This window comes from Sesamum indicum, linkage group LG3 (assembly GCF_026168435.1).
Source record: "Sesamum indicum cultivar Baizhima isolate 11 linkage group LG3, ASM2616843v1, whole genome shotgun sequence".
In the NCBI taxonomy this organism is placed as follows: Eukaryota; Viridiplantae; Streptophyta; class Magnoliopsida; order Lamiales; family Pedaliaceae; genus Sesamum; species Sesamum indicum.
In genome coordinates, this window is record NC_142659.1 from 27,289,893 (window position 1) to 27,415,792 (window position 125,900).

The 125,900-nt window shown below is 31.7% G+C and overlaps 11 protein-coding genes across 23 annotated transcripts; 5 read left to right on the forward strand and 6 right to left on the reverse strand.

Annotated features, from left to right (window-relative positions):
- Positions 1 to 24,776: 24,776 nt before the first annotated feature.
- LOC105158943 (putative trehalose-phosphate phosphatase H) lies at positions 24,777 to 27,380 on the forward strand. 2 transcript variants are annotated; one of them, XM_011075860.3, is made up of 11 exons: positions 24,777 to 24,931; positions 25,068 to 25,347; positions 25,445 to 25,585; positions 25,694 to 25,765; positions 25,882 to 25,968; positions 26,051 to 26,107; positions 26,221 to 26,322; positions 26,418 to 26,565; positions 26,666 to 26,736; positions 26,859 to 26,951; positions 27,111 to 27,380. In XM_011075860.3, exons 1-11 carry the CDS (start codon positions 24,789 to 24,791, stop codon positions 27,189 to 27,191), a joined length of 1,275 nt encoding a protein of 424 aa, XP_011074162.2. In that variant the 5' UTR covers positions 24,777 to 24,788; the 3' UTR covers positions 27,192 to 27,380. The 2 variants fall into 2 exon arrangements, with proteins under 2 accessions (XP_011074162.2, XP_020548039.1); XM_020692380.2 differs by having other exon boundaries at positions 26,675 to 26,736.
- A 10,428-nt stretch (positions 27,381 to 37,808) lies between these two features.
- On the reverse strand, positions 37,809 to 43,131 carry LOC105158945 (uncharacterized). Of its 9 annotated transcripts, XM_088879250.1 has the most exons (4): positions 41,635 to 43,118; positions 41,365 to 41,541; positions 40,990 to 41,078; positions 37,809 to 38,222 (listed from the first exon to the last, which is right to left on the reverse strand). In XM_088879250.1, the coding sequence occupies exons 1-2, from the start codon at positions 42,590 to 42,592 to the stop codon at positions 41,483 to 41,485; spliced, it is 1,017 nt and encodes a 338-aa protein (XP_088735376.1). In that variant the 5' UTR covers positions 42,593 to 43,118; the 3' UTR covers positions 37,809 to 38,222; positions 40,990 to 41,078; positions 41,365 to 41,482. The 9 variants fall into 9 exon arrangements, with proteins under 9 accessions (XP_088735376.1, XP_088735378.1, XP_088735377.1 ...); XM_088879252.1 differs by lacking the exon at positions 41,365 to 41,541 and having other exon boundaries at positions 37,809 to 38,209; positions 41,673 to 43,131; XM_088879251.1 differs by lacking the exon at positions 41,365 to 41,541 and having other exon boundaries at positions 41,673 to 43,126.
- An 887-nt stretch (positions 43,132 to 44,018) lies between these two features.
- LOC105158946 (Pseudouridine synthase family protein) lies at positions 44,019 to 47,911 on the forward strand. Of its 2 annotated transcripts, none has more exons than XM_011075869.3 (9): positions 44,019 to 44,511; positions 45,037 to 45,108; positions 45,264 to 45,422; positions 45,797 to 45,844; positions 45,943 to 46,023; positions 46,128 to 46,244; positions 46,389 to 46,490; positions 46,569 to 46,727; positions 47,191 to 47,911. In XM_011075869.3, the coding sequence occupies exons 1-9, from the start codon at positions 44,203 to 44,205 to the stop codon at positions 47,569 to 47,571; spliced, it is 1,428 nt and encodes a 475-aa protein (XP_011074171.2). In that variant the 5' UTR covers positions 44,019 to 44,202; the 3' UTR covers positions 47,572 to 47,911. The 2 variants fall into 2 exon arrangements, with proteins under 2 accessions (XP_011074171.2, XP_020547844.2); XM_020692185.2 differs by having other exon boundaries at positions 44,372 to 44,511; positions 45,244 to 45,422.
- Positions 47,912 to 50,202: 2,291 nt separating this feature from the next.
- LOC105158947 (uncharacterized) lies at positions 50,203 to 51,908 on the reverse strand. Its single transcript, XM_011075870.3, has one exon. It carries the CDS (start codon positions 51,671 to 51,673, stop codon positions 50,450 to 50,452), a length of 1,224 nt encoding a protein of 407 aa, XP_011074172.2. The 5' UTR covers positions 51,674 to 51,908; the 3' UTR covers positions 50,203 to 50,449.
- A 4,829-nt stretch (positions 51,909 to 56,737) lies between these two features.
- On the forward strand, positions 56,738 to 58,215 carry LOC105158948 (nucleolar GTP-binding protein). The gene has a single exon (XM_011075871.3). The coding sequence runs from the start codon at positions 56,939 to 56,941 to the stop codon at positions 57,938 to 57,940; it is 1,002 nt and encodes a 333-aa protein (XP_011074173.2). The 5' UTR covers positions 56,738 to 56,938; the 3' UTR covers positions 57,941 to 58,215.
- A 2,426-nt stretch (positions 58,216 to 60,641) lies between these two features.
- LOC105158949 (TPR repeat-containing thioredoxin TTL4) lies at positions 60,642 to 63,821 on the reverse strand. Of its 2 annotated transcripts, none has more exons than XM_020692245.2 (6): positions 62,791 to 63,821; positions 62,510 to 62,705; positions 62,176 to 62,348; positions 61,712 to 62,042; positions 61,488 to 61,632; positions 60,642 to 61,375 (listed from the first exon to the last, which is right to left on the reverse strand). In XM_020692245.2, exons 1-5 carry the CDS (start codon positions 63,615 to 63,617, stop codon positions 61,504 to 61,506), a joined length of 1,656 nt encoding a protein of 551 aa, XP_020547904.2. In that variant the 5' UTR covers positions 63,618 to 63,821; the 3' UTR covers positions 60,642 to 61,375; positions 61,488 to 61,503. The 2 variants fall into 2 exon arrangements, with proteins under 2 accessions (XP_020547904.2, XP_011074174.2); XM_011075872.3 differs by having other exon boundaries at positions 61,488 to 61,613; positions 62,791 to 63,820.
- Positions 63,822 to 79,402: 15,581 nt separating this feature from the next.
- Positions 79,403 to 81,191, forward strand: LOC148788839 (uncharacterized). The gene has a single exon (XM_088878380.1). The coding sequence runs from the start codon at positions 79,645 to 79,647 to the stop codon at positions 80,554 to 80,556; it is 912 nt and encodes a 303-aa protein (XP_088734506.1). The 5' UTR covers positions 79,403 to 79,644; the 3' UTR covers positions 80,557 to 81,191.
- A 3,371-nt stretch (positions 81,192 to 84,562) lies between these two features.
- On the reverse strand, positions 84,563 to 89,507 carry LOC105158950 (S-adenosyl-L-methionine-dependent methyltransferases superfamily protein). The gene is made up of 8 exons (XM_088878219.1): positions 89,107 to 89,507; positions 88,153 to 88,256; positions 87,862 to 88,002; positions 87,027 to 87,111; positions 86,296 to 86,489; positions 86,090 to 86,201; positions 85,674 to 85,781; positions 84,563 to 84,963 (listed from the first exon to the last, which is right to left on the reverse strand). The coding sequence occupies exons 1-8, from the start codon at positions 89,302 to 89,304 to the stop codon at positions 84,823 to 84,825; spliced, it is 1,083 nt and encodes a 360-aa protein (XP_088734345.1). The 5' UTR covers positions 89,305 to 89,507; the 3' UTR covers positions 84,563 to 84,822.
- A 13,795-nt stretch (positions 89,508 to 103,302) lies between these two features.
- On the forward strand, positions 103,303 to 106,581 carry LOC105158952 (N-lysine methyltransferase). The gene is made up of 6 exons (XM_020692881.2): positions 103,303 to 103,657; positions 103,743 to 103,816; positions 105,339 to 105,474; positions 105,558 to 105,842; positions 106,085 to 106,365; positions 106,477 to 106,581. Exons 1-5 carry the CDS (start codon positions 103,541 to 103,543, stop codon positions 106,355 to 106,357), a joined length of 885 nt encoding a protein of 294 aa, XP_020548540.1. The 5' UTR covers positions 103,303 to 103,540; the 3' UTR covers positions 106,358 to 106,365; positions 106,477 to 106,581.
- A 727-nt stretch (positions 106,582 to 107,308) lies between these two features.
- Positions 107,309 to 109,765, reverse strand: LOC105158953 (annexin Gh1). The gene is made up of 5 exons (XM_011075875.3): positions 109,606 to 109,765; positions 108,862 to 109,007; positions 108,496 to 108,714; positions 108,136 to 108,348; positions 107,309 to 107,844 (listed from the first exon to the last, which is right to left on the reverse strand). The coding sequence occupies exons 1-5, from the start codon at positions 109,679 to 109,681 to the stop codon at positions 107,548 to 107,550; spliced, it is 951 nt and encodes a 316-aa protein (XP_011074177.1). The 5' UTR covers positions 109,682 to 109,765; the 3' UTR covers positions 107,309 to 107,547.
- A 4,710-nt stretch (positions 109,766 to 114,475) lies between these two features.
- Positions 114,476 to 118,031, reverse strand: SC35 (serine/arginine-rich splicing factor-like protein, putative). 2 transcript variants are annotated; one of them, XR_002286780.2, is made up of 10 exons: positions 117,874 to 118,031; positions 117,689 to 117,767; positions 117,289 to 117,368; positions 117,127 to 117,193; positions 116,832 to 116,903; positions 116,162 to 116,368; positions 115,893 to 116,073; positions 115,729 to 115,799; positions 115,013 to 115,432; positions 114,476 to 114,884 (listed from the first exon to the last, which is right to left on the reverse strand). XR_002286780.2 is itself a non-coding variant. In XM_011075876.3 (8 exons), the coding sequence occupies exons 1-8, from the start codon at positions 117,947 to 117,949 to the stop codon at positions 115,794 to 115,796; spliced, it is 768 nt and encodes a 255-aa protein (XP_011074178.1). In that variant the 5' UTR covers positions 117,950 to 118,031; the 3' UTR covers positions 115,592 to 115,793. The 2 variants fall into 2 exon arrangements, 1 of the variants encoding a protein (XP_011074178.1); XM_011075876.3 differs by lacking the exons at positions 114,476 to 114,884; positions 115,013 to 115,432 and having other exon boundaries at positions 115,592 to 115,799.
- Positions 118,032 to 125,900: the final 7,869 nt, after the last annotated feature.

Sequence of the window (125,900 nt, forward strand, 5' to 3'; positions counted from 1 at the left end):
TTCATTTCCCCATCCAACTTTTCCTAACTTTAATTTCAATTTTTAGTCCCTCTAACAATTTTTGGCATTAATTTCCGTTCCAAATATATAATTTTCTAAAATATATTTATGAAATACGCATGTTGTGAAGATAAATATATTAATGATTTTCTCTGAACTATAAACCAATTACACTGTATGTGTATTTTACTTATCATATAATTGATTTAAGTCCGATCAAATCTGATTTGAGTTAAAATTTTCATGTAAGTTCGAAAATCTTACTCCAATCAGATTTATTCGTACCAAATTGATCATTATGACACTTAAAATTATATATATGGCAATTATTTTGTATTGAATAATGAGAAATTTGGGCGTTATTGGGATGAAGAAGAAAGGAGAGATGAGGAGAGGGGTGGAATGATGGTGGATGCCGCAACCTGCTACTATGTTTTCCCGAGTCCGACATGCAAAACTCAAGGAATCGATGTTTGCACACTTGGATGCATAAGAAAATCTCGTGATATCGCAGAAATCTACTGCGAAGGAAATAACTGTGTCTGCGGCTATACATGTTAAAATTAACATATCTTTCCTATTTATTGAACAATATTAGAATTGACATGCTCCATCAATGTGTAAAATTTCGAAACGAATTCTACTGTTTTACACATTTGATTAATGTTGTAATGTGTTCAAAATATTAGTCCGAATATATTTATTACTTGTAATGGTGGCACACGATTCTCGAACGTATTATCAATTTTATTAGATGCAATGTGGAGAGTATTCATATTTCTCAAATTGATTGGTGATGGAGGAAATAAATTATATCAAATAAGGTATGCAGAATATTCTTAGAAAGGAAGGTCTAAAGTCAAATCACTAAAAGAATTATACTATTTAATTATGGTTATTTGTCATGATTAATAACAAATAATTATTGACTACGGCCACACAACGTTTGTTAGTCGCGGTTTTTACGAGGGTGGCTAAAACATTTGTCCTGATATTTTTTTTTACCATGACTCTTAGCCATGGCAAATAATTTTTTCAAAGTTGAAAAGTTTGTTTTTTGTATCGATTTTATTTAATCGTAGTTAATAATAGCCATTTATCATGATTTTTAGTCAAAGTCACTAATATTGTAGTCAATAATAATTTATAGTGAATTTACTAAATTGACGTGATACTAATGAAATAATTCAAATCAATTAACTAAAGTGAATAATGTGTTGAATTGTAGTAACTAATACAAATTTAGTGGATTTCGCTTTCAAACGAAATCAATTGAAAAATAACACATTGGTGCTAACTTGGGGTTGGGGTGTGAAACAATTTAAAAGTATTTTGTACAGGAAAGCAAGAAACAAGTGAATTCTGTTTTTCACTTGTGCTGAAATATATATATATATATATTGTAATATATATAATATGCTGAGGAATAAATAACCAAATGAAGAAACCAAATTTAAATAATTGCAGTTTTAAGATAAAAGAAGAAAAAAAATCCTCACATCATAAAAAAAATTATTTGTTTTATTATACTATAAATAAGTACGATTTAAAAGTTGTGATAAATTAATATTAGGGATGATTACATTTTCCTTTTTTAAGATTTTGTGTAATAATATGTAAACCTTCTGCATTTAAAAATTACAAATAGTATCCTTGAGGTTTGCTTCTGTTTAATAAATAAGTCACTCTGTTAGCCAAGATTCATCGAATTTGCTGATATTAACAAAAAGCTTGATAAAATTCATATTTAACCCTAATTAGCTTATTGTTGATTTATTGTAGGTCAAATAAATTCATATTTAACCCCAATTCATATTGTAGGAAAAAAGTGTATTGTTTCTACTGAATAGTGCACAGATGCTATTGATTATAGTATGACTGTTGTAATAGTTTGTGAGATAATATATGTGATAGGAATGATTGTAATCCATTTATTTCAAATAATAATTTATCACTCTTACTTCAAAAAATCTCACCAATTTCAATAATTCAAATTCTTCTATAAAAACACTTTTTTTTTTTCTTTTCTTGAAGAAAATATACTTTTGCTTGATTAAAGTACTAATAATCACTGAAGAAAAAATTATTATTGATTATAATACTAATGGCTATGACTAAAAATTATGATAAATAATTATTATTTAACTACGGTTAAATAAAATCAATACACAAAACTAATTTTTCCATCATAAAAAAATTATTTGCCGCAACTGAAAACCATGGTAAAAGCATTTGGCATGACTTTTAGTCATGTCATATATTTTAGCCACTCTTGCAGAAACTTGTATGACCATAGTTAATGACTATTTGTTACGATTATTTATTATCAACCATAACAATTAGTCACGATTAAATAATTATATTTCTTCCGGCGAGTGAAGAGGAAATCGATTCTTAATGATTAGGAAATGATCAAATGAAATTATATCCGACCTTGTTATTCAGTAATCAGACTATTTAAGATAAAAATATAGAGAATCACGTAAATGTCCAAATGAATGAATATAGTAAAAATATATTAAATCTCATAATATTTAGGAATCAAACATTCGTTGCATTCTTGATTGCGAGAAAGAAATTTAATATTGCATATTCATAAAAGATTAAAAGAAAATAAAATGAGAATTTTTACTGCAGAGAATTTATAACACATATATATTACTTAATGTAGCTAGAACCTTTTTTTCCTTTAGAAGAAAATGGAGATTCCAAATCTCCAACAACCAGAAAAAGATAATTTCCAAATGCACCTATAAACTTCATTTCAGCTTTCATATCCTCCATTTATATCTTCAAAAAAAAAAAAAAAAATCAATACAAATTCATTAATTAGGACTTAGGACAATTTATATAAAAAAAACATGGGATTAATTTCATTATAAAAAATGTCTATTTAAAGATTGGTAAAAAGATTAATAAAATAATAATGGGTCCTATTATTATCATTTTTTTTAAATAAAAGTGATGAATTATTATCACAATCATCTAATAAATACAAACAACAATAATAATTATATATTATTAATCAATATCAGATAATTATACACACATACCAGTAAATTAAGAGGGTGTCACATTGCTCCAATTTCCTCCCTTTATCATAATTTAATTCCAAATCCACCTTAAGTTACATTTTTCAGATCCTCAAATAAAACAAATCAACACAAATTCATTGAATCGGGAGTAATTTATATCAAAATTGGGGTTAATTTCATAATGAAAATATGCCTATTTAGAGCTCAGTCATCATCTATTTAAACGAAAACAACTGGTCTTGTTCCATCACAAGAAAAGTAAAAAAAATAGAACTAAATTGCGAGATTTGCACATAACAATTTTGCAACACGTTTTTGCAAAATGATGAAGCTCCTAGCAAAATTTTTGTTTGTGCTTGTTCTGGGATTTCTCATTCCATCAGGTTATATATATATATATATATATGTGTGTGTATGCAAGTGGTCTAAAATCCATTTTCGTCCTTAACTTTTTAATCCAAATTCAAATTAGTTCATATCTTTCCACTTATCTTTAACTTAGTCCCTTTTAACGATATTTTGGCACTAATTTCGGTTCAAAATATATAAAATAAATCATTCTAATTCCTCACTTATTTCGTATTCAATAATGTACCATGTCTCGCAACGGCATTTCAGTCAAATTTCATTTCTAGTTAGAATTTGATTCAAAAAAAATTGTCGGAGGGATCAAATTTAAGATAATTAGAAAAAAAAACAAGATAGTAATTATTTTAGAATTGAATTAAAACTAATGATAAAAATTAATTGATTATAAGGAGTGTTGGTTTGTGATATGATGGTTGTTGATCTGTGCAGATGAGGAGAGAGGAGGAACAGTGGCGGCTGCTGGAATTTGCTACTACGAGTACACCAACTTTAAATGCGCCACACAAGGGATCAAAGCATGCACGGAATGCGTAAAAAGGTTCCCTAATGTCTCCCAAATCACCTGCAACAATCAGAAACACGAATGTGTTTGTGGGTTTCCATGTAAAACTTCATCAACCCCTTGATTCGTTTTTACCAAATATAATAATAATAATAATAATATTTGTTCGGACGAGCTGGACATTACCACACTTGTGATTTGAGTTTGAATTCTTGTCCAAACGTTTGATGATGGACAATATACATTCCAACTTGTATTTTATTCCTAATTAGTTAGGGTTTTGGTTCTTGGTAGATTCATAGAGCAGTGCATCTGTGAGTCTGTTATAGGATATAAAGCCGTCATACAAGTTTAAATGAAATCCTCCATAATGGGATTGTGAGTGCTATTGTTCTCTCCTGTTTTTCTAAATGAAGAAAATAAAATAGAAAACAAAATAAAACAAAACAAAAGTGCTGGTAGTACAAAGGGAATCGTATCACATGTTCTGTAATCAAACTATTTATAATAAAATACAGAAAGTCATATCCAAGGAAATTAACTTGATAAAATAATTTAGATCTCACAATACGTAAAAATTAAGCATTCGTCATATCCTTAAATGAAAATAAGAACATTCGAATTTCATATTCATGAAAGGAACAGATAAGTGTTGAGAAAATATTGGCCCAGGACTTTTTTTTTTAGGCCCAACCCACGGCACCCAAACCCATACACTTTGGATGGCTTGCCTACTCCATCTCTTTTTTCCATTTATTGGCTCAACCAACTCTCCCCACCTGGCTCACTTGACTCGAGCCATCTCTCTCTTTCCCTTTCCTTTTTTTGTTTTTGCAGAAAACTTAAATCTAATTCTCTCACTCTCTCTCTCGTCTCCTCGATTCCATCTCCTTTTCTCTAGATTTTCCACCAGCGTCATCTCTATCTCTGAAATTAAATGTTCCTCTTCCTATATATCTTTTGTGTTTTCCTGATGAGAATAATAGAATATGAATTCCTAAGTGAAATTCTTTTGTGTGGTTTTGAGTAAAAAATTTGAGTGTTTTGGCGTGTTTGTGTCTCTGAGCCTTTGTGCGAGTTTAGTCCTTTGTGAACAGGCCTTGGTGGCGTGTTTGGGTTAGCAACTGGTGTGTAGTTGCCGGCCTTGGTGGCTGTGGACTATTTCCACCGAATCTGGCTCCCTGAGCCATTATCTGATATGTTTGTTCTTGTTCTTTCATTTACTATATTATTAAATTTGAATTATCTAGTTTGTATATTTTGTCTTATGTATTCTTTTTAATAGTTGATTTAGGTGTTTGTTTATTTGGAGTCATCACTTGAGCGTTTTACACCCAACAATAAGGTTAAAAAAAGATAAAAAGAGAATTTTAATCATGGTATCCAAAGTCGGAGATTAGAGTATTTATAACATTTTATTTCCTTATATAACAAGATTTTATTTCCAAGTAGAGGGAGATTGTTAATTTAGAACTCTATACCACTAAAACGGAAAAAAAAAAAGAAAAAATAGGATTTTTAAGATATGATAATAATTCTAATAAAAGATAACACCTTCCTCTTAAAATGCACAATAGGCTGGGTTGGTGTAGAATTAGATTGATCCAATAAAAAAATGGGTTGGTTCAGTGCAAGCCTGCTTAAAATCAGGCCGGTCCCAAGAATCAATACCTAGAACCAACCTAGTCCAAAGGCCCTAGACTTGGAGTTCATTTTATTATAGTTTTACTTTCTTGTAAAATCAAATTAAAAATAAATTTATGCATGCATATATATATATATATATATTTAAACAAATATACAATTAATAAAATTAAAAGGGCTGATGAACTAATAAAAAAATATAGAATTAATATATACTTATATATATATATGATAAGTATATAAATTTAGTAATTTTATGCATGTATACATTTATTTTTAACTTGGTTTGATAAATAAGTAAAACTAAAATAAAATGAGCCACAAGTACTTTAAGATACAAAATAAAAAGAGCTCGATAAGCAAGTGATACTAGAATTAGACAAATGAAGATTTTGACATTTTAAAAATCTCTTTATTTTTTTCACAAAGCAAGTTTTGTAAGGATAAAATAGACTTTTTTAATTTAAAAAATAAAAATCAAGGAAATTTTAAAAAATTTAATACTTTAAGGGAATAATTGATACAGGGTGAATACTTTAGAGGTGATAATTATATTTAACCCTATAATTATAAAGATTCACACACATACCAAGTATGTAACATTGCTCCAATTTCCTTCATTCCTCATAATTTAATTCCAAATCCACCTTTAAATTACATTTTAGATTCCAAATCCTCCATTTAGATCCTCAAACACAAAAATCAACACAAATGCATTAAATCAGGATAGTTTATATCCAAATTGGGGTTAATTCCCTTAGGAAAATATATCTATCTAGAGTTCTGTCATCTATATAAACAAAAATTACTTGTTGGATTGTTCCATCACAAGAAAAGAAAATAAGAAAAATCTAATTGTGAGTTTTGCACCTAACAAGCTCGCGACACGTCATGTTCAGAATGATAAAACTTTTAACAAAATTTTTGTTTGTCGTTGTTGTGGACTTCCTCATTGCATCAGGTTACGAGACATATAAATATAGATATATGTGTAGCGTAAAATTCATTTTCATCCTCTATGTTTTAATCTAATTTTAAATTAGTTGGACCATCTTTTCATATCTTAATTCAATTTAGGCCTCTATCGACTTTTTGACATTAATCTGCACTCAAAATATATGGTATTTATTTCAATATTCTCATAAGACTTATATCCCTATTAGTATAAATATTTGATTCCTTACTTTTTCATCCGAATTTCAATTTAATCCCTTATAAATTAATGTTTTCTTTTTCAAAATTTGTTCTCGTAGTTTGCTTGATAGCTCTACACAAACATCTTCGAGTTTGTATTTAGATTGATAGATTTCAAATTAATAATTTTAACTCTCTAAAAGCAACTTCTTTAGGGATAATTACACTGATTTTTTCTTAAGCTTGGTGTAATTACATGTAAATTTTCTGTGGTTTAAAACTTACATTTAGTCCCCCTATCTTTTGCATCTGTCTAATAATAGATTCCTAAGTTAGGCAGAATTCACTACATTTATTGATATTAACAAAAATATTGAATGAAAAACTATTTACCTCTAACTAGCTTATTACTCACTTATTACAAGTCAAATAATTTTTTTTTAAAATATAATTTTTCAAACCGTAGAAGGTCTATTACATTAAATTTCAGTAGAGGGCAATGTAATTATCCCAAGTCTTTAAACTTGTTTGGCAAAATTTTAAATTTAAAGTATTTTAAAATCTTCAATTCTAATTTTAAACTATATATTTTTATCGAATATTGATAAATTTCAAGTACGTTTTATACTAATACGAGGAGAGAGGAGGAAAGACTTTGGCAGCAAACACTTGATACTACGGTTACCCGAGTGCAACATGCCGCACATTAGGAATCAAAGTGTGCACAGAATGCATAAAAAAGTTCCCTAAACTCACCGAAGTCATCTGCAACAAAGCTGTGAATGAGTGTGTGGGGGGGTATCCATGTTAAACTTATTCAGTACCACACCTCTTTGTTTCGTTAATTTGTCCCAAATGGTAATGGAAATAATAACAAATATGTTATTTTGATGTATTTAGTTTGGGTTTAAATTCTTGTCAAGATATTTATCTTTGGATGAGTTATGATTTTGGTTTTTGATAGATTCATATTGTAGTTTATTGTATAGTTAAATAAAATTTCACGTGTAAATGATTTGTGATGAGTGTAAGATATTATAGTGAATAGTTGATTTTTCTACATAATTTATAATCAAATTAAGTGAAATTGAGATGTCTCGTTCAATTAAATTATGTCTTAAAATCATTGATAGGAATAATTTGCTTTATTTTTTTAGATATAGAAAAAAGATAATTTGTTAATTTTTTTTATAAAAATTTATTTACTTATTTCAAATATGAAGTGAGGGTAAATTATATTTAACCTCAAATTTAAATGAAATCCTCCTTGACAGAATTATGGGTCTCACTAAGCTTTCCCGTTTTCTTAAGTAGAAGGGGAAAAGGAAAAAGACGGACACAGTGAGGAGGTTGTCGTCTCAGATTTGTGAAAATTTCAATTCTTATAATGTAAACGATTGGCCCAAAATGTATACTTCACCCACTCCAACAAGAAGATGGGCTTCCTACAGTTTTCTAATTAGGTCCAACTCCCAAATGGGTCCAAGGCTCGAATGCACATTAGGTTTCGACAGCTTGTAATTTCATGTAATTTGTTTTTCTGCAATTCGTGGAATGATATTGACGTTTTCCAAATATATATGTATAAATTTTTAAAAAGTATGAATAATTTATATAAATGTGTTGAGGCTTACATGTAATTATCTCAAAAGCAGAGGTGTTTGTGCAAATAAATCATAAGCCAGAAGATGTAAATGTATTATTCATATAACTAATTCAATTCGATCAAATTTGAATTAGATTAAAAACTTATACTAATTCTAGAATCTTGACTCGAGAGTCTCAACCTTAACATCGCCTTTAAGACTACATAAGACTTGAATTATCTAATATAGATGTTGAAATTTTCGGATATATATTTTTGTTGGAAATAATTTTTTGTTAATTTTTGCATATACTTTGAACATTAGATTTGCATATGAAAAAGCAATTGAAAGTATAGTATTATATTTGAGTATTATGTAGTCTTTGAGAAGTATGGATGTAGCATAGGACTTGAAACATTATAAAGGATAAGATGAAAAATGGATAAATTAAAGAAACATTGTCATCCACGAAAAAGTATGAATTGCAGAAAAGTTAGAACAGATACATTGATATCAAATCCAGATAAGATAAGGAATGTGCTTTTAATCTTAAAATCCAAATTTGTGCACTCTGCATGCTGTATATAATAGGATCCTCCACAAGCACCATGATGATATATACGAAATAACGAAATTAAATATCTTTCTTTTATATATATATATATATATAATTTTGATATAAAGTTGAAATTCAATATAATAAACAATTTACCTATTAAGATAATATTTTAATTTGTAATAGTATGAACCAACCACATCATAAATGTAACTTTACTTATTCTGTTTGACACGAGTAAAAGATGATGCTTGGGTCTAGATGAAACATAAAGTAATGCAATAAAAAGGCTACAACATAAATGAGAAAATTGAGAGCGGAACTACTCATTTATCGTATGGAAGTAAGAAATGGAATTGAAGAAAAAATCTAAATAAGAAAATACAGTTATATTTGAAGCTAAAGTTGCAGTATGAAGGTGAAACTTGACTTCTCTCGCTACGAAACTCTCAATTTATATGAAGGTGAATCGATTGTTCAGTGGAGGATTGCCACGAATTTGATTGAGCATTATTTGAATATGGTTGGATAAGGTTGAATCTCAAAAGAATTTGGTGGAGGCTTATCTCATGGCGGTTGGAAATCAGCTATCATTCGAAGCGGTTAGAGTTCGTTGCGGATAAGGGTATTTTTTGAGGATAAGGATAACTTCACGAATTTTTACGAGGTGGTTGAGGAGATACTTTCCTCCAGTCGGAGTCCAAACATTTAGGGTTTAGGGTTATTTTTAGCTGGAGGCGCCACTTGCCCCCGCAGATGCGGCAAGTTCTTATCTAATTCTGTAGGGTGTGTCTCAAAGATCCTACGCGAACACCAATCTAGACAACCTGTGAACGTCGCGCGATGTAGACTTCGATTTTGGATGGGACTTTCCAAACCCCTAAGCTTCTTTGTGGGTTTGCAAGACACTCTTAGATTTGGGCTTTTTTGAATATGGGTTGCTTGGGTCGATTTACTTCCTAAGTGCATCTCCTGCCTAAGGGGGTTTTATCCCGACTTGGCTTTTAGGACACGTGGGGGACACCTTGGCCCCTTACCCGCTTTAGGCCTCCTGATGGACACATTGAACCTTACATTCCTTTAGACTTTTATGATTTTTTTCTTCTTTATGGACCACTTAAATATTTTACAACCAGCCTGTTTTTATCAACATCATTGTTATTGAATAAGTTGGATCGATTTGTGTCGTGAACAAAATTTCCTCCGCAAACCATCATACTTTTGTAAAAAATCAAAACTTGAGTGTATTTTATGAAAACTTTCACAAGGTGGGAATGTAACCTATATTTCTGATCTAAGCTATTGAATTAATATTAGGGATAATTATATTTATACCCCTTGATCTATGGTCTATTGACACAAAATCATCTGTATCTTATATATAATTATACATACACTCATCAAAATATCAATATCATTACACAAATCACCCTTTACTGTTTTGACAAATTACACACACACCCCTAAAATCTTTAGCATCATTACACAAACTACCCATATTTTTTGCCATAAGAGGTAGTTCTATAATTATATAAAAAAAATAGAGACAATTTATATAAACAGACCATAGGGTTTAATTCTACTATCGAAATAGATATACATTTATATATATATATATATATATATGGATTCAAACTCACAAATTTTATTTAAGAACCAAATTTGCATCTTTTATCATGCGCTAACTGTATTTAGTGACCTTGACCAATTCTATGGAAAAATCTGCATACATTCGATTTCCTAAAATTCTCCCAAAAGGGTCAAAGGACATTATATATATATATATATATAAATAAAACGTGATTATTTAATTTTTCACGTTTTCAATATTCCTTGGCGTGCAATGGAATATCTAATCCTACAAATACTTTAATTATTGACACTTAAATTAAGATCCAAGAGAATAAAATCTTTTAATGTTTTGCAAAATTATTCTAAAATGAGCTTTCGACTTGATGCGTCATTTCATAGAGAATGACGCTTGATCCATTTATATATCTATATATATCTATCTATCTATATATAAATAAAAATTAATTTGTAGTTGTCGATCAGATCAATTGGCGAAGTTGAAGCACCATAGCTTTAAGATATGGGTTCGAAACCATCATATGGGGTGTTATTTTACTTTAATAGTAGGTTGTGATTCGATAAATGAATAGAATATGATTGTTATTTATAATTGTTAGATATTGATATTTGATATTAATTATTGTAATAGACTTATTTCAACAAAAATAAAAATAATAATTCATCGTTTTCACTTTAAGAAAAAATTATTTGTAGTTAGAATTTGTCGATTACTAAATTAAAATTTTTGTATGAATTTTATACGATTATTCAATAATTCAAGTTTGAACGAATTTTAATTAGGTTGAAAATAAATTAGGGATACAAACTTAAACGACTCATACCATATCTAAATTTGCGAAAATCAATAACTTAACTGTAAATATATTTAATTTAATCCAAAACATATAATATAAGCTCATTTTAATTTTGAGTAAATTACAACCACTTTTAAAATTTACATGATTACAAATAGCTTCTTATTATTTGAGAAGTTTCAAATACCTCTCCCGATTTTAGCATTCTTTTATAACAATGAGTCCATTCTGTTAGCGTTTATTATGTTTTCATCAATTTTTTACGATAAATGAACAGAAAAGCCCGTTTGAGTTATGAATTATAATTTTATATATTTTTTAAAATATTTTTTATGGACTAATAATATGCCTTATGGGTCTTTTGTTTTACTCAATTATAGATTCTTTTATATTTTTTTTAAATATTTTCTAAAAAAATCAATAAAAATAAAATAGTAATTTTGAGCCCAACGTGTAAGGGCTGGTTAAAGGATTGAGGTAGAAATAAGATGTGAATATTTGAATGGCAACAGCATTGTAGAAAGAATGAGGAGATGTCTTATCAAGTTGTAGTGAAGAAGATGGTATCAAATCAAGATTTGGATGTTTTTGCTTTATTATTATGTGGGCTAAGGCTAATGATTGTTGAAATATTGAGGTTATTCACTCATAATTTTGATTGCCGACGTACTTGCCTTTGACTAATCACACTATGCAACTCTCACTCACCCCCACAAAATCATCCCATTTTTCTATCTTAATTCCTACTCTTTTTTCCTTTTTTTTTCTTTATGATACCAATTATTTTCGTGTAATGTAATTTGCATTATATAATTATACAAATTAATTGTATTTACTACCTTTTAAAATATTAATAGCCACTAAATCTTCCTAAATAACCAAAAAAAGAAAAAAAAATGGGAATGTAACCCCTGTATTTTAATTACAAAAAAATAGCTCGATAGCTATGAAAGCTTAGCATCAAATTAATTAACAAGTAAAATTTTTATTGTTAATCTAAATTATTCAATACTTAATGAATTTAGCAATAAAATTTACTGCTAACAAATTTAGCAGCAAATTGTTTCAAATATATATATTAAATAACATAGATTAGCAATGAAAATTTTACTTATTAATTATATAACTCAACGTTGATATTAGCATCAATTTTTTCCGTAGCTATTGAGTCAATTTCTTGTAATATTTGATAAAATAGGGTACATTACATTGGCATCCCCTGGATTAGTTCCAAATAAAAAAGGGTAAATTACATTGTCATCCCCTGATTTAGATCCAAATATACATATACCCCCTGCCATTCGTAAAATTATAAGTACACACTTATTGATATTATAGTCGTAATAATATGTACACCCCTTATTTAGTGGCAAAAGATTATGCAACCCCCCTTTTCATTTGCAAAACTATATGTATACCTATTGATATTATAGTCGTAATTATATGTATGTCCCTTATTTAGTGAGAAAAAATTACGTAAACCCTTGTCATTTGCAAAATTACAAGTATATCAATTGAAATTGTAGTTGTAATTATATATATGTACACCCCCTGTTCATAGATAAAAGACTATGCAAAGACCCTATGCAAATAGCAGATAGTGTTGTGTATTTAAATCTAATCTCAAGAGCATCTATGTGATTTACCCTAAAAGAAACTACACTCCTCGTCAGGAAATTGCATTGCCCTTTTTCTAAAAATTCGAGAGTAGTATTGTTATTTCTTTTCTTTAGAACTATTTTTATCTAATATTATTTTCACCCCGAATCATAATGCATTTAACCTTAATATTATACAACACAAGATAGTTTTTCCCATTAGTTTACTTCATTTAAATTATTTTTTTATATACTTGGTTGTGCCCATAATTCTATAATATAATTGTCAATATATTTGTCTCTACCGTGGATGAGATTTTAGCCTAACAATTAAGAGGGATGTCGTAAATTGAGTAGTACGATGATTTGAGATGTAGGAAGAGTTTTTGTTATTTGAGAAGGGTTGAAAGGCACTCAAGAATTGTGGTATTTCGTTGCCACAAAAGGCTAATTAGCTACCATGACCATATTTATATATTATTATTATGTGAAAGATTAAAGTAATTATAAAGAAATCAGCTGCAAAGTTATAGCTCAATGCCATGTCAATATGTTCATAGGGAACTAAGTAAAAAATATTATCTTTGCATCTACGAAGTGGATCAATTGAATACATATACAGAGAGGGAAAAGGTGTTGGAAGATTGATACCATAAGATATGATTCTATTCTATTTTATTTTAATTTAAAAAATTACAATGCAAGAATTTGTTTTGAGATATTCTCATATCAGAAGACACAAAATCTTGATTTATGTGGTCGAATTACTTAAATAATTTTGATTTAGGGACATATGCTCAAGTATATTGGATATTTTTAGGTCAATTTAAAAAATTGACCATAAAAAAAGTCTTTTATGTCGTAAGAATCCTTAGAATATTAGAGCCAAAAAATGACAAGACATAATCTATCAATATTAATATATATACACAAACACACATATATACAGCTTTTATCACTCCTAAACGATAATTTATAACACAACTATATTAATTTTTTTGTTATGCCAATAATACTTTTTAGTTGTTTTTTTTCTTTCTTTTACTCATTCTTTTTTATTTTTTGAAAATTTGATGTGTTGGTTTATATACTTTTTCTTATTTATAATGTATTTTAAAGAGTAAAATGTTATTTATTGTATACATGCAAGGACGACATGTTATAATAGCTAGTACTATGATAAAGCACAATGGTCCTATAAACACAAATCTATGGTTTTGACATTGTTGCACCAATCTTTTGTAATTTTAAAAATGCCCTTCAACTGATATGATAACTAACTTATTTAGCTTTTGAAGTTTTAAGTTATTCTTTTTTTATTCTTCTTTTTTTTCTTAATGTGATGTTTTAGTTTATATATTTTACTCTTATTTATAATATATTTTAAAATTTAAAAATTATTTATTATATGAACGCAAAAATATCTAGTATAAAAGTAGAAGTACACATAAATAGGCTAAAAATAGAAAGACCGCAAGGAAAAAATGGAATTCCGAGATGGTTGCTATTTTTTTTTTTCCCAGCTCATTTTAATAAATAGTTACAATAATTTTGAATTTGGAAACAAATCAGACATAATTTTAAATGGGATATAAATATAAATTTGAAATTTTAAAATATTTTTAAAAAAATATAATTTTATAACTTTTAAGGAGAAATTTAAGTATAATTAACTCAAAGATTTGAAATATTTTATGACAGTTGAAGTTTGTGAAAAAGACCCACAAGCATAATAATAGTTATATCTTGATGATTTCTTAATATAATGTTGCAAAGGCACAGATTATGATATGAATTATGGTGTTCCTTGACATTAACCTAGTACACCAACCACTTTGTTATTTCTTGCTACTTTAATATTTCAACCAATTATGACTTTACACCATTGGCATTTGAAATTGTGGGCGCATAACTTGTGGTCTTGTACCATCAAAAGCACCCCCAACCCAATACATGTTGGCTATGTTAGAAAATTGTTTCCAATAATTATATTTATACTCTTTTATCTATTATTTGATTATGTACTCTTTTTTATTTTTTATAATTATATAAATTACTTTGATAGTAAAAAAATAAAAATAATTTGTGTAATGATGTTGACGTTTGTAGGAGGTGAATGTGTAATTTATAAAAAAACAAGGGTGCCTGATCTATTGACTATTTACATAAATTATTTCTATATTTTGCATTATTTTAGAAATCATCCTCGACAGCCAAATAGCTACGATAGTTTGTGTGATGAGATTAATGTTTTCGAGGGGTGTATGTATAATTTTTCTTTAAAGCATAGATAGTTTATGTAAATAATGTTGACATTTTTAGTGGGTATATGTGTAATTATCCAAAAGACGGGAGTAGTTTGTATAGAGAAACCATAGATCAGGAAGTGTAAATATAATTATTCTGAATTGTTTTAACACATTAAGTATAAAAAATGTAATAGGAAAGTAAACGTAAGACATAGAGATGTACTTGATTTTGACAACCTTTTGTACGTTTACAATTGTTCAAAATCAATTTCTACTAAAGGAATGCTAACAGAGTGGCACACTTGTTGGCTAGGAATGTCATATATATAGGCTTTCGCTCGTATTAATGGAATTCTTAATTTTATTAAGAAAAAGAAAATAATTTCTATCAAAATAGTTTTGCGTATATTATAATAAAAGAAAAAAAGAACTACATCAACTATTTGCACTGTGACCATCCGTAAAATATGTAGCATATTAAATTTATTATTGGTTATAATGTAATGTTAAGTCAGACTCTACATCTCAATATGCTTAACTGGTAAAAATCAAGCTATTTTTTGTCAAAAATTTATATATTTGGTTCTTTTTGCTTGATCTAAAAATTGTATTGTTAGATAATTTACAAATATCGTCATATATGATTTATAATACTGAAGACATATCTTAACTCGGGATGATAATTAAAATCGAAACCATTCAAAATTCTTTATACTGAAAACACAAACAAAGCATGTCAATAATTTAAGTTGAAATGATTGTAAAATTGAAAAAATTGGTCCCAAACAAATAGTGTTTTGTCCCTTTCCCGAAAATAGAAAAGACATTAAAATCATTAAAACAACAAATGCATGGGGCCTACCTAACCTAAACTCTTGTGTACATACATTAATGCCAAGATGCCTTAAGATGTTGTACATTTATAAAAAAAAATCATTAATTTCCATCACTATAATTTTCCTTTTAATAAACCCACAAAGTGGGATTATATATATATATATATTTTGATGGGAAAGGTGGAGGGTTTTTGGTGGCATAAGTGGGTAGAGCATTTGGGCCTGAAGCATGATTAGTGGGCCCAGATGAATCATATCTATGTCAAATCCTAAGCAAGGTTGGGCCCACCACACGTCTGCGTTTCTCTTCTTCGTTGTGGGTCCACTCTTTTATAATTTCTTTAGTAGTTTTTACAGTTATGTGATTTAAAAATATATAATTCCCAACTTTCTTTTAAAAATTAGTAATTTGTTGGACGTCCTATTTGTGTGCACTTTTTATAATTTGTGATATATTAAAAAGGTGCTCTCCCTTTATATATAATATAGATTAAATAACTCGATTCGTCCCCATTTTACAATTTACATTTTTAGTTGATTTCATTAGGGGTTAGAAAGTAAATATTTAAATATATTTCTAGTTTTGTAAAGCTAATTATATCTTATTATTAACTTAAGTGAGAATTTATTTATTAAAGTATTTGGTGCGAAAATTAAATTTATTACTCCAAAAAAAATAAAAAATTATAAATTTAGGAAAAATAAGCAATATATGTGAGCAATAAATTACTTGAAATAAGAAATATTTGTAATAAAAAAACAAGGAATAATGCTTGGTAGTTGGAGAGAACAAAAATAGAGGCAATTTAAAGACAAAAATAATTAATTAATAAAGCATTCATTAACAAATCAAATATATGGGCAATGGAGTTTTGGTAGAATATTAGTAAAATTGAGACTTCATATTCAAAAAGATTGTGATCGAATTCCACAAATGTGTATATTTTGCTAGTGGCTTATTATTTCGTTTAACATATTCGCTGTAAATTATTGATGTTTTAAAGTAATTTTTAAAAATAGATATACTGAATGATGTAATGAATTGTACACCTATAAATAAAAAGATATTTACATATATTGACAACAAAGGTTACTCCTTACCTACATATATAAACATATATGTGGGTAAATTACACCTACATCTTCTAAGGTTTGACATAATTAAAAATATTTCTTTATTGTTTGAAAAATTATGAATACCCTTTGCTTGTAACGTCAGCCTAATAGCCAGTCCATTCTGTTAACTCAGGTTAAGTTCTTATCCAATTTTTGAGTTGAACTGACCAAAATACCCTTTTATATTATAAATTAAAATTTTATATATTCTTTAGAATTTCAAAAAAATAGTTTTATGAACTAATATTCCCATAGAATATTTATTTTACCCACCCTTAATTTTTTTCATATTTCTTTAAATTTTTCTAAAAAAATAGTAATATTTTTTCACCATTTAGGTGGTACATAATTATTTTTAATTCCAGGGGGCTATTTGTAAGTTTTTAAGTAACAAATGGATATTAATAATTATATCAAACTTTATAGAAGGTAGCTGTAATTAATTTATCCATATATATACATATAATTCTATAAAATTTGATTTGACTATTTTCTAGAAGTCTAGCTATAATAGAAGCAATAGCCAAAACAATTTAATTCGAAGGTCCAAAGTGCAAAGTTAATTCCAAAGGGCTGATATTAATCTAATTAAATCTAGGTGCAAAGTACCAATACATTTAATTTATTCTTAAAAAAATATATCGATACTTCTAAAATAATTAATATATTATTATTACAATATTCAATACATAATATATTAATTTTTGAATCAAACATGAAATTCAAAATAATACTACTATTAAAGTAGATTAAACACCTACATCAATAAATTCAAAAGTTATGAAACTTCAATCTTACCATTTGGAAAGGAATCATTGATTGTCTATTTAATTTTAAAGAATGTGAATTGCTAAAATAGTATAATTAAAAAATGTAAAATGCCAATTACCTGTAAATTAATCTTAAATATTTTAAGTTTGTGTTTAATTAAAATTTCTATAATTTTATTTATCCAATATTTGAGTTCACCAGCACGAAAAATGAGGCTGGTTTTAGTAATATTTGAACATTGCAATCTAACTTAGAAAAAAATATAATTATTATTTATATTTTGTTATAGTATTTTTGGATCATAAAAAACCAATAATAAATTAATTATTGAACTAATTTTCACTAAAATATTCAATTTGGTAAAAGTAACGGAAAAAAGAAAAGGAAAGTTCAGAAGCTGCGAATGATAGTATAAGTCTTTGAACTTGACTTTTGACCATTGGATTCCACGAACGGCGTTGGACCTGATATCACGTTATAAGTATTCTACATCCCGCTTTTTGACTATGTTCTGCAAAAATTAATATTACTAGAGTAATACACTCATTTTTAATTTTCGGAAAACATTAAAATCATGATCAAATCGAAACCTCTAATTCTGGTCAAAACTTAAATTTCTACAGTGACTTTGCCTGACCTCAATAGATACAATAATCTTTCTATGAAAATAAGTGGACCAGTAAAAAAGGACGTAAACAATTAATAATTAAGGTAAGTTATAAGAAATTTTTTGAGATTTTCTATAATTACAGATATCATTTCATGACAATGCATTGTAAGGAAGTATTTGTTAGACGAACAATAATTTAAAAGAGGGGGTTGTAATAATAAGGAAGTTAGGTTTTGAGAGGGTGGAATTAATGAAGGAGAAGCTGGAAGGTGGTTGCTTAATGAGAAAGTTATTCCCACCTTTGTGTCCCAAGTCTAAAATCAAAGATTCATGCCTTGATTAATTAAACTAGCATCTTATAGTTTTTGCCTAACTTACTTTTTTGACAATACAACCTTTTCAAGGGTACCCCCACCCCCACCGCTTGGTAATCAGCGAGGAGCATCTTCGTCGCCTCCGGTATTGACTGTACAAAGACATTATTAGATGTAAGAATTTTGAACTCAAAAGGTACCATTTACGACACAAGTGAGAAATGTTGAAAAATGGTTTTGGTCTTTTCAAGAATGTCCATTTTGTGTGCGTTTTACAATTTATGTAGTTAAAAATTCGAGTCAATTTATATGGTAAGTAATATTATATGGATTTTTCTCATTTTTCTTTATCTTGGTTAGATTAAAATGATTTTATGACAGAGATAAAATTGATTATGTATAATTTAAACCGATAATATATAAAATCTGTATTTCTTTATGTCGTATTAATGGGGAAAAATAGTGAGCTGATGATCCGAACTTGCTTTATACTTTACTAGTTAGAAATTGTTTACTCTTTAATTCAATCTTGTCTGTCAATTGTGTTCTAAAAATATCTTTTTACAATGATACAAAAGAGGTATTTATACTACTCTAAGTAAGTAATGTGGTCGGGAGGAGGGTGTAAATTTTTATTTTACCCCCAATCAATAGTCACTACTACTCGAAGTAATTAATGTGCCCTAACTATGGGTAATTAGTACGTACAAATTAATTACAAGACGTGCGAGCTTGATCTTTTTCGTTGCTTTTTATGAAAATGATTTGATTTGTCCTTTGTCTCCATCATGTACATAGTTGATGCTGATTAATATCTACATTATTTAATAGAAAATAAACTACATAGATGTATATATATAGACATACAAAAAAAATATAATTTTTGTTCATGACTTATTATCAATGATAAAAAGTATATAAAAAAAGAAAAGAAACCACAACGAGTAATAATTAATTACAGCTTCGCAACTTATCATCCATTGTTTCAGAAAGACGGCTAACAACATATGTTATGGTTAAAAACTATAACATCATATCCAGAAAGATTATAATAAATTAATACTTTGGTCATAATTAAAACAATGTCACACATTGATTACTCCTATCAAAACTCAAATTTTCGAGTCACTAAAATTTGAAAATCGAAAATAAAGAATAATTATCTTTTTACAGTAAATTTAAACTACTAAAACCTGAATTATATTTCTCGAATCACTATAAATTAACCTATCTGATTACTTTTTTATGAAAACCCAATTAATAACAATTAAAATCAAACTTAAATAAAGTTTTAACCGCAACAAAAACATTCACACCTTAACTTGGATTTGTTTACACTAAACTCTCTATAATGAGCCTGAATTTGAATATTATTTATCGATGCATAGAGTGTAGGTGTAGTCAGACACGAAATGAAATTCAAGTTCAAACATGTGTTCATAAATTTCAACATGATTCCCACCGACGAATCTCTTTTGCTTTCCCAAATTCCCATGCTGTAATATATATATATGTATGGACATGGAGATGGACATGGACATCATTAAAAAGGTCGAAAGACTTTTCAAATATATGTATATGAGGTTAGGTTAGTTATTCCCCCCAAGTTACCTAAACCTTTCTCACTCTCACACATGGAACCCCCCAAAGCTCTTTACCTTTATCTTAATTCTTTACATCATTATTATTCCAACTAATCAAAAATAAACCTACAAAAGTTGTTCTAATATATTCCCTGTTATTATATATTTTTCTTGCTTCCTACGACAATCTGATTGACTCATTTTAAATATAATTTTTTATTCTGATTCTGCTAAAAAATCCCGTAGAGAAAAAAGGCGGCCGTCATAATCCTTAATGTCTAAGTTAGACAGATTGTAATGAAAAAACGCTTAACGTTGTAAGAAGTATTAGAGTAGTAAAATTTGTATATGAGGTATAGAGGACGAACGTTTATTGATTTTCTAGGTATTATGATCTCACATAAACAATAGATTTCTAGATAATCGATTGGTTACTTACGTGGAGTTCTTATATATATAATTGGGTTAATATCATACCAGTGTTGAGTAGGACGGACTCGAATCAAAAGTTGACAATCTTAGTATGTCTATAATTTGAAATAAAATTGGGGTTATGTATTTACTAGAAGAATTATAATATTTTATTATCATGGTTAATAATAAATAGTCAAAACAAATAATTATTGACCACGGTCAAGCAACAATTGTTGGTCGTTGTTTTTGCGAGGATGGCTAAAACATTTGCCATGTCTCTTAGTCATGATAAATAATTTTTTCATAGTGAAAAAACTAGTCTTTTGCATCGATTTTATTTAATCGTAGTTAATATTAGTCATTTATTATGATTTTTAATCATAACTACTAATATTATAGGCAATAATAGTTTTTATATTTGGAGATTATCCCCACATTACGATAACCATTTCAGATATATTTCAACTACATTGCCAAAAATATTATTTAGAAATTTCAACTAATCCACATTGAATAACAGCTAATTGTTCAATAAAATGTAACGTCTTAATTATTTAAGTTATAAATGTTTATATATAATAATTTCTATTTTTTTTTTCTCATTTTCATTTTTAAGTCACCTGAATTTTCACAATAAAATGTAAGCTCAATTTTTGTCGATGATCGGTACTAAAGATCGAGAAGGAAGGAACAATTTTCTTTTTGTCTTGTCTGACTCAGTATATATAATTTAATGGTGAATTAATCGGATTAGGTTTTTCAATTCATGTGCAGAAAAATCTGTGCTGCTGGTTTTCGGGCAAACAGGTTAGGTCGTGTGTTGTTAGTTTTAATTAAGATTTCAATGGGCAGGGGTTTTTCATAACATAAAAACGATAATTATATTATTACATTAATATTTAAATAAATTGAGCAATTAAATAATATATTAATTTAATTAATATATAAATATTATTAAAAATTATAAAATAATAAATTATACACATAAAAAGATGAGATAAATATCCACACATTTAATGAGACTTAAACCCATAATCTCGAACTAAGTCAGGAACATCAACTTTAACCATTAAGGTAAGAAATTGTTTTTGCAGGTCAATCAGTAGGGTTTCTTACCCTTTAGATGCTGTGATTTTGCATCCACTCTCTGCAAAATTTGTACTTCTTTCCGAGTTTAAGTCAGTATAATCAAGGTTAGTCCCTTTTATTTATTTTTTCAATAATATACAGTAATTGACTTATTAGTGAACATTGACAAACTGATTTATTTGAATTTTATAAGTAATTGTTAAGAATTTTTAATGTTATGATATTAATTAAAAAACATATTCAAAGAATGTGATTTTTGCGCTGAAATTTATCACCTAAGAATTTAAAATTTGGAAAATTATGTAATTACGAAGAAAAAATTACGCGAATTTGAGAACCCATAATTATAAATGCTGTGAGTTTGATCCTTTTGTTAGTTATAGATACTTGATGTTGGTTGTCGAGTGTCAATACGTTAACTGTTATAGTTGTCTATAAACAAGTTCAAGATCATGGGTTCAAGTTCTACAGGACATGTGAATATTTGTCTCACTTTATATGAGTGTTTGTGTCGGTTTATGTGTGTTATTATAATTTATTTATCATTATGAGTCATATTGATTTATTAGTTGAATTGAAATTTTGCTTAGCATATCAAAATGAGTTGCTGAACTTTATTTCCGGTTATTAGTAAAAAAAAGTTGATAATTGAATTTATCATGTAATGTAATTAAAAAAGAAAAAGAAAAGGAAAAAATTGTAGTTTAAGGAGTTATACAAATTCATGGCCATCTAAGTATTAATGATCAACGATTTATGCATGAGCAATTATTGCAGCAATTAAAATCGCTACTTTGAATCATTCTAATGTGGAATTTTGTAATCTTCACGACTTTATCTCGATGCATTTATGAACTTTTAAAATACATTGAAATTTCATTGAAGGCTGAAAATTGAAAATTAAAAAGTTATTGTTGCAATGAATTCATTTTCATAGAAGTATTAATTCGACAATTAATTAAGCTACATATTGAATAATGGACTCAAGAAAAGCACAAAAAGATTATTTGATTTTAATCAAAATAAATATCCGAAGAATCATTTTTATTTATTATTTATGTATTATATCTACACTGCTGATTCAGAGTCTATTTACAACAAAGCATCCTATCTTTTGAAAAATTACACATATACAAGACAAGCGTATACATCATATATATAAAAACTACTTTTATTTTTTAAAAAAATTACAAATACACCCCTAAAAATATCAACATTGTTACACAAATTACCCATTTTTAACTATTTGGGGTGGTTTCTGTAATTATTGTTATAAATGTTAAATATTATTTAAACAATAGAGAAATTGAACTATTATAGGTTTTAATATATAAACCTTGCCATTTTTTTTTAATTTTTATAAAAAAACTACTTCTATTAAATCTTAAAGGTGAAAGAAATTATATGTATTTAATCAATGCAACAGTCGAGCCAAACAAAAGGTTTTGTCTTTAGATTTTATCAACACTCGTTTATAAAAGAAAGGCAAACTCACCCCTTTGGGACAGACAATGTTTGCTTTTAAAATAATAATAATAATAATAAGGAAAAAATATAAGCAACCTCCTTGTGATATTGTAAATGAATAAATTACTCCCTTATAAAAAAAATAAATAGCGATTTATCTCCCTGTATTTTTTAAAATATAGCAATTTACCCATGTGATTTTAAAATGAAGCAATTTACCTCCTCATAAAGGGAGGTAAATTGCTTCATTTTAAAAAATACAGGGGGGTAAATTGCTATATTTTTTTTCATAGGGGGTAATGTGCTCATTTTCAATATTACAGGGAAAAAATTGTTATTCACCCATAATAATAATAATAATAATAATAACCAATGTAGCAAATTTAATAAAATAATTCATTACCCTCTTCAAATATTATCATGCTAATTATGTAAATATTTTTTACCATTTTAATTGATTTATCATTTTCTTGCTCCCAATATCCCATGCAATATTATGCGTAATTATTCTTCTCTCCGTAAGACATAAAGTATACGATATATGAATTTTGTGTGTTTCTGTGCGTTAAAGTATAAAAATAAAATTATGATTTAAATATTTTGTACAATACATCTACTCATTTCTACATTTATTTTTAATACGTATATACGAGTATATTAAATTTCACCCTATAGTATATAAAAGCTTATACGATCTCATATATTCTCATAAGCCTATCTCGCGATGGCAATGATTTATATGCGTCATTTTCCTTGAACATGAGGGGCAAATTTGTAATTTGTTAGAACAAATAGTGAAAATGAAAAAAAAAAAAAAAAAAAAAAGAAGAAGGCATAAGAATCCAAAAGAAAGTTCTTGGAAAAATGATGTGTATAGAGTGATTTTAGGAGATCGTCTTACTGCAAGTCATGTAATAAATTAATAATTGCAACTGTTGTCTTAACACGTCAATGACAATTTTAATTGACTCAAAACTCAGGACTCAAAGGGTGTTTTGGAAAAATTTATTTTATATTAATATTATGTATCGTGTATCAAGAAAACATAAATTTTAACAACATTTAATCAATATTCGTATCAGAAAAATATTTGCTATAGTTTTTTACTATAACTAATATTTTGATTTTACTTGCAGAAACAATGGTCGATAATTATTACAAAATCGTGATTAACTAGTATTCACCTCATTTTTTTTTATTTTTAACCATAATAATTGATTTGAAAATATTTTATCAAATTTACAAACTTATAAAATATTTTAAATAAATTCATACAAACCACATATAAAAAAGAACAAATTGTGAAATCTTGGAAACTAAATTTTTTCTATTTTGTAAAAAAAAAGAAACCCAAAAATCTTTTCAATAATTGAAATAAACAATAAAAAAAAAAAGAGGTCGGAAAGAATCCAAAAAAGTACTTGAAAAAAATATGCATCTACCTCAATACCATTCCGCACAAAATGGTTAAAAAGTAGGAAAAAAGTGGGGATACTTCTTCCCCTCTCTGCTCTCAACTTACTTATAAATGGACAGCAACCCACATTCTCCTTGTCACTTGCGACTTCTGTCTCCTCCCTCCTTTGTTTTCTTCCTCTCTGCAACATCAACACCCTCTTCTTCTTCTCCTTCTCCTCTGTTTTTTACATCAATTTTCCATCCCTTTTCCGGGTAATTTTCCTCTCATTATTCTATCATTGATTTCTTGACAGGTTTTTGTAAGTCTAATGTTTTTGGTTTTTGATGAAATTAATGTTGTTTCTTGTCTTGACTATATATACAATATATATATATGTCATCAATGCAGGTCTCCAGGTCTCTTTGCATTGGGAAGTAGAGTGGTTATGACAAACCAAGCAAACATGGTGATTTCCGATGCAAAATCAGGCCTGACGAGGGCTATAGCAGTTGCCCTCTCCGAGTCCTTCTCGCCGCAACTGGTCTCGCAGTACTTCACCAGGAAGAAGTTGCTCAAGAAGCTCGAGAGCTACGGCAATGATGCCGGGATCAACGCTTTCCTCGACTCAATGCGGGCTTCTTCCCCCACCCGCCGGTCCTCAGACGCTGAACATCAAGATTCTTGGACTGTAAGTGAACGGAAAACCATACTTCTGACGTTTGTCTTTGGTATTATTGATTATGCGCGTAGCTGACAGAGTGCGTGCCTGTGTATTATTCTAACAGCTCCGCCATCCCTCGGCTCTGAGCATGTTTGAGGAAATAATGGATGCATCAAAAGGGAAGCAGATAGTTGTTTTTCTTGATTATGATGGAACTTTATCGCCCATTGTCGACGATCCAGACCGTGCTTTCATGACTAGTGAGGTTCGTCGTCTTGTTCAAGTTGATCACTGTAGCCCAAAAACTCTCGTAAAAAGCACAAAATATTTATTCATTCATACTTAAATTCTCTCTCTTCTCTCCTATGATCAGATGAGAGAAGCCGTAAGGGACGTCGCCAAGCTTTTCCCAACGGCCATTGTGAGCGGGAGGTGCCGAGCTAAGGTACATTCCATTTCACACATAAACGCATTTATAAATACCATAATCCAACAACAATAATTTCCGATGTCGGGGTTTATTACAATCTGACCGGAACTTTTCATGCTAAAAATTCGCAGGTCTATAATTTTGTAAAACTGTCCGAGCTTTATTACGCGGGTAGTCATGGAATGGACATCAAGGGACCAGCCAAAGGACATCGAAAAGTGAGTGATGGCCACTCATCACTTATGTTTTGTTCAAGTTTTCTTGCTCAATTTTCATGAAATTTGGTGTTTATCTACACAGGGAAATCAAACTGTCCTCTGCCAACCTGCCAGAAAATTCCTGCCGATGATAGATGAGGTCTGCGTGTCTCTCTTTACTCTGAATTTTACTCTCCCTAGGGAAATTTTACCGCTGTAAAAATTATAGTTCGTTCCTTTTAGTTCGTAACGTTTTACTTTATGTTATTTCAGGTCTACAAATGTTTGATAGAGAAAATTGAGCACATCCCGGGAGCAAAAGTCGAGAACAACAAGTTCTGTCTGTCTGTGCACTACCGTTGCGTCGAGGAAAAGGTACGTACAGAGTTCTACGGTCTTCCGGTGTACAGGAAACTACCGTTTCGTGTCGAAAAAGGAAATGACTTATGTGAAAATTTGCATTATTGCAGAGGTGGGGTGAATTAGCTGATCAAGTTAAATCAGTGATCAAGGACTATCAACAGCTGAGATTGAGTCAAGGGAGGAAAGTGTTGGAGATTCGTCCCACTATAAAATGGGACAAAGGAAATGCACTTGAGTTCTTGTTGGAATCATTAGGTAATTAAGTGCCTGATGAAATTTATCTTTCCCTGCTGCCTCTCGTTTTTAATCGTAAATCGAATCTCACGTGTCAATCCCTTTTTCTTTTTATTGTTAGGATATGCAGAAACAAACGATGTTTTTCCAGTCTACATAGGGGATGATCGTACGGATGAGGATGCATTTAAGGTAAATTATCGTACTTTAGTTATCTTTTCAATATTACTTATGTTAGATGAGAAGTTATAGCAAAGATTGACATAAGTTAAGATAACACGGTTATAATTATCGTGTTTTGGTCTATTGATCAGGTTTTGAGGAACAGAGGACAAGGCATAGGGATTCTAGTGTCGAAAAGTCCTAAAGAAACGAATGCTCCGTACACGTTGAAAGAACCGTCCGAGGCAAGTACAATGGAAAAATAATTGGAGATTTTGTCGTAATGTTGTTTGTAATATAATTAATTGTGAAGAAGGAAGGAGAAGGATGATGGAAATCTGCAATCTGCATATATATGAAGATGATAATGTTAACAAGTAATTGATTTCATTTCATTTTGACAGGTTATGCAGTTTCTAAAAGGGTTGGTGGAGTGGAAGAAAAGAGGTTGTCCCTGTCCCTGTCCCTGTCCTTGTCCCTACTAAGGCAATACTAGAGCTGAGTGCTTCCCTTTAACGTAGATGATGACACAAATCAACTGCCCTGTCCTGCTGGTTTTATGAGGGGTGGGGTAATTCAACTTATGTACTTTTCTTTAGTTTGTAGTTGTAATTTAATCCCAAAGGGGAATTTTTGTATTTAATACAAAATGCTACTAGAATCATTTCATCAAACCCTCCTCTCTCTCTCTCTCTCTCTCTCTCTCTTTTTAATTTTTTTTACTCAAATTAGATTTGACTAAACTAATCAATCATAGAGCAAGTTTGATATACTTGTCATGTAATTTTTTATTTTTATTTAACTATACATCAATCACAACCCAAGTGTATTGCACATGCCATGTAATTAGTTTAGGTCCGGCCAAACTCCATCTAGAATAGAATTTCCCCTCTCTCTCTCTCTATATATATATATATATGTGTGTGTAGTCAAAGTATTTATCATGATTTTTAGCTATAATCAGAGCAATAGTCATGAATGAATGATATAATTTTCGTATGTGGCTTCTATATGTTAATTGCAATAGAAATGCAACAAAATTAATTTCGTCTGAAATTCAATACGAGGAAAAGACCTTATTTCTTGTAGTGAACGTGCTAAAGTACTCTACTAGACCTTTTTATGAATGCAACATATATCAAATTTAAGTGAAATATAAAATGACTGGCAAGAAGGGTGAACTTCGAAAAAAAATGGGTTGAAATTACAAAACTTAAAATCATGCAGGACAAAAAATGCTACTGTAGAAAATTAAAGAACAAAAATACTGACAGAAATGAACCAATAAGGATAATAGTCCTAATTTTTAAAAGGCCACATGAGATGCAAACTCATTTTTCTAGTTAGAAGGGTAAACTTCGACAGAAAAAAAAAAAGGACTGAAATCACAAAATTCATAAGATTCAAGACCAAAATGTTACCTTTCAAAGTTAGAGGAGGAAAACATTTTATAACCTAAGTTATGGGAAAACAAATATATTTAAGCCAATTATGCATGTATTATGCTTTTATTCCCTCTCTATATAGCTTAAAACTTTTGGGACCTTATAAGAATATAGAGGATTTTGAGGGGAAAAAGAGAAAATAATAATAATAATAATAATAATGATAAGAAAAAGCAATAGAGGAGTATAATGAAAGAGTATCTATTGGCAAGGGAACATTCACTATACTGATCCTGCAAATGTTTGGGTTGGCAATGGGCAAAGTAGGAATGATTATATTCCCTGTCTTTTGCAGTTCTCCAACCATCCACATTTTTTCAGCATATCATAAATGTGATAATATTAATTTGGTATCAGAATAATTACTAAAGTCCAACAAAGATTTGTTTGTGCAAATTGCCAAAAATCAGTGGAAATCCTTCCAAATTGCAACTTGCCCCACAAAGTTGCAGGATATACCTGCCACATACGTATTTTTATGCACGTATATGTTCATAGATGTACATGTGTCCATATGTATAAGTATGTATTTGTTGTTATATATAGTTTTTAAGGATAATTACACTCGTCTTTCCTGATGTTTGGTATAATTATACGTATACCTCCTGTGGTTTGAAAAATTTCTAGCACCCCTAAAGTTTGCTCCCGTCTAATAAATAAGTCTCTCTTTTAGTCAAAATTCATCGAATTTGCTGATATTAACAAAAAAAATCTATATTTACCCAAAATGGACTTATTGGTGATTTATTCCAGGTCAGATAAATCTTTTGACCAAATTACCCTTGTACATCTTCACGCATTAATTCATGTGAGGAGGTATATCTTCACTGTTATAAGAGTAGTTTAATAGTAAAAAAGAATTATTTGACCTGCAATAAGTCAGTAATATAGTCAATCAAGGGTAGACATCAATTTTTATTCAGTTTTTTTATTAATATCAACAAACTCAGTTAATTTTGACCAACAGATGGACTTATTTGTTAGACAGAACAAACTTTAGGGATGTTATATATATGTAATTTTTCAAACAATAGGGAGTTTAGATGTAATTACACTTGGAGCATGCAGGGTTGCTATCTATAGGTTTTTTCCAACTATACAATTCCACGTGAACCATTTATGTGAAAAATAACCAAACGATCAAAATGCATCCATGTATATTAGGGTTTCGGAAGTATTGGAGGTAATTAGGTCGCGCGTAAAGATCCTAAATACACATAGCATCAAGCCTTACAACACAAGTTTAAAATGTCATTACATGGGAAATTCTTACCCAAATTCAGATTTTGGTCGAACCAAATCAATCACATAGTAATTATACTACACTTGCTATGTAATTAGTCACTCTCCTTAAACTGTACACCGTTCACACAACAAATATATTATACTAACCATATGATTTGTTACACCTCAGCCAAACTCAATTAATATATATGAAAATTTTCCGTCGCCATACAAACTACCAACAAATCTTCCGATTAAAAAAACCCTACAACCATCGACTTCTGCGCACTCTAAACGGTTTCACCCCAGGTAAAAACCCTCGTACGCCGGAAATTAATAATTTTAATGAATTGTTTGAAAACACAGAAGTACTCCCAAGAATTATTACCCGAATCATCTCTGTTTTTCACTTATTCCTTGGTGTGTGGTTTTTTTTTTCCGTTGAAGGTTGTACGAACCTATGATGGCGTCACACGTGGGATAGTTCCTGAGATGAGGGATGGCATGCACATGCATTTTGATTTAAAGGTGTGTAACTTTAGGCGCCGGTCAAGACAGTGTTCTTTTTCCTGAATCTTGATCGATCCTCTTTTTTCCATTTATTGTTTTTTTGTTTGTTTATTACACTTATTTAAGATTCCTATAATTTACGAGGCATCTTAACAGTTGTAAAGACACTTGGGAGTCAGAAAACATTCTACCAAACAACAATAACAATTATGTATGTACTTGGCAGGGAATGTTTATTGTTGATCAGCCCTTTGTGTTTATCCGTAATCTATTTATAATTTAATGCAAAAACCCCTTAGTTACTCACAATGTTTTCTATTAATTAATGTGGTCTGCATGTATATTGATCAAATATTTCTCGATAACTCCCATGAATTTGTTAGTTGCATTGTACCCTTTGGAAAAAAAAAAAAAAAAACACTGATAACAAAAAACTTCTATTGATTATAAAAAGAGAAGGAAAAGAAAATACAACCTCCAAAAAATTTTTTAAAAAAAGAGCTTATTGTAGGGGAAAAATGCATTTTTCGTTTCGTAATTATGGTGGAATGACACTTTTGGTTCTCTTTGATATCAAATTTTGCAATTAAGGACAACAATTTTAAAGAGTAGCATATATATTTGGCCAAATTTCTACCGAAATATGTCAATTTTTTCAGAAAAACAATCCCCATTCTCTAACGGAAATAGCATTTTTCTGCATAACTATGTGCTACTAATTTTTTAAAATTATTGTCACCATTAATTGCAAAATTGAAATAAAAAATGGATTGAAAATGCCCCTTAAAGTTATAGGATAAAAAATGTATTTTCTCTCTTATTTACATCTAAATTAAAAGGTTACCTTACCGTTCTTTTATTCTTCTATGTTTTGAAAAATAAAATAAATTTACTATTTTTTTAATAAAGAATTTTTTGCTAATTTCTCGTATCATGATAAATTGTATTTTTCTCCTATCTCTCTCTATATATATGAAGTGATTTGTGAATGATTCATCAAGAGGAAAAAAGAATAGAAAAGAAAAGAAAGAAGTGATCTGACAATGATTGTAGTAGCAAGAATAAATGTAGTACAATGGTAGTGGCATCAGATGCATCGACATGATTTAATTATAAAGAGTAATATATATATATACATATATATATTTGGATAACTTGTAAGGTTTCTGCATGTTTCTTGTTATCGATTGGGTACTCTACAATTAATATTAATATCAACCAAATTCCTTTTCATTTTTCCCTCTTAATTTGGCTTTTAGTGCTTCAGCCAACTCAACTATATTTCGTGAGCAAATTTCGACTCGTCTACCTTGTTAGGAATCATTTTCTGTCAAATTCTGACCAAAAAGGATAATGGTAAGATATAAGATTTACATGATTTAGAGAATTTTCCTGTAAATTCACTTGCTCAAGATTGACTTTTTATTAACATGCATATAGAGTTTAGTATGAATTCAATTAAAGATATTTGTATTAAGTTATTTGTAAAATATTATAAAATTATAATTTTACCTTTGCGCTAGGTTTGCAATGCATCTTGTATAAATTAGGCAAGATTACAGTTTTGGTCTTGTAACTGTAGGTCATTAGCACTTTTGATCCTGTTACTTACTTCATTTACACAAGTCTGACCCTCTTAATAAAATTGTCAAAAAAAAAAAGACCAAATGTGAAATGTTCAGGACTAAATTCGTCAAAAAAAAAGAGTTAATGTGTAAATAGAGTAAGTTACAAGACAAAAAATGCTAATTAACGACCTATACTTACAAAACTGAAAAGATAATTTTGCATATTATGAACAGTGATCTAATATTATATTTTGTTATAATATATAATTATTTTTTGTATAGTTCTATTAGCATGTGATTTTATGACATTCCCATAATAATATTCTCAGACAATAATACAAAATTGAATTGAATTAGTTCCTATATATGTAAGTAAATGATCTCAATGGTTTCTTGAAATGTGGGGAAAAAGGAAAAAGGTGGAAGAGTACCTAATTTTGATGGGAATCAAAGAAAATAATAAATTGGGGAAACTGGAGTTGATCATAAGGTACTGCCACATTCTTGGTAAGTGCAGTCAGAGCTCTCATTATTGCTCTCATCAGTGCTTTCCAACTAATTGAACTTAGATATTCTACCATGTCTTAGGCCTATAATACAACAATTATTGGCTACAATTACACTACTATTTTCTTACATGATTCTTACCTAAGACCTTAACCAGTAATAGTAAGGACACTAGCTAACTCTTATTACGGTTTTTCTTCTTTTTAGAAGTGAACTCTTGTTAGGGTTAGTTACAATTATCCCTCTTAAAGTATATATTCAGTGTCGTGAGTATTCTTTTTAATGTTTAAAATGTATCGAAAATGCCCAACTGATTTAATACCATCAGTAAAATTATTACGGTGATGTTGATGTGGTCTTTATGGCTGTTGAAAATATTTGTTGGAATTTTTTGGAAAATTTGTCTCTATAAAAGATATTAGAAATAAAAAATTTAAGTGTTGGTATTAAAATTATTGTTATTTATATATATGTGACAAAAATTTATGTTTTGTTGATTATTTTCATAATTTTAATGGAGATGTTACTTAAGAAAGTGTTGTTGTTACTTAGGAATAATTTAGTGGAAAAAATTATGTACGAAGTTGTTATTATAAATAATTAGTAGCACGTGTATAGTGATAATGTAGTGATAAAATATATATATAATTGTCTCCATATTTGTGTTGCTACTAATTGTCTATAGTGACAACATAATGTATGATTATTGCTACTAATAATTATATAAAGATAAGATTAAAATTAATGTCTCTTAATATATATTTTTAGCAACTTTAAAATTATCACTTAATCTTTTATCAGAAACATAATTTTTTATTGCAGTGAAGATATACAATATACATATAAATAAGACCCATAATTGAACTTAAATCAAAGTATAAGTTATATTGACATCTATTGAGATTATGTCAAAATATATAAACATCTCCTGTCGTTTGCAATACATACGCCTTCAGAGGGGTGTTTATATAATATTTTTTAGGGTATGTTTGTATAAACTTTTACCTATAAATAGATGTAGTTGCAGTTTTATAATTTTATAAAAAATATAAAGAATGTCAATATAACTGAGCACTTTGGTGGAGATTTCGTGAGAGCCCACCTCAACAAAAGATGAAAGGAATCTCAAAGTTGTTTTTGTTAATCAACCCCCTCCTCCCCCCCCCCCCCCCCTCCCAAAAAAAAAAAGAAAATTAAACCCACTTTTAAATTTTTATTATTTTTTGGCAGAGGAGGGAGGTTAGGTGGTGAAAGCGAAAACCCACTTCGGTGAATCGCAACAAGAATTAACCCAAAAAAAAAAAAAAAAAAAAAGGAGCATTGTTGAAGGAGGAGTTGGATTCCACTTTAATTGCTTGGTTTATATGAACAAGACATGGGTTTTCGGGCACCAACATGCTTCCATTTCATGGAAATCTCTCTCTCTCTCTCTCTCTATATATATATATATATATTAATTAAAATATAAAAGAATAAAAAGAAAAGCTACTTCTCTTTTATAAAGACTGGCTTCCACTAAACCTTAAGTAGAAATAAAATAAAATAAATCCATATAAACACCAATTATTGGTGGGAACAAGTCACTACAACTCCCACCTTAAACTCATTTTCAAATACATTAATTTGCATTTATTTTCAACATCATAATTTAATTAATTCAATATTTAGATGGTTCCGAGAAATCTCTCATCTTGTTGAAGATCAATTTTCTACTGTGATTGTTTCGAGTGAATTACAATAAAAAAATTATGAAATTATAATTTTATTTGTAATGTAATGTTGGATCAGACTCCACACTCCAACATTTACGTGGTGACAGTTATAATTTTAGCCTGTTAATCAGCATTTGATCAATCTCCACACTCCATCATTTACGTGCCGACAATTATAACTTTAACTCATTAATCATTATCTAATCAGACTCCACACTCTAGCATTTTACGTGCAGACGATTATAACTTTAACCCATTAATCAACATCTAATCATTCTCCATACTCCAGCATTTTACGCGTTGATAGTTATAATTGTAACTCATTAATAAGCATTCAATCAAGCTTCACACTCCAATATTTACGCGCTGACAATTATATTTTTATCATATTAACCTACAGCTGTTCGCAATAAAATATGCGTTATTTTACTAACTCCCCCCAACAAAAAATTATTTTTACGCAAGAATCTCATTTAGATCTTCTAAAAATCTAAAATAAAGAAGGGGTACTTCTCATTAGCAATATTAAAATAAAATGTGCTTCAATCTTTCTGCTGGTTGCAGGCAAGCCAAAAAAAAAAAAGAAGAAAAAGATCTAATTAAAGAATATACACTAAGGAACTTAAATTAGCCTGTGCATTATAAAGTCTAAACATGCAACAATGATGTGAAACACCTGGATTCAAGATCCATTTCAACAATATCTAATTATATAATATGCTTTTACCCAAAGTTATTTATTTATGTTTTTGCAGCTAGATCTGCTTATTATAACCTAGGGCCGGCTATGTCCGTCATTTTTGTACTAGATTTTGAGAAATTTTAATTCAAATCGAGTTTATCGAATTTGAATTAATTATATGAAAAGTGTAATATATTTATTGTGTGATGAATAAACAGTTTAAGGAGTCTGACCCATCACATGACAAATGTATCATGCTTGCTATATGATTAGTTTAATTTGATTAAATCTAATTTATAAAAAAAAAATTATAAATTTTATGTAAACGTGTCGGGAAAGGAAATCTGTGGGCCCCCACATTGATGCTTGACCCTTGCTAGGCTGTATTTTTTTTAAAATTAATAAATAATAATTAAAAAAAAAAAAAGACAATAGGAGATTCGATGGTTACGATGATTAGAAATTGTGGGTGTTAGTATAGGCACGTTGGATTGTTCGATATGCATGTGATTAAAGTGACGAGGTTGGAGGGAGCAGACAAAGGAAATGTTGGAATGCTGGAAGTTGATGGTGTTCGTGTCCATAATCTAAGGATGTTGTTATAATTAGCGTATCAACACACTCTCTCCGATTATGGGTTTGTTGGAATAACTAATCTGTTCCTCTTCTTATCATAATATACAATGTACGTACGCGTGTTGTCTGATCTCCCTTGATAAGCAGTAGACTCGATTTTATTTTTAAATTAAGATTTCAAATACCTAGATTAAAATCTTTAATCGAGAAAAATGTCAAAATATTGTTTTAACGTATCACAAAAAAAAAAAAAAGAAAAATTAAAGAATCACAGTCCAGTTAGAAATTGGGTTTTTTTTTTTTATACTAGTTCAAAAAATTGCGAATTTTGACTCTATCGTTTAATCACGAATTTCTCATAAAATGATTGAAAATAGGGGACAAAAAATGATCAAATGGGCGGTGGTGATACGATAGAATTTTGTGTTGATCTGTAGGGTCGTCTTTGTTAATGGTTATGTTTGACTGTATCAGAATAAGTTTATAATTTTATTATTTTATCATTACAGATTAAAAGTTGTGATCGTTTTAAGGGTCAAAGAGAAGTTTTAGTCCAATTTTACTTTCATTGGGCTTTTGTGAGCCCATGGGTCTCTTATTTTGAATCAAAGACACTTCTTTATATGGTACCATATTAGCTATATACAAATGAATGCCCAAAGAAGTATTGGTAGCTATGATCTATGAATATCAACTCCATATGGTATGTTATTGGACAATTTATAACTATGGACAAAAGAAGGCATGAAAAGTGTTAGAGAAAGTTGTCCGTAGTAAGTGAATAATCAGTCAACAAGAATTTGAGTAAAATTCGAGGAGTAAAAAATTATAGAAACATGTGTAAGATAATAACATCCACATACCAAAATTCATATTTATCATAGAAGATAATAACATCCACATGTGCTTGCACTAGATAAAATTTAATATTTAATTATAATTAATTATCATTATTAAAAATAAATAGTCATTGAGCACGGACACACAATGATTATTACTCTTAGTTTTTGCAAGTGTGGCTAAAATATTTGTCATTGTTAAAAATCATGACAAAAACAATTCTCATGGTGGATAATCTAAATTTTTGCATTGTTTTTTATTTAACCATATTAATAATAATTATTTACTATGATTTTTCAATCTATAGCCGATAAAATTATTGCCAATAGTAAATTTTGTTTATTATTCCAATTCTCTATAGAGGTTTGGACTTCATTGGTGTATCAAAGCATCTGCAACTATCCTCTTCCTCTCAACTATTTTAGTGCTAAAAGGACTCTATATTTTACATTTATCACTCTTCCCTGGAAATCCAAGTATGCATGTAAGTACGCATTTATATATAACATAAGAATCATACGAAAGTTTCCAAATACACGAGCTTATCATTAATTCATGAAAAAAGTAGTGTATCATTCGTTTGATCCGAAAGTAACGTATGATCTTTTCTGATTTCTATCTCACCATCTGTAAGAATACAGGGAAAAGAGGAAGGAACATAAGAAAGAAAGTTACAACAATCTCGAATCAGTAAGCAAAATAGTGCGTCGTTGCTGTCGCATATTTTGCTGCTCCATCTCGCCAATCTCCCCTCACAAAATCAGCCAGTGCTACGACTTTCGTTAGTCATAAGCGACATCGCTTAGCCCGGTTTTTTACCTCCACACTGCATGAAGAAAAGCAATACTTGGTATTTTAGATAGAGCACATGTATATGTAACTTTCTCGTAAATAATTCAGGAAAACAAAAAAAAAAAACGCTATGAATCAACGAGTGTTAGTGGTGGCTGATTGAGCAACGTTTTATCGTTGTTCTTCAGCTGAAGAGCGGTAACGCATGTCGAGTTTTCCTGTGCAAATATGATTGAATGAGGGGGAAGGGACGGATGATCGTTACCAGTGAGGATAGGCAAGAACACAAGCAACATGAAGACCTCTTCTTCTTGGCCGGATTGCGGGTGCGTTCCTCTAACATGTGGGCGTTCTCCGGTGGGGGGACACGGTAGATTTGATCTTTCGGTATCTGAACGACGTATGTCCTTGACTGAAAAGTGGGCTTTGGTGATTGGGGCAGGGGCTGATCATTTTCTGTGGTGGTGGAGGTGGCAGCATCTGTTGTTATGTCCGGTAGGCTGCTGGTTTCATGGAAAAGAGAGCGATGGGTTTCATCCTTTTCATCAGATTGAGATTTCCCCGGCTCCTCCATGGGGGAGTGGAGGAACGGAGATGAAAAGGGATGATGGCATGGTTAAGGCAAATGTTGGAACGGACAGATTTGCTGTAAGAGAAAAATTCGGCCTAGGTTAGTAACTTAGATTTGTTGGGCTTTTTTTTTTTTTTTTTTGAAGAGAACTTAGATTTGTTAGTGTCCTCACATTTGTGTATTGATGGTGCGTTGAGTAAACCGTTGATGGGTGAGTGATGAGAGATTGAGCATGCAGACAGGGTGACAACATTAGGATGTAATAAACCAACACTGTTGCAATCTCTCCCTCTCTCTCTTACACACACAGAGACACATTACATTTTGTAAATAGATTTTCTCTCGTCATTTCATTCTGGGAACCGCTTAACTTGCAGAACTCATGACCCAGAAAAACTATTGTCCATCATACAATGAAAACCAAACAAATTAGTCTGATCGTAGTAATGACCAAACAAACCATGCAGTAGACATGGCATTTGAACAAGGTAAATCCACCAGTATATGCGAAAACAGTAATCACTTCAAAACTTCGTCCTACTCAATCATCACCACTTACAATCCATTTAGCAAAACAAGATCAGGAAAGGAAGCCTCCTACCGTCGTGTTAATCGCCAGTGACTCAAAAATCTTGTCTTGCCAATAAGAAAATAAATACCAGTCACATCTTGTGATTCAAGAAATAAATTCCAATTGAATCATGAAGGCCAATCAAATCACGCTACCTCATCAAGTAACTATGGCAAAGTCATCCACTCTACAACTATAAATAGGGTAATTTTCCTAACAAGTGAAGATACAACCATTACAATCGAACCCATTTGACAGATGAAACACAAACCATTTCTGTACAGGAGCTAAAAGCAACAAATCACTAAAGCTCTCAATTGAGTATAGCAAAACGATCACAGTTCCTCTCAAGTTCATGGCCTTTTGACTTAACCTACTCAAACAAACAAGCAGTAAATTGGACTTATATATCAGCAAATTCAATACTACAAATCTTGCTCTGCCCATTTGTCATCAATCAACAAGGCCGTTCAGTTAGCAATGGGGATATTGAAAAGAGCATCATCTGCAACAGAAATCTGCATTGGTCAAAAGGAGCACAAACTTGACATGGTTAAACCAGTGGCAGCATCTACTTCAGTACAAAAGTTTTTAAACAGAACTACCCTACACAGAGACAGAAAAGGTGAGTGTTGCAATAGATAAATCATTTCATGTTATACAAGAACATCCATTTTCTTTAACGATGATTGAACTTCTCTAGCATTCCATATTCTTTTAGCCTTGGCCATTTCTTTATTACTGTTGTAACTCTTGTTTTAGGATTTGTGCAAGTTGCTCTTAACTGTGCTTTGCATGTATGACTTACTATCAGCATTTCAGAGTGAATCATTTCACAGAGATACAACACTACATAAAAAGGGGGCAAAATGATAACAAATATTGACAACCATAAGAAGGTTAACAATGAACATATGGATGGGTCTGGGGCGGGTCTGCCAGGACCCGAGACCTGCCCAGCCTGCTAATAAGTAATATTTTCATTAAGTATGATCACATTAGATGTAGGTAATTGAATATAGTTTCCAATCAAAAATCAATTGTATAAATACAAATTAATAATACAATCAACTAAATTTTTATTTTTTTTCAATAAGTAATATCATTGTAGATGCAGATAATTTAATATAGTTTCCGATTTAAAATGAATTGTATAATACAAACAATATATTCAACTTTTTTTTTCAATAAGTAATATCTTTTCCAATGTAGGAAAATACAAACAATACATTCAATTAATTTTTTATTTTCAATAAGTAACATCATTTTAGATGTAGGTAATTTAACATACTTTTCGATCTAAATTGAATTATATAATACAATACATTCATCTAATTTTTTAATAAGTAATATCATTTTACATTTAGGTACTTTAATATAGTTTTTTATCTAAAATGAATTATATAATACAAAGAATAAATTATTACATTCACCTAATTTTTTATTTTTTTCAAAAGGTAGTATCATTTTAAATTTAGGTACTTTAACATCGCTTTTTTAATATAAAATTTTTATTTTTTTAATTTCTTAGATAGAGTTGGATATATGCAAAATTGAATAAGAATTTACATTCAATACTACAATTTCCTAATAACTAGTATTACATATGCGTATATAAATATAAAAATTTATTAAAAAAATCTAGCGCGCTGGGGTTGGGCGGGTCCAGGATAAAACCGGAGAATCGCCCCGTCGTCGGCTGGGTTTTGATTTGTTGGACTTGGACTTGCCCGAACCCGACAAAAGGTGTACCAAACCCACCCCAACCGAAGTGGGTTCGGGGCAGGGCCCCAGCCCGTTGCATCCATACATGAACATAGCTGCAGTGATCATTATACTTAACATGCTTTAGGCCAAGCAATTACTAACCAAATAAAATTGATTCTTCCTCTATATTTATGTGTGCAATCTTACCCCACCGCACTTCACATGGATATCTTCTTAGTAACCATACATTCAACAGAATTTTTAAGGGTAATTACATGTACACCCCTTAATCTATGCCCTGTTTACACAAACCACGCCTATTTTTTAGATAATTACACATACACCTACCAAAATATCATTATCATTTACGCAAACCACCCCTTACTATTTTGAAAAATTACACACACATCCTAAAAGTATTAGTATCATTACACAAACTACCCCTATTTTTTGGCTGAGGGGTGGTTTCTCCAATTATGCAAAAGACAGGGGTGATTTGTGTAAATAGACCACACGTTAGGGGGTTTATTCAACAAAGATACAGTTCACACACACACACACACACACACCCCTATTTTTGTGTGTTTTATATTCAGAGGCGGATAATGGATAACAGCTCGGACACACCAAGTTGATTGTTCACAAAGCTTTGTGTAGACTTTGTCTTGCCAGTGTTGGTTTATGTGGCGGTAGTTGCTCTTGTGGTAAAACCACAATAAAAGCATCACACTTAGACTAGTGTACGGTTTGAAGATTTTGGTTCTATCACTGCCATCAGCAATAGATTTTAGCATAGCTGCAGGTGCTCAGTCCAAACAATTAATATCAGAGCCCCAAAGGTCACAGTTTCAGTTCTTATGAGGAGCAATTGTTGGAGAGAGGACCATTGGCCTTTGTTTCAACAATTGCTCCAACAGCAAAGCTGCAGTTGAAATAGGGCTCTTAGGCTGCTGTATCTAAAGATTTGAGTTACACCAAAACCATTAGATATATAGCCTATGGCACAGTGGTATTTGTTTGCGCGATAGCAATCAACCTCAACCTAGGTATTTCTATACGAAAAAGAAAGATCACTTTTATCATGAAAAATGTGTCAAAATGCTATCTAAGGACTTGATGTTTTAGGTTTTCTATCTTTTCCAATGTGGAGGTTTTAGGTAATTTCTTTCCAATATGGAGGTTAGACATGCTCTAATTTTGGTTAGTCTTTTAACTAAGTGCAGTAATGAAAAAAAGTCCTAAAGCTTTACAAACCTACCTACTAATATTTTACAAAAGTCTCTGGCAAATGATTCATGTTCTTAAGTTCAGCCTACAAATTTTCTGGGAATTGAATCGGCAATCTTTCCATCACATTTTCTTTCATGTCTTCTAGAACAAGTTGTAAAATATTGATTTGGTTCATGTCAACTTTCTCTATCAACTACCAGGAATATTAGGCACAATACACAAATATTATGGTGTCCGCCAGTTGTGCATTTTACAGCTATATCTGAATATCCTACTGTAAACATTTTCCATCACTAAGTCCATAATGATAAAAGAAAGATGCAAAAGATAACTAAGTGTAGTCCTTACATTTTTTATGGCTGCTTTTCAGATTCTATAAAGACAGCATCTTACTGGTTCCAACTTTGACATATTCTGAATGTGGCCATTTCTGCTGACTGAACCACACAAGACAATGAAGATTAAAGAAGTTTTCATATTAAAAGAAATGAGTTTCAGCACCATCCATCCCTGGTCGAGAAGGGATATAAAAAGTTTAGTTCCAAAGCAAAACTAATACTTATAGCTAGTTACTCAAATAAGCTATAATTCTTGGCTGAAAAACATGCTTCGAAAGGATAACATAAATCAGTCAACGAGGCTGACGAAAAAACTCATTGGTCGAAACATCCTTTAATATTAATACCAGATAGAGACAAGGAAAATGTAAATAAGAGGAAGTACCCTTCATAAACTTAGTTTCCACCTGAAGCCACAAAATTAACCCACGGCCAGCAGGAGTTAGTGATCCCGAGTTGATTTACTAATGACTCAATTATAGTTCTTTCAGAGGATGGTACAACTACACCCGTCTTTTGCCACTAAGCCCACCTTTTGCCATATAAACCTCACCAACTTCATCTGAGTAGGGATGGACAAATTTCTCAAAGAAGTTCTTGTCTGTCATTTTGAAAAGGGTTGGAAAACCAGGCCAGTTTGTTATCAAATTCTTACCTTCCAAAATCTCTAACACTTGAAAACGTGGCTTATACCTCTTCTCGATGCTGCGAGTAACTGCTGTTGGGTTGTTGACAATACATGACAGATCATACTTCCCAGTGGCAAGAACCACCTCTTTTACATTCTTAATCTTCTCTTCTGATGTGGCAAACACCTGAGGTTGTGTCCTAAAGACTCTCAATATGTCATCTTCCGAAAACCCCAAATCCCGAAATGTCTTCTTCTTGAGTTCTAAAGTCTCATTGCTCAACGAACTAACTATCCGAACAGCATGAATAAACATTTTGGAACTCCTATCGGCCCCCAGTCGATCAGCCTTTTCAACAAGAGTTTTCATGGTTTTCGGATTCTGCAGGATAAACCTAGGAAAATAATGCATAACCCATTTGATTTTCTTCATGGGTATCCCACAACTATGCAAGAGTTTGATATTAGGTACCAAAGAGCTGTCTAAATCATTTTTCAAATACCAACCAGAAATCTTCAAAAACTTAGCCACTTCAGCTGTGGATCCCAATAAACCTCTCAACACAGTCAATGAGGGGATGAATCTCTTGTTTGCGCTAGAATGTAGAACTGACGGTTCTTTCAAGATGATATCGACAATATCATTGGCCGAGAAGCCAAACTCTTGGAAAATCTTGATTTTGGGCTTGACAATCTTCTCAAGGTTGACGGAGAGCAACTGTGGCCAGGATTTCAAGATTTTCTCCATTTGGGACGCTGAAAAGCCACTCTCTTTGAGGAATGACAATATCAAACTAGATTTTGTCGGGTTTTTCAGACTGGTTAAAGCAGAGGCAAACCGTGAAGCTGCGTTAGGGTGGAAAACAGTAGGTGTGGTTGGAGGTTGCTTTCCCTTAGAAGTAGAGAAAAAAACACGAGACTTGCATAGAAAAGAAGAGTTCTGCGGAAACAAATAGATCAATCCTCTGCGAATATGTATCGACATCTTGATTAAAACGAACCTTCTTTAGTAATCCGAATGAAATATATTCAAGAACCGAAAATTACTCGCTTGCCAAAAGGTAGCGCCGCAAAGAAAAATTGCGAGCAAGCCCACCCGGTTAATGCAATGTGAAGAGTCGACAAACGAAATACAAATACAAAGGCAATGTCTTAGTCGAAGAGTCTTTCTCAGCTGCTTTTCACCTCAAATCTGATTTGAAACTGCGACGAATTGCGGGAAATTGCTTAAACAGCAAAGGGTATAGGGTTCTTCACAGTTCGGAGCTGGAACTTGGAATCATGATAATATAGGTTCGTGCTCCTTCTCTCCCTCTCTCTCTCTCAGAAACAAGGGAAGCCCTGTCTTGATTTTCCTTAATAATAAAGAAAAAATCACATCTATATTCATATTTTCCACCCCTACATTACATATATCTGCATTTTGGCCCCAAGGCGGTCTCAATTGAACATTTTGCTTAAAAACCTCTTTCTCAACTCATTTTTCTTATTCTCCTCCTTTTAACTTTCCAAAAATCAAGTAAAGGTTTTCTTTTTTTTTAACTAATTATTGTGGCACACTGTTCCTACATAAAAATAATTTTTAAATATATTACAAATAAAAATAAGATATATAAATAATATATTACATTAAAAAAGAAAGAAGAGAATAACATTGAAAATTTAAATTCACAAAAATTATTAAAAATGTGTTATTAAATGTTATTTGTGAGCGTGAAGTGTCTTCTTTTTATATTAGTATAGCAAGCAAAATGTTAATTTTTTTAATTAACTATTGTGACACACTATTTCTGTGTACAAATAATTTTCCACACTTTTAAATATATTATAAATAAAAGCAAAATATATAACCAAAATATTACATTAAAAAATTAAAAAACATAAAAAAAATTAATTTATAAATTAATATAAACTCTGAAAAGTAGAATAAATTAGATATCTCATTAGTTAAAGGATATTTTTTATTTTACAAAAATCAGTGGTGCAACATTATTAATCATTGTTTGTAAACGTGAAGGGTCTTTTTAATTTCAGTATACATATTGATAATGGTAAAAAAATTGGCATGAAAGTACATCAGAAACAAAGTGTTGAACACAACTGGTATTTCTCAAAATAAATTCTTTGATTCTCTAATTCTTTGAAATTATTTGTTCAATGAAAATAAGGAAAAGAGGATTTAAAAATTAATATTTTAATTTCAATATTATTTCAAAAATATTGGATATATGAGAAAAACTTAAAAAAACATAATTGTGATGACTTTTTTTTCCCAAAAAGTAAAAAGAAAAGAGAGGAACTTTTTTTTTAAAAAAAAAAAGAAAAATTATTTGTTGGGGCAGGCGAAGAATATATTCATAATTTGGTGGGGCGAAAGTGAAATTCTGCCTTTCTATAGAGACATAAAAGTTAAAACGAAGGGGGGAAGCGAGAAACTGTAATATCAGAGTAGGAGCATACAAGGGCGAAGGTGCCTTCTCACTCGATTACGGTTAGAAGCCTGTAAGGTGTTTGATTGAATTACCAAGTGTATCGGGTTTTAGAATCAGAGCACACGGTAACTGTACCAGTGGATTCAAGCTCGAATTCAAATTTATGCGGAAGAAGTTCCTCAATCAGGCAGTCTTATCGGCGGTTCGGCGTAACTCGAAGTCAAAGATCCGGCCGCCGCCACCGGCTTCGTCCCCGGACGTAATTCGGGTGACGAACAATATAGCTCATTTGGGGCGCCCCAAAGAGGGTCCAAAACCTCGGCAGCTGCTATCTTTGCCCCCATTCCCCGGCCACTCTTTGCCCGGGAGGAAATCAACCTCGGCTGAGCATGTAACTGCCATTAGCTGGCTCAAGTATTACTTTGATGACATCCCTCCTCCACTCATTCAGAGCCATTTCAATAAAGGCCTCGTCAGTGTCCAATCTTTTCATTTTCTTTTGCTGCTTCGTTAATTTTATCTTTCGTTATTTGTTTCCTTTTATTTTTTATTTTTTTGTAAAGTTACTCTCTTCAATGTTTGGCTTGCTTTTTAACTTCTTTTTTTTGTTTGCCACGATGGTGTATTCATGTAAGACTAGTTTAAATTGTCGAAAGTCACACAATTGCTACTGAATTTTGGTAGTGGGACTACGTGTATGTAGTAGGATCAAGAAGGAGAATGCCTCTAGTTATTGTATTTGCCTTCTTCCTGGATGTGCTCTCCCCATGATGCACTAATGTGAAATAGTTTAGAAAGTTTGGTATAGAAAATATCAAAAAATGCAGGCATAAAGTTGCAAGTTGGTAGAGCTTGCAGCTTTTCCACAAGTTTGCACTCTAATCTTCTCGTCATAGTTAGTTAGTAGCATCCCTTATGTTATTACCTAGCTAGATGGCAGAAGTGTTCTCTTAAATTGTGAAGAACATGGAGTTTATAACTTATCGGTATTAAACAGGTGCAGATGGAATCTCTTGATTCTAGAGGCCCATCAGGATGTCGCCAAGGACAAACAGATTCCATGAGGAAGGTAAAAATGCTTTTATCAGAGACTATGTAACTAAACAATTATTGGAAGAGACAAAGCTTGGACATTTGATCTCTTCTATTTGTTCTTCTGTTGAGTTCAAACACATGCTAAATATTCGAATTACCTCTTTTATAGTCGGAACAGTTAATGTGCAGCTTAAACATAGTGACGTCATGGAGGTGGGTGCCAGAGTTTATGTACCAGTATCTGTTGCTGAATGTAAAATTTCCAAGAGGTTTGATGTTATACCGAGTGGAACACTGTACCCAAATGCTGATGAGATTGAGTACTTGCGGAGACTTGTCAAGTACAAGGCAAGGCCTTTTTTTTTTTTTGGTGGTAATGTTGAAATTTTGAATGCATCTGTTGTTACAATAACTTCTATGGGTTAGACTCAGCATGTAAGTGCAGTCCGGTGGATATTGATGCATTCATGCATATCTATTGGTCACATATCTCCCCCCTCAGAAATGGGAAAACATAAAATGGCTGTCAATGTCTACCCCATCCAGTGCTGTTAGATATTTTCAGCTTCTCCAATGCATATATTCCAGGTTATAAAGTCCTAAAAAGACAGATTCCATGTTATAGAGGATGCCACATGGTCAAATTATGATTATCTATCTAGCTTGTATTGTTACTATGCTGATTGTGCTCATAATTAATTATTGTATTGTTGCAATTTCAGGACTCTGCTATACTAGTGTTAAATAAACCTCCTAAACTGCCTGTAAAGGTTAGCATCAGTGACATTCTAAATCATCTGTCTCTGCAGATGGTTTTTGTGGATGTTCTTTTGCCGTTTGAGTGCCTAATGACTAGCATGTAAAATAGGGTAATCTGTCAGTTCACAACAGCATGGACGCCTTGGCAGCAGCAGCATTAACATATGATTACGATGAGGGTCCAAAGTTGGTTAGTTTCTGTTTACTAGGGCACTGTCCTATTCTCATTTAATTTGCATAAATACATTGTTAACCCGTTGAACCTTTGTGAAATTCTGTCAACTGCTCTTTTAGGTGCATCGTCTTGACAGAGAGAGTAGTGGCCTTCTGCTAATGGGAAGATCAAGAGAAAGCATTTCCTATCTTCAGTGGTTGTTCAATGACGGGAGGAAGGCAGAATCTTTGTCTAAGGTAATTAAGCAAATCATGTAATAAGTGGGTTGCTGGTTCTTTACCAGACCATCATTTATGGTGTTGCTTGGATCATTACAGTGCTACTGGTCTTTGCAAACCTTGATTTTACCCTTTTCTTTTTTTCTTTCTTTGGTTGTCAAGGATTGGAATGACGCTTGTGAGGCCATGTACCAAAGGTATTGGGCATTGGTAATAGGCTTGCCCAAGCAAAAAGAAGGCTTAATTTGCGCCCCACTCACAAAGGTCTTCTTCCAAAACTTAATAATAGCTTCGGGAAATTGTGTTTATGACATGAAAATCACCTGATGATGTTCATTACAGGTTCTTCTTAATGACGGCAAAACAGAAAGGGTTGTTCTAGCTCACAATTCATGCCTAGAAGCTGCACAAGAGGCAATTACTGAATATCGTGTGCTTGGCCCGACAATCAATGGATGTTCATGGATTGAATTGCGTCCACATACAAGGCGCAAACACCAGGTTCATGGATGTCAATAATGTTTCATCTGTTGGAATACATGCTAATTAGACTGAGGTCAACAACTTCAATATTCAAGAATAGCATAATGTAAATATTTAATCTATTTTCCAGCCACACGGACTATGTGTTATTTTATAGAAGGAACTGCTCTTACTATATCCGGGATTGCCTGTAGTAGTGACCTTAATCATGACATAATATGAAATTCACAACTTGGATTAATGCAAATTGTTTATTCTGAACAGGATATTTTGGGGTATCTACAGCTAATCTTATATATGTAGATTTTTTTGCTTTAGAGCAGCATAAAGCTGGTAGGATGTGTAAAAGAAAACTACTTGACAAGAAGTCCTCTTATCTAATTGAGGATGGATAATTTGCTGTCTTTTCACTAAATCTTTATATGCCTCTTCTATGAAATGATTTGGAGCTTATTCAATCTATTGCTTGGCTTCGTTGCAGCTTCGAGTTCATTGTGCTGAAGCTCTTGGTACTCCAATAGTGGGTGACTACAAATATGGCTGGTTCGTTCATAAAAGATGGAAGCAAATGCCAAGAGTGGATTTCGAGCCAACAACTGGAGAGCCTTACAAATTGCGGAGGCCTGAGGGTTTGGATGTTCAAAAAGGTAGTGTCTTATCAAAAGTTCCCCTTTTGCATTTGCATTGCAGGGAGATGGTATTGCCAAACATCGCAAAGTTTATTGAGCTCCACAAGCAACAGTTAGGAGGCTATCGTGTAAATCCCGAGCATGATTTGAAACCAGATGTCCTCCGTTTTGTCGCTCCAATGCCTTCTCACATGAAAATTAGTTGGAATCTCATGTCCTCGTACTTGGTATGAGAACCAGTGCAGTTTGTCTTGACCATGCATGAGGTTCTCATACATTCAGCTCCACCAAGAACCGATCTGGTAAGAGTGACCTCGGCCTTCACGTTTCTGATCTGCTTTTTTTTATTCAAGTTAATGAACTTGGTCCTCTAAAATTTGGGTGGTTCTGATTGATCACCTGAAGTAGACAATATATTCATAACAAGAAGTGAATGCCTCACTCTGTTGTGAGCTAAGTGGAAATGTACTTTCAGACATGTAAATCTACTTGATCAAATTCAATTGTCTGATCTACAAATTCTTTTGGATATGAACTATGGGATTCAGCATCAAAGACTTCATTTAGTAAAAATCAGAAGGCTCTAGTTTCTGTCCTGACTAAAGACTTTGCACTGACAGAATTTCATGTTTCCTTCATGGCCTCAACCAGTGACATTGAGACCTAGTGAGAGGTAAAGAGAGATGAAACTCTCTCAGGCCAAAAACACTATGATGATTTCTCCTTGCAAGAAATCAGGCAACTCTCTGGCCATTTTCCAAGAATTTAGGTGGCTACAAAATGATCTAAGGGTCTAGAATCCGACATTTGAAACCAAGTAGGAAGCATAGAACAGGGGACTCCGACCAGTCTGCAAGAAATATTACAATCATTCATCAGCAGGAAAATTGCCACCACAGGAAACTCCAACCAGCATCCAAGAAATCCAACAATGAGTTTAGCAAATTAACGTCATTTATAGGAGTTGCATGGAACAGCATATGATTTTCATTTCTGAGACCAACCAGCCTTCCAAATTTCTAGAGTGTGTTTTTCACGCTAAAATTCAAAATCCACGGATCATTTGAGATTATCTCGGAAATGTCGTTGGCCGAAACGCCCAAGTCTTGGAAAATCTTGATTTTGGGCTTGATACTTTTCTCAAGATTTGCAGAGAGCAATGGAGGCCTAATTTCACCATTTTCTCCACTTGGGTTTTTGAAAAGCCGCTTTCTTTCAGGAACGAGAGTATTGAACCGGATTTTTCCGGGTTTCTCAGGCGGGTTACCACAGAGCAACTTGTGAAGCCGCTTCAGGAGAGAAATTGTGTATGTGCAGCAAGAAAAAGTAAACAGGAGAGTCGAATACAGGTTGTGTTTCCCCTGATGTGGAGAAAGGAAGCTGAGAAAGCGAGAAAACAACATGATGGGGTTCGCACAGAGACGAAGAATTCTTAAAAGACAAACGGGTGAGATTTTGGCGAACAAGTGCAGTAATCATGATACTGGGAAACAAGAAGAATTACAACCTGAATACGGCAAGCTCGCTTGTATGCCAGCGTCCTAGAGCCAAAATCAAGTCCAAGAATTGCCCTCACATGCTTTTTTAACATATAAAATAAATATCAATAACATACATTCTACTAAAGTAAAGAAAAACACGTAAGTACATCTACATAAAAAAAAAGAACCAAAAAAACACATAAGTACATATGACTCAACTAGTCAAGTGTACAAATCGAGCTCTAATATCACTTGAAAAAATCGATACAAGTCGAGGATGATGTAAAATGAGCAACGAAAATAATAAATAAGATATTAAAATGGGATTATGTTCCACGCCAACTAGGCTATTTATTTAGTTGCACACCAACTAGTTGATACAAGTCAAAAGGTAGATACCTCTTTGAGAGTAATGGAGTGTTCTAGTTTTAAAAGGTCTCATCCAACAATAGTTTTTTACTTTGTACACACAAGAACAAAGATATGTTCTCTCTAGCAAGTTCACACAAAACTCAAACTTGCGTCTCTTTTAGTCATGTTGGAAACTCAAGAGAATGAGACTAGAACAATACTTTGATGAAGTAGAAAGTTTTCTAGTTTCTTAAGAAAGTCAATGAATTTCAAGCTCTTGAGAAAAAGATGAAAAATGCACAACCTTTTAAGGAAGAAGAGTGATGAGAAAGTGAGGGAGAGAAATATAGCTACATACACCTTTTTCTAACAACTTGCAAATGGCCACCACTCCCGTTATATACAAAGGGGGTGACTTGTTTCAAGTGAAAGGTAGGTGAGCTACACTCATGAGAATGCAAACTCATAAGCAAAGGTTTTTAATGCATGGTAGGTCCTTATAGTCCCTTATAGTCTCTTGATGTTTCACCACAATTTGAGTTGAATACACTTTGATTTTTAAATTAGCAATTAATTGATCCAATCAATAAATTTGAAAAATCCACATTAATTCTTTATTTAATTTTTGGACCTAAAATTAATTAATTCCAAAACTCAAACATTTAATTAATTTAATTAGTTAACGCTTTGGGTTTCTCATCTGGGACCTCATTTTAATAATTAAATCATTCAAATGATTATTTTAGACTCTTTTAAATTAATCATTTCATCACATATGATCTACCTTCAACTATACATGAACTTGTACCATATATACAATTTGAAACACTATCATGTGCTATTAAGTTGATATATACAATTTGAAACACTATCATGTGCTATTAAGTTGATATATACAATTTGAAACACTATCATGTGCTTTTCAGATTCAACAGAGGCGCCTTATTATTGATCACAATTTCGACGTTATTTACAGGCCAATGATTAAGTGGAGTATATCATGAAGTTGTTTTTGGGTCAGCTTTGCCCAGGTTGAGGAGTAGGAAATAATCCACATATGCAATCAGAATGGGGAAGGACAGGAGATGGAGAACTTTCTATAGGCCTGAGACAAAATTGTCGTAGCCAGTTAGGAGAATGAGTATCTTAGCTGCAAATCATGCTTAAGAAAGACGGCAGAATTTCAATGCGAAGAGCAAACGAACTTTTAAGTAGCAATAACTTGGGCAAACAATTTAAGCGAACTAACTATTTTTGCTCAATTTGCTTCCACAGGCTGCTACAGAATTTTAGAACTGATGGTAGGTTGTGATCTCACTTTTTTCGATGATAATATAAGTTCGGCGTCTCTTTTGACTCTGAACGCTCTCTTAACCATACTCAGGTGCCCAACTTCATTTAAATAAGGGCCAACATATTTCTTAAAAAACGCCTCATCAGACATTTTGTATAATGCTGGAAAATTAGGCCAATCTTCAATCAAATTCCTACTCTCCAGAATCCCCAACATTTGTAGCCGTGGCTTATACCTCTTCTCGATGCTGCAAATGAGTGACGTCGGGTGGTTAATGATACATAAAACATCATATTTCCCAGATGCAAGCAGAACCTTCTTCAAGTTCTTCATTTTTGCTTCAGATACAGCGAAAACCTGAGGAGCTTTTCGGAATGCTGCCACTATGTCATCTTTGGAGAAACCTAGATTCTGAAAAGCCTTCAACTTCTGTTCCCAAGTCTCTATAGTCATCGACCCAAGAACACGGATAGCATGAATAAACATTTTGGAACTCCTACTGATTCCCATCTCATCAATCCTGTCAACATATGTCCTCAATCTTTCCGGCTTACTCAAGAGTGCCCGAGGAAAATTATACATAAGCCAACTGATCTGCTCCATGGCTATCCCACAGCTTTTCAAGAATTCAACATTGGGAACCATAGTTTTTCCAACATCATACTTCAAGAACCACCCGGAAATCCTCAAAACCTTAGCTACTTCCACACTGGATCCAAAAAAAGCCTTTAACAGAGACAATGACGGGATAACTCTATTATTCAAACTACGGTACAAAATATCCGGATCATTCGTGATTATTTCAGCAGTGTCTTTAGCAGAAAAACCCAAATCCTGGAAAATCTTGATCTTGGGCTTGATGACTATCTCAGCGTTTGCTGAGAGCAATCCAGGCTTATATTTCAGGATCTTCTCCAACTGGGTATTTGAAAAACCACTGTCTTTGAGGAACGACAGTATGAAATCGTACTTTTCCAGGTCCTTCAGACGGGTTAAAGCCGAGGCGACTTGTGAAGCCGATTCAGGAGAGAAATGGTGTTTATGCAGCAAGAAATCAGAAACTGCAGTGGTGGTAGTACGTTGTTTCTCCGCAGAAGTAGAGAAAAGCTGAAGTGTTGGAAGAGAGAAAGAAACAGAGGATTTGCATACCGATAAAGAATTATTCTTGGAGAAGTAGACAAGATATTTACGCATATGTATAAACATCATGACAAAAATTTGCAAGTGTATATGCAAATCACTTGCCTGTGAAAATGGCGTCGAAATTCAAAATCCCCCTAGGTTAGAATGGATTCTGAATAGCGGGAAATGCCCAGTAAGGGTAGATCTCAATTGAGTGTTTAGGGTTCTTCATCAACTTCAAGGAAGAAGAACAGATAGAGCCAGAGACATTTGCAGAAAGCCTGATTCTCTTTAAGCAGATTGCAGCCCATTTAAGTTCCCTATCAGTTGGGCTGAAACATTGTGGACGTAATTTCAGGGCCTATAGAAGTTTTTTCCTTTATCCTTTCTTTTTTCTTTTTCTACTTTCATCATCTTTTTTCGTTTAATCTGTACTATTAGTAATTGGGTTAATTCTTTTTTTATTATCAAAAAATATATATAAATATAATTTAATTAAAATATATAATAAAAATAATACGAGTTGCAGGTTATACTTTAAATTTTTTTTTAAAATTTTTAAAATATGTGTTAACAAATATAAATATATATATATATATATATATATATACCTAGGATACGCTGCTTACAAACCATTTTCCACTTGACTTTCGAATTCTTAGTTATAAAGTACTCGCGACCTGCATGTCGTATCAAGTGATCTTTCACCGCCTCTATTAAGGCTTTTTAATTTTTGAAAAGCATTCTCAAGTCTATCACAAAATTTTGCATACGTCATGGTTGGTACATCAATGGAATCCACGGGCACCTTCGGAAATGTTGTTCAAAAAATGGTATAGAGCATTACAATATTTGCTGAGTAGTTCTGTGTGGAATAGTTGGTTCAGAAGATGATAACGTACCTTATGCAAATGTTTCAGCCACAAACATTTTTTGTAACATCATCTGATCTATCTCGTGTGAAATTGGACATTCTACTTCATCCGATTCAGAAGCACCATCTGAATTATAGGCAAAAATATCCACAAATGGTCTTCTGGCTCAGCCTCATCGGGTGTAAAATTGTATAGTTCATCTTTTTTTTACAATTGTATAAAAAATATACACTATTAAATTTGTATAGTTAATTATATTTTTTAAATTAATATAATTTTAATATTATAATTTTTTAGATTTTAATATATTATTAAAAATTAATTTTATATAATTAATTTATAAAAATAAAATTAAACAAAAAAATGAAAATGACGATTCCAATTCACGATACGCCCAAATTTTAATGTAGAGTTGCAGATGTATACTTTTATTATATATTTTAATTAAATTATATTTATATAATTTTTTTATAATAAAAATAATTGACCCATTAGTAATTAGTATTTATAAAAAAAACTCTGTGATCGTATCAATTTTTGAATATTAAATTTAATTTTTTTATTTATTACTTTCCTTCAATAAATTTAATCATAATAATAATTTTAATATTATTTTAATAAATTTATTCAAATACCCGTCAAACTCCCTAAACTTTTAACTTTTATGTTTTAGAAGCCACTATTTCATAATTCCAATATTTCATAATCGATAATCAACTTATTAAATAAAATATAAATTATTTATGATTTTTTTAAATATTTTTACAAACACATCGAGTTTGCCATATATTGCTAAATGCTATACTATAATGCATGGGCATAATGCTTTTTTAATTCTATAAAATAACGTTAGAATTTTTTTGGTACTGGAATTATGGCAGATGTTTCTTTTAGTCTCATAAAATTTATAATCACACATTTTTAGTTCGAAAAAATGATGTTTATCATAAAAGAACATTTTGCCCATAATACATAGTGAAATGATGAAATTATTTCTACTTAAAAGTACAACGCTCGTTTCCTCAATTTGTCTTTCATCTCTTTCCTTAAACACTACCTAACGTTTATCTCTCGTTATATCTTGAATTATATTATTTTTATTTATTCTTCTTTTCATATATCATAATTGAAGATTTAAATAGGTCTAAAGTACCTAATTCCTCATATATATAAAAAATCTAATAAATATTTCTAATTATACGTTTATATATATAGCACGTTTATTTTAGTCTTTATTTCCAAACATTGGACTATATATATGTGTCACATAACATACGATTATTTAATCAAAAGTAAGACTGCAAAAGAGAATCCGCTAATCATGACTAAGGATTGGAGAGTTTACTTTAATTGGAGGGTTTTCGTTTTAGCATATTTTGTCATCATGGTACTACATTCTAATTTCGTAAAAAGAGAAGGACTAGGTTGCAATTCCTCCAACTTTATTTTATTTCCTTGTTGGTACGTAGTTATATATAAACTTATGCAAATATGAAACTATTTATCAAAATTAGCGGGGTTGCAATGCAAGCACATTGGAGATCGTACATCGAAACCCTAAATTTCAATTTCCAGAGAAGTCAAAGCTTTTGGTTATTTTCACCTTTTTGCTATGCTCTCAAACATTTTTAGTCCATGTTATGGACCACAAACAAAGAGGGTCTTATGTAAAATTATATAATGATTTTCGAAAATACAAAATTTACGTACTGCTAAAAATTTGAACTAATAATACTGATGAAAGAGTAAGATGTCCTGGTTCTAAGGATAAATTCTGATATGGTCGATTGCATTAGTGCCTGTGCATGCTTAAATGAATTTTGATATGGTGGATCGAGGGTGTGTCTTTTCCATAACGAAACTAGTGGAATCTAACGAGAGGATTAAAACTGAGATTTTATTTTGTAATTTATGAAATTATTGATAAAAATATCATAATAAATAGGGCGAGTCGATCCTAAAATATAGGACGAAGAATACAATTTCTCATTAAATAGCCCTCCATAATTTCGAATGACAATAGGTGGCAAAAGTTTCAAGCCCTTTCTCCTGTGAATTTAATTGAACTGAAAATCGATATATGTGAATGCTTGCTAATGATATATTATCACAAGAACACTAATCCTAACTCCTCTTAAGAAAAAATGATACATATCTTAGTTCTGTTTGTAAACTCCATGACTGAAAATAACGTTACGCGTTACCTCAATAAAATTGTAACATTACATGTTACAAAATCCAATCATAAAAGCAAAAGAAAGAAAGAAAAAGGAGCAATTTGAACTAAAAATAAAAAAAAGCAAACTCTTCAAAAGAAAGATTCTAAGTTGTTTCTCCTCCCCCCACTAAATAATTAAAACTTGTAGGGTATGTATAAAATAAAGACATGGTATCTTGATCTTGTCCATTGGAGGACCCTATATTGTAATACTTGATAAGTCCAATCCCAAAGCAATCAATATATATATATATATATATATATATAGAGAGAGAGAGAGAGAGAGAGAGAAATGTATATATGGAGGGGCCATTGTTGCCAGTGCTCTCAAGTGCCATCAACCCCTTCATCATGTCCTCTTAATCACTTTATATAAAATAATAATTACTCCTTTTTACTACACTTTCGGTGTTCTCTCTCTCTCTCACACTCTCTCTTTCCTCCTTGAGAACAGTAAACCACATTTTTCACCTTAATGTTGTTATCTCTATCCCAACACATTCCGGCCCTTAGGGTTTATGCTTTTGATCCAGCATAATGTATACACATTTCTCACCTCAATGTTGTTATCTCATCCCAACATATCCCGATTCTTAGGGTTTATCCTTTTAATCAACCCTAATTGATGTTGAATTATAATTACTACTTATGTTTGGATTTTAGAGTATGGATTTGTACGAATCAAACATCAAGAAACGGACCACATATTGATTAAACAGAACGCATTCATTTTATAAAATGAAGTCATATTTTATATTTATTAATTAATATATGAATATTAGGTATATAAGATATTATAATTGGATTAGTTATATATACGCATGACGTTGTTTATATTAATTAATTAAAAATTTAATTTGAATCAAGTTCTACCAAACAAAAGCTTATCAAAAACTTACTATCGATATGCGATTAATCTTCACAATTCAAGAATTCATGACATTATATATCAACTGAAATAAAAAAGGAAAATAAATTTGTTGGTGATATTAATTTGAGTTACTATGGTACGTATCAAAATTAATATTAGAAAAGAAATATTGCGATGTTAAATTTACAACAAAGTTTAAGTGTCGCTAGAATTCATTGCTAGCCTTTATAAAATATCGAGAAATCATTCTTGCTAAAATTTTCGTTGAGAATTAATAAATTTTTTGTACTGATCGTTTAACAAAAATGATTGATCGTACAATAACACTTTTAATATAATTGATTTGACCTATGATGTGATAACAGTTGGATTTTATCAAATCCAATACAAAGAAAGATTTTTTTATGAAATGAAGTAGACAAATTTATCTGAAATTAAAGGGGGGGGGGGGGAACCCAAAACGACGATATACCTAACCAAAAAAAAAAATCGCACCTATTATGCCCCTACTTGAACTTAAAGTAACTAATTGAAGCCTAAACTATAAAAGCACTTTTAGTGCGTGTGTGTGTGTGTATACGGACACATATATACCACTTTCCAGAGGTGATGAGCAGTAACAGCAACGTGTCTTAAACCTACAAACATTTAATTTGGATTTACGGTTTCTTACCAAACATGCAAATTATAATTAATGTTGAGGAACGAACGCATAGGAGTTTGTTTGCAGTTGCAACTTTATTGCACTATTGCTATGAGACTTACCTGGCATGGGCTCACCAAAATCGATAGAAGCACGATAGGATCATGAAACAAGCCTCGTGCCCACCATCTCTCTCTCATCCTTTGGCCTAAAAATTGGGCAAAATTCTAACCCAAATTGAAATTAGATAGATTTGAACTAATTATATGACAAGTATAATACACTTATTATGTGATTGATACACTATTCAGAAATAATAACCAATTATATAACAAGTATGTCATATTCGCTCTTTGATTAATTTAGATCAATGGAACATGATTTGGGTTAAAAAAATTAAAAAATGAAGGACTTTAAGAGTACATCTCTCATTCTTGGCCTAAAAAGTAAAGGGCTTTGAGAGTATACATTAATTAAAGAAGAGAAGCTCACCTCCTTGTGAGCTGTGGCCCCATTTCTAAGAGAGTGAGAGCAGAAACCAACCAACCTCAACCTCAACAGATGGTAAAGAAAAAAAGCTATCACATTACAAAAAGTCGCAAAGGGAAAGCTGTCCCTGCATTGCTTCCCCTCTCATTTCTTTTAAATTTACTCATCCACACCACCTTACAGCTAAAAGCACTTCCCCCAAACAGATCTCTATATTCTGCACTTCTGAGGCTGAAAATTTAGCACAACATTAACCATGAAAGGTAGAGAAGGCAAAGGCCCTCCTTCAGCTGATTTGCTGGTCTGTTTTCCTTCTAGAGCTCATTTAAGCCTAATGCCAAAGCCTATCTGCAGCCCGGCTAGGCCGTCCGAGCCGTCCACTCGCCACCATCAGCACCGCCAACGCCAACGCCAACGCCACCACATGAGGAAATCTAGTATTAATAGAGGTGGAGGTGGTGGTGGTGGCGGCGGTGGCCATGCTAGCCCTCTCTTGTGGGCTAAATCCAAGAACCATAATTCAGATATATCAGAGCCGACATCACCGAAAGTCACTTGTGCGGGGCAAATAAAAGTTAGGCCTAAGCCAAGCTCATGCAAGAATTGGCAGTCAGTGATGGAAGAGATTGAGAGGCTACACAATAACAGGAAACAGAAGAAAAGATCTGCATGGATTGAAGCTCTAGGGTTCAAGAAAGAGGTGATGCAATTCTTGACATGCTTGCGCAACGTCCGCTTCGATTTCCGGTGCTTCGGCGCGTTTCCGGCTGCTGAAATCACATCGGACGATGAAGACGACGATGAGGAGGACGACGAGGAGGACGAAGATGACCAAGAGAGTTACAGAAAGTCGGGATCTAAAGAGGAGAGCGATCATGACTCTAGAGCTGTTTTCTCCAAATGGTTCATGATTTTACAAGAAAATCAAGGAAAAGAATTCATCACAGGAGAGGAAAGGGAAGGGAATATAATTAGGCCTTGTTCGGTTGATCATCAGGACGATGAGGCTCCAAGTGCTCCACCGCCGAACGCGCTGTTGCTCATGCGGTGCCGATCTGCTCCGGCGAAAAGCTGGCTGGAAGAGAAGGCGGAGCTGGAGGAAAAAGACGACGGCGGAAAGGAGCAGGAAAAGCAGAATTTGGTGGTGATGAGATGTGGAGCGGATTTCTCCAAGTTTTCAAATGATATTGCAAAGGAAACCTGGGTTGTCGGAGGAATCAAAGACATGCTATCAAGAAGTCGGAGTTCGAAGAGATGATCATCGATCAAGAATCATCATCAGTTAAGGTTCTTCATATATATGTTCTTTTCTTTCTCCTTTTCCTGATTTTATTTCTTGATACTAAGATTTAAATTTTCTTTCTTATGAATAATTGGTGAGTAATTGGACTGATTTAAATTCTGAATTCTGTGTAAAAACCTGATCAAATGTTCATTGCTGATCAGGTTTTTTCAAGGGTATTTTTGTATGCTTTTGCTCTGTTTTGAAAATGTATTACTTGTGTATAGCAACATATTTCTTGACTCTTCTCATTTCTTGCCCTCAACTTTACGACATTTCCATTATCCACACCTTGTATTTATTTGTTGGGATAATTAGTTTGTCGTCCAATGAAATTTGTTGCAGTTACACGCATACTCCATATGATTTGAAAAAATTATATTTTATATTCTTAATGTTTATGTTTATATAACAAATAAATCCGTTCATTAGTCAAACTTCATCAAATTTACTAATATTAATAAAAAAAAATTATATTACCCTCAATCGATTTATTACATATGAAACTAATGTTAACTTCGACTTGAATCTAAAAAATCCAATCCAATATAAAATGACAAAGCTCAGTCCGACAACTCCAAGTAAACATTCAATTTTGAATTGAGGAAATCAGATGTGTTCAGAGAGTAGAGAGTCTCAAATCTCAAACACTTTCGGTATTGACAGGAGGACAACAAGATGTAGATTTTCTCTGAATTTATGAAAGGAAAATAGAAAATTTTCGACATATAACTTTGATTTGAATTCATTTTGATATTTTTATTTTTGAAAAAATTAGATTTAATTTTTTATCTATTAATTTTGCATAGCTTTGGTCCTTTAGTTTAATTGACGACTCTTTTGCACTTTTGATGATAAAGACTAATAGTCCATCCTAATGCTCTAAGTGTAATATAATAAATATTTCTTAACCTAAATTCTTATGCTATTTTAGGCGAGTATTAACTACGAGATGCAAAATAATGCATATGTATGGACTAAAATTGCTTTTGAAAAGCTGTGCAGAGGTAAAATTCTCCGAAATTATGTTAAAGAATTAAAATTAAGTAATTTTGAAAATTATCGAACTAAAACTAAAATAAATAAATTTAAAGAATTAAAATTAAGAACAAACAAACTTAAAATACTAAACAAATAATTTTTCAATTATGAAATTATGGCAGTTGAGATCTCAAGGATGGTTTAAAAAGTCAGGTTCCATCAAACAGACAATATTCGAACTGGGAAAAAGGTTTCAGCGGACAGTAGGTTTGTTTCTTTTACTTCCATACATAGGTAACCACTCAATCTAACAAAGTGGACAGCTCAAGAAAAGAAAGCTAAGCTAAGAAAGTGGCATAAAAGCAACCAAGAATAACAGGTGCTAGGGAAATTCTGGTCCGACTGCATTTGATCGAATTTAAATCAATTATATAATTAACGTATAATTTTTAAGAAAAATAATCAATTACATGATAAATGTATCACATTTATTATATGATTGATTAGATTTAACTAAACATGATTTGGATAAAAATTTTCAAATTGTATTAAAAGTTTCAAGGTAAGAATTTATATCCAAATTTGAAATGAAAATCTAAACCATATATATGATTCGACTTAGAATTTTTCTATTTAGATAATGTTTATTTGCCACCTCTTAGTCTTTTCTAAGATAGTTTTTAGTCATTTTATTCAATAATATCTAAAGATATGTGGAGTAATTAGATTTTTATAAAATATAAAATAATATATGTTTAAGATTATGGAGCTTGACTTAGGTCATATTTGGATCGATGAATTTGGATTTAACAAAAGAATTTCAATGATTTTATTTTTAAAAAATTTAAAATTTATTTATATTCGTTGAAACTTAGTTCAAAAATTAAAATGAAACTACTTGAAGTTTTTTAAATTTAGAAATGTCCAAACATATTTTCAGGACCAATGGGCCTAATGAAACATTTGGGCTCTATTCCTACGGTGGGGGCACAAAACAAACATACGATTTCACCTCCGGAAGTAACCACGACTTTGACCCGTCTAATTTATGAACAGCTAGCAACAATCATACTCGTACTTGATCCATGACATGCCCAGTTCGGCTTACACTGTGCCCGTCAACATTCAAAACTCTTTTTCTGTTACGACAATAAATTGCAGAGAAAATTATAAGTTTAATTATAATAAAAATTAAAAATATTTGAAAATAGAGAGAACAGTAAAAAAATATTGAAATTAGAGTATTTGGGAAAACAACTTTGACAATAAACTGCAAATATTTGTAAGAATTATTTATATTTTTTGGACTTAAATCAACTTAATTTTAACAACACTTAAAATCTTAACGAATCATGCACTTGAAATCACCAAGATTTGAATCTCTTATATCCAAGTGTCAAGGCAATATTTTTATTTATCCAGTTAAAGAGGTCTCAACATATTGTTTTTGAAACCTCAAATAATGCGTGTATATATGAAGCATATATTTAATCAGACCTGATGATGTTATCTAGTAAGTTTTTTATTTATATTTATTTGAAAAAATATCATTATGTTTTAATTCAACAATTCACAAACACTTTGGTCATAAACAAAAAGGTTGGTTACGTGGAGATACATAAGTACATTAGTATTTTCATACATAAAAATTAATTAAGACTAAGGACAATTCTTCATCTCTTTTGGCTTCAATTAATTATCAGAAAAGCAAAAGCAATCAGTTTTTGTTCTTCATTTCAATCATATCCAATCCATCTACACAATAAAGAATACATAGTGCCATTCATTCATATAATAAATAAAAAAAATCCTCACCAAGAAAGGGGAAAAAAACAGATACAAAAACTCATCACCTGCTCCCATACAACAAAAAGCACTCCTGTACACAATCCCCACCCCTGCCCCCCTCAAAAAAAAAATAATAAATAAATTATAAAGTTCTCTTCTAAAATTTATCATAATTATAAATACATTTTTGTTATTTAAAAAATTACAAGAACCCTCTTAAAATTAATGGCCGTCTAATAAATTTTCCCTCTCGACAACTCATTGTAGGAGGTATTTGTTAGACGGTCATTGATTTTCTAAGGTTATATGTAATTTTTAAATAACAAGAGAATATTTATAATTATATCAAATTTAAAGAGAATCCTTTGTAATTCACACTCCCGGAAAAAGGAAAAAAATGACAATCATAAATTGAGGCCATTTTGTTTCATTCTGCCTATGTATCCATTACAGCTTTAATGCATTTTTATGCTGTTTTATTGTTTGATCTGTATTTGTCCTTCAATCAGGTGCAGTATAACCTTATACTTTGCTAAACCTGTCAGCACTGTCTCCTGGAATTTCCTTAATATTTGTGTGTGTATTCTAAATGTCTGAACAACTTCACAACCTCTGCTTTAGCCACTTGTCCTCAATGTCAACCTGAAACAATCAGTTCAGCCTATGTAAAACATCCTGCTATTCCTAGGTACAACTCAACACATTACATTGAGCTGGATACCGATACAAGGTTGGAAAGTGTCTGTCTTCTTACCATGGCCACCTGCAGCTTATTGAGCTGCATTTTCGCTTCCAAAAGGGCGGCCCTCACCTCTTCGTCTCCCGGGATTTCTTGTGTCAGCAGCTCGTAATCTTGAATTGCAGCATCCCATTTTTCCAACTACATCAAGAATTAGAAACTAAGTGATGACGACTTAATTAGGCCGACTATTCACATATGATGTTTTGTGTTTGCACTTATCAAGATCAGAAGGTCACCTTAGCATTGCAATTAGCTCTACGCAGTCTGGCCTTGCTGTAGGAAGGACGGACAGTAAGGGCTGCCGTGCAGTCTTCCACTGCTTTCTCATACTGTCCTAGTTTAGATCGGCAAGCAGCTCGATTGCATAGCAAAATGGAGTTGTATGGATCTTTCTCCAGCCCTTTGTTGTATGCAACTAAAGCCTCTGAGAACCTGGATCCCTTGAATAGTCTGTTTCCATTTAATCGAGCTGATGCCACGGATTTTACTGTTTCTGCAGTTAAGTTCATGCTATTGCTGGAATCAAGACGTATGGCGTGCTGAACGGCAGCCACTGCATCCTCAAACCTATTGATGCGGCGTAGAATAAGTGTCAATAGCGTTCCCTCAATGGGAATTCACAATCACGAGTTGTGTAAAAGCAAATTGGACATTAAAGTAAAACTCTGAACAGATTTTGGGTCGTAAATGTTCAACTAACCTGCCGTTAGCCATGTAAACAAGGGCATGGACTTCTAACAGACTGGCTATAGCAGAGGAGCCTAACAACTCAGCATAGAGTTCAGTGTTGAAAAGTGGTGAATTTTGTATAGCGGTGTACGCCTCTTGGTGTCTATGGAATTTCATCCAGGCCTTTGCTTTCATCGCGTAAATCTATAGACGAACAACAGTCATGTGGCGGTATTGCCGTTTGGGATGCATAATTTAGACATAAGTCACTAGATTGATCGACTCTGTGTATGCGGGATAGATACAATACACATACCGAGACTTTTGGAGTAAATTTTATACAGATTCTTAGTCTGAGTTCTAACCTGTGGAGCTGAATCTGCGCCGAGGGATAAGGCCGTCTGGCACTCATCAAGCAGTTTTCCCCAGTTTCCATGATTCTGAGCCTCAATGCACCTGTCAAGGCAATTCTTGAAAGCCTGAGCTTGAGCAATGTCCTCAGGGCTGGCCTTCCGTCCCGAGCATTTGAAGTGGTGAACTGCTTTCTCAGCTACTCCCAATCTGCAGAACATAATCACAACTACTTCATAACAACAGAAAAAGGACAAACACTTTCCAATCATTAACATTCTTGTCACTTTTCTACCTTAAGTACAATTTCGCCAGCCGACAATGAGCATTATGGTACGAAGAATCTATACGAATAGCCTCTCTGCACTGAGAAACGGCCTCCACAAAGTGGCCTAAGCCCATCAACGCAGCGCTCTTGTTGCTGTAATAGCAAGCGTTGCTCGGATCAATGGCAATCGCTTGGTTGTACAGCGCTAATGCCTCCTCATACTTCCCCTGCTTGTACTTCTCATTTCCTAATGACTTGATAACATCGGGATTCAATCTATTCCTCGGACTATGCAATATATTCCCAAGTTGGTAGTAGCTTGTGTCCACTGCCCTCTTCCTAACGTTTCCCTCGACCGCAACTTTCTGATCATGTTTACCGCTTTTCCCGTGCTGCTTCAAGCTGCCCAAATGGCCTAAAAGCATGACATTGCCCGTTGAAGCTCGATAAAGGCTGCCGTTTGCATCGATCTTTCGTTGATCAGCAAGTGCCAAGCTCAGTTCACTAGAGGTAAAGGTTGGTTCCTGAGTGTGTCGTCTTGTCAACGTTTTGTTTGAGCCAGAGTTGTTGGAGGACGACGTCGAGCTCCTTGCAGCATCGGAAGCTCTGCCTGCTCGGTCCTGATCACGACAATTCGACAACCTTGGCCTAACTGGAACCGGCTTGGACAGAGTCTTTTTGCCTTGAACAGACTGAGGTTTAGCTGATTTTGAGGTATCCAATTGCTTCTTGGAACATGGACTGTCCTGAAACATTACAGAGTTTCTTGGCCTGAATCCCTTCAACTGAAAAAATGCACCCATAAACCCACACCCAATCTCACTTTCCAATCCATACTTGGCAGTTTCTGCCATTATGAACTCTGATCTACTCTCCCAAGATTTTCTTGCACTCTTGAAATGTAATTTTCAGCTACATTTAAACTGAAAAAAATTGATTTAATTTTCTTTTTCAAAATTTCATGTAAGAACCAAAACTGGAATTGCCTTGTAAGAAAGAGGAAATCAAGAAATATATGACTTGAAAGTGAAGAGTTCATTCAATGTTATGGGTCTACTCCATGGTAGTTGAATTTATATATAAACTTGGGGTGCTCATAGAGTGGATACCAAGTAACCAACTTTATCTCTTTTGCCTCAACAGTCCAAATTTGATTTTCTATTTAAATTTCTACATTGCTTTTTTAAGATAAATTCCAACCAGCTTTTTAAAAATTTGTCATAATTACGTATATTTATTTGTTGTTTGAAAAATTATCAAATTCTTCTGATGTTTAATAAAATTCTGTATTTTTTTTATGAAAGCCTGAAACTATCCACTTTGCATTCATTGTATTTTTATTAATTATTTAAAAAAAATAGAAACAAATGGACAAATTGGTTAAAACATTGTAAAAATTAAGAATATTGTTCGCTTAATCCATAAAAAAAAAAACCAGGAAATTTTTAAAAGAAAGCTAGATTATATTTCATAATTCATAAGGGTATTTGGATTAATTCATCACAAAAATATGAAAACCTAACATCGAGTTAAACTAGTTGTTAGATGGCCGTAAAATCTGGAAAACTGATAATTTCTCGGTAGGAATTTGTTGTAATTTATCATGTTCTTTATTCTATTTAATATATATATATATACCATATATGTATAAATATTACATAAGTTGTTCTATTTAAACAGAAATTATGTCTTTACATTTAAATAGAATAAAAAACTACGATGAAATTGAAATAAAGAATTTGAATCCAATTCACCGCCCTGTCAACAAAATTTCAAATGGGACAGCGCAAGAAAGATACTAATTAGCATTTTGTTTAGCAATTAGTGGTAGTGGTGGGTTGGGTTCTTGCAAATGGATTATTAATTAATTGTAATAAGACTATACTTTGAACAAATTTAAGACTGTCTGCAACCGAACAAGTAGGACCTCTTCTCATCATATCCATTTTATTTTTTCCTATTCTAAAAGCATCGTCTAATTGCTTTTATACATGTCTTTTTGTGTTGAAAAGTCTTGGTGTCCGATGCCACTACACAATTATTGCATAGATTATTGTAGTTAAGAATTTTGGGTAATGTGCACTGCTAACGAGGCATTGCTCGATTGTTAAAGTTGATGTGATCTCATAACAAGATTTGTGAGTTTAAATTCTAGGAACGCAGATATATGTTTACTTTTAGGTTAAATTACAATTATATCTCTTGAAATTTAACATAATTACGAATACCCAATCGTTGTTTGAAAAATTACAAGTACCTACCTAATATTTGATGAAATTATGTAATTCTTGGATGGAGATATAAAATTATCAACTTTGCCCTTATTGTATTTTTTTATTTTTATTTAAATTAAAAACTTATAAAAAAAATATTAAATGGGATGGTGAAAAGATTTTAAAATTATAAAAAAAAAAATTATCCACTTAGTCCATAAAAAATTAAAAAAAATAAACTTATAATTTTAATTCACAAGAGCATTTTGGTCAGTTTACCATAAAAATGGATGGAAACCTAACGAATTGGCTTAATTATTAGACGACCGTTAAAATCAGGAAAGTATTAATAATTTTTCAAACAATAAGAGGGTATTCGTAATTATACCAAACCTCAAGGGAGGTCGTTGTAATTTTACCCTTACTTTTATAGTAGTTTAATTTTCGTTTCTTTTTCTATTTTGAATGTATTCAATAATTATCGATATATTAAATAATATAGTTAATTGCATGCTATAAAAAATGAATTTGCTAATGGTACGTCGGAATGAACGTGGTTTTTGACAATGATGCAATTCAAATTTCTTAATGTTTACGGTACTCTAAAACATTACATTTCGGTTCAAACTCAAGCCAAGATTCAAGTTTTTACAAGAACAACGTTGTTGACATATATCTTAATTATATGAATTCGTTGAAGACACTGTATAATTATTTTGCGATACAAATGTTGATTATAAATTATCAATAATAATAAATTGATAAATACATGAATTCTATTAATAAATTCATAATATAATAAACCCACATGAAATAAATATTTATTACAATAAACTTACATTAAGTGAGACAAACATCCACACGTCTGATGAAAATTACACTAATGACATCAAATTTATTCATAAGATCTCAATCTTAACCACTAGGCTGAAGATACTGCATAATGTAAAGTCTCATTATTGCATTTGATATTAATTGCTTTGGGAGACGATACATTAAAAGTTTCAAAATTTTAATATATAATTCAAAATTATTACATTTGAAGTCAGACTCCATGTACACGTTAAATCTGTGTTCGACATTAATGGCATCCTACGAGAAAAGGTCTGCTACTCATGAAATAATTACATCGGCAACTAATGATTTTAGTTCGAACATTTGAATATAGTTCAAACATCGTGTTTCAATTGTAAGACTAGTTAAGTTTAACTAATGAGTTTTTAGTCTGGTGATTAAGATTGAAATCTCTTAATTTAGTCCAATTCATGAATTTGAGTTTCGTTATGTATATGGGCATTTATCTCATTTTCATGTGAATTGATTATAATTTATTATTTCATAATTTTTAATTATACTAATATATTGATATATTATTCAAATTGGTTCAAATATTAATATAATAATATAATTAGCTCTTGCATATAAAACACCAGTTATGATTGAGTTGGTGTACAAAAAACAACTGTTTTGCTGCTCGTTCAAAGGGCGGGTGGATCTTTAATTTGCCATATGACAAAAACAAATATAATCAACTACGAACACCAAATCTAGCTGCTGTTATGTTTGGTTTTCTTTTTTTAGTGTTTTGTTTTGTGTTTTAAAAATAAAGAGAAAAATATAGAGATAAATAAGTATGTGTTTTGAGTACAGAGTAGGGGTGGCAGGCGAGTCGAGCTAGCTCGAGCTCGAGCTCCTATCGAGCTCAAGCTCGAGCTGGGTTTCTGTTGTTCACCAGCTCGCGAGCTGGTGAATATATATATATATTTTTTATTTTTTTTTGAATTTTTTATATATTTAGTTTTATATTTTATATTTGATCAATTTTATAATATAAATTGACCATATATTATAATTATTAATTAAGATCATACATTTTATTTTGGATAATAATAAATTATGGTACTTTTATTTATACATTTAATCTTTATACAAAAATAAATTTAATCAACAACTTAGTAAATTATAATATCTTTTATAATTAAAATTATTATTTAATATGATATATAGAACTTTAGTCTTTATGTTTTATTTTAATATATATTTGTATTACGTTAATATCTTTTAAAATGACAAGTAATTCACTTATAATTTTTTATTTTTTATAAATTTATGTCAAAATTTAGTAATTCCTATGAATTAATCTTATCTAAAAATTATAATAATAATAATAATAATAATAATAATAATAATAATAATAATAATAATAATAATGATGATGATGATGATGATGATGATGATGATGGTTGAAAAATTTTAATTATTATTTTATTATATAAATAATGAGATTAAAAAGTTTAATCAATAATTACGATATCTTAAAATTTGGGCACCTGATTCATACGAAATTTAAACATATACAAGATTGTGCACATTAGATCATATCAGACGGTATGATTTAAAATCACATGGCCTGATTGAACGATACACCGTATTGAATGATTACTCTTATGTTTCGAGTAGATATCTCGACATCCGTATATCCAATAAGTCTAAAACTTTACCAAACGTATTTTTTTGTAAGTTTTATCATATCTAACGGTCTGATCTGAATTTTGATGGTTCGATTAACCTATTTTGTTCAATAATGTAACATGATAGTTACATCAATGTCATATTAACATTTATAAATATATAAATTTTTCAGATTGTGAACATATATTAATTTCAATTATATCTATGTAAAAATTTTATGATACGATCTTATGATTTAAAATAATAATAATAATAATAATAGTAGTAGTAATAATAATAATAATAATAATAAAAGTAGTTACTAGTAGTAGTAGTAGTAATAATAATAATAATAATAATAATAATAATAATTAGAATAATAATAATAATTAGAATAATAATAATAATAATAATAATAATAATAATAATAATAATAATAATAATAATAATAATAATAATACAAAAAGTCGTCGAGCTGAAATCTGCTCGAGCTCGGCTCGAGCTCGAGCTCGAGCTCCATCTTGGCGAGCTCGTCGAGCTCGAGCTCGAAGTTCCAGAGTCGAGCTCGAGCTCGAGCTCGACAAAAATGGTCGAGCTCGACTCATTGACAGCCCTAGTACAGAGTGTATATTTGAATTTATTTTTAGAGGTAATTTAAAATATTTTAAAATAAGTTGTGTAGGTTTGATGTTGGGATTATGAAGGCAAAAACCACTATTCATTATCAAATCATGTTTCTTTTATATTATATTTATATATATAAGTGAAGAAAGTTTAAAAACAAAAAGCCACGCGGATAAGATATAAAAAAGAAGTAGGCAAATATTGGGCGTGTTTTGTCTTGTCTCGAAAATTGCTCAAGTTGTGTCACATTAATTGCTATGGTTAATTTGCTATTTTATTTTTCACAAAGTGTTTTTTGCACATTTCTAATATTATAGGAGGTAAATTGCATCCCTTAATTGCTATGTGATTTTCACACATAAATCCTTCTGTCTTTATTTAAATATATACTTCTAGTTTGTTACACATGGTTCTTACGTACATATAATAAATAATTTTTCATATTTTAAAATATATTATAAATAAAAATAAAATATATAATCTAACAACTCATGTTTCAAAACAAAAGAAAGATAGAATAGCAAAGCCAACTTAAAGTATTATTCACATAATAAAAGAATTGGTCAAATAGTATTAACATGACGTGGACTCACTTTTGTTAAAAAAAATTACAATTAATATTTAACATATTTAATTAGGAGTATAATTATCATATTTAAAATTAGTATAACGATATTATTAGCTGTTGTTTATGAGTGTAGGAAGCCTTTATTGTTCATATCAATATAGATAACCAGCTCGTCGAAAATTGAGCCCAAAGTTGAGTTTGCAATATTAATATATATATATTACGATATTAATGAGATATTAATATTAAATAATTTTCTTCTATAGCAGTTTAATCTTTTAAAGTGACTCGATCCTTTAACAAATATATTACTCTTGTTATCAAGAACTTGTATTTTGAAAAAAAATATGCTATATATTCAGAAAGTCAATCTAAATAAGAGATATTGATTTCAAATATCACTGTCACATGCTAAATTTCACTAAAGATAATATCAATTTTTCGCATATAAAAAGATCGTATTAGAAATTTATAATATTTAATAATTTTCCCATTTAATAGTTTTTTTTTTTTCAAAAACAAATAATCACATGAAAATTCTCTCTTTCCGTAAAGTTAAATTTCAACGAGTCTAATAAATATATAAAGGGAGAAAAAACAAAGTAACAGAATGAGATGTGAGTGAAGTGAGGGGTGGGGGGGGGGGGACAAGAATGTAAGAGTAAGAGTAATTCATGGTCAAATAAGGAGGAATTGGTCGTCGTTCTCCTTTTTGCAGTCCTGTTCCGAGTCCTCATGACCTGTCGACAGATTTATTAATAAATGATGGCCTGCCGCGCCGGGTTTCCTACTTGTCTTTTAGACCATACATGCAAATAACAAACAGTCGGTGCCGGCTCCAGCATGCAATCCTACGATACTCACTCTCTTAATTAACACAACTGCAGAAGACGGCAGCTGCCAGCATTGCATTAATCAGCCTGCTTTGATTAGGTCATGCCACATTCAACACCTGCTCAAATAGTTAGTAAAACCTCATATCCCACCCGTCAAGAATTTCTTGAATCTCAAAAAATCCAACCCGAAACTCGACCGAATAGACCGAATCAACCCAATATACCCGATTTAAAATTTTAAATATTTTTTAAAAAATAATATTACGATAACTTTATAAATATACGACTAATATTATTGAAAAATTGCATATGAAGGTTTAAAATATTAAAAATTTAAAATATATATCATTTATAATGTCATTAGTTTTATATATTATATGTAAGCATAAATAAAATATACACATTTTTTTTTATAAAATACTAAAATAATTGGGTTAGGTCCCGATCCAAATTATACACCAACCTATCTTGAGATCCAATTGTCGACTCTAAACTCCAGTTCAAAAAAAAGGTTGGGTTTGAGTCCGAATTTGATCCATACACATTGACATTCCTGCAAATAATATGCATGTCCCAATGTTTTCTGCTATCCATGTATAAAAATATGCTAAACTTATAGAGATTATTAATTGAGATATATTTAAATTTTCAGTCAAATATCATACAAACTATTGTAGTTATTGGCAATAACGAAATTTATATTTTCACTGCGTGATGTGTCGTTTACTCTTAGCATAATTAGCACATATTGATGCCGCAAAATATTGATACTGAGTTGGTATTGTAGTAATTATATTATTTTAGAACCGATTTAAACACACTTGAACAATTTATAAACCATAGGAATTCCTTATTCCAAAAGTCTATGAGGTATTTATAGTTACCAAGTGCATTTATGATGGGGTATGTGTATTTCGATAAATTCTAACTCTAATTAGGTTCGGCTAGAACATGATCAATTATATGACAAATATAATACATTTATTGTATAATTGTGTGCAGTTCAAGACAAGTCACCAATAACATGGGATATCATATTTGTTGTGTCATTGATTTGGTTCGCTAAAACTTGATTCAATTAAGATTTTTTTATACATTTCTCATTTTGTTCTTTATTTATTCTTTTTCTATGATTTTCGTTTCTCATTTTGTTCTTTATTTATTCTTTTTCTATGGTTTTCGTTTTATGTTTAGTCTCTCTCTCTCTCTCTCTCTCTCTCTCACAATCAAATTTGTATAAATAGTCTACCAAATTTGTATAAATAGTCTACATGGAATCATAACATTCAATCATATACGTAAATACACATTTCCATGTAACAATCACAATTTTAATTGCCCTTGCTATTTTTTCCAGGATTATTTTTATTATTACGATCATACTAACTTAAATATTGAAAAATAGTTATGATCGAGAATGTTCAAATAGTATTGTCACTGCAGTTTCTTGCATGTCGACGTGAATCAATTGAAGGGACATCTCTGGATATTTTTGACCGGTTTCTGAATGGATAAGACACCTTAAACCTCACTTGATGTGGACAGAGATGAGTACAAACATATTGGTTCATGTTCCACAATGCTTCTAACAAATGTGTCCAAACTGAAAATGAGACGACGCTTCAAAAGGTTCCCAGAAATGTATGTCTTTTAGTACATAAATTACATGAAAAACAGAATTAATTATTCTCATAAATTTGAAATTACTGTCGTCTGGTAAAACTTCGTTTTCCTTTTTCCTATTTCCGAGAACGATAGTCACAAAATTGAGTGTATATGCCGACAAAAGTGGATGCAACTCTTTCTATCACTTTACAGTGCGATGGAGGAAAATGTACATAAAGTTGGCTCAACAAGGCCCCAAAACCAGTCAACCTTCTACGCTTTTGGAATTACTTTTTGAGTAAAGAAGTTGTCATCAAATTTCATATAATTATAAATATTATTTATTATTTGAAAATTTATTATATTTTTTATATTTGATGAAATTACGTAATTTTGAAATACATATTTAGAATTATCAATTTTGTTATTACTATTTTTTCTAAAAAAATATAAAATTATAAAAAACCGAACGAGGCTGAATAAAAAATTTAAAAAATTGCCCATTTACTCCGTACGTTCTTTTAAAAAATAAATTAAATTATAATTTATATAGAGGAGACTAATTACGGACTACATTGTCGATGTTGTTAAAATTAAAAAATATTGATAATTTTTAATAAGAAAATATTTCTAATTATAACTACTATTAGTATAATTAGACCAAAGGAGATGTATATTTTAGATTTAAAAAATATTAATAAAGGGAATACGAATAAAGACATCGAATTCCAAGACAAGGATAATTGCTTTTTTTTTAATTTTACTTTAATGAGTCGACCAATATATGAGTAACTAATATTACAAAAAGTAGCAATTGGAGATCAGAATCTTTGATATTATAATCAGCGTATGTCGCCCAACCCAATTAGTGGTAGCACAAACAAATGATGAGTCGGTAATGATAAATTTTTTTACCCAAATCAAATCTTATGGTATCAAATCATTATTTAGCAATGATATTATACTACCATATGTTTGTTATTTTTTTTTAATTGTATACTAATTTCACGATAAATTTATTACAATATTATATAATTGGTTTCGATCTGATCAAAGCTAATTCAAATTAGAGTTTTTCATGACTATTGTTGAACAATCAAAGTTAATTTAGATGATTTTTGCAAAATCCAATGAGGGGCACATGTTTTTTCGCAAAATTCAGCACCGAAAGGATAAAAATTGTGAAATAATAAAAAGTTAACAAAATCTTTTTACAATTCTAAAAAAAATAAAAAAAATCAAAATATCAAAATTTTAGGATCACAAATATATTTAAGCCTTATTGACAGTACATTGAGCAAATATGATAGATTTGAAAGTTAAATAAAATAAAAATTTTAATATATTTTTTTTTCTATCTTTCTTTCTCTTTTGCTCCACTAGATTTAGATATACTCTACTCCTTGATGGCTCTCTATCCACCAAACAACCACCCTCGTTCTATATGTACTTTATTTTATTTTAAGCATGATTTTCATATTTTATTTTTTAATATGTAATGTAGACAAACATTTCACATTGATTGTAAATAAGGAGTTTGAGCGAATTTTGAATCTCAAAGCCTCTGTCCCTAAGAAAAATGCCTTTTCAGAATAAAATTATGAGGCTTATAAAAAATTAAAGCAGATAAGAATTCACAGTATGGGACATAGATCAAGTCACAAGTCATATCAGTATGATTCATTTTATTTTTGCTTTGTGATGGAAATGTATGTCACTTGAATAAGCCATATTGTGGAACAAATAAGAGTTGTAAAATTTGGTTCAGAAAATTGTTTTGCTGGATTTTCACATGCTGAATGATTATTGAGGTAGAATAAAAAGACAAAATTAGTCTTTTTCAAATGAGATGGATTATCATGTGTTTGAACAGAATGACAAAATTTATTACATTCTTTTTGTTTCATTTTAAGGTAATTGAAACACATGCTACTTAATTATGACGACAATAAGGTTGGTGAGGGCACCATCAAAGTCGTAGCTGCCAAGATCCCCCCAGCCCACAATCTTTGAATCCCAATTTCCTCACTCAATTATGCATCATTCACCTCCTTCCTGTATTCCACTGCCTGTACATATATAATTTTTTTCACGTTTATTTTTATTTAATAAATAAATTCGTTCATTCGCTCATCAAAATTCATCAAATATATTAATATTAATAAAAAAAATTAAAAAAAATTATATTTACTCTCGATTGATTTATTACAGGTCAAACAAATCTTTTATAACTAAATTACCCCTATACATTTTCACACGTTAATACATACATGTGAGCAGATATAAATCAATAGCGGGTCTAAATATAGATTTTCAGAAGAAGATATTTTAGTGTTTCATATTTAAATTTATTTGATCTGCAGTAAATTAATAGGTTTTAAATATAGATTTCATTCGTCTTTTTTGTTAGTATCAACATATTGGTGAATTTTGACTAACAAATAGATTTATTTGTTACATAAAAACAAACATCATAAATAATAAATATAATTTTTTAAATCACATAAAATTTACCTATAATTACACAAAATAGCAAGAGTTTCCTGTATAATTAACCCGAATCCTTTGGCGTATGCGGTTGGTGGTGGAGGGTCCGTTTAAAAGGAGCGACCGACCCACTAACAGATCAAAGACATTGTTTATTTCTGAGTTTGCAATAAATATTTGAGCACGCATTTAGTGTGGACATATGAATTTCATTCCAATTATGAATACGTTATTTTATTTTAGATTTTGGAAAGTTCACAAGAATTGTTATTAATGGTATATAACTATTTGTGGAGGCATAAATACAGTAATAATGAATATAAATATCATTGTAAATTATTATTAAATTAACATTATACATGTATTAATATAAATGCAAACTCAATCTTTTATCATTGTTATTTTTTTTTTTAATTAAGTAAATATATTAATTTTGAAATACTAATAAATTTAAGGATAATTACACTGCCTTCCCATGAGATTTAGTGTAATTACGCATAAACTCCCTATGATTTGAAAAATTATATTTAGTACTTATGAGATTTACTTTTATCTACAAAATAAGTTCTTCCATTAATCAAAATCACCAAATTTGCTAATATTAATAAAATAATTGGATGAAGTTACATATTTACCCCCGATTGATTTAAATTAATTTATTGCACGTCAAATAAATCATTTTATGATCAAATTATCCTTATACATCTTCACACATTAATACATATGAGAAGGTATATTTTTACCGTTATACAAACTTATTTGACCTGCAACATGTCGGTAATAAATCAATTGAGGGTAAATATAAATTTTTATTTATTTTTTTGGTTAATATCAATAATTTGGTGAATTTTAACTAACGACAGGACTTATTTAAGAAACAAACTTTAAAAATCTTAAATATAATTTTTTAAATCACACAGAATTTATATATAATTATATAAAATATTATTAACTATCCCTAATTGTAATATTATGACTGTACATTTTGCTGCTGATATAGTGGTTGCAATGTAGCATTTTGGGTTGGAAGAGAAGGTATAAAGGTGAGTGGTGGCAAAAAGGGATACGTGTGGAATGAGGAAAGAGGCTCTCTCTCTCTCTCTCTCTCCACGTGGATTATACGCAAAGGATTAAACTACTCACGTGATCCAAAGCATCTCTCTTTTCTCTCCCAACTTTAATTTTTATTTTTATTTTTAGTTATTTTCACTTGGTCCCAATTATTATATTTTTCTTAGTTTTAGAGGGCAAAAAGGGTATTTCGGCTTTTTAGTTTTTACCCATATCATAACATATATCAAATGTATAATAGTTTTTACTATGCTTATATTTGATATTTTAGTAATTTTACATTTACATTAGGGATGTAAGAATAGTCAAGTTCTCAAGCTTAGCTAGGTTATATCTATTGGAAAACTTGATTTCTTTATAATAATTTTAATATTATATCAATATATGTAAATATCAAATAATATACTATTAACAAATTACAATTTTTAATATTTTTATAAAAAGATATTTTAGTATTTCATAATACGACGGGAGCTTTTTAGTTTTTTTCTTCAATATTTGACTGAAAAGCTCGAGGCCTAATTTTGTATAATAAATTAATTATATTATAAATATCTTACACTTATTATATAAATAATTCAAGCCAAATCAAAACTCTATAAAAATTTTCTTTACAATAAATTCATAGGAGGACTCATTTATATCCCTAATCCACATATGATAGCATCCATATACCATAAAAAGAAATATATCTTTACCCGTAAATTGGGCTTGGGCTCAAGTATATTGGATTTATCAAGCAATATATATATATATATACATACATACATACATGATTATAGAAACATAGAGTTGGATTGGGCCAGCCATTTATTCCAGACCCCACAATCTCAAATCCATTTCAGTATGAATTCAAACAAGTTTTCTTTTTTTTTAATAAATGTGGGCAATATTCGAGGAAATGAGTTCGAATTTCATTTGGTGTGTATGTATTTATATCACTTTATGAATTTATTATAATTTATTTTATTTTTAATTATATTAATATATTAATAAATTATTTAATTTATTAAAACATTAATACAATTATGTAATACTGTTTAAAGAAAAAAGAAGGGGAATCGGTCACTAGCCATACTAAAAGAGACAATATTAACACCCTCGAGAATCACACCCATCATATGAACATTTGGGTAAATTACATTTTGTCTGTATACCAAGGGCCAAAATTAATTTTGATTTCTAAACATTTTGAGTTACGATGTTGATATTTAATCTTCTCACAATGTTAATATTTGACTCCGACAATTAAAATTGGAGTCAAAGTAAACAAAATTCGAGAGAACGCGATCGTGTTGCTCAGACCACCTAGGTTCAGGCTCCGGTGCCGCCATCCCACCCCCACTGCCTGTCGCTGGAATTTTTTTCTGGCGGCTTTTCCAGCCAACCAAACCTCCTCTAGACTCGACTCCCTGTGCTCTTTGGTCCCTCTCGTCAGTCTAACCACATGTAACATTCTTAGATCTAATTTCTCTCTATTTGCAGCCCGTGGTCGACTACCTCACCCTGTTGGCGCAATACCATCATCCTACTCCCCACTCTTAGCCTCACTGTTAACTAAACACCGTCTTATTCTCTTCTCTACCTTCATCTCCACCAATAATAATAAGTGACCGACAACATAATATAAAATTTTATTTATTTATTTATCTTTTCCGGTTGCAGCCAACTAAAATATGATTGAACTGATTAAATGTCAATGTTACACTCCCCTGATTTATATATGATTTGTTTACACAAATTACTCTTTATTTTTTTGTGTAAATAATGAAATCACCCTAGTAGCCAAAAAAATAGGAATAGTTTACGTAATATTTTTGATGTTTTTAGGGACAGTTTGTGTAAATGATGACATTTTCAATATATCTATGTGTAATTTTTTAGAAAAATATAAATTAGATGGTATAAATATATGTAATTATTTCAAATATATATGGAGATTGTAGATATGAATAAGATGTGAAGATTGTGAAGGAAATATTCAAACATGTGTGACAGCTAAAGTAGTGTGCGTAGACTCAATAATAAATGTGCATGAACCTAACTATGATTTACTATAATTTTTCTATACCTTCACATGCGCCACAAATTTATTCAAACAAAACAAAATCCACGCATCAGATAATTTTGACTTTTCCTACTTTTCTTTTTTTAATTTTAAACTTTTGTTAGTCACATGAAGGATAACATGATTAGGACCAAATCTGGTTTATATTTTATTATTACACGACAGTATTTTTTTAAAACAATAATTATTTTTTAAAATTTAAAATTAAATATGCACGCATATTTGAACGTGTCAAATATATTAGTAATACATTATAAAGTTATGATTAATAAAAATTAATTGTGGTTGTGTAATGACTATTTATTATTATTTTTTTCTGATAAAGCCAAAATATTAATCATGATTAAAAATCATGACAAATGTTTTCATTTAATTTTAATTTTTGGTCATGATTTTTGTCATGGTAAGTACTTTGGCCATAATTAAAATAATAATAAATAGTGGCTAATAATTATAAGAATTTAAAATTTAAACTTAGTTTGTTTACATGTAGTTAGTAGTATTTCTTCATCATGATTTTTTTTTACTGTGTTTATTTGTAATGTAAATAACTATTATCTATATCTTTGGAGTGAGTTTAGTTTTGATGATGGAAGAATTTGGCTGGATTAACATTTTTGGGTATACGTTCATCTATACTCATGAAAAAAGAAAAAAAAAAAGTCTGTTTCGCTCATAAATGTCGGATTGTGACACCACGTCATTGATTTTTTATATATGTCAATAATACACTTTAGTTGATTTTGTTTCCTTGAATGTGTCGATTCGTATATTTTATTCTTATTTATAAAATATCTTAAATCATGAAAATTTATTTATTATATACATACAGAGACAACATGATACAATGACTAGTCATACAAACGCGTGTGATAATTATGGGGAATTCAAGTAGTCACTCATTCACACCAATAAAGTCTAATTTAATTGCCGAATTTGAGGTCCCATAACTTTAATTTCAATATTAGTTATTGATGACTTATACCTATTTAATATTGATAATTATTGTATATTGATTGTTAATAATTAAATTCATAATGTAACTGTAATTAATTTGTTAAAAAAAAAAATACTCACTCCTTCACTTATAATCGCAATTGCGACATATGTTGCGTGTGCTTATTTTGTACAGTAGGTTTTCAACTTTTTGTTTCCCCCCATAATTGTCATTTTCCAATTTTATAAACTCATGCAATTAGTAAAATATTTAATTAATAAACAGTTTATAAGATGCTAAATAATATTTTGTAAATAAATCTTAAATTTTTTTAATAAAATAAAATTATGAGAGTTAATTATCTTATAAATATTATCATAAACTCATGGGGTCATTAAAAATTGTTTGTGTTCCAATCACTACAAAAAATACAATATTTAATCATGGTTAATTGCCATGATTAAAGACAAAATAGTCGTAATAAATAGTCATTGATTAGAGTCATGCATCGGTTATTGGCCATGGTATCTGAGAGGGTGAGTAAAACATTAGCCAAATATTTTTACCATAGCAAATAATTTTTAATTTTTTGGTGAAAATCTATATTTTGCATCGATTTTAATAGCCGTGGTTAATAAAAAGTATTTATCAGATATGATTTTTAATCTATAGCTATAAAAACCATAGTCAATAGTCATTTTCCAGTGAATATTAACTCAAATATCTTTAGTGATTTTCGGCCAATATTATATACATTGCACCATTCACGATTTAGATTATATTTAATTTATTATCATTAATTTAAACCAAATCCCACATGCAAATGTTTCATCACACACTTCATATTTTATTAAGCAAGATGACTTGTATATATTTATTTATAGAAATCCAGCTGAAAAATTCTGTTATATATCAATTTTACATTAAATATTATTCACGCGACATATTATTTATTTGAGTTTAGCCGATTCAATTGGACTAAAATTTTCCCGGATATGGAGTGAAGCAGTTCATTTCACGCAAACTTAAAGCACCACCTATATATAGTTCTTATGGTTTAAATACAGTTTTGGTTACGTAATTTAAGTTATTTGATATATTTTTTTAATTTTTTAAAATAGTATTTTGATTCTATATTATTTTAATTTTTATGATTTTAACCATTTCTTCTCTAGAGTTACCCATTCTGGAGATGGAGGTGAACTTTAACAAAAGAACTAATAGAAATAGTAAAAATTTAAAAGATATAGAATCAAAAATACTATCTCAAAAATTTAAAGGACAAAAAAGTTAAATAATCCAAATCACAGAAAAAAAAATGCATTGAATCCTAGTTCTAAAAATTGACTAAAATATTCTAAATATACTTACTTTTTTAATATAAGGAAACTATATTTTTAATCAGTTTATTTTATTAATAATTATCTATATATTTATGGATATTTAAAAATAATTCATCTTACTTTTTTTATTTAGTTAAATAATTACAATAAAATATTTGTACTTATAATTTCCTTTTTTTCCACTAAATTTGTGTTCAATTCTTACTCCACGTCCTAGCTATCTCCCTCGTTTTTTTTCCTTGCTTTCACACTCAAAACACCAAAATGGCCAACCATTTCTCTCACTTTCAATGTGGGTGTTTTTGAGTTTGAGTTTGACCCGTCGCCCCACCTACCGGCGGCTTCCTTCCCGCCCCCCACGGCGGCCCCCACCACCCACTAAAACGACACCGTAATCACCTTTCATGATCAAGACTTAATCCTTTTAGCTGCCTCTCTTTCAGAGCCTCCACCTATAATAATCTATCAACTTTTACCCTCTACCTTCTTCTCCTCTTCCCCCTCTGCAAACCCTAATTGAAGAAGACAAACTCTAGGGTTTGTTTCAGATCATATGGCTACTTCTTAAAACCCTCATTTTCTCATAGTTAGTGTGTGTTGATCGGATTGTCTCTTTCATAAAATCCAACTTCTGCAACAATCACTGTCTTATCCCTTTAATTTCTCGGAGAAGAGGTGATGGATTCTGCACATAGTGGGAGTTTACATTCATCTAGTGGAGGTGATGAAGAGTTTGATTCTTCCAGGGGGGATTTTAACCCTTTTCTCGTCACTCATCAAAACCCGACTTTCTTTGATCCGCAACATCAAGTACTGCACAATCTTGATCATGCTTTCCGACAGTCGAATGGTAATGATGACAACAGTGATCTTATTTGGTCTAGGAGCTTAAGATCTCAACACAATTATGCCGAATTTGGTAATATAACTTCCTCAGCATCACTACCATTATCGAGAGCTCAATCTCTTGCTGGTCACGGCCCTTTCCCGATCCCAAGCCCGTCGCCTTCCCTACCTCTGCGTGCGGAAACCGAGAGCCGCGCTTCATTGGGGCTCAATCAAATGTCGTCTGTCGTGATTAAGAACCCCAAGAAACGCACTCGGGCTTCACGTCGTGCGCCGACCACTGTGCTAAAAACTGACACCGCGAATTTCAGACAAATGGTGCAGGAGTTCACTGGCATCCCGGCCGACCCCTTCTCGGCTTCACATTATTCTCGACGACCCGATGTTTTCTCAGCCCTACGACCTGGAACCCGTTTCGACCCTCTTGGCCCGCTTTATCCTCTGAGGCCCTCACCGCAGAAGGGTTTATCCCCATTTTCTTCTTCTCCTCCTCCTCCATCGCTGCTGAACTCCAACATGGTTGATTCCACAGTGCCCACTACAAACATTGTTAGCACTAATACAACCGCCGGCGCCGGTCTCCGCTTTTCCACATCAAATAACTCAAACAATTATCCATTTCCTCATCAACTGGGAGGAACTCCGGCGATGAACTTCGGCAACCTTAGCGGTTTTCAGAGTGAAGAAATCACTGCGCCTGCTGCTACAGCACGAGTACGGGATAGTGATAATCTGACAAGATGAATAAGTGGAGAAATAGTAAGAAATTAATGATGGGGTTGAGGAAAAACTTTTGATGGAAAAACTAACAGTAGTGTGATTCGCAGCGCATCAGTAGCTACAGTTTGATTCTTGCTGAGAAAGGTAGGGAAAATAGCTATAGTAATCATGCATCGTGGCTTTGTCCTATAGATTAACTCTTTCTTTCTTTTGTTTTTCCTTATTTTGGTAGTTTAATTGTGAATTAAATTAACTACGATGTATGCGTAGAATATGAATTAGAACACATGTACGAGGGCGAAATATTTTTTTTAATTTCATAAAATAAAGGCAAAATTTGTTTTGATACCATAATTATGGCAGGTGTCACTTTTATATAATTTCATAAAACTCATTATCGTATTTTTAGTTCCAAAAAATTATGTGGGTTGTAGGTTTGGGACTAAAAAGATGTTGCTTGGAACTAAAAAGACATAATCTTGGGACCAAAAATGACTAAAATCACATTTTTTGGGACTAAAAGCCATGATTTTGAGTTTTATAAAACTAAAGCATCACCTGCTATAATTGTGATACCAAAAAAATTATATCCTTATTTTATGCGACTAAAAAAATATTTTGCCTCATATATGAAAATGAATTCTTTATTAGTTCAGCTATATCTTTCTTTTATATTGGTAATATAGGCATATTTTGTTTGTCTAGTCTTCAACTAAAAGGATCATTGGATAATGCATTTTTCGTTCTATAATTTTTTGAATGATACATTTGATCCACTTTAATTTTAATTTTATAATTGATATAAATAATTTTAAGAAAAGTAGCCTATACGGTCTAATGCTTTAGAAATCCCAAATTTTCCAATGAAATTGGCATTTTATGACATATTGAACAAAATATGCTACTTTTTTTAAATAAGCATCCTCAATTACAAAATTAGAATTAGAGTGGATCGAAAGTATTATCTCATCATAGTTATAGAATGAAAGAAGCATTTTTTCCTTTCTTTTTTTTTTTTTTTTTGTCCTTTCAACTATATAATTCAATGCAACAACATATAGATTAGGTTTACTTTAGCAGCAAAGTTGATACCTTATACTATTAAAAGATTATATACCATATGCCACTTATGCTTATGATAAGTGGGGAGATATACGTGTCCATCTCATCAAAGCTTAAAAGTCGAGCTTGATCAGTTTGATTTTGTCAATCCGATTAATTTTAGCGATGGTTTTCAGGTTTTGTATGGTGCGCCCCAGATTATAAATATATGAATCACAAAATTATATTTTTGATCTTATAACTTACTTTATTTATATATTTAGTTATTTTTTATGAATTTAGTAGTATTGAACATCACATTTAATCATTTTTTTCTGTAAATTTAGTCCTCTATTGATAGTTTTCTATAAATTTAGTCCTTTAAATTAATTAATTAATGGGTGTTCTATAATTGACTATTTATTTAATAATAGGTTTTTGAATAGCTATAAATTGTTCAATATATTCGCAGTAGATAAATTGATTATTGCAATTTGAAATGATGTGTTGGAGTGGCACTAGATGTTTGTGTATAATTATTTCATTTTATGTGTGTTATTATAATTTATTTCAGTATTTTTATTATACTGATATATTAATTAAATTGATGTATTATTCAATTTACTGAAGTATTAATAATATTATGTAATTACAACTTTATATGGAAAAAAATTCGAGCCATCCAAATATCATAATGGTTAATTGTAAAGGGTAAATCTAATTTTACAAACCCTCGTCATTTATAAAATTATTATAAATACACCCTTCTTCTGGGGGTGCCACTATAATTTATCTCAGGAGTATTTGTATAATTTTTTGTCTCTATAAAAATATCGATGTGAATTACAATTATAATTTTGATGGGTGAATTTATAATTTTACAAAAATAAAATATATTTATATAATTATATTTGAATTAAATGGGTGTCGATATAATCTACCCTGTTGTAAATGAAGACTCTCTAAAAGTAAAATTTGCAATAAAAATTGGATGAAAATTGCGGCAAAGTCTCCTAATAAATGATTATCCACAGTATCTCGGAGCTTTTGTATCAAAATAAGTGTACATTGACAATGATTTTCAATTAAAATCACAACGAATAACACATTCAAGCATATGTTGTACACAAATACATAGAGAATAATAGAAATATATTAGTTTAGCAACAAATATAGAAAGCAAGTCAATGAAGCCTTACTTGATTGGTAAGGTTGAGACCTAACATTTAAAAGGTTGTGAATTTGAATTACATAAATGTGGTGCTGGCGAATCTTCTATTGGTATAGAGACAACTGTGTGGACCCATGAATTTACCTATGTTGATCGTTATAAAGGACGATGATTCACGTTGAGCTGATTCCTAGAGAAAAATATCAATATATCTGATGTATAATTTATCATTTAGACCTTTTTTAATAAGGTTCTGTTACTAATATATTTACTTCCTTTGTAGGAAATGCATTTGATTCAAAGTCTTACCCACGTGCTCTACGGCTGGAATATCTGTGATCCCTCTTGCTTATATTAAAACTTTCCAAGGCCCACCTCATGGGATTCGAGTTGAGAGACATAAATTGAACAAATATGATCGTCCTATGTTGGAATGTACTATTAAATCTAAAATGAGATTATCTGCTAAAAATTAAGGTAGAGCAGTTTATGAATGTCTTCATGATGAACTTGATTTTACCAAAAATAATGTGATCGTGAAATCTTATCCTTTTATGAGTTGGATAGATCATTTCTTATTTAGTGTCGAAGCAATTTATAAAGCACCGGCTAAAATACATGAAACCAAAGGACATTACTTGAATGCTAAAGAGTTCATGTTCATTATTATAGTAGCTTTTTATTTCTTAACCTCGTTTCAACACATTTGTTAATTTGAATGATTAATTATAAAATTATTTTTAAAATTTATATATTAATAATATAATATTATAATAAATCACATTTTTTTTTAAAAAGAAAAAAAGAAAAAGAAAAGAACATAGAAAGCAAGATTCTTAGACAGCTAGCGCTTGCTTGTGATAGTGAAGATGGATGGCGACAAGATGAATTTAAACACAAGATTATGACTAGTGAGGGGATTTTGAAAGATTGTAATGACAAGTGCCACAGTCACTTCGGAGAATAAGAATTAAATGATGAAACCTATTTTTTCCAATCTCTATCATCACTCTGTCCTCTTCACTGTATATAATCCACCATTTTTTCAATTTTGTATCATTCAGTGTTTGACACGTATTAGATATAAATAATACATTTTGAATGTGTTATATAATATTTTTTTTATAAATCCGACAGACAAACGATAAAAATGAGATATGTATCGATGCATTTTGTACAAGATTATTTTTTTTTTTATGTATATTATGAATGAACCAATTATACTATATTAAAAGCTTCTAAAATAAATTAAAAAATAGTATTATCCTATTCAATTTTATTTTACTTTACTTCATTTTCCTTTTCATTTATAGTTTTTTATGCTTTTCTTTCCTTGCAACAATATGATAATCTATAACTGACATTTGCTTACATCTAATTCTGCAATTGAAATTAACATATTTCTCATAATAGTGTATCTATATTTTTATAAATGATTTACTAATTACATATATATATATATGTAAATGTGTATACTATTATTAATTTTGTATGTAAAATTTCAATAAATGTGTCATAACAAGGTCATATCCTGAATTTTTTATAATTTACGTAACGTCATATCTGTATCATATTGTGCTCGTATCATTATCTCTATCTATAAGTCATAATGAGTACATTTGAGCTTCAACTCAAAAATAATTGTATGAAATAAATTATTTTATTTTAAAATTTGAATAAATTATATATATACATATATACTCTCTTATTTCAAATTATATTACATTTTTTATTTTATTTACAAATATTTTTTTAAATAGAGTAAATTACATACAAGTGGTGTACCTATATATGATAAATGAAATAGACGAAGCAGTATAAATCAGAATAAAAAATTCACCAGATTTAAGTGTAGGACGGGCAGCAACAATCTCTCAAAATCAAAGGTACAGAAGGATTGCAGCTAGATCACAAGGAAGAAGAGAGTCACTCTTTTATTTCTTACAACAAATAATCGAAGAATACTTCTTGTTCATCACAGTTGGTATGCTTGTTTTACTTGTTTGACATCAGGTATCGGTCGTTCCAGGCAGATTCTATACAGGAAACCTCGACTAGACGGGATCGATAAGGTTGAATCATACAGGTTTCATGGCTGAAAGCATCACAAACCTTCTATTTCGAGTGCACGTAAAGTCGATAAGCCCACAAGATTTACACAGATCTTCCAGTTCTGTATCAGATAGAAATACATGGCTGCCGGAGAATTGTGCAATATTCTGCACAAAGGCAAAATCAGCAAAGAAAATCATTCACAGAAAAGATAACCGTAGCATCCGCAAGAAAATTTCAATAATGGGACGGGTAGAATTGTCTTTTCATATTTTCCAAAATTTTAAGGGTAAATTACATCGATCAACCTCCCCCAAGTTTTAATGCAATTGCAATACCTTCTCATTAATTGAAAAATTATTGATACTCTCTGAGACCAACATTCGTCCAACGTTGGACTCATTTGTTAACTTAAGTTACGGTTACATCAAGATGTTGTATTGAATTGCCAAAAGATGTCCTTTGATACCTTGAATTGTAATTTTACATATTTTTTAAAATATTTTTATGAACTGAAATGCCTTTTGGACCTTTTAACAACATCATAACTTATATGGACCTAAAATGGGAGATTGTATAATTTTAAAACAACAAAATTTTCCAAGGTTAAAGCTCACATTTCCTTCAAACTTAGGAGAGCTCAATATAATTTACCCAAATTTTAGTCCACCTGCTGCATAGGATGTAACTCTCTTGTTTTGTTCAAAACTTTTTCCAGTATCAATTAAATTCAAGCATCTGTTTGTGTTATGTTTTGCTGCCTCCTCAACAAGGATAAATTACTTGTTAACTTCTTTACATTAAATTACTTGTACTTGTTTGAGATTTTATTAATGAAGGAGTAGGGATCAAACACACACAAAACAAAACCATTTACCTGACGTAGAGCTCCACGTAGGGGAATATATGAAACGAGGCCGTCTGCAATGTAAGTTGAAGCAACAAACATCCCTCCAGGTTTCAGCACCCGACTTATTTCTGCAACCTGTTATAAAGTGAGACAAAGACGACAAGAGGTGATTGAGTGAGAATATACTAGAGTGTTGCCAAAAACAAAAGGGATTAAGAGGTGTTTTCCAGTATATTCCAGCACATAATTTCAGAAAGAAAGAAATAACAAAGTACGCAAGGCTAAGGGGGAGAACAATCTGTGCCCTGCTAGTAAATCTGCAATTTTTTTTACAATAGGTAAGTTTAACAACAGCAACGGAACAACAATTGGTTACAGGGTTAGCAAACAGTCCATGAATGACTGCAGAATAGCAACAAGCATTGGCACTGCATTATGCTTACCCCCGCTGACGGTGAAGGCCAGCAGTGTAAAGCAGCACCAGCATGCACAGCATCCACAGTACTTGAAGCAAATGGAAGCCTGGAGATATCAGCTCTAACCAGAATTAAGTTCCTGCAACAAAACAAGTTACTTATACAACTATAGTAAATTTCCAAAAATTTCACAGATGTCCTGAAACTGAAAGATTCTTGTAAGAGGAACATACTCTTCAGGAAAGTTATCCTCCTGCTTAATGAAGTCATAACATTGCTGTAACATTGATTCAGAGAAGTCCAAAGCAACGACTAAGGAAAATAGTCCACTTTTGGCAAAAAGTCTTGAAAACATACCACTGCCGCAGCTTGCATCGATAATATTTCCACCTAAGACTGGCTTGAGGTATTCCTTGATCAATTCAAACTGCACTCAGTGTCATCAGGCAACAAGTTAGCCAGGACAATACCGTCATGCATAGAATTTATATCAATAGGGGAGTGAAATCGGTAAAATTACTAATATCATAGACCTATGGGATTCAGTTGGTATCAGGAGTTTAGGTGACTAATTAAGGGTAAAGCACATCTGAGAAAAACAATGATGTTTCTTTATATCAATAAACATTAATTTAGGGTTTCAAAACTTGAAATTGCATCTATATTCCTGAGATCATATTAGCACAATTTTGATGCATATAGAAAATTCTAGCTTTTAAAATGGATGCCAACTAACAGAAGTATGATTGATTTAGCTTTTGTAATATACCATAGTACTATCCTCCCTCAGTTCATCTCCATCATTCGAGTACTAGCACATACTATGATATATATATATGTGTGTGTGTGTGAGTGTGTGTTGTATATAGTTCTTGTGAACTGGAAATTACAATCATTCGCGCAAAGCAACATACTGCCAATGAAACAAAGAGGATAATGTTAGTGTTGTGAAATCGACGTTTACCTCTTTCTCTGGGCCAGGAAAACCACCCCAAAATGAAAAACTTTGTCGCCAACCTCTTTCATAGAGAAAGGATACCAAAGGCGACCTGTTTTAACAAACACCTACTTTCAAGTTGAGTAGGAATAAGATAATTCGATTTGCAAAGTTAATATTACAAGCATATGCGGAATTAGAAAGTGTGCTATTAGTCAGAGTATGCATTTCCAACTAATTTGACCATGAATGCTGACAAAAATTATTGCAACTTCATCAACAATACTAGATGCAGCAAAATACTACTAACGGAAAAGTATTTATGTTTTCTCCAAAAGCTTTGCTTGTTTTCTGGTAGTTTTATTATAGATTCTTGGGATTTTTCTAAATATGTTGTATGGACGATAGGCCCTTAAAAGGGATAATATTTTGGAAATGACAATACCAAGCAAACTTTTTCACCAGTGTAGTTGGCTACAGACTCTCAAGATACTTCAACTTAAGATACTACATTATGCTTATCCAAACTCAAACTAATTGTTGAGAATTTCAATATTTGTGAAGTGAGAAGGAGGAACCCGTTACTCCCAGTCAACTGCTATTACAAGTATTTCTTCGACTTTTCCCAGGAACAGTTGGGAGTGAAGAGCAACAAGCTCTTTCAATGCTAGATAACTTAACTAACTAGCTGACTAAGCTCAGTACTCCTACCTTCATTCACAATATGAGCTTCTATTCTAACTTAGCATTCTTAACTCTTCTTATTTTTTATTCAAGAGTTTTAAAATGCAAAGCAGTAGAAACATTAGCTTAAAAGTGTAACAGAGTTATAAGATATCATAATTAGAAGCATATCTTCTACCTGAAAATCTCAGTAGAGGCTGCCACAGGGTCACCATACACCTTGCCACGACCGGTTATTGTCAGGTCAAGATGCGAACCCTCACCAGAGTATGTCTTCCTGCAGGTGCTGCACTGCAAAGTAGACCGAGCTACAGATTCCCTGCAAATGCATATTAGAAAATGGACATTTATCTTTGCAATTTCCCAGGAACTATCATAAAACTGTCTTAATTGGATGATGAAATAAAGTATATATGTGAATATAATGTGATGCAGAACATGCTCGGAGATCAAGAGACAAACCACTTACAAAGATAAGTCAGGATCACCATTCCAAATAAGTCGCTCATAGCAAATAGGACAAGCTAAAATATTCTTGCGGATGTTCAACTTTGTCTCTTTAACAACGGGATCCTGAAATTAACAACACAACTTGGTTACAGAACCCTGTTATGTGAAGCATATACAGTTTCCCCTCATCTCTCTGGAAAAATGTGGACAATCGTGATTTATTTAAATCTTTCGACTGAACTGCATGTATGCATCGGATGTAATGGAAAATAAACCAAATTGCTCATCTCCTAACAATCAGATGATTGATGAATATCTCAACCAATTTATTCTCAAAGTTCCCTCCTATCTTTATGACTTGGAAATCATCTCCTTCCCACGTTTAACAGAATCACATTTATTTCTAAAGAAACAACGCGATAACATTTGGCATTCATGCTCTAGGTCGAATCACACTATCTTCAGAAGATGAAAACTCCAATTGCAGAAAAGGAAACACAAACACAGCAGTTTTTACATTGATGACCCAACATAAAACCCAGTTTTCCAAATAAGAAACAATCAACATACTAAAATGATTCAAGTCAACAACAGAAGCAGCATTACACCAATCTTAATTTAAAGCAATCACCTTTATTTTCTAAAAACCATCAGCATTTCTTCACATCATAAACATAGCACCAAGTTATATGGTTCAAATTCCAATTATTTCACATGAAACCGTGTAAACTCACAACTAATTCCCAACTAATTTCTGGGAACTTCCGAAATCTAGTCGGTCCAAGCCCTTTACTTTTTAGCGCCTAAACTATATTTTGAATCCACTTCACCAAGACAACAAATTGCAGGAAAATTAAGCACAACCATAAAATTTTCAATGAATGTAAAGATTCATAAATTGAAAAACGAAGTGAGTGAGTCACAGAGAGAGAGATAGAGAGAGAGAGAGAGAGAGAGAGAGAGAGAGAGTTACGGGCTTAGTTTCGACGGTGGCAGCCGAAGAAGCTCGGACTTCATGGGTCAAAAGGCGGCCATGAATTCTTGCAGGCATTGACAGAGACGACTTTACTACACGCAAACAGCAGCGCATCGGGTTGAAGCTGCGTCGACATGGCAGCAAGGCACCTGATACCGAGGACAGGTTGTTGCCCATTCCCATTAATTTCGCCATAACTTCAAGAGTTGAGCTCTCAGCAAAAATCTACCCATATATCCACCTATATATAGAGACATAGTTGAAAATTTACACATAAAAATGGATCACTGCCGTTTTTTACTGGTCACCCAAAATTTCCATACGTGCGCTCCTACCCCACTTTTGTTGTTTTCTTGTTCTCTCTTGGGCAAATACTTCGCAGATATTGAGGAGCTACAAAAACAGTGGCCCTGCCCGTCTGGCTGTTAATGGTCAATGGCTTATCAGTTCACTCTTTTGATATTTATTTCTGGGGAAATTATAGAGTAAATAACTTAAAGTTTTCGTTATTTTTTATATAATTACAAATATTTTTTTATTATTTAAAAAAAATATTATATAACCTTAATAATCTATAAAATTATATAATTTTTGGACAATTTTGGAAATGTACATTTTACCATTGCTGTTCCTTTTCTTTTTTGGGAAAAAATTGAAAAACTACAATTAAAAAAAAACTGACAAACTGAACTTTCCTTTTTGTCCTTCAAGTCCATTAAAAATATTAGAAAAAAAATTTAAAAATAAATAAATTAATTTCATAATCTATAAAGATATTTTAGTCAGTTAATTATAAAAAATAAATAAATATTTAATAAAACTAACAAAATAGACTAGTTGTACGACAATATTAAAATCATGAGTATTAGTAAATTTCTAAACAATAATTAGATATTTTTAACTATGACAAATTTGAGAAGATCTCAGCGTTATTCACCCTAAATGATATAGGTTGATGATAAATCTAATTATACAAAACACTATCTATTCTTTGCAAAATCAAGAATATATATCTTGAGATTATAATTTTAATATCAAATACACCTCTATTTGATAGCCAAATTTTACACAAACACTCCTTAAAGTACATTGTACTAGCATCCTCTCATGGGGTGAAGTTGTAATTTTACAAATAATACGTACTTATGTATACCTCAAGAGACGTTGATATAGTTTACCCTTTATGTTTTGTATTTAAGATTACTATAATGTGTTATGTGACAAATTAGGCTAGTTTAATGGAATTTTAATTTTATTTTTCAAAGTGTCTTCCAAGTTAATAAATATTTAAAAGAATATACAATATATTAAAACAGTTGTAAATTTTAAATAACATGCATAATATTTATAAAAAGTCATTTAGATTGATTGTCAAATTTAATTGTGATAATTATATTTATTCTTGGATTAAAGGCAATTTTAGTCCCCTAACTTCAGACCATTTTCGTTTTCGTCCCGTAACTTACTAGAATTCTATTTTAGTCCCCTATTACTTAAAAAATCTTAATTTTGGTACAAATTTCATCGAAAATTGTCTCACTCTCCAGAAAAAGTCACATGCCCCTCATGTGACTTTTTAAATTGGGGATTGCGTTTTTATTGGCTGAAAACGACAACGTGGCAACTATCTGGCGCTAACGTGGTGACGACGTGGAAATTAAAAAAAAATAAAACCCTAGTAAGTTAGTATGTGTGGTAGGGTATTTATTGAAGTTAATAATATAATTGTAACTAACTTGAATGATACATTATTAGATATCTTATTTTAAGTGACATGTACAACATTATTAGGTGCTTGAGAGATAGTATCAGTCACTATTAAATAAAGTATTATAAAGTGATGCCTAAAATATTTGGTTGATGAATTTGAATTATGAATTTATTTGGAAATTATAGTAAGATTACAGAAATTAATTGCAGTTTGTTGTGCTGCATAAATAAATCAATCAAAGTAAGATCGATAAATTTAAAATTATGAATTTATTTGAAAATCAAAGTAAGATTACTGAAATAATCAAAATTATGAATTTCATATTTCTAGACATAATTTTTTGAAATTTATTTGAGCTATATTTGAATTTGAGAAAAGCATTTGAATAAATTATTTCAAATAGCTTCAATAAAATATTAATTATGAGAAAATAGATTATCCCTTCGTATGTATAATATTATTATTATTGATATATTGTTTGTAAGTGATTGTCTACCTACTAATAATGTCTTAACTTAATAATTAAAGCTAAGACTGAAGTCTTATAAATAAACCCTACATCATGGATTCGAATTCCGCCGAACGTATGAATGTTAATATCACTTTATGTAAGCTATAATAATTTATAGTTAAATAAATTTATTTATAAAAGTAAAATGCGATTGCCGGGCCTAATAAACAATTGTGCATACGCACTTGACGTAGCAGTGTGGGTTAGGAGTGACCAAATCAAACGTTTTTGGTAACATTTCTCTTTCAAATAAATTAAATTATTGGTACAAATTGTTTTTTATTTGTGCAATAAGACACAGAAAGATTTTATTGCGTTAGGAAAATTTTCAAAAGATTTATGTATAATTTGACTAATCCACAAGGCTTTCTCATGACACAATCACACATTTATTATTATTAAATTATTACTGGGAGTCGAGACCTACAACAAGAAATTCATTAGTGCTAACAATGTTTTAACAGAATTACCTTATCCGACCAGCACGGCCATTTTCCCTACCATTTTAGCAAATTTTGATGAGGGAACATACCTCAAGGCGAAAGAGAGCCATAAACATACAGTGAATTCTGCATAAGAGTTTATATAATTGCACGTGATGTCTCTAAGGGGACAACCGAGTAGTTTGTGCCTCAAGAACTTCTGTTGGAGGTCTTAGGTTCACGTCCGGAGTGTAAACAAAAAACAGAACAGCATTTGGACATGCCGCATGAATTTGCGTAAGAAAAAGTCCTGTTCCAGTCTTGGCAATTACCTCAATCTTGATCTGTACTAAAACTGAAAATTCTCATGCAAAGTAAACTTAAATTCTTCCTATTCATGTGTACACCAAAGGGTATTAATAGCAGGAAAAACAGGCTGCAAACCACCAAATGCAAATGAAAATGCCAGCATCATAGTCAAGGACGAGTTCACCAAACAAAATATACAGGGGTAGCAACGCAAAATCGAAAAAGAAATAATGTCAACCTGAACGGTCATCTTAAGCAAATGAACCTGTAGATAAGTAGGTCTTTATTGCAGACACATCTTCTACTGAGTTTTTTTACCAACTCACATGATATTCAAGACATAGCGGCAGGGACTTGATTCACCTTTGCGCCTCAAGCTGTCCGACAGAATGAGAGCAAGAATTTCCAGTAGGGAAACAAGCCTTCATTCTCAAATTATCTTAACATACTTCACCTTCATTTGTTTCGGAGAAGATTGTGTCATACTCCCTGCATGTTAGGAAGTTGTTGAAGTTTCTTAATGAAGGGATATGAACTATGAGAGGATTAGGAATTTGGCACAAGAATAAAGGCGAAGGCCCACAAGCCTTCAGTCTGCAAAGTGTGCTTTAAACCAATTAAGTTGAGTTTCCCAAGTTGATGTCAGCAATAATGTTCAGCGAGCAGCAATATCAATAAGAACATCCCAAACAACCTCCCATATACAACAACATGCAAGCTGACAACTTAAAGGTCATGAACAACCTTAAAGAAAACGGGGGTTCGGTGGTCTTACATACCATTTGAGGTGAATGTACTCAGTAATCAGCTTCAGCAGATGAGACACAAACTCGACGAAAAGAACACCACAAGAAGATCACTGCAAAACAGAATCTTGCTCTTCTGTGCAGAAATACTAGCAAAAACTTTAGCACCAAGCTTCAAAATTTTGAACCTACCAAAACATAAAAGTGCTAGAGATCCAAGAATATATTGGACCATCTATGAGAACATTATGAAGTTGCATTCTCAGTCTTAGCAACGTACAACAAATGGATTTTGATACAAATACTGTAAGGAGTGGACCGTTCTCCGGCACACTTACAACTCGTTACACAGTTACAGAAAATTACAATAACTTAATATTACAGGCTTTCCTATAACAAATTACAAGTAATCTAAGGAATAGCAAAACTGAAACCAGAAATAAACCAGGAAACAATAAGATAACAGTAGACGGGGTCATAAACAACTGTAAGGCTCAGGAGCCGTAAAACCCAAGGCCTACACAAGGCCAAAGGTTGAGCACCTCACTGGTTGCTCAAATCACACAAGCCACTCAGGCAAACCGAACCACAAAGGTTCTATTTCAACCCACAAAGGAGAATGCCACAAAAGCTTTAAGGTAACCACGGAGGTTTATGCCACAGAGGCTATATCAGAGTATTACAGAGAGAGGAGAAGAGAGAGTTCGGTATTCGGCTTATCCCCACGAACCAGAACAGACCAGCCATATAAAAGGGCTGTCTATTAATGGCCGGGTAACGGCCATTGTTGGGAAGGGGAGGTTACACAGGACTCCAGGGGTTATGGGAAGAACCCGAAGAGACGAGAGAGAGCAGGGGTTCGGGAAGGAGAAGGAAGAGGCAGTAATGAGTTAGGTTTAGACCGAGATTAGGTATAAGTATGTAGGGTCAATGGGTCGAACCTTTAGTGGGTCGGGTCAAGAGAGTAAATGGCCCACTGGGCCAAGTGTGATTTGGCCGTCCGAAGTGAAGGCTCTTCACCTTTGGTTTGGGCCAAATTTTCCCAACAATTTCCACCTTGGTCCAAACCAAGATGGTGGGTTTCAGGCTTTCATCATTACCTAAAGGATGGTCCTTGCAAAAAAGAAACTGGTTACAGAATAACAGTTCAGATATTAAGTATATCAAGACAGTTTTTAAACTTTTCCAAAGATAAGCTTTTAGTGCCCATATCAGCAGGATTATCAGCAGACTTTATTTTTTCAAGATTTATCAAACCTTTATTTATCACATCTCGAATGAAATGGTACCTTACATCTATATGCTTAGTCCTATAATGAAAAACTGGATTTTTGCAAAGTTGGATGCTTGACTGACTGTCAGAGAAAACAGTGAGTTTTTCCTTTAGAAAACCAATTTCTGAAAGTAATCCCTTTAACCAAATGGCTTCCTTTATTGCCTCAGTAGTGGCAATATATTCAGCCTCAGTGGTTGAGAGGGCCCACAATGTTTTGTAGTTGAGACTTCCAGCTTATGCATGCATCACATAAAGTAAAAATGTATGAAGTAGTAGATTTTCTGCTATCCCTATCATTTGCATAGTTAGAATCTACATACCCAACAAGTTTAGCCCCATTAGGGTTTTTTGAAAAGTGTATACCAAGATTCTTTGTACCATTAAGATATCTTAAAAGATATTTCAAGGCTTCCCAATGGGGGGAACCAGGGTTTGACATATACCTACTCAAGCAACTAACAGAATAAGCAATATCAGGTCGGGTACTAACCATTAAGTACATGACAGAGCCAATAGCATTAGAATAGGGCACATTATTCATCTTTTCCTTTTCAGAATCAGTTTTTGGACACTGATCCTTACTTAACTGGAAGTGAGCAGCAAGAGGCACAGGAGAAGGTTTAGAAGTTGACATTGAAAACTTTTCAAGAATACTTTGAACATAAGATGCTTGATTTAAGAAAATAGATGAATTAGACCTATTTCTTTCAATGTTCATTCCAAGTATCCTTTTAGCATCTCCTAAGTCCTTCATTTCAAAAGTTTTGCACAAATTTATCTGTAACTCTTTAATCATACTTAGACTTGAGCTAGCAATTAACATGTCATCTACATATAAGACAAGAAAGATAGGCACATTATTGACATACTTAAAATACAGGCAAGGATCATATGCACTGTTTTTAAATTCTAAGGAATGCATAAATTGATCAAACTTTTTGTTCCATTGCCTAGGTGACTGTTTTAGACCATATAAGGGTTTTTTAAGCAGACAAACAAGATTTGGATTTTTCTTATCAATAAATCCATAAGGCTGAGACATATAAATCTGTTCATCAAGATTTCCATGCAGAAAGGCGGTTTTCACATCCATTTGTTTAAGTTCCCAATCAAATTGAGCAACCAAGGCAAGCAGAATTCTTACAGTAGTGAATTTAACTACAGGTGAGAAAATTTCAGTGTAGTCTATTCCTTCTTTTTGAGTAAAGCCTTTAGCTACTAGTCTTGCTTTAAACCTTTTGTTGTTATCTTCTTCTTTTACTTTGAAAACCCATTTGCAGTCAATCACAGAGACATTTTCAGGTTTAGGAACTAAAACCCATGTTTTATTTTCTTTCAAAGCTTTAAGTTCATCATGCATAGCAGATAACCATTCTTTTGAATATGGACTTTCTAAAGCTTCCTCATAAGAGTTTGGTTCAATAGTTTCAGCATTTAAGGCTAAGTGATAGTCTCTAAATCTAGTGGGAATTCTACGATGTCTCGGTTCCCTATCTCTTACTAGTTGATAAGAGTTTTCAGAGTTTTCAGAGTTTTCAGTTTCTGTCTCATTATGAACTTCCTGATTTTCTTCTCTGTTTTCTATTTCTTCCTCTTGTTGGTTATCTAGGTCATTGGATTCCACCTTATTGAAGGTATTTTCAATGTTATAATTTTCAGTGGTTTTAGAAGTAGTGTTCAAACAAGGCATTTCAGATTCTTTGAAAATTACATCTCTACTTATCACTACTTTAAAACCTGGTTGGTTTCTTAACCAAAGTCTATAACCTTTAACGCATATTGGATAACCAATAAATACACATTTTTGAGACCTAGGATCTAATTTATCACCATTTACAAGGCAAAAAGCAGAACATCCAAAAATGCGAAGAGAAGATAAATCAATATCACAGTTTGACCATACTTTTTCAGGAATGTTTCCAGACAAAGGCACAGATGGTGATCTATTTATCAAATATGTTGCAGTTAATAAAGCTTCACCCCAAAATGTTTTAGGTAATCCTGAACTTATTAAAAGACACCTGACTTTATTCAGTAAGGTCATATTCATTCTTTCTGCTACACCATTCTGTTGTGGGGTATAAGGTGTAGTTTTATGTCTTTTAATGCCATACTTATCACAAAGTTCAGAAAATTGTTTATTGCAGAATTCTAATCCATTGTCAGTCCTCAAGGCTTTAAGTTTGAAGCCAGTTTGATTTTCAACTAAGTTTTTCCAATTCTGAAATTTCTCAAAACATCATATTTTTGTTTCATAAGAAAAACGAAAACTTTTCTAGAATAGTTATCTATAATGGACAAGAAGTACCTATTGCCACCATGTGTTTCAATGTTTGCAGGACCCCATACGTCTGCATGCACATAGTCTAAAATGCATTTTGAAGATGTGGGAACAGGATATGAGGAAGTAGGAAAACTAACTTTATGTTGTTTTCCTAGAATGCATTCATCACAGAAATTCAAAGTGGCAGGTTTATCATGCAGAAAACCATTTTTATGCAGCAGTTCAAGACCTTTTAAACTTATGTGTCCTAATCTCTTATGCCATAAATCAGACTTTGTATTTTCAGTCACATTTCCAGAGAATAAATCATATTGTACTTTGCAAAGATAGAGATTTCTATTCTTTTCTGCTTTAAAAATGGTTAAGGACCCCTTGGTGATTTTCATTACCCCCTTACCCCATTTCCCTTCCAACCCATCCTCTTCAAGGGCTGAACATGATAATAAGTTATGGGCAAGGTCTGGTACATATCTAACACCTCTAAGGGTAAGTTTAGAACCATTTTCAAATTTCAGAAAAAATATCCCCAAAGCCAAGAACATTACAAAGTTTTTGATTTGCCATAGAAACAGATCCTAATTTCTCTGTTTTAAAATTCATCAAAATATCTTTATAGGGAGTCATATGAAAGGTACACCCTGAATCTACAAGCCACTCAAACTTATTAGAATTATTAACAAGGTTAGTTTCAGAAATCATATAAACTTCATCAGAGGTTTCTTCAGAAACATTTGCAGAGTCATTTTGGTTATTCTTCTTTGGTTTCTTACAATCCTTTATAAAATGACCTCTACCCCCACAATTATAACACTTATAATCCTTTTTAGTGTTTTTATCATCTGTTCTTTTATTATTCTGGTACTTAGTCCTAGATGGACTTCTTCCCCTACTTCTGCTACGGTTTTTACTGTGTCTTTTAAATCTGTGATTTTTATTATTATCATTATTACTCCTAGACTTAGCTCTTCCCCTTACAAAGTTTACTTCATTATTACTAGTACTAGGAGTATTTGTTTTTAAATCCATTTCTTTTGATTTTAAACCACTAATGACAGTTTCTAGAGTCACATTATCACGGCCATATTTTATTGCTGCCTTAACATCACCATAAGACTCAGGTATAGCATTTAATAAAACAATAGGTGTATAATCATCTATGTTTTTATCTCCAGTTAATTTAATGTCCTGAACTAATTTAGTAAATTCATCAATATTTTCTTCAATATTTTTAGAAATATCAAGTTTATACCTAAAAAATTTTTCTAACAGAAAAAGTTTGCTAGGAAGTGAAGTTTCAGTAAAGAGTTCCTCAAGTTTATTCCAAAGTTCTTTAGCCGAATTCTGTTTTCCAACTTTCCTTATTACAGAATCAGATAAGTTTAAGATAATAGAACTGTAAGCATACTCATCATTTTCAAGCCGTTTTTCCTCAGAAATAGTTTCAGAATATTTTCCTTCAATAGCCTTAAAAACTTTCTGCTATATTAAGATGCCTTTCATTTTTTGTTGCCATATAGAAAAATCAGTTTTTCCGTCAAATGGTTGTAGATTATAACCAGACATTTTCAGCAAGTTTCATAGTAATGTCACAGAAATTCACAGTTTAAGTAACAGAAGGAGATTTTTAAACAGCAGCAAATTCCCAATCACAGAATATTTCAAAAAACTGCAGAAAATAAATATACAGATAATAATACTGGGACCTTGACTACGCCTCCACTAGATACCCGACGGCTTCACGAGCCCGGCCAAGGGAGGTTAGCAGTAAGGGGTCGGGAACTGGGACCGATATTTAAAGGAGTTTAAGAGTTGAAGCGAGTTTACCGTTTTGGCTTTTCAAGCCAGAGACACACCCTGGTGCTCTGATACCACTGTAAGGAGTGGACCGTTCTCCGGCACACTTACAACTCGTTACACAGTTACAGAAAATTACAATAACTTAATATTACAGGCTTTCCTATAACAAATTACAAGTAATCTAAGGAATAGCAAAACTGAAACCAGAAATAAACCAGGAAACAATAAGATAACAGTAGACGGGGTCATAAACAACTGTAAGGCTCAGGAGCCGTAAAACCCAAGGCCTACACAAGGCCAAAGGTTGAGCACCTCACTGGTTGCTCAAATCACACAAGCCACTCAGGCAAATCGAACCACAAAGGTTCTATTTCAACCTACAAAGGAGAATGCCACAAAGGCTTTAAGGTAACCACGGAGGTTTATGCCACAGAGGCTATATCAGAGTATTACAGAGAGAGGAGAAGAGAGAGTTCGGTATTCGGCTTATCCCCACGAACCAGAACAGACCAGCCATATAAAAGGGCTGTCTATTAATGGCCGGGTAACGGCCATTGTTGGAAGGGGAGGTTACACAGGACTCCAGGGGTTATGGGAAGAACCCGAAGAGACGAGAGAGAGCAGGGGTTCGGGAAGGACAAGGAAGAGGCAGTAATGAGTTAGGGTTAGACCGAGATTAGGTATAAGTATGTAGGGTCAATGGGTCGAACCTTTAGTGGGTCGGGTCAAGAGAGTAAATGGCCCACTGGGCCAAGTGTGATTTGGCCGTCCGAAGTGAAGGCCCTTCACCTTTGGTTTGGGCCAAATTTTCCCAACAAATACACAAGGCACATGACTAGTTCACATTGTTACCTTCATATACCATTGTGTCCTAATAACTACAAATTCCTACTACATTTTGCTAGGGAAAAAAAACGAGAACACAAAGGTCTTCCAGTCATCTCCTCACAATCAAAAAGTAAGGAGTCTAAAGTGTAGAGTCCTAGGGACTTTGTTAACAGATTCAGTGATAGAATGCTTGAGGAGCCCAAACTCAGAATAATATGGGATTACTATTTTATCCAGGGGCTAAGGAAGGCCATTTTCCATCATTGTTGGGGAGGGAGCCCCAGAAAGATATTGTGTATCTTAGGACAATGCCTAAAGATACAGTCATGGTGAGGAAATGACCATGACAGAATAATGAAAATGTCATGCCCCGAAACAGGAAAAATGACACGGCAGCACCACTAAGTAAAATGACCCGGTAACACCACATATCAATACAAATCAGCAACCTAAATACAATAAATAAATTCACTAGATAACCAGAAATAATAAACTTATTTGTCAACAGAACCAAATAATCCAAGGTAACGGGCGGGCATTTTACCGGAGGTTTCTAATCTACCTTTGTGTGATTCCTGTTGAAGCATATACTTTAGAGTGGGTGCAGGGCGGACGATTTAAGCAGACGCCGAATCACATAATTCCTTATTTTACAATTTCTCAGTTCACTTATCCAAATTTTGACATGGTACTAGCATGTTTTCTCATCATACTGATTTCGTGCATTCATTTGTTGGTGCCACCAAACATTTCAATAGCAGCGCATGGTGTTTTATATCGTGCATTCTTTTGTTGTAAGAATTGAAACAAAGTTTGATTTCTATTTTTATATAGAAAATGGATGAAGAAAAAAAAGAGAAATGGAGAACAAACAAGTTTCAGAAATTATGAAACATATGCCGCCATCTACTCCATGTCTCACTATAGTAATATTTTCATAACTTGAAGTTATTGCACATATATAAAGTTCCCTTTCACTTTCAAATAAAGGTAGATAAAAATAAAAAGAAAAAGAGAGAGAGGGAATTAAACATGGAATGTTAAAGTTTTGCATCCATTAATTACTCCCGAAAACAAGCAAATTATAATTCATCGACATGGAAAGGAAATAGATCTCAAGTCTATTTGGCACACGCACCTCCACTGTATCCCAAGCAACAAGACCAAAACCATAGTCAGTGTCTTCAAAACACAGCACTGTGAATATTGTTAATGAAAAAAGAAATGGAGAACGAATTGTGATTCTTTTTCCCTTTTACTCTCTTCATCAAATGATGATCATAACATCAAAGCGAAAAATTGAAGGATATAGATTGCCGGAACATTCTGATGCTCCATTCGGAATGACATGAAAAATCAATCATCCCTGTTAAAATTATCATTCTGAATTCATTGATTTATTATACGTCAAATAAATCTTTTTATGATCAAATTAACATTATATATTTTTACGCATTAATACATGTGAAAAGATATATTTTTACACTTATAAAGATAGTTTAGTCAAGAGAAAACTTATTACATGCAATAAGTCAATCGAGGGGTATCAATTTTCATTTAATTTTTATTTTAATATTGAAAAAATTCAGTGAATTTTGTTTAATAAGGAGACTTATTTGTTAAACGAAAATTAATTTTAAAAATATTAAATATAATTTTTAAATTACGAGAAATTATATATAATTTCAAAAAAGAATTGTGGAATTATCCCATAATAATATGTTAAGTTGATCGGAACTAGGAATATATTTTTATTTTTTTTAAACCCAAAAAAAAAAAAAAAAAAAAGCAAGAAAGGATGAAGGGGTTGCAGCTTTTGTAGAGAATTTTCATTTTATGTGTATTCCAAGTTAGGTTAGACTGCAAAAGGAAGTTGGTATAATCATAACCCACGTGTCTTGTTCCCCTCTCCCTCCACCTTGCTTGTGCACTAATCATTCACTTCACACCATTTTTCCACCCTTGGAGTTAGGTTACTTTATTTCTTCTATGTATCAAATAATTAAATAATTATAATTATTTCTTGTTAAGGGCTTTTCTGTAATTTGGAGAAATGAATTGATTATTTCGTTTGGGCATTGCAGTAGCGGAGAAGCGAAACAGACAGTAGCTTTGCGATGGCATGATGTAAGCTTAAAGGTTTTCGTACTTCTACGGGACGTATAATTGTCCTTCCAATTTCATGACACCCGTCGCTTCAGTTACTACAATTATTTTGTAGGTAAATTACATTGAAATTCTTTAAAATTAGGTGAAATCACACAATTACTTTTTGCTTTTTAGAAAATTATAGTTATACTATCTGAAGTTATAATTGCACCCCTTATTAAAAAAAAATGCTTAATTGCTCGTACAAACATGCATTGAAAAATATTAAACTAACGCCGCTCGTAGAATGTAGTTGAATTTTGAAAAGACATGAAGTATTTAAATATTTTGATCTAACATTAAGGGGTGTCAATATAATTTATCTTTATTTCATTATACAAATTTCGTACTATTGTAAATAAAATTTTAATTTAATGGTTAAAGTGCAAATTCCATGACTATATAATTTTTCGAGTAACAGTGAATCTCATCAAATGTGTGAATTCATTATTATTTATAATTTAATATTTATTAAGAATTTATGTTAATTTATCATTATATCTTTATGTAATAATACAATTTGCTTCTGCAAAAAAAAAAAAAAAAAAGGTTGTTAGAATACAAAATTTGACATAGTTATAAATAATTTTTTAATATTTAAAAAATTATTAACACCTCTAAATATTTGATGAAATTATACAATCATTTGATGGAGGCATGTAAATGTCCACTTTGTCTTTGCTGATTTTTGACAAAAAGAATTGAAAGAAAAGTTGACAATGTGAAATTTTCTTATTGCCCATTCGTCTATACAAAAAAATACTTTTTTTTAAAAAAGTATAAAATTATTCTATAGTTCATAAAAATATTTTGATCAGTTCATCATAAAAAATGAACAAAGACCTAATAAAAGCTAACTGAATAAGCTAATTATTGTACAAATATTAAAATTAAAAAGTCTTGATAATTTTCTAAATAGTAAAAAGATATTTATAATTATGCAAAATTCAAAGACAGTTCATTGTAATTGATCAAAATATTAAATTGAAATCCAATAAATCGGCTTCAGGTGAAGTGGCTGGAGGGTGTTTTCCGAAAAAAGACATTTATATTAAAAAATAATGGAGTTTTATTCGAAATATCTAAAAACAAGAATTAAGAGGAATAAGTATGAAACAAAATAAATACGTGAAAAGTGTCTGAAAAATAAAACTTAAAAGTGAAAAAAGTTGAAGTTTAATCTTTACAATTTTATCATAAGTTATAGAAGTTGTCGTTAAATTAATAATGAGGACAGTTATATTCACACTCATAATTTATGGTTTATTTGCACAACTTATTTTTATTTTTTACATAATTACAAAACTACTCTTGACAACATAAAAATATGAATAGTTTGTGTAATGATATTAACGTTTTTGTGGGGCGTATGCATAATTTTTTAAAAAATAAGTATGATTTGTGAAAACAATCTTGACATATCTGATGGATGTATGTATAATTTTTTTAAGAATATGAATAATTTGTGTAGATAAACTAAGATCCCAAAACATAAATGTAAGGGATAATTACACTCATATCTCTTGAAGTTTAATATAATTATACGTAGATTTCTTGTATTTTGAAAAATTACATTTAGCACCCCTCAAGTTTACTTTTGTTAAACAAATAAATCATTCTATTAGTCAAAATAATTTGTTGATATTAACAAAAAATTGCTATTTACCCCCAAATTTTTTTATGATCATATTCTCAATCGACTTTATATGTTAATGCATGTGAGTAGATATATCTTACCCGTTATAAGAATAGTTTAGCCAAAAAAATTATTTGATCCGCAATAAGTCCGTAATAAGTCAAATAAGAGTAAATATCAATTTGTATATAATTTTTTTTATAATATCAACAAATTCAATAAATTGTCAGACTGAATAACTTATTTGTGAGACAAAAATAAATCTCATGAGTACTACATATAATTTTTCAAATTAAAAATAGTCGAGAGAAGAGTGTAATTATTCATTAATAATAAATAAGTTGTCAAACTACTCACCAAAAAAAAAAAGAAAAAGTTGTCAAACTACTTTTTGTAAAAATAAATAATAAAAAAAATGTTGAAAAATAGAATTGTCTTTTCACATTAATTTAAGCAGAGTGTGAGATCCTTCCGAAACGTCGGAAAGTACAAAACACACAATTCTCCGAGGATACAGATACAGTATAAATAACACTACACACACTAGCTGCACTACCCTGCCCATCTCCCAACAAACATTACAGCGCAGGAAATCTCGAAAGGACAACACCGTCATTTCAGCTCTCTCTCTCTCTCTCTCTCTCTCCTCAGTTGTAGCTCAAACGACAGCGACAAGAAAGAGACACCCAATTTTTTGGATTCCGTAGTTTGCAGGAAACGAGTTTTTTTTCTTCTCTTTCCAGAATTCGCCTCATCGGTAGCGATGGAGAGATGCACGCCGGTGAGGAAGCCTCACACGTCGACGGCAGATCTGCTCACGTGGTCGGAGAATCCGCCGGAATATTCCCCCGCCACCGCCTCCTCCGCCCGTTCTCACCAGGTAATAATCCAATAGTTCTCTCGCTACTCCATTTTCGTTTTACTTTTTTGATTTTCTGAGTTTGAGAAATCAAATGGAATGGCAGCCGTCGGATGGGATCAGCAAGGTGGTGTTTGGAGGTCAGGTTACTGATGAAGAAGTTGAGAGCTTGAATAAAAGGTTAGAGATCTGAACTCCTTCCTTTTTTCTTTTTGGATAATTCAACCTCTTTACTATATATATATATATATATATATATATATTAAATTTTCTATAAGTCTGAATTAATAAATAAATGCTACGGACAGGGATGTTGAATGTATTGCATATATTTGTATGATCTGATTTTGTTTGCAAGATTGAATTTTAAAGTAAAAGTGCAGTCAATATTACTTCAATCTTGCTCAATTTTCTTCCTTAGTCAATAAATGTACCAGAATAACGGGATCTCTACGCTTTTTTTTTTAAATGTATTTGATCTCGAAATTTCAATGACTTTGATCAATATTTAGATCTTTGCATTTGACATATCTGATTATTTGCATTCAGATCTACAGAATATTTATACATAATAAAACGCTCGTTTTCCCTTCCCATATTATGCAAAAATTAAGGAATATATAGTTAACACCATATTTTAACATAGGGGATTCATTTAATATTAATATCTGAACATGGCCCGTTCACTCAATACGTCACACCTTTCTTTCATTAATGGGTGATAGTGAGATTCGTACCCAAAAATCTTGTTTGTTTGGCTCTCATACTGTGTCGAACTATCAACTGATTTAGTATCTTATATCTGATTTCAAATTTTTAATAACATTTTTTTTTAATTTGTTCAGATAATTTTAGATTGGAAATATTTCAAATCTTTCAATTATAATTTTAAACTATATTTTGTAAAATATTGATGTATTTCAAATTGTTTTCAAATAAAGTCTTTTGAAATTTTTTTCCAAGTACTTGTCTCAAAACTAAATTCGTCAATTCAAATGCACCCTTAGGGAATTTCTCACATACCGCATTTTGAGACTTATGTCATTCTTGAATCATGTGAAATTTCACTGTAACTTCCTTAGCCAAAAATTTTATTACCATGCTATTAATATAATATTAACACAAGGCATTCTATTGCATAATATGCATTGGTTAAAGAGATATTTGGAGAAAATCAGAAAGCAAGATAAATATCAAAGAGTCATGCATATAAGTAAACACCAGACTTCAAACATTATTGCCTGTCAAACATGGAAGCATCAGTACACTACAATGTTAGAAGTGAATTTTTAAAGAGATTTTTGCTCTCTATACGAATTTACCATAATTGCCCTATCTTTCAATTATTTAAAACAGGAGCATCAAAACTTGTTGCCACTAAAATTGTTGTTCAACGAGAAAGCATCATTTTTTTAATTTTCCCTTGTGATTCAGATTAAAAGGCGCAATAGTATAAACATCCGGGGAGCCTTTGTGATTGGATCATTGTGCTATGAACTCCATGTGCTAGATTCAGATATTGCACGCAACTTTTTAATGTGGTTGAATAAGTATGACTCATGAATTTTGCTCTCGTTGCTATAAGAAAAAAAAGTTATTTGATTACTATTTTCATTTACAATTCATTTTTCTGTATTTTCCCTTTATATTTGTGTTCTCCATTTTGATAAGAAGTTCTAACTCCTGCAATTTGACATTCCAGGAAACCGTGTTCAGACTATAAAATGAAGGAAATGACAGGCAGTGGTATTTTTAAAGCAAGTGGAGAAAACGGAGCGTCAGAAGCCGAGGATGATGGCCAGACCCCACTAAACAAAACGGGATTGCGCATGTACCAGGTATTGGTTGTATTAACATATGAGAGAGCCTTTAGAGTTTCAACAGCCTATAGTTTAATGCATTTAATGATTGATTTTGCTAGCAAACACTAGCGGGAATCAGCCACATTTCTTTTGGTGAAGAAGAAACGGTTTCTCCGAAAAAGCCGGCCACTCTGCCTGAAGTTGCAAAACAACGGGAGTTGAGTGGAACTTTGGAAAGCGAATCCGAGGCAAGGTTGCAGAAACAAATTTCTGATGCCAAGAACAAGGAGCTAAGTGGGCACAATATTTTTGCCCCACCACCCGAAATTCAACCCCGCCCCTTGGCCACTCGAGCTTTGGCATTGAGAGAAAGCATTACCATTGGAGAACTCACGTCGCATAATGTATGTAAGCAAGTCCTTGCTGGACAACATTTGATGCACTGCAAATATTGCAGTTTTTCTTGTTCTTGCAGCATTTAGAAATTCGACTTCAACATGGTTACTTACAACATCTTTTCTCCTTATATGCCTCTTTCATTATAACTCTAATTAGATGCTGTTGTCTAAATTCTTGCACATATGTATTCACTTCTTTTTATAGTTTTGGTCTGTCTAATTCAATCTCACATCTCATTCATTTAAAGGGTGCTGGAGGCCAGAGCAATGGTGCTTTAAGCGAAGAATCTGTGATCAAGACAGCAAAGAAGATTCCTAACCAGAAATTCTCAGAGCTTTCAGGCAATAACATTTTTAAGGAAGATGCCCCCCCTGCGTCGGCCGAGAAGCCACTGAGTTCAGCAAAGCTCCGTGAGATGAGTGGCAGCAATATATTTGCGGATGGGAAAGTGGAATCCAGGGACTACTTTGGTGGAGTTCGTAAGCCTCCTGGCGGTGAAAGCAGCATTGCCCTCGTGTAACTTGTTAGGTCTAACTAAAATTTTCTTACATGTTAATGGTGTCAACATTGTCTTATTTAGACAGGGATTTGCTCGCATGATTATTTGACCTTTGTGTTTGTGGTTTTGGTGTTCCCTAGGTTTGATTAACATGTTCTGAAGGTAAGATGGAGAACTGGCTAATTGAATTGCACCTCATGGTATTGTACGGTGGTTTTGTGGTTATGAAGTGTTTGGCCATACAATGATTGTATCCTAGTCTTTTTCCGTTGGCTTGCTATATTTTTGGGATTTAGGACACTTGATCCTTGTTTTGTGTTGAAGAATCTGGTATAGCTGTTGGCATTGAAAAGAAACTCTGTTGGACTATTCTACATGGTGTCTGGAACAGGATTTCAGATGTTGGAGTTTATCAATTGGAAAAGACGCACTGAAGAATTCATGATCTCGGGGCGCACGTAGAAACATTTTACCATAATTACCATTCGTTTCTGGCATATCTCAACATATTTTTACTATAATATGAGCTACTTTACTGGAAAATCGTGTAAAAATTTTAAGACAATATGCTTTAGATTAAAATATGTATATATACATGCATCCCCAACAACTATAAACACTAAAAAGGATTAGTTTAACAAAAAAAAATGGGTCATAAAATTTAACCCCCCTAATGTTTTTAAAATATTATAAATTCGTCCAAAGAGTATTTTAGTCCAAAAAAAAGGATCAAATTACATCAAAAGTTTGTAAGAAATATTTTTAGAATACCACAAGTTAAAATCGCCTAAACCATTTCAGTGGAATTATATATGTGACGGAACAAAACTCAAGTAGGGTAATTGTAATTTTCAATGTAACACTAATATATTTAGATAATTGTAAGAAATTCCATCAGGAATAACACTCCAGTTCTCAAATAATTCACAGGACAAAGCAAATCTCATGCATGAAGATAGAGAGCAACAGAGATGCAAATAACTTCAAGTTCTCCAATCTTTAGCACTCAAAACAGAAATACGGATAATGTTATTTATAGTACCTCCGGATTATTCAATCTGTTGCTCTACAAGAGGCACATAATTGAGTTCACATTAAGGCCACAGAAACACAACATAGACTCGTAATAGCTTAATAGAAGTCCGAAATTTCAAGATAGTAAAACGGGACTATAGCCGTGAGCGCAAAAAACATACAGCCGGCGGTACATCTCAAGCTTCCTCATGGCCGATCAGGGCCAAGAGCATCTTTTCATAGTCTCCGGTGGTGTCCTTGGCAATGGCGCGATCAAGTGGCACACTGTTCCTCTTGTGATACTCATCTTTAATGATCTTCAGGTCGACCTCGGCCCTTGTGGCGACAACTCTTGTGAGGGCTCCTTCATCCGTCCCTCGCCTGTTAATTGCTAGACGAAGAACCTTTTCAAAGTATTTCTCAGGGCAGACCAAACACTTCACTGTGGCTCTCAGTATATCCAGGAACTCATCCTTAGGGTCGGCTTTCAAATCCTGCCGACACAAATTGCCTTATATCATGTTTAGATGGAAGGATTTGGGAAAAGGAGTTCAAATTACTATTGTTCAAGATACGAAAAACAAATATTTTAATCCATGTGATAAATTATCTAAACAAGCTCAATGAACGTGTTATCGTGGATTTGAACTCTTAGCTACAAAGTCAGTAATGCAAGCACAACCTGAAAGTATATATGGAAGGACGTATTTGTAACATTGCATTCAGAGACAAGACGCACAATCTCCGGAGAATGCTAAAAGCTTGATCAATGCTTGCTTCCGTACCTTGTTTATATCATTTCCAAATTCATTTTTGTATTGGTTCAACGTTGCATTGATTTGTGCTTTACTCCTTGTGGTCAAAATCCTAATGACATCATCGCAGCTGTACGCCTTCTCCGAGATTTTCTCATGCAGAAGCTTAGCTTCAGTTTTTGCAAGAGTCAAGTTCACCTCGTCCCCCGAATAACGATATGAACTCACGAGTGGGACCAAAAGCTACAAAAAGAAATCAACAATCATAAATTCGGAAAGAACAACTACGGTACTAGTCTTCTACACATGGTCGTCACTTTGCCTCATGTTTGAGCAAAAGTCTGAACAATTAGACAATAATCTAATTTGACACGCTTTGTTCCTCATTACCTTGCGGAAGTCTCCAGATGTGTGATAAGCCACATCCTCCTCAAGTGATTTCTTAAAACGAGCATGATAAGCTTCCCGTGCAAGCAGCAGTTCTTTTGGAGACCTAGTACAAGCTATCTCCACAAGGACTTGATTGCTTGATGTCCATTTCTTTGTAGCTTCATTAGCCAAGTATGCATCACGCTCTGGAGGGTCGAGGGTCCACAGCAACACAACCCTCTGATTCAGTCATTGAGAAAAATGAAATGCATTAGAGTTGCCCGTTCGATTGAAAAACTGCTTAATGTAACCATGGTTTCTGCACTTGATCCATCAAAATTTTCATCCAATATTGGTAAAAAAGAGATGAGACGACGTGAATCAAACCTCAAAATCATTTGTAAGTTCCTTGTCCAGTGCTTTGAGCAGGTCTTCTCCATACGTCTCTGCATAGACTTGCCTAATCAACTTGCGCTGGGTGGCATTTCTGTGGCCCAAAATCGATATGATCAAGTCCTCGTTGGTTCCCCATCCTGTCAAAAACAGCAAACTGAAGTCAAATTGCATTTATGGACGCTAAAAATCATTTAGGGAGACAGACACTTACATATATGATCAAGTGTGACAGATAGTCGACAGGGCAGTATGAAGTAAAACAATACAAGATTAGCAAATCACTACATACAGTTAGATCCATTACATCCCTCTTACAAATCTATAATTGACACATTTCGATCTTACTACAACAGAGAGCAATGATCATCCCACAAATACTCAAGATCCATCAAAATGGTACAGATTGTCAGATCCAAAACATGATCTTTTCGCTTCTGCTTTTTTCATCAACATCCATCAAAAAACAACATGCTTGTCTTAAAGCAGATAATGTGCAAAATTTAAGACAATACAACAAACAGAGAACCAACCACTTCTCTCATTCACTATCTTACTCCGATCATCACATTTTCTTCAAAGATCAAAGCAACAATCAAAAGGGCTCTTCAGGTAAAGCACAAAATCCATCAAGACTAACTAACCGATTGAAAAACTCAAAAACAACAAATTTTAGCCATAATTCGTTGTATTCAACAACAGATGACAGAACCCTTTATAACACTTGACTGATCAAACCTGAAAATGCTTTGTGGAGTTGTTCGCAGTCTTCGGCCACAGATGGAACTTGTGACGGCACACAGAGAGTCGACATTGTTTGAGTTTGGTATGAATGTGTATGATGATACGTGTGTAGAAAAACCGAGAAACGCGTATAGGTTATATAAATGGCTCTTCGCGTTTTCTAATTTTTATGACTAGAGAGAAAGCGACATGGGGATTCGAGTTTTGTTATTACATGTTTGACTATGAACCAACTTTAGTTCATATCGCAGTCAGACCCAATTGCAATAATTCTTGTTTCGATCTTCACTTGAATTTTTGAGTTTTTGGTTTAATAAGAGGCTGTTTGCCAATAATTAAATTAAGTATTTTTCAAATTATAATTTAAATTAAGTTGAATGAATGTGTTGGAAAATATATATTTTGATTATACTTAAATTAAGCTAAAAATTGTAAGTCAATTACAGTTTAAAACGTTTTTATGTATAAGTCAAAAGAATTTAATGATTTTTTCGCCTTAACCATTTCTTGTTTATTTTTAAATCACTCCATCCAAATAATGAAAGAAATGTATGGATAAGTAATCTATATTCTCTTATTCTATGGTCTATTTTATATAAATTTTTCATACTTTTGAAAAATTACAAGTACATAAAAAGAAAACGTCAACATCATATATGTAAACATACACCTCCTAAAAGCGTCAACAATATTACACAAACTAATTTTATTTTTTGACTGTCATAGATAATTTCTATAATTATGTAAAAAATAGAGTTAGTTTGTATAAATAAATTATAAATAAAGGGGTCTAAATATAATTATCCTAAAATCTATCAACATACAAGGTAGTAACGGTAGTTATTTGTAAATAAGATAATAATACAAGAATTTTTCTATTAAACACTTCTATATTGACTCTTTTCTATTTAAAACGCTGGAAACTTATTTATATTTTAGTCACTTATTCAATTTTTCAAACCTAAAATTACTTTTGGGAAAAACATATAAGCTCTTACAAAAACCCCAATTTTGAGGTTGAAATTAATAAACTCCTGCAACGATGAAATGTAATATCAATTCAACTAAATAATCAACTTATATTTGAGATCGGTTATTAAAGACCAATGTCATAATTGTTTATGAAATACAGTGAACAGTGAACATTTTTATTTAATATTTTATCTTTAATAATATAGCGATTCAACTATTATATAAAATACAATTAAAAACAGTGATAAATTACAAGGATGCAACCAATATCAATATAATTAAGATCAATATCAAATGCAAGAACTTATTTAATTTACAATTCTAAACAAACAAATTTATTATATAATTAATTTAATTTGATTTAATTTAATTAATAATTTAGTGAAGTAGGTGGAAAAACTCGTGACACACGGAACATACATACCTGAATTAGGTGAGGAATGATGGGCTTTTATTTTATTTTATGTGGGAGAAGAAAAATAAACCTCACTGAAAGAATTAATTAAGGGACCCATCACCACCACGATGTCCATGAGAGAGATTAACTGATGTATTTGTTTGATGGCGTTTGGAGCGGAGCAATCATGGGAGGGGTGCATGCTCCCTGCACCCATCCCAATATTGTATACCATCACATCGCTATTCCAATTCGTAGGTGAAATATATATTTTTTTAATCAAATTATCTTATAAAGGTATACTTTTTTTCTTTATAAGGATAATTTAGTCGAAAATAATTGATTTAACTTACAACAAATTTATAAATTGATTAAGAATAATTATAAGTTCTTTTTCAACTTTTTCTATTTGAAATTACTAATAAATAGATCTATTTATTGGATAAAAACAAGTATAGAGAAACTACATATACTTTTTCAAGTTACAAAGAACCTATCATTATGTTTGATTTTATTTTTGGAGTACTTTTTGGAGATAGAAAAAGAATTAGAGATAAATAAGTGTATGTTGGAGAAAGAGTGTATGTTTGTATTTGTTTTTAAAGATAATTTAAAATAAATGATTTATGTTTGTTGTTAAGATTTGAGAGACAAAAAACACTGTTTATCGTCAAATAATATCTCTTCTATGTATTTTTATATATAAATATGTATACATATAAATATTGTATGTTTAATGTTGTATCTTTTTTAGACAAAACTTACTATTTATTTTCAAATCATATTTATTTTATATTATATTTATATATAAGTTTGTATATATACATATTATATATAGAAAGTCCAAAAATAATAAAACACACAAACAAGGTGTAAGAACAAAGAAGCAAACATTAGATGTGTTTTGTCTTGTCTCGAAAGTTTTCTGAAAATGAAACCAAATATAGTGTATGTGTTATCGCATTAAATTTCAAAGATGATGGTATAATTATCTTATATTTTGTATTTTTCTTTTATCAATAAGCTGAATAAATCTTTTAGGCGCTATTTATCGCCTTACAAGCTTCGTAAGAAAGCATGTATGCATGCACATATTTATGGTACGTCAATTATTAAACCTGGGACTCGTTCAAGTTATGTGCGCTAGAAACTAATTGTAAGATGGATCTATTGCCCGTCTGTCTATTTAGGTTGTTTCCGAATGCACAGTTTGAAACAATGAGTTCCCAAATGGACATTTTAGAAAGTAAATAACAACCATAAAAATGAATTGTTCCAAAGAAGTTCAAATGACTCAATAAAAAGAGGGGAAAAAAAAAACCAAAAATAGAATAAGGCCTAAGAAGCCTAAAGGGCCAAGAAACCCGGTCTAAGTAAAGGCCGAAGCTCCCCTAAAGGGTAAATTTATCAAAGGAAACTCAAGTGGGCCAAATCCAAGAAGTCTCCACAAACCCATAAAAAACCGAAGAAGCCATACCACATGGTATCCGGCACAAAAGGCATCGACATAAGCCACATCAGAACGCCCCACAACATGAGATAAGGACCCACTGTCTCAATATGGACATGTAGCACTTGTAGGAGAAGGGCGAAGGTGTCCTTATCCTAAAATCAAATCTTAGCCAAAAAAACTCAATAATAGGAGAATATCTCGTCAACCACCTCGTTGGGATTCCATGAACCTGAGTACGAACTCCCTACCTTCTCAAAAGATCAAGAGCGTCCAACTGCCAAAAAATAATCCTTCCACCACATCTCTATCAGACTCGATCGCCTTTATCAAATCCATGTGAATTTCTGCCTTACCCAAAAGTCAGGATTTAAAATCTAAAGCAATATTCTTTTTATTCCCAAAAAATGACGAAACATTAAATTTTCCATGACTAGAAACGAGAAATACATACCCCATTCTGGAAAAACAAATTTGGAGGAAATGCGCAAGACAATTCATTCCGCTTAGAGGAAGAAAAACAAAATTAGTTAACACTCAACCAGCAGCTTCCGCAAGTAGCAGTTAAATAAAATGAGTTGGAAATTAAACCACAATTTCACGTGCATGGTTTTTGGAGGGTAGAACGTTCTCTCTACCGTCTAACCAAGTAATCCCAGAAACTATTAAAATGAATACCCCTTGGTGTCTTACGAGATGTTCTGAGTAGCTTTTAAACATAGCCAAACACCCTGTTAACCAACAAATAAAATATCATACATTTCATTATTCCATCATGCCCATGTATGTGTGATACGAAACTCATTCTACAATTCTCAAGTAATTCAACTTAACTTATGCACAGGAATAGCTTGGTTAAACTATTTCTTATTTATAACCTGAAGTGTTTCTAATTTGGGACAATAAACTTGATCTCCCGATTTGTAATCTACAGTGCCTATGTCCGATACTAAGTCACTTCGAAAAGTTTTTCTCCCTCCCACCAAATTCTCCTTTTCTCCGAGCTTTTTCTTTCTTTTTTGAACTTTTTATTAAACAGGAATTATATGAAGGCCATATTATTTGAATAAAAATGGAAAACAACAAATCACTCAAATTTTGAATTCGTGAAGATCAAAACTTTAAATTTTAACTTTTTGTTAGCTCAATTTTTTATCTAATTTGCTTCTTCCGAAAAATTTGTTTGAAATGTTTAAATTATTATAGATTGGATCTGTTTATGGATTGTGCTGTCTCTACATATTGCCATAAGATATATTTATTTAATCAATTGATATACAATATACTAATATGCTACAAATATATATATATCATATATATATTCATGTATATAATATATCCAAAATCAACTAATTTTTTTCAATTGGGTGCGAGCGATCGGAACCACCCGATTGTTATCTGGCCCAACCATCGGTCCAGTTTCAAAACACTAATTCCACTCGCATCAAAAATCTAAACCCAACACCTTCCTCTATCCTGAAGACATGCCCGAGCTGGCAGGTCTGAGCCGGCCCGTAGCAGGAAACTTCAGGCGTAAGGTGCAAACAAACGACCCAGAATTCGTATCACCAAGTTGACTCCCCCCCAAACAGAAACACATGGTAAGGAATGAGAGGTTTTGCTAAGAAAAGCCCGGGATGATTCACATTGAAATGCATCCGTGGGGCTGGACTCCCAAACCTTTATTTTTCTGTCATTTTGGATTTTGATGGAGGGGCAAATACGTGCATAACCTATAAATAACCAAGTATCATAGCTGGTAGACTAGCACCTACATATATCTATTACATAAATCCAGTCCTACAAGCAACTGAACCTGTAAAACATGACCCAGATAGAAGTCCACGCCGAGCTCAATCTAAATCGTGTAAAAACAATACTCAAAACAAACGGGCTAACAATGACGTTTACAAATTAATCAATTTAATTAGAAAGTTCACAAGAAGATAAACACCAAACAGAACCAGAATGAAGATCAATCTGCAGGCAAAGCAATGATCTAAACTAGACCGACAATGAAATCTAATAAAGATTTAAGTTGGAAATTAGCAGTAAAAGCATCATGGGTCATCATAAGTTGGGAAATAAGAGATTCGTCATCGTCATCATCATCATCATACAGAAGTCAAATAAAGCAGACATGGCATCAACTAGCACAACTTACCATGGAACAAAATGGAAACACACGAAAATGTAAGGAGTGCAAGGGAACAAATTGGGTTGGAAGGGACACTAGGGGTTAGTGGAAAAGGAGATCCAGACTTCAGTTGGACATCAACGAGATACTTGTACGTAAATCAATAAAGCACGTCCATGCATCCAACTGCAACACAGCTACCAAAACCATTCATCAAAAGTGGCAGCATCAGTTCTATAGCTATCAGCAAGTACAGCAACAACCAATCTACAAGAATATCGGCTATTGCGTCACAGCTACAGACACGATCTCATGTGCTGTAACATAGTGTAATTGATATCAGCTTACAACTAGATAAGCTTTCCAACTGATGAACAAAATTCTAAACACAGACATGGAGCCAAAAAAAACACAACCAATTGCATTAAGCCAGTTGATATCTTACCACCCCCAAGCTCACAGTTACAGTGGCAAACATCTCAGATGTGGCCTCAAAACATTATCAGCAAACAGAAAATCTATTCATCAACAGCACCAGCTACACTTTATATGGACACCAGCAACCTCAAGTGATCGCTCGTGAAAATCAGATTTATTTCCCAAAATCACAGTAAGGAGAGATTAGGACTTTCAGGTGATATCAGAATTTCAATGTGATTCAAGAATAACATGCTAGTCTTTTCCTTACCGATAATGCCAGGTCGGAAATTTGTAAAGAAACCTCAGATCGTCACCAGCAAGCAATTATAACAATCAACAGCTAAATAAAAGCAGCATCAGCAGCTACTGCATCATTCTAAAAACAGCATCAATAGCTGCTGCATCATCTTGTCAATCAGCAACAACTACTCCTCACGAACACAAACTATAGAAGGCATGTAAAGGTTCACATGAGTGAAATATTCAATGATATACATTCAGATTAAGTAACAACAAGAAACTTAATTCTGAAGGGACAAGTAGGACGACAGACTAATACTCAATCCACCTAGGAAAGGTAAGAGTTTAGACTGGTACCAAGACATTAAAAGTTGAGTGCAACTATGAAACTAAACATCACAGTGGATCTGGTACAACGGGAAGGAGTTCAATTTGCAATGATCTCAGCAAAATCACTCATGTGAACTACTACGTAGAGAATAACAAGATAGATCAAGTTACTCGAGAAGGCATATGCTGCCACAAACAGCATGGTAGCAAAATCCATCCAGCAGCGGTACCATCCTTCATTCCTGGGGGGAGAAGAGAAAAAAGGAAAAGATCCAACATGTCATTGTGAAGAATACTAGACCAAGCCAATAATGAGAGTGAGATCAAGTACATACTTCAGCCTCAGAACGTGGAGATGGACTCCGAGAATCGCGACGGCCGCGAGGAGAGACACTCTTAGGGGTAGGTGACCGATCTTTGTGATTACGAACATCTGGACTTTCACCCCTGGAAGGAGGTGATTTGTTTGGAGTTGGGCTTCTCCGAGGACTAGGACTTCGTCGAGCAGGAGAAGCACTGTCAACACCGAAAGCATAATTAGAACTCACTAAAAACCAATAACTGATGTCACTCAAACATATCTATGATGATATTAAATACATACCTTCCATAAGACCGGCTTCGTCTCCGCCGCTCATCATCATATTTGCCTCTACCACGTTCTCTGCGATAACCAGGACTCCCACTGCGGCTGCGGCTTCGAGACCTGCTCCTGCTCCGGTTACGAGAATCCCTGTCCCTACCACGATGACGTTCACGTTCATATCTACCTCTGCTTCTACTGCGGCTTCTCCTCCTGTGATCCCTGTCCCTGAAATAACTCGTGTACATAAATTCATCTTCTTTCTCAGAGCAAATGTGATTAATTAACAATCATAAGCAGGAAAGAGAAATACATTCATAAGCATGAAACTAAGTTTCAAGCTTAACAACAGTGGAACAAAACCCAACTTTCTTCCTTTTGCTTCCACGGATGATAATTGAGTTGGCAAGTAATTGTACATCGAACAATAGATGAATGCATCTCCAAGATAAGTTCCAGATCGGTTACAGCATAAAAATTGTCAGAGACATGCAAGTGTAGGAAGAAATACAAAATGAAGTTACCGTAAATCAAGATGTGGCTTGTACATTCTAACTTAATTGAACAAATATTTATAACATAAACAAAAAGAACTTAAAACACATTGATGTCAGCACTCTTGCAGCCCAAGTACCTATTATTTATGCTGCAAATCACAACTTTCAGCAAGCATAAAAGCAGCATATCTTACCTTGGTCGAGGACTGCGGCTTCTTGACCTTCCTCTGGCCCGGTAAACAGGTTCTTCAATTCTCCCTTTGTGACTGATTACACAAACCACTTAAATTTGTCAAAACTAGATTTTTCATAATAATACTAGAAATCTCCTTAAAACTTCGATATATCTAAGCATGAAATATGTAGAACTCATGAAACACACTTCATACGTACATCAAGATTAGCCAATACATCCACAATGTAACTCCACCAAACACAATGCAGCCCAAAATTGCAAAACTAGTAAGATAAGATAGTGGACCAACTTACATTCGTTCAGCATTGGGGCCATATTTTGCGAATTGTACCATTATTTCTCTCCCATCAACAACTCTTCCTGCATTTTTCACCAAAACAATTATTGGAACATAAAAACAAATAAACTTGCATTCATTTTTTAAGATAACCATTTAAATTTTTCCCACAACTCACCATCTAGCTTTTCAACAGCCTTTTGAGCCTCATCTTGATACTTGTACCTTACAAAAGCAAAGCCCCTGGAATCTCCAGTCCTACAGTTAAAAGAATCACATACAGCACCTCAGAGTAATAAAAGAAAGAAAACACATAATCAACACAGTGGGGAAAAAAAAAGACTAGAAGGAAAAATTGAATTCTCACATTTGGAGCACTTTTTCAATTTCAAAACCACAACGGAATAACGCAAAAATCCCATTTGAAACCTAACTACTCAAAACAATATTTAATCCACCACAACAAAACCTCACGGAGTCCAATTCTTGCGAGCGCAAAACAAACCGGCCAACTTATATCCCTCGATGCGCACACAGAAAACACACCAATGCATAGACACAAGAATCTAATCACACACCTCCGGTCTCTGGGGATAAACACATCAACCACTTTTCCATACTTATCAAAGAGGGGAAAGAGGTCGTCTGCCGTCGTACCTGAAAAGGGCATTCACAATCGAAAAAACGTAAAACAAACGCAGAAAAAAAAAATATCAACAATTGAAAAACTAGGGAAATCAAAGATGAGTAGACGAGCAATTACGGAAAGTAATGTTGAGGACGAGGAGGGAGTAGGTGTCTCTGATGTCCGGCGGCCCAGATCTTCCAAAGTGCGACATCGTTCTGGCGTGCGAAGAGAGAGGAACTAGTAGGTTTTCAGGTTTCTAGGGTTTGGAATGTAAGGCTTCTCTTCTTTTCTATTTTAAAGCCAGAAGTCACTAGATAATTCCGGAGGTGATTTGTTCGGACAATATTACCCTTACTTAGCTAGCTTGAAATTTGACCTGGCGCTCAAGTGATCGCGGCTCATGCCCCGTGGAGCAATCTATGTATCAACTATGAATCATTTTATATTACACATAATTTCAAGTGGTTAAAGCTCAAATATTATCGTAATGAGTGTAAATTATTAAAAAGAAATATGTGTTTGTATTTTGATACATTAATATTTTAGATTTTGTTAAAATTAAATGTTTGTACATCAAGTGTTTAATTAGGGCATTATTTGGTTATTTTGTCGCAGTATTCATTTATTGGCATGATCAATAAATTAATTGTTTGATTGTCTAAAAGTTGGATTGGGTTTTGGGTAGGACAGTCATATCCGAATTATCCGATTGAATACCTGATATTTAAAAAAAATAAAAAAAAATTTCTCCTTCCTTCAAATCTTTCTTCTGTTCTTTTCTTCTTTAACAAAAGATCCTTTTCAAATATTATGTTATTTTTCTCTTGTTTTTGCAATTGATATTTTTACAAACCCTAAAATATTATAAAAAGAAAGTGAAAGATATTTAATAAACTAAAATTGGGTGTCCGATACACTCGACTATCGTATATCCGCAAACTTCAAGTTGGAATAAAATAGCTATCCGAAATTTCGGGTATCCGACCCTAGTTATCAAACCCAAAAAAAGAACGACTCTGTCTTTACTGTATTTTTTTTAAGAAAAAATAAAAAGCTTATAAAAATAATTCGGACGGGGTGGATGAAAAAAATTATCTACTTGTCCATAAAAAAAATTAAAAATTAGATAAAATTATAGTTCTTAGTCCACAAGTGCATTTTGGTAAGTTCACCATAAAAAATAAATAGCAATCTAACGAATTGGGGTAATTATTAGACAACCGTTAAAATTATAGAGTTTTGATAATTTATGTTACATCTGAACCTTCAATCAAATATAGACCATTCAATTTTATTTAAATTTGGATTGTTGATTATATAATATAGATAATTGAAGAACCATTGATTCGATGTCATATAAAATTTCAACCGTTTATTTGTGACAAATAAAATCCAATAATTGATAAATAAAGGTGTAAAATAAAATTTATTATAAAAAAAAATCATGAAAAATTGCATGGAGGGCGCGTGTAAGACACACAGGTGTCTGGGTTTTTTTTTTTTTTTTTTGGCACTATTTTGGACATTGTAGAAAGGCTTTTCGCTGAACCTTTTTTCGTCAGATTTTTTTTTTAAATTAAATTGAATAATATTTGAAAAAAAATCATTTTTAAAATAAATTTATTTGATTAAACACCACGTTGTCTTCACGTGTCAATTTTGTTATATTTATACTTGTTATTTGTCAATAATAAATTTCATGAAAATAATAAAGTTTATTTCGATTCGTAAATTTTATATTAATATTTTGAGAATAGTAATAGAATTTGAATATTTGACTTAATAATACTTCCATTAAGTAATGCCAATTATTGATTCATACTCAATAACTCAAACTGAGATGATTAAGAAAATATTATTTTATTAATTAATCACAATCATTTAATTTATTTTTTTTAATGATATATGAATAATATAATTAGATAATTAGCACATTAAATATAAAAATTCTAAAATATTGAATATGGTAAAACGTAAATTTGATTATTGTTCGATCATTTAAATTATTTAAAAATTTCAATATCAATTTTGAATTCGCAATTCTAAAACAAATTAAAAATGGTAAAGATGAACTAAGATTATTATATTGAGGGTAAAATAATCAAAATAAAGTTGAATTTATTTATAAGAAAATTAAAACAGCTAAAAGCACCCCCGAGGTGGTTCTAACTTTTGGCCAAAATACTTTAGAAGTGCTTTAAAAGTTGAAAAACACTTTTTCAAAACTCTCGCAAATACTCAGTTTTGTTATGATTTTCTCACATTTCATCATATAAGTTATAAAATTCTCATTTTCAGTCCTCACGTTACTTTCCATCACTTGGCCGTTAGTCCAGTATGTGTTTTAATTAACAATATTATTAGATGAAAACACATAAGGACTAAAATGAGAAAATTTCTGACTTATGGGATGTATAATATGAGAAAAATTATAACAAATGAAACTAAATTGAAAAAAGGCCTGTAGACAAGTAAAATTTCACCGAATTGAATGATGACAAGTGTAAAATAATATTAAGTATCAGTTATATTTTTTTCTATTTATATTTTGAAATTAACTAAATTAATTCTTTAATTGATATTTTAATATATATTTTGTCATCAAATTAATGGTTAAAAAGTGTCAGAATAAAGTATTTCGATCAATTAAATAATACTTAGCAGTCAAAGATTTTAGCTAATCAGACGTCGCCACGTGGAGCAACTGCATATAGGTTCCAATCAAATCAAGACAGACAAATATTTGCGATATTTATCTCTTTAAAAAATACAAATATTAAAGAGATAATTCAAAAAATGTTTAAGTATATCACAACTCTACCTCTTTGACACCTACATAAATGAGTCATTGTGTCTCATATAAGACACAGAGACATAAATAATGAAGAGCGAAACAAGAGAAGAAGTCCAAATAATTCCCTTTACGAAGTTCCTCAATAGTATTCAAAGCGCTCAAGGCAGAGATTGAGTCGTTCGTTGAAGGGACATCATAAATTATAGCATTTAATTCGAGAGTACAAGCGTTAAGGTTTCGAATTAACGTTATAAATATCTAGATATATTTTCAAGAAGATCCAAGTGACAAATAAGTCAAGACTGTACCGTTTAACATTATAAAAATTCAAATTTAAGTCTAAAAAGATTTACTTTTGATATCAAAATCTAGAGAATATTAATTTGAAGAGAAGAATTAGAGGATTAGATAGTGATTAATCCCCTCATTGATTTGATGGGATGGGAGCTTGGTAAATGTTTATCATTCAGCCACACCAAGTTCCTCCCTCATCCGTCTCTTTATCCATTAACGTCTACTCTCTTCATACGCATGCTCTCTATTCTTCGTATATCCTCTCTTCTTGCTAAGTATTTGCATCTCCTGCTATATATTTATGTATATATAACATGCTTTTATTTGATGTTTTAATGGTTCTAAGTACACGTCCTGTTTTCATTGCTTGAAATGGGTCATTATTAATGAAATGTTACAAGCTTCATGTCTTACTTTCATTTTTGAATCAAAGCATGCTTGTTTGTTGTAAAAGCATTTTGGAAAAATTCTTGATTTCTTGTTATGTGTGCTTGAAAGATACTATGCGATTTTTGCCTAAGTTGTTGTAACTTCTATTGCCTTTTCCATAGTCATAATGTATTATTTTGCCACAAAAAATCATATGGTTAGAGTCGTTGCGAAAAATTCTTTCCCACCGCATATAGTATGCACATAGAAAACAAAGTGGCGGACGAATGGTTGAGGTATATTATAATTAACATGTCGAGGACAAGAGAGATGAAATTCAAGGGGAAAAAAAAAACTCACTTTTTTTATAATGAACTATGATCCTTATATTTTAAAATTTGCTCCTAAAAATAATTTTTTTACTTAAATGATGAATATGATATACCGTCAGTATTTGTCTTAGGATAAGAGTGATGTTAGTTTTTCTTTACTGTCATCTTAAATATTTGATATTATTTCCAAAAAGATTAAATGCAATTTATCCCCTTTTGATATGAGAAATGAGTAAAAAAATTATTGTAATTTTTTTTGCAAATTACCCACTATATTTTAAAAAATAAAGTAATATATAGGATAATTTGTTAATTTTTTATAGAATTTTTTTTATTTATATTTTATATTACAGGAGGTAAATTGCATTTTATTCTTTTAAAATAATGAAATTGATTTATCTATTAGCCCAACGATACACCAGCCCAGAGAAATGTTCAAAGTTGTCCCTTTTATAGTGATGGGTCGGGCTGCTGCAATTGGGCTTATTTTCTGTTCTAGTTGGACCATATGCACCTCTCATTTTACTTCCCCAACTACTATTTAATACTCTAATTTTTATTATTCAATATCCACAGTAGAGAGGTCAAATTGTGGGTACGAGATATTACTTTAAATGTATTTGTTGATTTTTAGAATTATCGATTTATCGAATTAGTATTTGAGTTTAAATGTATTAAATACTACAGTTGTAAAGTGAATCTTATCGAGAAAAAAATACATAATCGATTTTTTCACAATATATATAGTTTTAGATCAAAAATTTAAAATCAAGAAGGGTTAGGGTCATAGTTTTCTTGCAAATTTTAAAGGAAGAATAACGTAAATATTTGAGAAAAGTAAAAAGCAACTATAAATATGAAAATATAGAACGAGCTGTCTAAGCATCATCATTGATAATTAAAGTGGAAAATAAAAAGATAATATGAAGTTAGTCAAATGAATATTCTTGAAGATTTAATAAATAATTTTTTTTGAAATAATTAAAAAATTAATTAATTTTCTGATTTTTTAAATATTTAATATTATAAAAACATTTATATAAGTACTTACCGAAGTTTAGTTCTTCTTATTGTTAGAATAAATTTAGAAAGAGAAATTAAATAAACTATAAAAATGAAGCGCACAGATAAACCATCAATGATGTTTTAACCTAATAGTAAAAAATGAAAAGAGTTGTTTGTATTTTTTTAATTTCAAAATGTGTATCTAGAGTTGCATGGAGAGGAAAGAATTGCACCCACCAGCCACCAACAAGAAGTAGGGCCACAAATTTACTCTGAAAAATTGGGACCATATGTTTCTGTTTGGCATAAACTAGTACATGTATTAAATGGACAAGAAATTGCTATTTGACCATTTATTTATACCCTTTCAATTAATGATTTGTTTCACTACAAATATTATTGGTTTTATTGACTTAGGAGTTTGGTCTATTTTCATGCTTGCAATTTAATTTCCATTATTTGACCAAACAACGGGCTTACCTTAAAAAACAATATATATATTGATGCGGGCAAAAATAGTACGAGTTTAATAGATATGAAATATCATTCGGAGTTTGGGCCAGACATATGCGGGCTTCAGAGAGGAAACCTATAAAAAAATATATTAGCACACTGCTCCCAAATTAGTATTTAATTCATAATAAGTCAGAAAAATAAATAAATTTGAATGGAATTGAGTTATGGTGAAGAATGTTGATTAATAATGCAAGAACACATAGTAGTATACTTGTAGCATGCTTAGAAGCTGCTTAGAGCGAGAGAACCGTCCATCGCATGGAGGGACTAAATTTGTATTTATAGAGGTAGCGCCCCCTCTGCAGGGAGTTTGGCTTACTCAAAGAAATTTGCAGAAGTTGGTTAGATAGGGGATAAGGCCTCCCTTATCGGTGGGGGATGTGTTTTAGTAGGAGTCCTATTTGTCTTGTAAGATCTCGTGCCTTCAATGAGTCTGCTTTGTCAGAGAATCCTTCTTTACTTACGTGGGCCTGCTCGAGTCAATATGGTCCGAGGTGTTTGATGCCATCTAGAACAGAGGCCTAACTGGACACATATTGGAGTGTGGGCTGCCATGTGTTCAGATTTTTGGGCCAAATGACTTCTTGACCTTGACTATGGCTAGGGCCGCCATCCTCTTTCTTGAACTACTTGGTTATGTAGTGGGCTAGGGTGCTCCAAGCACCCACGTCATATATATATATATATATATATATATACATATTAATACAAAAAAAATAGGGATCGGTCTCTAGGCATTTGAAACTTTGCTGAAATACGTTGTCAATAGTCTATCAATGTATGATTGGACCGTTTTAGGTGTCCTAAAAAATTTATTGTGCAAGTACATTAATACACAATTTTTGGAATCGAACCTCACTTATATATGGATTTAACTTATTCTTGTAATTTTTTTCAATACGTCTGAATTCACGAGTATGGAAATGTTTGCTGACACTTTTTTAAGAAGATTTTCTTTTAACAGGATTTTAAGTACGTATTGCCAGAGAAAAAAAATTAGTGATTGTATGAATATTATCACTGATTATACAAATTAAATGTCAGATTATTTGTGTTTTGGTATATGGTAATGGTGCTCACAATTTCATTATTACTTGTAGTAACTAGTGATACAAAAGTATATTAAATATAAAGTTGTTATGATAAACAATTAGGGGTATATATAGTAAACAACCCAATGAAGAAAATACAATATTACCATAAGTTGAATTATCACTAAATTGTAAATATGACACTAATTATTAATAAGGGATGATTACACTGTTCTTTCGTTAGATTTGGTATAATTACACGTAAATTTTTTGCGATTTTAAAAATTATATCTAGTACCCCTAATATTTATTTTTATATATCAAATAGATCCATTAGTTAATCAAAATTCGTCGAATTTGCTGATATTAGCAAAAAATAAAATTATATTTACTTCCAATTAATTTATTACCGACTTATTGCAGGTCAAACAAATTTTTCTTGTCAAATTACCTTTATAAGGGTGAAAATATATATATTTGCACATGCATTAGAGTGTGAAGATGCTTAAAGATAGTTTGATTAGAAAAAAGATTTGTTTGCGCTGCAATTAGTCAGTAACAAGTTAATTTAGGGTAAATATAATTTTTCATTCAATATTTTTGCTAACATCAGTAAAATTTAGTAAATTTTGACTAACGAATGGGTCTAACTGTTTGACGGAGACAAACATAAGGAATACTAATCATAAAAAGTTTATATATAATTACACCAAACTCTATCCCTATTGATAATGCAATTCAAATAATTTATGTATCATTGTTACACCAAACCCATGTTTTCATAACCAGATGAGTACCAAATTTACATATATACTATATTATTAAGATTAAGCGGTGTAGAATAACTTTCTTGATCTGAATTATATGCACGAACTAAATTAACTCTCTTATAATTTAAGGGTAAATATCATAATCAATTCTTTAATTTTTTATTTATAATCACTTTAATCCCTCGTCTTTGTTTCCTTAACCTAGAATCCCAAAACTTTGGATTTTGTTTCAAATTAGTTGTTACGACCACTTCACGACCAAAATGTAGGTAGATTATGAATTCTTTTTTTACTTTTTTCACTTTAGTTTTTTAAATTTTAAAAAATATCTGATTTTCTTATTTTGAACAGGAAAAATATTGTAGCTACCACCCAAAATGCTGGTCGTTGATGCTTCTTTAAGGATTGGTAGTTGGTACCTTGGTGGCCAACATAAAGCTGAAAAATTGATTATTGTTACATATTTTTACGACAATTTGACCAAATTATGATGCTCTTAGATGCCGTCCATATTTTTCACAATAAAAAAACTAACATGAAAAATATGATAAAGAAGCATTTTTGCAACCAAGAAAACCTTCGCATTGGGTTTGCATCAATCCAAGAGCACAGTAATTTTGCCAAATTGCTAGAAAGTATGAACAATAACTCGCACTTGCACTTTTTCTTACTCTGCATGTGTTATTGGTCATCAAGGGAACATCCTTTAAATAACCAGCATTTCAAGTGAAAAATTGCAGTCTTTCTCCCACAAAATAAGGACCAATATCGCATTTTTGAAAACTTAACGCAACAAAGTGAAGAGAGCGAAAAAGTTCAGCTATATTTTTATCGAAAAATGGTCAGAGTGACTAACTTGCAACAAAATCTAAGATTTAGTGATTGCTAGCATGATATTAACATGAATTCTAAACACTAAAAAGCGACCAACTATGGTATTTATCCTTTATTTAATTTAAAAAGAAAATCAAAATACGACGTGCATGTCAAAAATTATTAATTAAATTCATATATCTTGCACACACATTTAATGTGTCACAATTTGGTTTGT

What these genes read in the sequence shown, in the direction of transcription:
- LOC105158943 (XM_011075860.3), top strand. Translation starts at nt 24,789, where the DNA reads ATGGACAGCAACCCACATTCTCCTTGTCACTTGCGACTTCTGTCTCCT. An exon ending in GTTCTTGTTGGAATCATTAG is followed by an intron (nt 26,566 to 26,665) that starts GTAATTAAGTGC and finishes TTTTATTGTTAG; the next exon opens with GATATGCAGAAACAAACGAT. An exon ending in CGGATGAGGATGCATTTAAG is followed by an intron (nt 26,737 to 26,858) that starts GTAAATTATCGT and finishes TCTATTGATCAG; the next exon opens with GTTTTGAGGAACAGAGGACA.
- LOC105158945 (XM_088879246.1), bottom strand. Translation starts at nt 42,592, where the DNA reads ATGTCGATACATATTCGCAGAGGATTGATCTATTTGTTTCCGCAGAAC.
- LOC105158946 (XM_011075869.3), top strand. Translation starts at nt 44,203, where the DNA reads ATGCGGAAGAAGTTCCTCAATCAGGCAGTCTTATCGGCGGTTCGGCGT. An exon ending in GGAGACTTGTCAAGTACAAG is followed by an intron (nt 45,423 to 45,796) that starts GCAAGGCCTTTT and finishes TTGCAATTTCAG; the next exon opens with GACTCTGCTATACTAGTGTT. An exon ending in AGGCAGAATCTTTGTCTAAG is followed by an intron (nt 46,245 to 46,388) that starts GTAATTAAGCAA and finishes TTGGTTGTCAAG; the next exon opens with GATTGGAATGACGCTTGTGA.
- LOC105158947 (XM_011075870.3), bottom strand. Translation starts at nt 51,673, where the DNA reads ATGATGTTTATACATATGCGTAAATATCTTGTCTACTTCTCCAAGAAT.
- LOC105158948 (XM_011075871.3), top strand. Translation starts at nt 56,939, where the DNA reads ATGAAAGGTAGAGAAGGCAAAGGCCCTCCTTCAGCTGATTTGCTGGTC.
- LOC105158949 (XM_011075872.3), bottom strand. Translation starts at nt 63,617, where the DNA reads ATGGCAGAAACTGCCAAGTATGGATTGGAAAGTGAGATTGGGTGTGGG. An exon ending in CTGGCGAAATTGTACTTAAG is followed by an intron (nt 62,706 to 62,790) that starts GTAGAAAAGTGA and finishes TATGTTCTGCAG; the next exon opens with ATTGGGAGTAGCTGAGAAAG. An exon ending in GAGCTAATTGCAATGCTAAG is followed by an intron (nt 61,614 to 61,711) that starts GTGACCTTCTGA and finishes TTCTTGATGTAG; the next exon opens with TTGGAAAAATGGGATGCTGC.
- LOC148788839 (XM_088878380.1), top strand. Translation starts at nt 79,645, where the DNA reads ATGGATTCTGCACATAGTGGGAGTTTACATTCATCTAGTGGAGGTGAT.
- LOC105158950 (XM_088878219.1), bottom strand. Translation starts at nt 89,304, where the DNA reads ATGGCGAAATTAATGGGAATGGGCAACAACCTGTCCTCGGTATCAGGT. An exon ending in GCCTCTACTGAGATTTTCAG is followed by an intron (nt 87,112 to 87,861) that starts GTAGAAGATATG and finishes TTGTTAAAACAG; the next exon opens with GTCGCCTTTGGTATCCTTTC. An exon ending in TTCCTGGCCCAGAGAAAGAG is followed by an intron (nt 86,490 to 87,026) that starts GTAAACGTCGAT and finishes CACTGAGTGCAG; the next exon opens with TTTGAATTGATCAAGGAATA.
- LOC105158952 (XM_020692881.2), top strand. Translation starts at nt 103,541, where the DNA reads ATGGAGAGATGCACGCCGGTGAGGAAGCCTCACACGTCGACGGCAGAT. An exon ending in CGGGATTGCGCATGTACCAG is followed by an intron (nt 105,475 to 105,557) that starts GTATTGGTTGTA and finishes TGATTTTGCTAG; the next exon opens with CAAACACTAGCGGGAATCAG. An exon ending in GAGAACTCACGTCGCATAAT is followed by an intron (nt 105,843 to 106,084) that starts GTATGTAAGCAA and finishes ATTCATTTAAAG; the next exon opens with GGTGCTGGAGGCCAGAGCAA.
- LOC105158953 (XM_011075875.3), bottom strand. Translation starts at nt 109,681, where the DNA reads ATGTCGACTCTCTGTGTGCCGTCACAAGTTCCATCTGTGGCCGAAGAC. An exon ending in CATCTGGAGACTTCCGCAAG is followed by an intron (nt 108,349 to 108,495) that starts GTAATGAGGAAC and finishes TTCTTTTTGTAG; the next exon opens with CTTTTGGTCCCACTCGTGAG. An exon ending in TTGGAAATGATATAAACAAG is followed by an intron (nt 107,845 to 108,135) that starts GTACGGAAGCAA and finishes TTGTGTCGGCAG; the next exon opens with GATTTGAAAGCCGACCCTAA.
- SC35 (XM_011075876.3), bottom strand. Translation starts at nt 117,949, where the DNA reads ATGTCGCACTTTGGAAGATCTGGGCCGCCGGACATCAGAGACACCTAC. An exon ending in GGCTGTTGAAAAGCTAGATG is followed by an intron (nt 117,194 to 117,288) that starts GTGAGTTGTGGG and finishes TGAAAAATGCAG; the next exon opens with GAAGAGTTGTTGATGGGAGA. An exon ending in CGAAGCCGGTCTTATGGAAG is followed by an intron (nt 116,074 to 116,161) that starts GTATGTATTTAA and finishes CGGTGTTGACAG; the next exon opens with TGCTTCTCCTGCTCGACGAA.